The sequence below is a fragment of the Neoarius graeffei genome, chromosome 11 (genome assembly GCF_027579695.1).
Source record: "Neoarius graeffei isolate fNeoGra1 chromosome 11, fNeoGra1.pri, whole genome shotgun sequence".
Taxonomy (NCBI): Eukaryota; Metazoa; Chordata; class Actinopteri; order Siluriformes; family Ariidae; genus Neoarius; species Neoarius graeffei.
Window position 1 is genome coordinate 46,923,293 of NC_083579.1, and position 144,179 is coordinate 47,067,471.

General features: G+C 42.1%; 3 protein-coding genes across 6 annotated transcripts in view; 1 reads left to right on the plus strand and 2 right to left on the minus strand.

Annotated features, from left to right (window-relative positions):
* abraxas2 (abraxas 2, BRISC complex subunit) overlaps positions 1 to 1,693 on the plus strand; it is a 21,048-nt gene extending 19,355 nt beyond the window's left edge. For both annotated transcript variants that reach the window (XM_060934019.1, XM_060934020.1), the window contains exons 8-9: positions 446 to 563; positions 689 to 1,693. In XM_060934019.1, the coding sequence (XP_060790002.1) occupies positions 446 to 563; positions 689 to 1,164 (594 nt within the window). In that variant the 3' untranslated portion in view covers positions 1,165 to 1,693. The remainder of the gene's footprint in view (positions 1 to 445; positions 564 to 688) is intronic.
* Positions 1,694 to 17,270: 15,577 nt separating this feature from the next.
* Positions 17,271 to 108,802, minus strand: arhgap5 (Rho GTPase activating protein 5). Its single transcript, XM_060934021.1, is given in 8 exon segments — positions 17,271 to 18,987; positions 18,989 to 19,277; positions 27,080 to 27,185; positions 32,816 to 32,947; positions 36,409 to 36,486; positions 91,772 to 91,922; positions 92,606 to 96,497; positions 108,540 to 108,802. Coding segments are annotated over 7 exon segments (4,524 nt in total). The 5' UTR covers positions 96,320 to 96,497; positions 108,540 to 108,802; the 3' UTR covers positions 17,271 to 18,933.
* Positions 108,803 to 127,970: 19,168 nt separating this feature from the next.
* The window catches only part of nubpl (nucleotide binding protein-like), a 33,630-nt gene continuing 17,421 nt past the window's right edge, over positions 127,971 to 144,179 (minus strand). For 2 of the 3 annotated variants that reach the window (XM_060934023.1, XM_060934024.1), the window contains 8 exons: positions 144,040 to 144,130; positions 143,227 to 143,266; positions 143,064 to 143,154; positions 142,302 to 142,395; positions 139,534 to 139,619; positions 132,360 to 132,480; positions 131,548 to 131,630; positions 127,971 to 128,933 (listed from right to left, as the gene is read on the minus strand). In XM_060934023.1, the coding sequence (XP_060790006.1) occupies positions 128,871 to 128,933; positions 131,548 to 131,630; positions 132,360 to 132,480; positions 139,534 to 139,619; positions 142,302 to 142,395; positions 143,064 to 143,154; positions 143,227 to 143,266; positions 144,040 to 144,130 (669 nt within the window). In that variant the 3' untranslated portion in view covers positions 127,971 to 128,870. The other variant, XM_060934025.1, reaches the window with a different exon arrangement.

A 144,179-nucleotide genomic window follows, 5' to 3' on the forward strand; every position in this document is an offset into this window, starting at 1 on the left:
CACCTACAATCATTCAAAATGATTTCTAACGTTTAAAAAGGCCAAATCAGTCGTACATTGTTGATTACGTAGAGACAATGTCTTGGCTAATTATTTAGGCACGGACACAGACAAGGCCTTGCCATGGGCATGTTTGTCCACATGTTGACACATCAATGGCCCCTGCACTCGTCTGTGTAATACAGCGTCATCTGTATTTGAGCAAATATCCATCAGTTCACTGTAAACTTTAGTTGTGCTGCATTTGTTAGTATTCAGAAATGATACAGATGGTACATTTATACTTTTAGCTGCCTGAGCTAAATAACCTGATCTTTGTGGTAGCTAACTCGTGTCTGTGTATTCTAGCTCCAGTTATTTTCTGTAAATTGTGTAGTCTTATTTATTCTTGCTTGTTTGTAGGATGTGTGATCTGGTGCTACAACACTGTTCTCTCTGTTACTAGGCTGTTTGTGCGGAGGTGGATCAAAGCGAGCGAGTGAAGGAGAAAATCCAGGAGGAAGTTAAAAAGCTGAAAGAGGAGATTGCGCTGAGAAAACGTAGCACCACTGCAGAGGAGAGGAGTACGTACTTTGGCAGTCACTAGATCGATTTATGTTAACTAAAGTTATTGCATTGTTATTTATTCAAAAAGTGATTTTATTCACTCCTTTCCATCGTCATCGATTATGTCCTTTTGCTTTCTTAGGAAACCAGGAGTCTCTGAATTCTGACATCCATTCGCTGCGGGATGATTCGGTTCTGTCTGATTCGTCCCCTCCCTCACTGACACGCGTGGCTCTCCAGAGCCCTCCGCTAGAGCCGAGCCTGGATTGGCATGCCAACTCTGAGCCTGCAGCACTTTACACCAACGAGCTGGCACCCGACCCACCCAGTGCCATCCTGCTGCCCCGCCCCCAAGCTGTAGGCTCACCTGGACATCCCTCACCTAGTCCAGGCATAGGCATGGGCAACGGGGACGGCTCCAGCTCCGACTCTCTAAACCGGCACACCATTGGCCAGGAAGACCACGATGACGACGAAGATGATGAAGATGAGGACAGTAGTGAATATGAGAACTTGGTTAGCGAGCGGTTTCAATCCCCTCATTTAACTGAATCTTTAGGACGGCCGGCCACACTCTGGCCTGACGGAGACGCTCATAGCGCCAGTGGCTCGTCCTGATCCAGCACACAAATTAGAGGAAAAAGGACAAATGGACAGAGCTAGGCATTATGGGAAAAGAGAGAGGAGGAAAAAGAGGGCTGAGAAAGAATGGCAGGTGACCACTGTATCTCGCTGCAGGACGGCAGCAGGGGAGAATCCCTCCCTCACACCCGCCATTTTAATCAAGTGAACCCCCCCTCTCTCTCTCTCTCTCTCTCTCTCTCTCTCCATATTCTTAATTTCTCTCTCTTTCTCATCTCCTCAACGCTCCTTAAGAGGAAAGACGTCATCCCACGTATCGATTACTTATAAGCACTGCTACTGACCTAGATCATGCGATTATTAGCATTTACCTCTTGCACTATTTTTGGCCTTCTCTCAATTCACGTTCAAGTAGAAAAAGCAAAGGGAACGATGTCTTCTGCGGCCTTCAAACTCATCTTCGTGTGAGCTTTCTTGCCACCGTCAACTGTTTCTCAGTTTGACTTCACAAAACTGACTGATTTTATCCTCATACATTAAAAACTGAACTCTCGCTCTACAGTAACAGTTGTGGTTGTTTTTGGGTTTTTTTGTGGTTTTTTGGTCTCTTTATGGAAACTACCAAAAAAGGATACTTTGGCCATTTATGTTCCTTTGATTAGGGGTGCTTATATTACTTTTACAAATACAAATTAATAATACCATTTGATTTAAAAAGAAAAAGACTCCCTAAATGAACAGATATTTTGTGTTCATCTGCACTTTTCATTGTACTTTATAAGAATCCTTTCAGTCATATGGTTGGAGTAAACGTCTCTCTTCCATGCCACTGAAATCCAGCTTGTTGTGTGTTAAACTGAAGAAGGTGAACACGAAGCCTTCACAAACCTTTCGATCTCAGGATTCTTTTACAGCAGCTTGCTTAATTCCATCTCGGTCCCTGACGGCATGGCTTTGGTGCAAATACAAAAACTGGATTTGTCAAAGCAGTGGAGTGGTACATTTATCAAGCTCTGAAGCTTCAAAAGTGGACGTGAAAGGTTGGTAATCGGTTATCAGTATCTCGAACTTAACTCAGATTTACTTCCTTACCCTGAAACAAAAGCCACATCAACATTGTGCACTTATAAGGTGGAAGCATTTCCTTTATATTCTGCAAAGTTGAACTTGAAGCTGTTGATTTGCTTTGCCTTTATTTGAACTGACAGGAAAGTGGCCGGTCATAAATGTGCATTCATTCCATGCTTAGGGAATATTACATAAATTTCTCTAAAGTCTTTCCACAATAAGGAATTGCTGATAAAATGAATTTTGTATTGGGTCTACCTTTAACATATGACATCTGAAACGGTTAAGCTGCTTCATACTGGCCATGTCATCAGTTCACCGTCTTTTACCTTGAGGAAATATTAACATTTTCACATCAGGTGAAATTGGAGTTGCTCACATTTTCTCTCTTCCAGTGTTAAGCAGAACAAAGGCACATGACTGGTTTATTCCTGCAATATGCATTTAATCTATCTATTCAAATAGGTTTCTTTTCTGGTCTTGTGTGTATTCTTGCAACAACTGTAAGCTTTCAACGTGCAGTCCTGGTTGTGGTATATGTTTTAGATGAGAAGGTAAAACCCAGTAACGCTTAATGAAATGCGGTTATAGTGTTGATAGAAATCTATTTAAATCATCACTGACATTGAAAACTGCAGCACTGTATTATTATGATTAGCAATATTGTTGTAACTGCGTGAAGGATGAAGGCTAGGAACAACACTTATACACTATTATACACGTACAGTATATAATGTATAAGGCTTGTATACGTCTGTTTTGTATCCAAGTCTTATACGTAGTCAGAGCTGTGAAGAATGTTCCAGAATAATAAAAAAAATTATAAACTCACAAAAGAGCTTTAGGTTTCACCTTTTACATTTCTTGGATACGTATTTCAAGGCTGGTGGTCCCTGTAAACTGGATGTCTTAATGTTAATTAGTTCAACATCTACGCTCAGATAAATGGTATTCAGGTTAACAAAAAAAAAAGAAAAATACTTGCATTCTGTAATATTTAAAACCATTTCAGAAATGCATACAGATGGAAAATGATCTAAAGCCAAGACATGAACTTTTTCAAAATGATAGTTTTTAATTCTCACTGATGAATACCTTCATATTACATTTTTTTTTGCACAAACTAATCTTTCTGCCTTGACAGTTCACACTAGCTTTTTGTAAAAGACGCATGTTGCCTGTCCAAACAGATCTCTGCCCTGTAATAACCCTCATGCACACTTTCTAAATCCATTGAATAGATGTTTTATAAACGGCTTTGTAGTAGCAAAAGTTAGCGTATTTTAGACTTTGTTACAGAGATGATTTTGATATTCAAGTAAAAATGCCAGGCAAGTAACATTTTTGTTATCTTGTTCTGAAAGTAAGACACTGACAGTGATGGACACACTGTTCACACTATGGTCACATGGCCGTGTATTACACGAGTGCATATGAACCCTTTATTTATTTATTTATTTATTTATTTATTTGATTGTTATTTTTAAAGTTGTGTGAACACGATCCGATATCTGACTGTCACAATGTCTGTCAGATTGGAATTCATGCTGCAACACTATCATGCTGCATCGTTTACCTTCTCGTTCTCATCACAAATACCCACCAGAGCAAGTAATCTCTGTGCTGAAGTCTGTACTTGGTTCAATTTGAAGGGATGCAAGGAAGTGGAAAAGCACACTTTTCAGTAAGCAGTGTGCCGTTGTTTCCATCACCAGGATCACAAGGAAAGTTGAACACTAAGATATGTGAACTAACAAAAAAAGAGCTACAAGTATCCTGTCTTCCAAACCCTCCTGTCATCATCTACGTCAGTGGTCTGTGGTTGGTAGAAGAGAGCAACTGGACTTGCTTGAAAAGTCTTGAAGACGTTTCGCCTCTCGTCCGAAAGGCATCCTCAGTTCTGCCTGTCTAATAGGGAGTATCAAGTATTTATCCTCTCATGGATCATCATAGAATCCGAATCAGAATGCTGATGGCTGCATTGTAGGTGGCTGATAGATGTCATAGATACCCACCTCTGTTCAGTGATGGTCGTTCCAGGTTGACAAAAATGAACGATCCTGGGGCGTCGTGGCTCAGGTGGTTAAGGCGCCATACCATGAATGCGGGCGACCCGGGTTCGATTCCGGCCCGAGGTCATTTCCCGATCCCTTCCCGTCTCTCTCCCGCTCATTTCCTGTCTCTACACTGTCCTATCCAATAAAGGTGCAAAAAGCCCAAAAAATATCTAAAAAAAAAAAAAAAATGAACGATCCTCTCTGGCTAAGATGTCTGCCAGTTTTCTGGAAGTCCTCTCATACTAGTCGAAGGGATCTCATCCCAAAGTGCGTAGAAACATATCTGTGAAGATACTCAGTCATCCAGGTACATAGTAATCTTCACAGATATGTTTCTGCGCACTTTGGGATGAGTTCCCTTCGACTAGTGCGGGAGTATGAGAGGACTTCCAGAAAACTGGCAGACATCTTAGCCAGAGAGGATCGTTCGTTTTTGTCAACCTGGAACGACCATCACTGAACAGAGGTGGGTGTCTATGACATCTATCAGCCACCTACAATGCAGCCATCAGCATTCTGATTCGGATTCTATGATGATCCATGAGAGGATAAATACTTGATACTCCCTATTAGACAGACAGAACTGAGGATGCCTTTCGGACGAGAGGCGAAACGTCTTCAAGACTTTTCAAGCAAGTCCAGTTGCTCTCTTCTACCAACCACAGATTACTATGTACCTGGATGACTGAGTATCTTCACAGATATGTCCACGTCAGTGGTATTTTTTTTTTTTTTTAATCCATCACTAGAACCTTTTCTCTAGATTGATATGGAACCATGGAATCTGTTAGCTTGGATTCGGTCTTCCCTTGTTAGCATTGCTGGCTTTATTAACCCTTACCATGCTGTTTGCTACATTTTCTAGAAACTTGCACTTTGTCATTTTGTTCCTCTCTCCTCGGTATGTAGCACTTTCCAGTCTTTCTCCATGCCAGTCAGTTTGTCCCTTGTAGTTGTCTCTCCATGTGTATTGCACATCTCTACCATCTAGTCTGTGCTTATGTCCAAGTTAGCCATTTCCATATCCTCCACTACTTAGATGGATTTCTGATAATACTCAGGTCTGAAGTTGGAATTGGTATTCCCTCTGCACCACAGACCCCACGTTCTCTTCATTTCGGTTGGATTTCTTTCTTTCTTCTTGCTATACAGTGAGTGGTTGGTATGAAGAGTCATGCGGCAAGGTACACTCATACAGCCAGTGTCTGAATCCTTGGGAAGCCAAAATCAGCCACCATCTGTGTCACCATCCAAAAGATATAAGACTTTGACATCCCCTGTGCTGAATGTGCAACACTTGACTGGCAAGTTTAAAGTGAAATCTGACTCAAGTCCAGCAGCCATGTTGTTCTTAGCAGCTCTGAGTCATCAACACCATATTGGTTCGCTCTGACAACGTGGTGACTGTCGGCTACGTCAGCTGTCAGGGCAGCGAAAGGTTGGGTAGATCTCTCCACATTGCACAAAATCTCAGGTTGGCCTTACTGAGGGCAACTACTCTCACTCATCTTGCAGCATCAACACTTTGCGCTGTTGTTTAGCGAGGTACAGATGAATTTACTTGCCCATGCTAAGTCGACAATTATGTTTCACCCATGACAGGCCTTATTTTTTGCTGTATGAATTTTATTATTTTTTTTAACCATCTACTATGTGATTTTTCTTCAAGTGAGAGGTCTAGAAACCACTCCTAAATGTAAGAGAAGCTATTCCAAGACTGGTGTGCTTCCCATTAGCTGGATCCAGTTGGAGACCTTTCATGCCACTCCTCATGAAACTGATATAGGTATCTCCTGCAAGCTTCCTTTTTGCTTACTTGAGCAAAGACCTTGAGTGAAATTCATGCTGGACCTGGCCTATGTATTTGGACTACTTTCCAAGAGAAAGTTAACTTTGGGGTCACGATATAGTTGAATCTGGGATTCCTGCCCAGCATCACATTATCCAGTTTTGTGAATCGGTTGATTGATCATGCAGCATTCCCTGAAGGCAACTTGCAGTGCTTTTCTTGCCATGCTCATATGAATCCTACTACTGTATTTAGATTGGATGGTGAAAAAGTTTAAACTCGCACAGTGGAAAGGCGTGGGGTTGGGGGGGGGCTCTCTTTACAAAACACGAAGCATCACCATGGTCTGCAGGTAATATACCACTCATCTTGGTGCATCTCTTATCTTTGGCATCATTTGCTGCTCCAGGAAGTCTGTTCTCCTGCTACCTAGCATCTCTGTGCAGTTTCTCCAGGTTCTACAAGGTTAGCATTACCCCACCCCAACCCCCTTTGTGGTAGATGACTGTGGCAGTCATCTCATCATGTTTCTGGTTTGTCTAAGGCATGGTGGTTGCTCATGACATTATTGGCATATGCTATACAGGTAACTCTCACCACCCCTATTCATTAGTCGGGGTGAAATAGAACACTGGTTATGTAAACACTAGGGGTTCCTGGTAACTGGAACTGGCGTTGAGCCAGCACAAAACTTGGCGAGAAGGTTCCAGAGAAACATGGGTGTATGACATCAGTGTGTTTATTTATTTATTACGTCCTGTCACGTGGCACTTTGTGACTTTGCCGAAAGATCTTGGCATGAATATGCGCATGCACAGGAAGGCATCCAGGTGATTTCCAGCACTCCTCACAGTTGGCCAGTGTTTATACTCAAGTAACAAATGCACACTGATGGACTGGGTCAAAATGTAATCCTGAATGCACTTCACATAACAGAGCTATTACCAGCACTACAGCTATCTCCTACATAATTATTCATAAAACCACTTTTTCATAACTCTCATGGCCATCAAACACGAACATACTTGCTAGAAAGGTAGAAATACCGTTCAACAAAACATGCTTACAGCATGAAACTACTTTGGAAATGAACAAACTTGTACTGTATTTATTGCTCTGTAATGCCATTTTGGTGTATAGCGTAGGCTACGAATGTCTGTAGACAGATATTGGTACTTGTGCATGTGAAAAAATGAAAGGTGAACCATTTCCTTTGAAAGAAACAACTTGGATGAGCTAACCAAAGAGGTCAAAGACTCTCATACTTGAGTAGAGAAGATACTGTCAGAGCAGGCAGACAGACAGGACCTGCAGATGATGAAGTCTGAGAGGAATAACACTTTTTCCTGTCAGAATGGTTGGTGACATGGACAAGACAACTGAGGAAGAGCAAAGCACTAGCAGAGCAGGCGGAAGTGAAACTTGATATTGAAGAGAAATGAAATCTGTATTGACCGTCAGATGAACTTCTCTAACAACCACTTAGAAAATGGAGGGCTTTCTTGAGAACTCCTTATTGCTAAAGGTCATAAAACTAATGCCTTATGCCTCACCTAATAAGTTAGGAAGCCAGCAAAGAATGGCTGTACACACAAAATGTACACGTTTATTGTTTTGGGGCAAGGTGTAGGGTTACCAAATAAAATAAACGATTGACGCAGTATCACTCTTGCGAATCACCACTTTGATAGATCACCCTGCTGGTTTTCTTGCTGTACTTATCTAAGCTACACGTCTCTGAGGCCCACTTTACACGGGGACGGTCTGAAACAAAAACGCAAAAGTCCGTTTTCGTTCTCACTTTTTTCCACGTCTACACGACCGTTTTCAAGGAGGAAATCTGCGTCTATACGGTGACGCATAAATGTGTGGAATTCAATTGGATGTGCATGCCAGGCGCCTAGGTGGTGCTGTGAAAGACCTCCGCTATGTCTGCACGCATGCGCAACGTCTTCCGTCTTGTCTGATCTGCACATCTGCGCCGCGAAAACTTTGACTACTCTGGCTATGGTAAGTAAGAAAGTAAGTAAAAAAGTAAGAGCATGCTATACCCGCCTCTGTTCATTAACGGTATATGTGCAGATTCGGTATAGATGTTCGAAGGACTCCTGGACGTTTATTAAAGCTGCCAGAGCAGCTTGAAGGTCCGTTGGATCGATGTAATCAGACATGCTCTTACTTTTTTACTTACTTTCTTACTTCCCAGGCTGGTATGTACAGTATATGACACATGTATGACGTAAACGCGTACCCGACGTGAGCAGATCCGAGCAGAATTTCACGTATTGGGTAGTTTAGACGGATATGCAATGGGGGCTGTTTTTAACTTATCCACTCTGGAAGGCGTTTTCAATTTTTTCCGTTTTTCAGCCTCGGAAACACCGTCCCCGTGTAGACGAAAGGCACTTCCGATAAAATATTTAGTCGTTTTTACCCGACAGCGTCCTCGTGTAAACGGGCCCTGAGGCTGAAGTAAGTCTAGTGTCACCTGGATGATCAAATCCATGTTTTATTCATGCAAATGTTGGCATAAGTGGCTTATTGAAAGCTTTTGTCTTCACGCTATTCATGTGAATTTTCCATACATCAGTAAAAAAGCAGCATAAGTGGATGTACAGTAGTGTGTGTGTTTGCATAAGCCATCCATCCATCCGTTATCTGTAGCCGTTTATCCTGTGCAGGGTTGTGGGCAAGCTGGAGCCTATCCCAGCTGACTATGGGCGAGAGGCGGGGTACACCCTGGACAAGTCGCCAGGTCATCGCAGGGCTGACACATAGACACAGACAACCATTCACACTCACATTCACACCTACGGTCAATTTAGAGCCACCAATTAACCTAACCTACATGTCTTGGGACTGTGGGGGAAACCCATGCAGACACAGGGAGAACATGCAAACTCCACACAGAAAGGCCCCCATTGGCCACTGGCCTCGAACCCAGAACCTTCTTGCTATAAGGCGACAGCGCTAACCACTATGCCACCGTGCCGCCCTGAAGTATGGGTGTATTTGTCATTTGTTACTGTTTAGGTCTGGTCTCATCTCATCTCATTATCTCTAGCCGCTTTATCCTGTTCTACAGGGTCACAGGCAAGCTGGAGCCTATCCCAGCTGACTACGGGCGAAAGGCGGGGTACACCCTGGACAAGTCGCCAGGTCATCACAGGGCTGACACATGGAGACAAACAACCATTCACACTCACATTCACACCTACGGTCAATTTAGAGTCACCAGTTAACCTAACCTGCATGTCTTTGGACTGTGGGGAAAACCCATGCAGACACAGGGAGAACATGCAAACTCCACACAGAAAGGCCCCCATTGGCCACTGGGCTCGAACCCAGAACCTTCTTGCTATAAGGCGACAGTGCTAACCACTATGCCACCGTGCTGCCCTGAAGTATGGGTGTATTTTTGTCATTTGTTACTGTTTAGGTCTGGTTTCTCTCTCTTATTAATGGAGTTTCTTAAAGGCCATGTCCACCCTCAGTTTCTTCTAGTCCCTGTTGTTTCTGCAGATTTTTTAAAAAATGTCCTTTACTTCTTTTTGTGAAGATTGGTGTTACTGAGAAACACTTTGTATTCGTTTTGGGATGGCACAGTGGCTAGGATTGAAACTTCATGGTTTCAGGGCACTGCATTTGATCTTGAGCTTGGGTTACTCTTTGTGCAGAATTTCATATGTTCTCTGTGTGTTCATGAGGAGTTCAGGCAGTGATGTCAGGTGACGGCCTGTGGCACAGTCCGCGTTCCAATTCACCCCAAAGGTGTTCAGTGGTGTTGGGTTCAGGACTATGGACAGACCACTTGAGTTCTTCCACTCCAACCTTGTTAAACCATGTCCTCATGGAGCTCACTTTGTGCACAGGCACATTGTCATTTGGACCTCTTTGTTCCAGTGAAGGGAAACTGTATCGCTACAGCAAACAGACATTCCAGACAATTGTGTGCATCCAACTTTGGGCTAGTAGTTTGGGGAAGACCCACATATCGGTGTGATGGTCAGGTTTCCACATCATTTTGGCCATACGGGGTATCTGAGTAAGATGTTGGATGTGTAAGTTAAAGTTTTGTGAGTAGAAACGTGCTGAAGCTCTTTGAATGTTCCAGACTATCCACCACAGAAGTGTGCTGAAGTTTTTCACTCAGGAAGTGAGTGTTAATCAAATATCTGAGAAATAATCCCTCATTTGATTGTGGACTTCAGCTTCTATCTGGCGTGTCACTACAGTGATGACTTCTATCAGAGTTTCTCAGGATAACTGCAGTACTGGTTTTCCATTGCCTTCTAATGGAATATTGGCTCATCTGGCCGACAGGCGATGAGCTTATGCCATCATGTGTTGTCTGTCCTCTGTCCAGCATCAGCCACATTTCACGAAAATTGCTTCTCTCATCCAATTCTTCACCAATTTTTATTCTTTTTGGCAGGAAGGTAGATCTGCCTGGGGTGCATGTAGCTCCTACCCGAATTTGCAAAATTGCAGTTAATAATGAAGATATGGAGTAATTAAGCCCTAACAAGCAGTTTCCACACACATCACTTCTTCTCCCTCAATACTTCACCCATTTTGATTCTTTCTGGCATGAAGGTCAGGGTATGTAGGGTGCATATAACTTCTACCCAGATTTGCTTAATTACAATTATTAATGAAGTTATGGATTAATTAAGCCTTAATGAGCAGTTCAACAAAAATCACTTCTTCTTGGTCAATTCCTCACCATTTTGGATTCTTTCTGGCAAATAGGTCGGTATTCCTAGGGTGGATATAGCTTGCAACATTTATTGCCCACTTTAGATCATTCCTCCTAGACTAGACGGGGCTGGAGTGAGCTACACCGTCACTGACGGTCTCGTTATAGAGATTTTCTCCTTTCAACCATTCACACACCTTCACACCTATGGGCAGTTTAGAGAGAACATGCAACCTCCACATGGAAAGGCCCCCATTGGCTGCTGGGCTCAAACCCACAACCTTCTTGCTGTGAGGTGATGGTGCTAACCACTGCACCACCATGCCACCCTAGACTTCAGCTCACTGATTCATTTTGGACTGCTACTCCTGCAGGTGTTTCAGTTAGTCCCAGGAGTCACATAGGAAGAAAAGTGGAGCTCTTGTTTTCTCATGTGTCAGACTGAAACGTTATCGGCCTGCTGTGAGAACAACAGGGCATAGATGTGGATGGTAATGGGGTGTTACACTGTGGGGAAGAAGTCAGAATGTCATCTTTTAAGCCCAGTGAATAGTTCAGTATCTGAACTGAGTTATACACCATCAGTTACAAGATTCACTTTGTTTCAGTTCAAGCTCCCAACCCCAGAGGCGATTCTAGAGTCTGTTGTGGCCCCAAGCAAGAATTTCCAGGGGGCCCTTCTGACCAGTGTTCATCACCAATATGTTATAAATAATCTGATACCAACGAAAAATGTATGAAACCAAAGTTTTTTAAATTCCAAATGTGAAAATACAATGGTAAAGAACAATAAAAAACAAAATAAATAAGCCCTCGGGCCCTGACTCTCTGGGGGCCCCTGGGCCAGGGGGCCCCAAGCAGTTGCCTGCCTTGCCTGTTCACAAACAGGTGTCTGCCCAACCCTGCCTTTACTTGTTAAAAGGTAACAGTAATGACTTGCACTCCTGCTGTCTCACATAAACTGTACACAATCTTCTAATGTGGTATGTTGAAAACCAGGTGATTCAAGTGTCCTGGCTGCTGTTGTGACGATCATTTGAGAGTTTTTATGGTTATGCACAGTTGTGTCTGTTCAAGCTCGGAACCTCTTTTTTCCTCACATATATAAGCATGTTTGTCCTGTGGACAGCTTGTCAGTCAAATAAGTCATGCCTGTGGTAAATGGTTAATGTTAACCCACAACTAGTTAGGGAGGTACTTTGGGGAAAGCTGTGGGAGTTTTTGGGTTTTTTGGGACATTTTCAGAAATCTCACTTGCACAATACCGTTCATTTCCAGATGAAGAAAGCCATGTTTAGGAAGACACGATGAGGTCAATTTCAAGGAGTCTTCTTACTTGGTCACAAGAGGGCTCCATCCACAACTGTGAAAAAGGTTATCCAACGGAAATGCTAAATGCTACAATGGAGTGCTCAGCTGAAATGCTCTGGTTAAGTCGAAAACTGCTTATACTCCACAGAACCATCTCGAGAGTGAAGTGTGGTAGTGAGATTGGAGAGTCTGTTCTCAGCAGGGACCAAGAAATTCTGTCAGGATTAAAGGCAAGAGGGAAAAAAAAACCTGAAATGTGCTTAAATCACATTTTTTTGAGAGGCCAGAGGACTGAAGCACAAATCAGCTGCCATGAAAATAAATTGCTTTGCTGCAGAATCGACTCGAATGCAGTGGCTTGAAAACACCATCCTTCCAAAACGTAAGAGCTGAGTCTACAGCAGGAACTGGGTTTTTACTGGTGCCTAAAAATCAGGCTATGCAAACAAAGATATTCATGTTCTTTATGGTATAGTATGCTATTTCTGAGAAATGCATTGCATTTCAAACTGCACTGCTGAACCAGTCACCAGGAGGCTCTTTAGCAATGCAGTATGTATGTGTGTGTGTGTATCTCATCTCATCTCCTCTAGCCGCTTTATCCTGTTCTACAGGGTCGCAGGCAAGCTGGAGCCTATCCCAGCTGACTACGGGCGAAAGGCGGGGTACACCCTGGACAAGTCGCCAGGTCATCACAGGGCTGACACATAGACACAGACAACCATTCACACTCACATTCACACCTACGGTCAATTTAGAGACACCAGTTAACCTAACCTGCATGTCTTTGGACTGTGGGGGAAACCGGAGCACCCGGAGGAAACCCACGCGGACACGGGGAGAACAGGCAAACTCCACACAGAAAGGCCCTCGTCGGCCCCGGGGCTCGAACCCAGGACCTTCTTGCTGTGAGGCGACAGCGCTAACCACTACACCACCATGCTGCCTGTGTGTGTGTATATATATATATATATCACCCTCCACAATTATTGGCACCCCTCGGTAAGATATGTTCTTAGGTTTCTAATAAATTTCTTTTTTTTTTTAAATACTATAGGACGGGGGCGTCGTGGCTCAGGTGCCATACCATAAATCCGGGGACCCGGGTTCGATTCTGACCCGAGGTCATTTCCCGATCCCTCCCCGTCTCTCTCTCCTGCTCATTTCCTGTCTCTACACTGTCCTATCCAATAAAGGTGAAAAAGCCCAAAAAATATCTTTAAAAAAATAAAATATATATACACGGAGTGCAGAATTATTAGGCAAGTTGTATTTTTGAGGATTAGTTTTATTATTGAACAACAACTATGTTCTCAATCAAACAAAAAGACTCATAAATATCAAAGCTGAATATGTATGGAAGTTAGAGTGGGGTGTTTTTAGTTTTGGCCATTTTAGGAGAATATGTATGTGTTCAGGTAACTTTCACTGTGCAGAATTATTAGGCAACTTAATAAAAACCAAATATGTAGCCATTTCACTTATTTATTTTCACCAGGTACACTGATATGACAACTCCAGATTTGCAAATAAACATATCTGACATTCAAACACAAAACAAAAACAAATCAGTGACCAATATAGCCACCCTTCTTCATGAGGACACTCAAAAGCCTTCCATCCATAGATTCTGTCAATTTCTTTATCTGTTCACGACCAACATTGTGTGCAGCAGCAACCACGGCCTCCCAGACGCTGTTCAGAGAGGTGTACTGTTTTCCCTCTTTGTAGACCTCACGTTTTATAATGGACCACAGGTTCTCTATGGGGTTTAGGTCAGGTGAACAAGGGGGCCATGTCATTATTTTTTTCACCTTTCAGACCTTTACTGGCTAGCCACGCAGTGGAGTATTTGGACGCATGAGATGGAGCATTATCCTGCATGAAAATCATGTTCTTCTTGAAAGATGCTGACTTTTTCCTATACCACTGCTTGAAGAAGGTTTCTTCCAGGAACTGGCAGTAGGTCTGGGAGTTGAGTTTGAGTCCATCCTCAACTCGAAAAGGTCCAACAAGCTCGTCTTTGATGATACCAGCCCATAGCAGTACTCCACCTCCACCTTGCTGGCGTCTGAGTCGGAGTGGAGCTCTGTGCCCATTACTGATCCAGCCACAGGCCCATCAAGAGTCACTCTCATCTCATCAGACCACAGCACCTTAGAAAAATCAGTCTTAAGATATTTCTTGGCCCAGTCTTGACGTTTTATCTTGTGTGCCTTACTCAGTGGTGGTTGTTTTTCAGCCTTCCTTACCTTGGCCATGTCCCTCAGTATTGCACACCTTGTACTCTTTGACACTCCAGGAATGTTGCAACTCTGGAATATGGCAGAACTGGATGCTAATGGCTGCTTGTTAGCTTCACGCTTGATTTTCCACAGATCATGTGCAGTTATTTTGCGCCTTTTTTTCCCCACACGCTTCTTTCGACCCTGTTGACTATTTGCAATGAAACGCTTGATTGTTCGGTGATCACGTTTCAACATCTTCGCAATTTCAAGAGTGCTGCATCCGTCTGCAAGACATCTCACAATTTTAGACTTTTCAAAGTCTGTCAGATCTCTCTTCTGACCCATTTTGCCAGAGGAAAAGAGGTTGCCTAATAATTATGCACACCTGATATAGGGTGTTGATGTCATTAGACCACACCCCCTCTCATTACACAGATGCACAGCACCTGATATACTTAATTGGTAGTAGGCTTTCAAGCCTAAACAGCTTGGAGTGGGACAGCATGCATTAAAAGGATGTTGTGGTCAAAATACTCACTTGCCTAATAATTCTGCACTCAGTGTATATATATATATATGACAACAATGCGGCGGCACGGTGGTGTAGTGGTTAGCGCTGTCGCCTCACAGCAAGAAGGTCCTGGGTTCGAGCCCCGGGGCTGGCGAGGGCCTTTCTGTGCGGAGTTTGCATGTTCTCCCCGTGTCCGCGTGGGTTTCCTCCGGGTGCTCCGGTTTCCCCCACAGTCCAAAGACATGCAGGTTAGGTTAACTGGTGACTCTAAATTGAGCGTAGGTGTGAATGTGAGTGTGAATGGTTGTCTGTGTCTGTGTGTCAGCCCTGTGATGACCTGGCGACTTGTCCAGGGTGTACCCCGCCTTTCACCCGTAGTCAGCTGGGATAGGCTCCAGCTTGCCTGCGACCCTGTAGAAGGATAAAGCGGCTAGAGATAATGAGATGAATGAGGACAACAATGCAAAAAAAGAGAAAAATCCAAACTTTAATTCAAGTGCATTTATTCAGTGGGAAAAAAATCCCACATTAAGAAATAATTATTTTACATGAAATCATGTGTGCCACAATTATTGGCACCCCTTATGTTAATACTTTGTACAACCCCCTTATGCCAACAAGACAGCACTTAATATTCTCCTATAACATTTCACAAGATGGGAGAATACAGAGAGAGGGATATTCGACCATTCCTCTTTGCACAATCTCTCTAAATCGTCCAGAGTCCTGGGTCCTCTCCTATGCATGCCCCTCTTCAGCTCACCCCACAGGTTTTCAATTGGGTTGAGGTCTGGGGACTGAGATGGCCATGGAAGGAGCTTGATTTTGTATCTGGTGAACCATTTTTGTGTAGATTTGGCCACATGTTTAGGGTCATTATCTTGCTGAAAGACCCAGTGACGACCCATCTTCAGCTTTTGGGCAGAGGCCACTAGATTTTGATTTAAAATGTCCTGGTATTTCAAAGAGTTCATGATGCCATGCACCCTAACAAGGTTCCCGGGGCCTTTGGAAGAGAAACAGGTCCACAGCATCACCGATCCTCCCCCATACTTTACAGTGGGCATGAGGTGCTTTTCCACATACTCATCTTTTGTGATGTACGGTATTAGAGCTTTTTGGCAACAAACACTCTATCTTGGTCTCATCTGACCAAAGCACACGATCCCAGTTGAAGTCCCAGTACCACTTAGCGAACTCCAGGCATTTACATTTATGCTTGCAAGTGAGAAAAGGCTTTTTCCGTGCATGCCTCCCAAACAGCTTGTTGGCATGTAGATCGCGCCTGCTGGTTGTTATGGAAACTTTGTGACCCCAAGATGCTACTCTTTGATGCAATTCTCTAACAGTGAGCTTTGGAGAACTTTTTACTTCTCTTACCATCCTCCTCACTGTGCGTGGTGGCAAGATAAACTTGCATCCTTCTCCAGGCTTGTTTGCCACTGTTCCAGTTGTTTTAAACTTCTTGATGATTCCTCTGACTGTAGATATGGGCAGGTGTAGGCGAGTGGCTATTTTCTTGTAGCCATTGCCTGACTTATGAAGTTCGACACACATCTACCTTACTTGAATGGTGTGTTCTCGTCTTTCCCATGTTGAAGAGTGGATAAGAGAAATAGGCCTCTGTGTCACATATTTATACCCCAGGGAAACAGGATGTGATGAATTACTAATTAAAGGTTCCTAGATACTCTGATCAACTTTACAGTAGAAATGACAGAATTGCTTCAGTTACATTTATTTTCTAGGAATTGTTATGGGTGCCAATAATTGTGGAACAGGTGATTTTATGAAAAATAATTTATTTCTTAATCAGGGATTTTTTATTATTATTTTTTATTCACTTGAGTTAAGGGTTACATTTTTCTACAATTTTCAGTGTGAGATTATGCTTCTGCAATAAAAATTGAATTTATTTTAAGGCTTTTAACACACATCCATCCATCCATCCATTATCTATACCGCTCATCCATCAGGGTTGTGGGGGACACTGGGGTTTATTTAGAGTAGCCAGCTGACCTAATCCACATCTTTGGACTGTGGGAGGAAACCCATAAGAGAACATACCAACGCCACAGAAAGGCCTCAGTCGGCCTATCCAAATCACCTACTCGAGTGGCACATAAAGTGAACAATTAAAGATTCAAAAAACATCAGTCTTTTCCCAATGTTCAGTTGCCTGGTTTTGGTGAGACTGTCTACTGTAGCCTCAGCTTCCTGTTGCTGACAGGATGTTGTCTGCTACCGTACCCCATCTGCCTCCAGATTTGGCATGTTGTGTTCTGAGATGCCTTTCTGCTCAACACGGCTGCAAAGAGTGCTTACTTGAATTACCAAGTGGTTCACAAAGACGTCTTTAGGCTGACCAGTCAGTCTTCGAAATAACATCCAACACGTGAAAAGATAACAAGGGCGATTTGAACTCAGTCAACAGAAAACAGGCAAAGATCCTGTTCTAACTCAAAGAAGTGAGATCAACTTGATTTGTCAAAATCATTTATTTACTATAATACATAGCAATGATGTTAATTTTTTTCAGTTTGTACAACAGGTTTGTATGAGGCAGGTCATATGAACAAACGTTGCATCTTCTAACTACACAAACGGGATCCTAGCAGCAGTGCGCTTCCCCCAAACCTAGTGAGCCCTTTTCCTGTTATGTTGATTTGACTGAGATATAAATTTGTCTTCTTAAGAAGTATCTGAGAATCTATTAGACTATTTCTCTGACCACCCTTTCACATACAAGCCTTCTCATCTCATATCAATCTCTCAAATTTCAAATCTACCCATGCCTTTGTCGAGCTAGTTTCCACATGAAGACTAAACTTTCTAAGCAGCATCTTGTTACAGCGGAACAAAATTCAGTACCATCTACAAAAAAAAAAAAAAATTTAAAAAAATGCATTATCTTTTCTTTTTAGATCAGGAAGAGTGAGTACAGTCAATTCATCTAAGTCCAAATTTTAGTACAGCAAACCACAAAGAAAACTGATTATAAGTTTTACAAGATTATACAGAGCTCCAGTACCCCATGATTTATCAGCAGACTGTGCTGACATATATATATATATATATAGTCTATTTATATATATTTTTTTCTATACTTATATTCATATATATATATATATATATATTTTTCTCTATTTAGAGAAACCATTAAAAACAAAATATGATATTAAAAATTAACCTATTGCATGATAAAATGAGCAGATATAATTTTACCCCCGTCTTACCCCATGTTCCCTCACATAAGACTGAGTTTTTAAAAAAATCTTGCATAAAAACAGTTTAGGTTGTACGTCTTTTTGTTTTCTATCTTTCAGTTATTACAAGTGGCAAATGACATGCAAATTTAGTTAAAGAACATCAATGCATGTTGGTGTGCAAAAACAAGATTTTGAGACAGGTAAAAAAAAAAAAAAAAAAGCATGGAAACCAATTTAAAAAAGGTCTAAAAATGACTGAAGGAGGAGCGAGAAGCCAGGCCACAGTCTACCGCTTGCTTTTCTCAGATGTGCCAAAGAGTTCCAGTGGAGTTTTTCCCTTCGGTGGCTATCAGAATGTGAGAAGCGCAATATATATATATATATTTTTTTTTTTTTAAACTGCTGGTGTCCATCCCAGGCTGCTGTAAACCTGCTGTTGTGTTTCATGTGTGTTTCAGTTCTCATTCCAACAGTCCAATGAGCTCAGGACTCCATCACCACATTAAATTTTCATTCTGTTAGAAACAGATTTCTAAAAAAAAAAAAAAAAAGAAGTATTTTTAGAGAAAATAAAATAAAAAAAAACAAGCAGACAAAAAAAATGACGAGATAAAGCCATTAAAATAGATTGTGCATGTAGTGTACACAGAAGAATGGTTCAGTTGTCTTTACCAAAAAAAACACAAAAAAACCAAAACCATAGTATAAATATATCTTCCTTATATTTGCAGTCACGCTTGTTCACCAGTTCACCACATTTCATGGACAAGTCATCAGTCACTGGTTTTTTTCTTTCAGTCACAGAGATGTAAATTCTTTTTTTCTTTCTTTTTTTTTTAAGAAAATACATTTCTGTGACCTGTAATGGGAATTCATCATCTTGATACAAAAATGAACTTTCTTTTTTTTTTTCCCTTTTCCGTTTTAAAAAGGTCAGTTAAATGAGGGGTTCAGGGGGCAGCGGGTGTTGAATCTGCTGTGGCTGGAGTGGTGGAGGGAGCTGGAGAGCCAGCAGTGACTCCACCATGCCGTGCCCGGCGTGTCCCATGTGCCCGGCGTTTGGAGGCGACGTGCCTGCAGCGCCGGAAGGCTCGATTATTTCACCGCCGTAGAAGAAATAGTGGCACTGCTGGATGAAGCTCTCGATGACCGACTGGTTGAGTTTGGTGGTGGACAGCGTGTCCTTGTTCTCAAAGTCGGGTCGCATAAGCGTCGGCCAGAAGCAGATGGACAGATTGTCTGCCGTCATCAGTGTCGTCTTACTCTGCTGGCTCACCCTACGAGACAGAAGGTGATACGGTTACACGAGCATGCACGAAAGTAGTAACTGTGCTGTATGTAAAGTGCAATAATGCAGTGTTTTGAACACAACAATAAAAACATTACAAACAGGGATTCCCACGTGGCGCAACAGAAAAGCATCTGCTCCATCATTGGCAAACTCCCGTCCCGTCAATCACAAGTTACACAAGCCAATCATGGACGCCTGTGAGCCCATGCGTGCGGGAGTGGGGATGGCGCTTTCCTCTGAATGTTATGCCATCGCATGAGCAGCAGTTTGAAACGATGCAGTTGTTACACACCTCGGAAGACGTGTTCACCCTCCCTGGCTGGTAGCTGTCGTGTGATAGGGGACAGACGTGTCTGATAGGTGGGAACTGGCCTTGACGAGGGATCGAAACTTCTTTTAAAATGCATTTATAAAATTACTTAAAATGTTTAGTACTTGTATGAATTTGAATATTTATGAGCCTTTCATTTTAAAAAGACAAAGCGAACTGCAGAAGCTGCACTTAATATTTTTTGTTCATACTACATAATTTTCACTTTCAGTTGATTACATGTTTCTTTCTTAAAGGTAGACTGCCTTTCAGATTTTTCAAGTGTAGGTCATAAAAAGAATTTTCCCCGACACCCAGTTATTTTTGTTTAGTGGACTGAAAGCTACTAATCACAGACTTCCAATTTTATTAGTTTATTTTAAATAGAACAATTAATGAATTTAAGGCCACATGGCCCTAAATTCTCCGCTACTTTTTCCTGCTTCACCATGACCCAATTCAAGATACTACGTCATGCATCACGTGGTGGGCTTTCCCCGTTCATGCAAGGCATTGTGGGACACAAATTTGAAGCAGGAGAGAAAAATGGAGTACGTGAATGAAACGTGAAAGACTGACTACAGTAACGGAACGTGAGAAGAAAAGACGTTATGTTGCGAAGGAAAGGAAACGCAGGACCAGATGAAAAAATATCAGCGGTCAGCGAGCACCTCGGTGTGATCAGCTGTTCGTTTAGCGACAGAATGATGGAACTGTCAGTGCACGGTCAAGGTAAACCTGCGCATGCGCACACGGACTTCCTCTGTCTGCTTGACTGTGTGAATACGCATCATGTATAAAATGCACATTTCAAGTACAAAATATGTGAAAATATAAATGCTATAATGATAGCACAGAGAAGCACACTGCAATTAATGGACTAAAACGAGAACATGGGATTGTCATCAAACTGAAAGTTTTGCCTTCTGGTATGTAAATATTTAGACCATTATCAACAAGACGCTTCCACCAACAGAGCCGTCACTCACTCAGTGTTTCCTTTGTTTATCAAAGCAGCTTATCTGGTACCAACATCCACGCCACGATCGAAGTCAGAGATCACAATTCTGATGTGAACATTATCTGAAACTCTCGACTTGGATCTGCATGAGTTTATGCATTGTGCCGCTGCCACATGATCATTTGATTAGATAACTGCGTGAATGTGCAGGAGTACGTTTATGAAAGCACCTTAAGTGCATATCATTTGGTAAACCTCTACACTGAGGTACAGAAATTCAAACGTAATTGGATGATGAAACCTCATCCTTATCCATGATCAGAGCAAATTAAATGGTCTGTCGGCATTTCTACAAGTTTTAAACGGCCATTAAAAAACCTTTAGTGCTTCTCTCACAGGGGGGGAAAAACCACACACACTACCGAAGAGCTTATGTCTGATGAAAGGGAAAAGTGTAAAACCTGTATTCAAAAGGCCTACCAGTCGGAATTTTCCCTCACTATTCAAAACGTAATTAAAAAGCTCAAGCCCAAGGTACGAGGTGAAGGTTTTCCAGGAAAAAAGAAAAAGCCTTTGGTTAATACGGTATATGTCTCCTTTTTCATAATGTTATTCATCACAGTCATTGTTTTCACCATGCAGCCACGTGACACACTGGAGTCGCAAGATAATGCTCAATCCATTATTAAAAGGGTTTTATTAATCTTAATATTTATTTTAAAAAAAAAGGATTGCCTTTCATCTTTAAGCTGGATTATACATGCAAAGCTAATTAACTACATAATATACTGCCTAAATTACAGCAGGATGTATACAATTAAATGGAAAAACCAGTTCATAGCTAAAACAACAAAAACGTGTGGTTTTCGTTTATTTATTTTACAGACACGAGTGCTATAAACTACATCCGGGACATGGAGTAATACGTTTTCCAATATCTTCATTCATGAGGAAATCGATGAATTGTTTTGATAAACTTGGGTAGTTTTTGTTTGTGAATGTATCTACTGTGTATATATATATATATATATATAAATAAAAAATCACACACTGGAACAAAGATATGCAGTTTATCTTCTCATCTTGAAAAACATATCACTTGATTGCTTTGCTCACTCGTGAAATATATATTCACCACTCGAAGATAAGCTTCTTATCTTTGTGCTACCATGTAATATCCTCCATTCATGGTATTTTTATATACCAAATGTCTGCAACAAGGACAGTAAAATCTAACTATTTTGACTTTGTGGGAACATTTGATAAAAGTGTTTTTTTGTTGACTGTTTTTGAACAAAATGTTTTTAAAAAGAAACCAAAAAGTTTCCTTTTCATTAGGGTCAGTCCATATGAACTCACCGGAGGCTTCCTGACTAACCATCTCCGATTTGTTTCATACTTTCACAAACTAATGCTATTATTCCCAGTAAACACCATACAAAATTTCAGCCTTATATCTTTATTAGTTTTTGAGCTATTGGGGCTTTAAAAATGGGGTGTGACACTGATTTTACTGTAAAAACGAGTGGTACAGAAAAAGATGCTAAGTTTAATAAGTCATTACTTTTGAACTATTTATGCTAGGTGCATGAAATTTTCAGGAGTTGTCCTTGGGTACTAGATGTCTTTAACTACTATAAAAGAAGATCCACAGCTGCATATTTGTCAGTTTATAGCTTGCTGAATACTGTAAAAAATAAATAAATAAAATAAAAAATTTCATGGGCGGCACAGTGGTGTAGTGGTTAGCGCTGTCGCCTCACAGCAAGAAGGTCCTGGGTTCGAGCCCCGGGGCCGGCGAGGGCCTTTCTGTGTGGAGTTTGCATGTTCTCCCCGTGTCCGCGTGGGTTTCCTCCGGGTGCTCCGGTTTCCCCCACAGTCCAAAGACATGCAGGTTAGGTTAACTGGTGACTCTAAATTGGCCGTAGGTGTGAATGTGAGTGTGAATGGTTGTCTGTGTCTATGTGTCAGCCCTGTGATGACCTGGCGACTTGTCCAGGGTGTACCCCGCCTTTTGCCCGTAGTCAGCTGGGATAGGCTCCAGCTTGCCTGCGACCCTGTAGAAGGATAAAGCGGCTACAGATAATGAGATGAGATGAGAAAAAATTTCATTTGTGCTTTGGAGCAGTTTTGGCCCTCTGCATGTCCAAATTGAAGCACATCAGAGCCTTTAAATTTTGGTATTTATTTCTCATGTTGTAGTACTATTTTGGTGACCTAAGTGTTTTTCTAAAAGAAATAAAATTGTCTGATTTACAAGGCATTAAAAAAATAAATAAAAATTCACGCCTATATTTCAAATGCATATTGCTCACGTATGACAAGGTCTGCCATAAAAAGAATTATCCCACTGGAAAGAGCATGTCTTCATTAATATATTCACAAAATATGAGGTTGAACCAAACTATATTTATTAAGGTATCAAATACACCATGTTTCACCACAAACAGAAATGTAAAATACAGAGCCACTGTACTTAAAATACAAACAACTAGATAGAACTCGACGCCAATGGCGTCGATGGGGATGCCTCCGCCTGGTAGACCACACGCCTTATTAAGTTGTGATTTGGGTATGGACATTGGACCTCACAGTAATCTTGACCTGGTGAAATTACTTGTATTAGCCTTGGAGACATTGTGTTCACAAGGTTTTCGGACAGACATTTGACCTCACAGTGACCTTGACCTTAGACCTTTTGATCTCAAAATCTAATCAGTTCATCTTTGTCCCCAAATGCACAAATGGTGAAAGTTTGGTGAAATTCCTTTCATTAGCCTTTGAGATATCGCGTTCACAAGGTTTCGGGACGGACGCACGCACGGACGCACGCACGGATCACAAGGTTTCGGGACGGACGCACACACGCACGCACGGACGCACACACGCACGGACGGACAACCCGAAAACATAATGCCTCCTTATGGTGGCGGAAGCATAAAAAAAAGTATCAAAGAACTAATATTTGTATTTTATGTCAGCTTATCTTTATTCTGCAAGTTTTACCATACCCGGTTCTACAATTTCAATAAACTACAGTGTCAGTAGAAACAAAACTTCAAACATCAGCCACTGTATCTAGATAGCAAGTAGAAGGACACAGCAGTGTGCTTCTGAAGGATGCTAATAATAGCCTAATATTAAAAATCTATATGAATTTGTCAATTTCCAGGTTTTATGTATTACTTGGAGCTTATATCATATGCATTGTAACGGCATTTCCGTCTGTAGCAAAACATGGCGTATTTGAATGAATGAATGAACCCTTTATTATCACTGTACCAGTGAAATTGACCATCAACCTGTCCTTACAGAGGGGGAACAGGACAGGAAGACAGGGATAAAAGAAAAGGAAACACGGTAGTAACATGAGGAGAGAGGAGGAGAAAAAAGCAACCCCACATTATGCTCCTGTCAGGAGTACAGTGTGGGAACATTAAAAAACCTCAGCACATAAGCACACAAATAACACAAGTACACTTTCCAACACTTTACAACATGAAAACACAGGACTTGAGGGGGGGAAGGGGGGAAGGAGGGGGCAATCAGGGTGAGGGGTAAGGGGGGAGGGGGGAGGGGAGGAGGTAGAGATAACCCAGCGCAAGCAAGCAGCCGTCCGCTCCTGCAGCCATGAGGGTGCTGGTCACGCACCCACTTGTCACACTGGGGGTGAAAACGGCGACCACGGGAAGTTGGGGAAGGAATGCGAGGAATACGAGAGCGTCTCCCAGCAGTGACCTTCAGGGGGAGATGTTGCCCCAGCAACGGCCTTGGCTGAGGCCGGTGTTGTCTCAGGGAGCCGAATGTCAATAAGATAGAGATTGTTTGGTCTTTTGAACAGACGCAGTCTTGGCATGTCCACACCGCTCGTCCATATCTGTCCATTTCGTCCATTCTATTCAATTTGGTCTCCGAAATACTTATTCCTTGCAAAGCCGAAAGCTTCTCCAAGATGACAACCATGTTGTGGTTCAAGTTCTGAATAGCCACAGTCTGAGTGCCAACAGCTTTGCCCACCGCTTCAATCATATCGGGCAGCTTTGTGGGGCTTTGAACAGCTGTCACCGTTGTCTGATGTCCTCGATATACCAGGGCAATGCCTAATCCAATCAGCAAAAGTCCTGTAATCATGGTTTCGAATAGGTAGATATCTTCAATGTCCTCCACAGAAAGAATCGCCAGGCACACGACCCGCCACCGCTCCCACGTGTCCATCGTGTAACCAGCCGCGAACGTTCCGGCAGGACAGGCGGGTTCCCCCGAACCCATGCTTCTCATCGAGAAAACTGTGTCAATTTCATTAGGAGACCAGTTTATCAATTCCATGCTTTTTTTAGTTTAGAAAGCAATGCGGAGAGAGTCTCTCAACAAGTATAGACAGATGAGACGAGACAAAGAAGCACAAGCAGGGAAAAAAAAGGAGGGAGAGGGAGAGCAGAGAAAATGCGACCGCCTTCCATGGAAGCACGGAGAGAAAAATTTTTGATACCTTAGTATTTGATACCTTAATAAATATAGTTTGGTTCAAGACACCAACTTCATATTTTTTGTGAATATATTAATGAAGACATGCTCTTTCCAGTGCTATAATTCTTTTTATGGCAGACCTTGTCATACATGAGCAATGTGTATTTGAAATATAGGCGTGAAATTTTTTTTTCATTTTTAATGCCTTATAAATCAGAAAATTTTATTTCTTTTAGAAAAATACGTCACTAAAATTGTACTATAACATGAGAAATAAATACCAAAATTTAAAGGCTCTGATGTGCTTCAATTTGGACATACAGAGGGCCAAAACCGCTCCAAAGCACAAATGAAAATTTTATTTATTTATTTATTTATTTATTTATTTTTACAGTATTCAGCAAGCTATAAACTGACAAATATGCAGCTGTGGATCTTCTTTTATAGTAGTTAAAGACATCTAGTAACCAAGGACAACTCTTGAAAATTTCATGCATCTAGCATGAATAGTTCAAAAGTAATGACTTATTGAACTTAGCATCTTTTTCTGTACCACTCGTTTTTACAGTAAAATCAGTGTCACGCCCCATTTTTAAAGCCCCAATAGCTCAAAAACTAATAAAGATATAAGGCTGAAATTTTGCATGGTGTTTACTGGGAATAATAGCATTAGTTTGTGAAAGTATGAAAGAAATCGGAGATGGTTAGTCAGGAACATTTTCTGAAATCTGGTGATTTGAGGTGGATTTACCCATAACTGAGGTTAAAGTGCATATCACGGGTAAATTCAGGAGCAAGATCAATGTAATTCTCCTATTTTATATTAAACTTTGGTCAAATATCTGTCACATTTTGCATTTTGTGCTTTTTTTTTTACCTTGCGCAATACCAGAAAAATTCAGCTGAAATCAAGCCATTTGAGGCGAATTGGTCCGCCTCTGAAAAAACCTGGCATTTGGATTTCCCGGGAAACATAGATTTTCGTGACGTCGTGTGCGGGACGCCTCCCTCTGAATCCTACGTCAGCGCTGGTTTGTTTATGAGAAAACGACCTGGTGGTTTTCTGCAAATTTCTTCAACGTTATCACGTAATTATTAAAATGGTTAACAGATGTATTGTAGGAGGGTGTAGCAACACCAATCTTGATGGGATTAGTACTCATCGTTTCCCAAAAGACCGGACAATGAGAGAGAAATGGGAGCGCTTGGTCTACACAGGCTGTGCACTGAAACCGTGCAAAGCTCGCGCAGCCTGCTGGCGCTTCCGCAGGTGACGTCACGAATCTGGCTCCAGACTCCCTTGGGATTTTTCCAGACGCGTTTTATTTTATTTTTTTCTGCTGTAGACAGATGGCCTTGTGCAAAATTACCCTTCTGGATGAGTGTGTAAAGGGACATACTTTCATATAAAAAAAACCACGAAATTGGTCCCGAATATGCACTTTAAGGTTAGGTGATTTGAGGTGGATTTACCCATAACTGAGGTTAAAGTGCAGGCACATCATGAATTAACTGCATTAATAATTGTCACTGGAAGGTGTGTGTGTGTATAGACTTGCTACATACTGAGGACCAGAATCCTTTTTTTTTAAACCAACAGAGTAAGGACATTTCTGGGAAATGAGGACATTTTGGCTGATCCTCACTTCTTCAAAGGGCTGTTTGAGGGTTAAGACTGAGTTTTACGGATCAGGTTTAGGTCAGGGTTCGGGTTGGCATTAGGCGTATGGTTGTGATGGTTAAGGTTAAGATAAAGGGCTATAGGGAATGCATGATGTCAGTGAGTCTCCCCACAAAGACAGAAGTGTATGTGTGTGCCTGTGTGTGTACTTGTTTTTATATCTTGGTGGGAACCAAATGTCCCCACAAGGACAGGAACACCTGACAGCTTTGACCTTGTGGAAACAAAAATTTTCCCTTAAGGTTAACAAATATAAGTTTAAGTTAATAAAGATGTCACTGGAAGGTCCTCACAAGGATACTCAAAAAAAAAAGTGTGTGTGTTCATTAACTAAGCACAACAACCAACCTGAAGAACAAAAGGTTTTACCTGTTGAGGTGAGTGATCACATATTTGAAAACTTCATAATTCACAGATGGAAATTTCCTCACAATGTCCTTCAGCACTTGCAGTCTTTCAATATGGTCCATTATTTCTGCGAGTATAGAAGCACATTAAACATAAATCAGATTTATGGAAGGCCTTGAGCTCATTAATCACTCCATTTTGTAACATTTTTAAACCAATTTAAATATTATGTCCTAAATGATCCATTCTGACTTCAGCTGGGTGTTTAATGGCGTCTCCAAAGAAACTCAATCATCTTCCTGCTCACAGTGGAGCTGAAACTGGAGTGAGACTAGTCGCAACACATCTGCGAGTCTGACACTGACGTCACCGAGTAAAAATGTTTGCTCAGAGCAAACCGCACAACGGCTCTCCGAGTGAGGAGAGATGACTGGAAATCTGGCAACAAAAAAAAAAAGCTCGAGCAAAAAGACAGTAAAATGAGGCACAAAGGCAGAGACAGAGAGGAAGAGAAGCAATGCAGCATGGAGACATTAGCCTACTGCTGAGAGCCTACGGAGTGATCAAGAACACGTCATACCAGATTCCAGATTTGATCCAGCACCACGGCTTTTTTTTTTTTTTTTTTGGGGGGGGGGCATCAGCAGGAAGAGAAATCCTAGCTCAAAGGGAAAAAAAAAACCCTACAACACCAGTGTGAATTAAAAAATATACATACACACATCATTTAAATTACTAATCACCAGCCTCCTTGGGAATGGGATTAGAGTGATGATGGGATTTATTTCTTGTTGAGTTCAGCACAGATTTCTGTGTTCGTACAAAATCAAGAGGCTGGAGATACAAAGCAGGTTCTTGCTGGCTGACTCATCATCAGCAGACAGACGTTGACTTTCGTTTATTCACTCAGCAGATGCTTTTAGTCAAAGTGAATTATAATTGAGCTGGAGAGAGGAGGGTTAAGGGCCTTGATCATGAACCCCTAAGAGCTTATCGGTATGGGGATTCAAACTCACCACCTTCCTCTAAATGTAAACTGTGCTGTAGCTAACGCAGCGACCACACAGCAGTAAAGCCCAAACGCAACCGATTCAGATCTTTGACACATCAGAACTGCTGCTCTGTTTATTTCCGACAGTCAAAAGTCAAAGTCCCTTCCCACACCATGTGGCACATAGGGTGGCGCCAATTTCCGTTTCTGTAGCCCTCGGCCTCTCGCCTATTACATAGCTAGGGTTACAGTGGGGGGCTAGTCCTCTGGTAACCGCGAGAGTTTGACTCCCCACTCGCATCTGTATTGCAGCGTGCCTTGCCAGACAGCAGTAGGTACCATTTTTATGATGGTCTTTGGTATGACCCAACCATGAATAGAACTCACAATCTGCCAATCGAGAGGCGGACACGCTAACTACTAGGCCAACTCGCAATAGTACAGTATACTTGTATAATATTGGCTGGCGTGTAGTGGTATCTCATCTCATCTCATTATCTCTAGCCGTTTTATCCTTCTACAGGGTCGCAGGCAAGCTGGAGCCTATCCCAGCTGACTACGGGCGAAAGGCGGGGTACACCCTGGACAAGTCGCCAGGTCATCACAGGGCTGACACATAGACACAGACAACCATTCACACTCACATTCACACCTACGCTCAATTTAGAGTCACCAGTTAACCTAACCTGCATGTCTTTGGACTGTGGGGGAAACCGGAGCACCCGGAAGAAACCCACATGGACACGGGGAGAACATGCAAACTTCGCACAGAAAGGCCCTCATCGGCCACGGGGCTTGAACCCGGACCTTCTTGCTGTGAGGCGACAGCGCTAACCACTACACCACCGTGCCGCCTGCGTATAGTGGTCTATCAGATATATTCCATTCAGCTAGCGTGATACTGAACGAGTCGAAGACTCGTTCAGTATCATGCTAGCTGAATGGAATATATCTGATATACCATGAAAAAAAAGCCAGCCAACATTATTATTATTATTATTATTATTATTATTCCTTTCGGGTGTTCAACGCGTCTTCCTCTTTGAAAATTCTCTCAAAGCCTTCCGTATTTAACGAAGCAAACCTGGCGGCTATGTTTGTTTACAAATTGTCACAGTCGCTCGCTAGTGCGGAAGTTTTACACCTCTGACATGTGACATCATGTTGTCTTGACAACCATGCAATATCGTAAACCATATTCAACGCTCATTCTCCATTGGGTAGAGTGACGTAATACACGTAGGATAAGCGATTTGCTAACAATATTGCATGCTATCGAGCCAAATAAATGAAACCCGCTAGAAGGGACTAGAACGCATGTTTTTATTCCATCGAAAAAGTGTCCTGTGTGTATAATAATGAGAAACTCTATCACACTCCCTGTTAAACTATACTACATTTTGAAACTGAAGGACAACCACATGAACCTCTACTGCTATTTTCTGTAGCTGAAATTCCATGACACTTCATATTATTTCAGATGAAATAAGTGCTTCGCTTTCGTCTCGTATTTTTACCGGAGTCCTGGTCACATGACTCACTGATTAAGAATCATTATGCGTTCACAGCTGTATCCTACAGAGTCATGCAGAGCTGAGCGTGTTGTAAGGATCTTGAGAGCGCATCAGAGTCATTTTAGATTTCATGAAAGTGTAAATTTAAGTCTACACTATCCACGTGAAGTTGACTACTTCCTGTATGGTGAGTTCAGAAAACAGTGATGAGCGGACGCTTCGAAAGCACATCATCGAACGCGATATAAACCCGACAGAAATTTGAATGTTACAAGTTGCCGAGCAAACTGAAAACACAAGAATGCACAATTATGAAAAGTGATTGGATTAAATGCAACACTAACAAGCGCCTATTGGATTTATTGGCTGATTAACATCATTTTATAGATATGCATTTTATTATATGCAAAGGTAGCTGCACTGGTATTAATTCTCTGGTGCATTAGCAGGGTGCGCTGGTTGTACGCATACAATGGCAGTAAAGCATGGCTCATAATATAGTCACAATTCAGGGAATAATTTATCCGGTGAGAATCTGGATCGCTCTATAAAATGGCTGCGTTCCTAAGCATACACTGAGGGCTGGGACGACGTAATCAAACATTTGCAGTGTTCCAGCTAGTTTATTTTACCAGGGCACGCACCCTGCCCTCCAGAATGCGCACCCTGTCTTCAAATACCAGTGCCACGCCCGAGTTTATATGCGCCCTACTCATAATTTTCCAGAACTTTCCAAGCGCCCGGCACATAGGTGAGCCATTTTGTCTTATTAGAATAACGAGTCAGTGAATCAAAGTACATTTGAAAAACAGTGATGCCTACAAACGTGCAAAAGAAAAAAAGAACTGGTTAAAGCAGCAAAGGGGGCTCACAGACCCGAGCACCTCTGTTTGCCAGAACGTAAGCAGATCTGAAAGTTGAGGACTAAACAAATTCAATCAGAAGTTAGGACTGATAGATCTAGACTCTAGATGTACAGCACTGTGCAAAAGTCTTAAGGCCAATTTATGCTGACAACCCAGTCCTCGCAGACGGCGTCGCAGATGATGTCTGCGTAGCCCCCCCACCTTCGCAGACGCTCTGCGCGCACCTCCCAAAAATTGTGACCACCGCAGAAGCCTCGCAGACAGCGTCGCAGACAAGAGAGCTCTGATTGGTCCACTCTACATCTGCTGTACACGCACTTCCGCTTCCCTACTTTCCCGGTTTGGTTTGTTTTCACGGCCGCCATTTTTAAAAACATGAGCGAAGATGGAGCAGCACGAAGAGCGGTTGATCGAGGAAGTGAGGAAGTACGTACATCTATACGACTCCAGTTCTAGTCATTATAAGTAACCGGAGGATAAACACTCCACTAACCACACCCACCAACTACTCCTAGCGATTTCGCGACTTCGCGCCCCCTTGCGTTGTGACGGTGAATAACATCACGCATGCCTATTACTCCCCGCTCAACGATAAATTACAACTGTCTGCGAAAAGCTGTCTGCGAAAGCCTTGTCGCAAGAGCATGCAGAGGCCTTTAGGCACGTGTAAAGAAATGCTGTAGACGAAAAATGGCTTAAAAATTAATTAAATGAATTTTTTTAACATTTAAAAAATACTAGAAACAGCAGTAAGCCATAATAAATGAAACAAAGTCAATATTTGGTGTCAGATGACCCTTTGCTTTAAAAAAAAAAAAAAGAGTAGTCTCAGGTACAATGAGTGCAGTTTTATAAGGAAATGAGCTGTAGCAGAATGTACTGGGCATCTTGCAGAAGCAGCCACAGTTCCCCTGGACACTTTGTCACACTCGCGTCTTAATTTTGCAGCAAAACCCAGTATCCCAAGAAAACGCACAAAAAACACAGGTCTAAAATGGAAAAGAGCTGTTGTGTGACTGACTGGACAAACAGATTTAACAAGAATTCGGCGCTCGACTGTCGAAAACTAAAGAAAAGAGAAGAAAAATGGAGGTGGCAGAAGGTTTAATAAGAAAAGGCCTATGTGTTATTATTAATGCTTTTCATTTTTAATAAAAGGATTATTATAGTGAAGAGACTATTATATTTTACTCCAACCTTTACAAATATGGGTAAATGTATTACTGTTGCTTATTAAGAAAATTAAACAAAAGTTGTTTTATGTAAATTACAAAAGGAATATTTAAGTTTAAAAGAAGAGAAAAACATTTTAGTGGTTAGCACTGTCGCCTCACAGCGAGAAGGTCCGGGTTCGAGCCCCGTGGCCGGCGAGGGCCTTTCTGTGTGGAGTTTGCATGTTCTCCCCGTGTCCGCGTGGGTTTCCTCCGGGTGCTCCGGTTTCCCCCACAGTCCAAAGACATGCAGGTTAGGTTAACTGGTGACTCTAAATTGACCGTAGGTGTGAATGTGAGTGTGAATGGTTGTCTGTGTCTATGTGTCAGCCCTGTGATGACCTGGCGACTTGTCCAGGGTGTACCCCGCCTCTCGCCCGTAGTCAGCTGGGATAGGCTCCAGCTCGCCTGCGACCCTGTAGAACAGGATAAAGCGGCTAGAGATAATGGATGGATGGATATTGTGGGAAAATCGAATTGTGAACCCAATATCCAGAATCAAATTGTGATTTGGGTTAATTGTTACATGCCTACTACAATGCTATACTTTATTTATTTTGTATTTTTATTTATTTATTTATGGGGTGTTGATGTTGAAGCCGAGTATTTCCATCAATCACGTGCGATCACAGCAGCTCGTGTGGGAAGGGGGATGACGTGCTCTGTCTGTGCAGCATCTGGGTTTTATAGTTAGCCACGTTTATACAGAAGAAGCTTATAAATAGTTTCAGATTCTGGTGCAGCCTTTAAAACGTGCAGCAGATGAAAATGAGCGCTGGGCGGGAAAAAGTAGTAAACTGGTGAGAAACAGGTTACCATGACAACCCTGCTGTAAACATTACGCATGGGGGTGGGCGGGAGGCAAGGCAATACAATCAGTTATCACTTTGGTTTTTTTTTTCCTCTCTTTTTTACAAAAGGATATCATTATAATTATTTTTAGATATCACCCAGCTCTAGCGCGCGAGATAAAACGTACAGAATCAATTCAGGCACAGCAATTATTACTGAAGCTGAAGCAAGGAAGAGTTTCGCTGTAATTCATTCCATGCTACTTCACATTTCTCCACAATCTAAATCGAGTTCACTTTAATGTAAGCCAACTGAGATTGCTAGCAATCCCACATCTCTGTCAGAGGAACATCTAAAAACAGCAAGAGAGAAGATACACTCACTCGCTGCTTCTACCAGCTCTGGATGGAGACTGTAAGGGATCAGGGGGTCCGGTAGATCAGCGAAGAAAGCTTTCAGTGCCCCAGCTACGGCGTTCACAGCAACATCCATGGCCATAAAATCCACACTGTGGTCTAGGTAAAGAAACAACAAAGATGTTAGTGAGGAAAGTGATCGCAATGTAAAAACTGTATCATAATATCTTTGTTGGATGTTTGCGCAGTGTTGTTTAATTAAGTAAAAGAGAACACCGAGGGTGATGAAGACAGAATAAGTTGGGAAGAGATTGAACTAAAAGTGGGAGTGAAAGAGAGAAAGCAGAAACAAAAGGCTGAACTGAAGGTGAACTGACAGCTGTCGGAGTAGATCTCACATTGTCGTGAACAGAAAAACAGAAATTTTGTGGACAGTGAGGCAAGATAATAACTCCACGCCCACACCAACCCATCTGCACACTTCAGCAGGCTGCTCTGACTGGGCTTTTAAAGTGAAAGACAGATGAAAACAAAAACAAAACCTCTGTATTTCAGCCAAATAGCATTTTAGCCACAAACCTATGTCCACTAACTGCTTATAAAAAAGCCTGTCTGCCCTGAAACCGGTTTTACACTGTGCAGCGGACTTTTAAGCTTCTCTTTCTCATGCTATATGAAAAAAAATCCCAGAAATCGTGTCCAAATTTTATTTTATAACGACAACGTGCTCTCCATGTCAGATTACATACGATGAAGATCCTGTAACAGTAGATAGACCTGTGATTAGAGAAAATGACATTCTGCTTACGTCGGTGCGATCCAGGCTTGTGCAGAAAATGAGGCCACATAAGCAAACAAACAAGCATTCTGCAACGTGAGCTAGCTTGGATCATCACATTTCACCATTTGTAGAAGTCCTGCGAGTTCCACGCCATCCTATGCCGTCCTCCAATCTCAACTCACGACCAAAGAACTGTTTTCTTACGACGTGAGACTTTGAGATGAAAATCATACAGTGAAAGTGAATCAAAAAGTCCAAGTCCTTCCTGTGCCAGGACCTGGTCTTCCCAGACAGTCTCCCATCCCAGTACTAACCAGGCCCTTAAGGCACATCGGGCGGCGCCGGTCTCCGCTTCTATTGCCCTCAGCCTCTCACCTATACAGCTAGGGTTACAGTGGGGGGCTAGTCCTCTTGTAACTACAAAAGTTTGACTCCCCACTCGCGTCCGTATTTGCAGCATGCCTTGCCAGATGGCAGTAGGTACCGTTTTTATGGTGGTCTTTGGTATGACCTGACCGTGAGTAGAACTTGCAATCTCCTGATCGAGAGGCGGACACACTAACAAGAATCCCAGGATAAAATTAAGAATTGAGAACTCGTTAAAATAGCCAAAGATACACTGCTTATCCTAACAATCAGTTACGATGATGACTTAATGATCAGACCTGCTAATTTGTACAAACATTCAAATATTTTTGGCACAACAGCCATCTGAAATCAATAGAGCAAAATCAAATGTGCTCTCTGTATAAGAGGGATGGCATACATGTTGTTCATTATCAATCACAGTGACACTAACCAACTGTCTGTGAGCTCATGTATGTGGAAGAGGGCCGATAGTGCTTTCCTCTGAGAAAAGGATAAGGCTTTCCTCTGAGTGTGTTACGCTGCCTTGTGACACAGCAAGAGCAGCAGTTCGAAAAAAGGTGCCTTAGACGTCTCGGAGTCTGATGAGTTGGTAGCTGTTAGATGGTAGGGAATTGGAAAATGACCAAACTGGGAAGAAAATGGGGAAAAAATAGCCTCAATGAGGCTGTAGCTCATACCGGCCACTGTTGGTGTGTGCGAGTTTGAAAGCCGATCAATCCTGTGTGAGGAGTAGTGAGTTTTCTGAAATTGCATATGACCCCTGCGTAGCCACATCCATGGCAGGCGGCGCCACCTGGTGAACATTTCTTGTTGGAATATGTCTTTAGAGTCTTCTGGGTGAGTTTCAGTGAAAACATCCTAGCAGTTTATGAACAGTAGTGTTTGGTGTGACGAGCCACCCAAAAGTTTCAGCCGCCCATAAAATATTAAATATGGCAGGTGGCGCCACCGTCTTGCCAACTTTTATACATACCAACCTAGGGAACATTCCATATGAGTTTGATTAAAATCTGATCACTCCTGTGGGAGGAGTAGCGATTTTCATGAAATTGCACGTGACCCCACTGTAGCCTCATCCATGGGAGTTGGCGCCACCTGGTGAACAACTCTTGTTGGAATACGTCTTTAGAGTCTTCTGGGTGAGTTTCAGTGAAAATGTCCCAGCAGTTTACGAAGAGTAGCGTTTGATGTGACGAGTCACCCAAAAAATTTCAGACGCCTATAAAATCACAAGTACGACAGGTGGCGCCACCGTCTTGACAACTTTTATGCAAATCCATCTGGGGAACTAAGGCTGGCATGATTCACCGATGCATCGATATATCACGATTTCTGCGGCCATAATTCGCGTATTGTATCATCCACAAGTATTGTGATACCTTACCCTAAGTGTTCATTTCATTCATTTTTGTTTTAAAACGATTTTCGTTGAAGAAACTCACAATTTTTACTTCCGTTCAGTTCCGAAGCGTCTTGCAATGGGGGCCGCCATTTTGGATCTTGCAAAATCACGCTCGCTTAAACAGGGATCTGTTGGAAGCGGACGTGAATATGCAAGATTTCATTTCCAAGCCGGCGCCATCTATCATTTCTGCTTTACGTTTTTAAGGTAGTGTGGTGATAACTCGCTCGTGGCTAGTTAATCAGTAGTTATTTGACATATTTCACAAATCCTATCACATTTGTTAGAAAAGTGAAGGAAGATAAAATGTCCATAGCAAATGCTCCAATTGGGTACACAGCTCCAGTTTGGAGATATTTTGGGTTTCTCAAACAAAATGTGCACATCCTGCTGTTCTGAAAAAAAGAACATGTAATTTGTCTCTGTCAAACCAGCTAATAAAGGAAATTAGCATTTTCAATCATACTTTTCTTGTTTTTGTCTTTTGAATTACATTTTACCAAAATGTCAGATAATGTACAGTGTGTCGCGATACGTATCGTATCGTGACCCTACCCCGCAATGCCACCCTTATGGGGAACACTGTAAGCAAGTTTGATCGAAATCTGATCAATCCTGTAGGAGGAGTAGCAAATTTTGGACAGACGACAACAGACAACGCATGATCGCATAAGCTCACCTGGCCTGGCCTACGGCCGGATGAGCTAAAAAAAAAAAAAACTGGCACGAAAGGAAGCAACATTAAAATCGTCACATTTATAGACGCTAACTTAACATAATTACTCCCATCTTATTATCTATTAAGGTCTCCATCACCTGCTTTGGACTAACAGGTAATGCATTAGATGAGTATAAAGGCTTTGTTTCTCTCTGGTGAATACATTAGCCTGTAGAGCAAAGACATGGGAGTGAAATAATTTATCTGTAGAAATTAAAGAAGATGGAAGCTGACATCTAAAAGAGAGATTAATTATTAACCGGCTTACTAACCCTGTGCAATCATACAGTTATTTCAAATTTGTGGAAATGACTGGCTATTATCTGCTGGCACAGTTCCTGATTAAGTACCTTGGTCGAACTGTTTCTGAATGTTGTCTTGATCAGTCTTGTTGCCACTTACACGATACAGGCCTTCTGTGGTGAGCCCTAGAAAAGAAAGAAACAAACAAATAAATATAGAAAATTTCTCATGGAACAAAGCTGTTAGTAGTTAAAGCCTCAGGACAGCACGACGGCACAAGAGTTTTAATAGGGTTGAGAAAGTACCACATGAAATAAAGCAGCACCGTGATGACTATTAGGGATGATGTAAATGCTGAAATATTATGAATGTGAATGCAAAAGGAAAAGATCTGCCTGAAAACTTACATGAGCTGAAATTAGGCTTCTCTATTTTTGGACTGTGCTATTGAAGGCAAAACAATGTTGACTGTTCCAGCCTCATTTTAAAACTGTCCTACATAGTGAGCCCTAATTTAGCTCCATATCAGTGGTATACAGGAGGTCAGATGGTTAGTTGGATAATTTATCATGTCATAGGCCTGTTCTATTTCTGTCCAAGCACTAAAAGGCTGAGCTTTTGCTTTGTTTTATGTAAAAGTGGAATATTTCTTGGATATGATTATTAGTGACACACAACTTATTTGTTTCGTTCATTTTGTATCAGTCCTTTAAAAAAACAAGAATGCTCTGAAAGCACAATACCCCACCGCTGGCAACTAGGCCATAACTCTGATAAAATGCGACTGAATTGAACGAAATTGCAATATGCGTATTACTGACATATAACAAAGAATCCTGTCAAGTTTCGTGAAATTCCTCCAAAAATTGTGAGAGGAGTTGATGTCAGAAAGTGAGTACCCTTCCTGGGACGGACGGATAGACGGACATCGCAACGACATAATCCTCCTTCGGGCCTTTCAGCCAGCGGGAGACAATAAAAATTGTGAGGGAAGTTGATTTCAAAAAGCAAGAACACCTTGATGAAATTGCCAAAGTACAAGTTTGTTAATAATCAAGGGCATAACTCTGGTAAAATCTGCCCAAATTAAATGAAATTTCAGTATGCGTATAACTGTCATATAACAAAGAATCCTGGCAAGTTTGGTGAAATTCCTCCACAAATTGTGAGAGGAGTTGATTTAAGAAGAACAAACACCCTCATGAACTTGTCAAAGTACAAGTTATTTAATCAAAGGTCAAAACTCTGGTAAAATTTTCACAAGCAAAATTAAATCGCAATATGCGTATTACCGTCATATAACAAGGCCTTTTGCCGAGCTTCGAGAAATTCGTCCAAAAATTGAAAGGAGTTGATGTCAGAACACGAGCACACCTTCATGAAATTGTGAAAGTACAAGGTTGTTAATCAAGGGCCACAACTCTGATAAAATGCCACCGAATTGAACAAAATAACAATATGTGTACTATTGACATATAACAATGCCTCTTGTCAAGTTTTGTGAAATTCCTCCACAAACTCTGAGAGGAGTTGATTTCAGAAGGAAAACACACTCATGAAATTGTCAAATTATAATTTTGTTAATCAAGGGCTGTAACTCTGGTAAAATGTGACCAAATTTAACGAAATTACAATATGCATATCACCGACATATAACAAAGAATTTTGCCAAGTTTCGTGAAATTCCTCCAAAAATTGTTAGAGGAGTTGATTTCAGAAGGTCAGCACCCTTCCCAGGATGGACGGATGGATGGACATCGCCACGACATAATCCCCCTTCGGGCCTTTCGGCCAGTGGGGGATAAAAACACCCTCAATCACAAATATCATATAAAAAAGAATTATTACATTTCACCCAACTGTCCTCTGTCAGGATGTAGTTACCTTCGCCAAGGAGGTGATGTTTTTGGTGCTGTTTGTTTGTAAGCAGGATTATGCAAAAACTACTGGCCAGATTTTCATGAAACTTGGTGGAAAGGTGTAGCATGGGCCACAGAATTACCCATTAAAGCTTGAAGGAGATCCAAATCATGGGTTCGATCCACAAATTTAGTATTACTTTGTCCAACTTTGCCACATACAGATATTTAGCCTTGGCGGAGGTCTGTGCTTTCCGACTGCCCTTCCAGTTTTTGACTGTAAACATTCTCTCACTGCTCTGACTCTACTGGATTATGCCTTTGAATCACTTAATAAAAATTAATTACAACAAAAACATATATTCACTCTCATCCTCATAAAAGGAAAATAGGAAAACAGTACAGTGCCACATGTCAAGGCTGATCTATCTTGATGCATACAATTACTCAAATTTCCTGCATCAAAGTCATTTCTTAAAAATGGACTTAGCCTACTTATTGTTTTAGGTCGCTAGTTCAGAGTGGTTTAGTCACTTGGTTTTGTCCAGCAAACTTTAAACCTGAACTACTGTGCATTCCTGGGATGCTCCCACATGTCAGAGCCAGTCGCACTAGGAGTTTAAGGTGAGGCAGGATGTTGCACATAGACAAACAGGCCTGTTTATACAAAGGACAGGTGCAGGAAGTTGAGGCCATCTGACATACTATTCTTACTCAGGAGTCAAACAAGGTCAACCACTTCCATTTAGATAAGCGGTTATACAGCTTTCCGTCCTTGATCTCAGTCAATTGAGTGAAGTATTGCTCATGGCGTCATGTGGTCCAGATTGATTTTAGCAATTATCTAACCTCATGCGGTTTTGCATTGTAGACAACCAGCCAAAGTGTGATTCGAGTCAACTCGGGTTCTATTTCAGCCAAACAATCGTTACCCTGGGAAGGATAAATGAGAGAGCAGCTAAATCAATGCTCCCATCTAGGTTTAATCTGAGAGCATGGAATGCCAGATTTATAATAATAATAGTAGTCATACATGTATCTTAATATAAATGACCACTTGATATTAATAGTCTTTGAAAGTGAAAACCTTCAGGAATAGGGGAATGCAGGGAGACTTGGGACAAGTTTTCAGCTTTTGTAGATTGTGTGAAATTCTTTGCAGGTAGCGTCACATTTATATTGCATTAGAGAGACACAACATTAGTTTCTCAGCTTGTCACATATACTGGCCTTCAGGCTTCACTTTTTCTGTTATTATTTTTTTGCAGAGAGACATGGGACATTATGTTGGGAGACTTGGGACATAGTGGGGAGACATGGAACAAAAATAAAATACCTAGACCTACATGTTTAATTTTTATTTATTATCAAAACTTGTAACATATGAACTGTATGAACACACAATGCTGGTACAGCGATACAAAAATAACAGTTTAGCCCAAACCTGACAAGACAAAACGGCTCCATTCTCAAGAAGGAATTAAATAAGTTTAATCCTCACGCAGGGACATGCCCACATTTTTAACAAGCATTTTAAACAGTTTTATATTTGTAAACCACAAGAAAAAAAACTGTAACATGATGAACTGTCCCAACTCTCCCCATCTGGCCATTTTGAATCCTGTATATGGTAACTCTCAGCTACATACTTTATTTCCTAACAAATCCCAAATTCACCAGCAGACATTACACCATCGAATGGAAATGGAGTCGAAGTAGAAAATACAAGTTCTGGTTGACATAAATATCGAACGGCACAAACCTTACTGCAGTGTCCAGCTTCATAGCTCCAAAGGAAGCAGGTTACTCTAAGACTACGTTCAGACTGCACCCTGAAACGACCCATATCCGATTTTTTTGCCCATATGCGACCTGTATCCGATTTGTTATTGACAATCTGAACGACACAGATCCAATTTTTTCACATGCGACCCAGGCTGTTTGGATATGTGGTCCTAATTCCGATGCATATCCGTTATTTTCACATGCGACTGCAGTCTGACCGGACAGGTCGCATTCATGTGACCTACACGTCATCAACAAGAGACAAACGTCACTATTCTGCGTTGGCTAATCCCGCCTCTTTGGTGGAAAACAACAACATTTGTACAGTTTTCAGAATTTAAATAGACTTTTATAGAATTGATCAAGCTAATCAGGGCTTAATTTGAGGGGGAGCAAGCCGGAGCGCGCTCCGGAACCTCGGACGTTGGCTCCGGCAGCTATTTACACTGGATCCGGTGATCCGCCACCTCTCTTGACTATGTAACAAAATAAAAAAAAAAAACACCAAATAATTAAATAAATAAATGCAAGTTTATTTAGTGTTACTGTCTGATTTTGATATCTGTCTTGTTGGTGATTTCTCTCATGAAACAACATCCACAAAATATCTGTTTGTATATTACGGAAAAGGAGGGTGCACACTTCCGTGGCCGCGGGAGGAAGACGCGCTGTTCGGGGAAAAAGAAGTGGAAGCGCTCTGCCAGCAGTTTTGCATCAATGACCCACGACATGTCATCAGGGCATTCAGGGAAAGTAATGGAGAATTCATCCCAGATGAACTGAAGGGCCTCTTGGCCGCGATCAACACTGTCCCTATCTCAAGTGCAGAGTGTGAGCGGGGTTTTTCGCAGATGAACTTAATTTGCAGTGTTATTACAATACATGCCCAGAAGCGCCCCCCTCCCCCCCCCCTTCTTTTTTTTTTCGCACCAGAGCCAGTCATCCTCTGCGCTCCGGGACCTCCCACTTTACAAATTAAGCACTGAAGCTAATGGTGGATTTGGTAGGGACCTGGATGTTAAATCATCCTGTATTACAAGATTATAAGATTGTTCTGGAAATTTCCAGTAATCTGACACCTTCGGTCTCATTAGTCTGCTGCCCACATTAATCAGATTATTGTGTGAGTTCCGCCGCCGCCACAAAAACCACATCCCCAGGTCTCGCCTCATCTCCATGCTTTACTTGCAAACTTGAAGAGTGCGCTTTTTTTTTGTTTACGTTATTACGTAGATGTGCTTATATTACGTGTCAATTTGCGCATGCGGGACACTTTTGGGTCATTTTCCGTTCATATTGGAGATCGCATACAAGTCTCATATAATTGGTAATGTGAACGGCCTAACAAAAAAATCGGATTTCACAACAAATCGGATATGGGTCGTTTCAGGTTGCAGTCTGAACGTAGTGTAAGGGGCAACATCTAACTTCTGATGTCATCTAAAACCTGATTGGTTGAAATTAAATTTACAGAAATACAAACTGTCCCAAATCTCCCCGTCTTAAGTCTCCGTCCCCACTCTCCCCCACGTTTAATCGAATATAAAATTTCATATATTCGACATCCTACTGTAATGCCTATTTTAAAATAAATGAACATGTAGACTGATAAAATATGCTACTAAACATATATTACTTTTATTCCATGTTATTTGGTATTGAGGGGAGGTTTTAGAAAGTCATAAAACCAACACTGTTGAACCTTAGAGAACTAGTATTCCTTTTTCATGTGTGTTTGACACCCAGGTCAAAAATCCTTTCTAAACGTCTCAAGAGTTTGAATGATAAACTCAGATTATAGCTGTGTCGGTTGAGATACAGTCACAACGTCCCACTGTTCAGATAGAACCTTACAATCCTAAGGTTAATATAGGGCAATATGGAAACAGTCCCTGACTACCATTTCACAGGAATGTGTGTGTGTGTGTGTGTGTGTGTGTGTGTGTGTGTGTGTGTGTGTGTGTGTGTGTGTGTTTGATCAGCCAGTTGTTGATGCATATTTAATATGTGCTTAGACACTAATTAAGCTCAAGACCCCAACTTCTCGGATGACTCAATCAGTTTATAGGGGAAGTAAGAAAGATCATGCACTGGCCAAACAAATGCTGGAACAAAGTGTTGAGCAAGCACAAAAAAAATGTCAACTTTGACTGATATGAAAAATCAAGAACAATGCCGAGACGATACACAGGAAATAGCAGGACAGAGCATTCGGCTAGCCATAATACTCAGGGCTCGACATTAACTTTTAAATCCACTTGCCCTGGGGGGCAAGTGGGGGTAAATTTCCACTCCCCCCCCCAATATTATCACTTTTCCCCTATTTTGCGAGTACTACTTTTTTTTTTTTTTTTAAGAAAACCATAGAATAATTGTGAATTGCAACATAAAATTAAGATCACACATTGAGCTGAAGTTTGGTTATTGATTAAGTTTATTATTAAGTTTGGTTATTGGTTACTTTTTACTTGTAACGGGCAATAACAATTTTATCCAAAATAGTTTTTCCCTGCCTTAGTCGATTTATTTCCATTTCACATGCATGCAGCTGTTGTAAAGTTCAGTGTGTTTGTGTAGAACTCTCTCAGACTGTATGTTCATTACTCAATAATGTAGAAATCACAAAATAGAAATCTATAACAAAGTTTGTATGAAGAAAACAATAGGGTGCCAAGACCTTTGAACAGTACTGTGTTTGAGAATATTTATATATCTTTTTTTTTATATCATCCACCTCTAGGTTTAAAAAAAAACAAACACACTGCATCATGACAGACAGGATAATGTTTGAGTTTAAAATTATTGTTTAGTGCGTAGGTTGTGGGTGTTTTATACAGACCTGGCAACCTGTAACTGAATCAGTGCAGCCCGGTCTGTCATGACGCAGCGCGGGGTTTGTTTGTTTGTTTTTTAAATAAACCTAGAGGTGGATGATATAACCAAAAAAAAAAAGTATATATATATATATATATATATATATATATATATATATTTTTTTTTTTTTTTTTTTTTTTGCACAGGACTGTGTTCCTCTGATAACAGAAACAAAGCTCCAGCTCTCTCCGCTCTTAATCTGTTCTGTTCTTTCAGGATTTATCGTGCATGTCACTCTTTGTTGAGTTTTTTATACCCGAGTTGTTTGAAACCAATCTGGGTTTTCTGTGTTGAATAAAGAAGCGGCTTCATCTTTAAGAAAATTAAACACTTTCATGAAGGAGCTGACTCAAACGCGAGCAGAAAAAAATAAAACGAGATTCTTACGCAAACTCTTCCATCCTCACTTCCGACTTTCTGTTTTTGTAAAATACATTTTAAATACAGTCGTGAATTTCTCTGGAGTTTTCAGGCTGAGCTCCTCTTGTCGTATTCTTTAACCACTCATTTCCTCGTTGTTCTTGAAGCATTTGCTTCTATTTGTTAACATTTTTCTTGATAGCGGGGAGACGGTAATGCCTTTTATCTACAGTGGCGCTTGAAAGTTTGTGAACCCTTTAGAATTTTCTATATTTCTGCATAAATATGACCTAAAACATCATCAGATTTTCACACAAGTCCTAAAAGTAGATAAAGAGAACCCAGTTAAACAAATGAGACAAAAATATTATACTTGGTCATTTATTTATTGAGGAAAATGATCCAATATTGCACATCTGTGAGTGGCAAAAGTATGTGAACCTCTAGGATTAGCAGTTAATTTGAAGGTGAAATTAGAGTCAAGTGTTTTTCAATCAATGGGATGACAGTCAGGTGTGAGTGGGCACCCTGTTTTATTTAAAGAACAGGGATCTATCAAAGTTTGATCTTCACAACACATGTTTGTGGAAGTGTATCATGGCACGAATAAAGGAGATTTCTGAGGACCTCAGAAAAAGCGTTGTTGATGCTCATCAGGCTGGTAAAGGTTACAAAACCATCTCTAAAGAGTTTGGACTCCACCAATCCACAGTCAGACAGATTGTGTACAAATGGAGGAAATTCAAGACCATTGTTACCCTCCCTGTGAGTGGTCAACCAACAAAGATCACTCCAAGAGCAAGGTGTGTCAGCGAGGTCACAAAGGACCCCAGGGTAACTTCTAAGGCTACATCCACACGACAACGGCAACGAGATTTTATTTAAAAAATATCGCGTCCACATGGGCAACGGATCAGTAAAATATCAGGTACATATGGCAGCGCAACGCTTGCTGAAAACAATGCAATACACATGCCACACCTCTAGGGGCGCTGTAAGACGGTCCCATCGGAGACACCAGAACAATAGAAGAAGTAGACGCATGCGCATAAACCCCTTCTTCTACCCGGTGTGAAGCACTGTCAGGAACAAACACACAACAACAAGAAGATGGCTGCGACTACGCGAGGAAATCGTGCCTTCTGTGTGTACAAATTAGTTTTATTAGTGTGCATAGTTTTATATAACTTAATTTTCTTATTGTGTGTGAACATTTTGAAAAGCAGTCTTATCCAATCAAAAAAAGAAATTCAAGAAATGGTTCAGTTACTTGTTTATTTAAAAGAAAAGCTGTATACAAAAGTGAATGCAATGCAGTGGTTCATACAAAACAGCGAGACTGCTGCTTGTTCTAGTCATGTGGTTGTGACGTCATCGTAAACAAATCCGTTCTACTCATCCAGACGACTTCGCAATGGCGCCGTTGCCAGATTTTTCCACTCTGGAACCCGTTCTCAAAAGATTTCGTTTTGGGGCACCCAAAACGCCGGTGCCGTGTGGACACCAGGCCGAAACGATAAACGATTTTATCAGATTCACCTGAATCCGTTGCCGTGTGGACAAGGCCTAAGTGACTGAAGGCCTCGCTCACATTGGATAATGTTAATGTTCATGAGTCCACCATCAGGAGAACACTGAACAACAATGGTGTGCATGGCAGGGTTGCAAGGAGAAAACCACTGCTCTCCAAAAAGAACATTGCTGCTCGTCTGCAGTTTGCTAAAGATCACGTGGACAAGCCAGAAGGCTATTGGAAAAATGTTTTGTCAACAGATGAGACCAAAACAGAACTTTATGGTTTAAATGAGAAGCGTTACGTTTGGAGAAAGAAAAACATTCCATTCCAGCATAAGAACCTTATCCCATCTGTGAAACATGGTGGTGGTAGTATCATGGTTTGAGCCTGTTTTGCTGCATCTGGGCCAGGACGGCTTGCCATCACTGATGGAACAATGAATTCTGAATTATACCTGCGAATTCTAAAGGAAAATGTCAGGACATCTGTCCATGAACTGAATCTCAAGAGAAGGTGGGTCATGCAGCAAGACAACAACCCTAAGCACACAAGTCGTTCTCCCAAAGAATGGTTACAGAAGAATAAAGTTAATGTTTTGGAATGGCCAAGTCAAAGTCCTGGCCTTAATCCAATCGAAATGTTGTGGAAGGACCTGAAGCGAGCAGTTCATGTGAGGAAACCCACCAACATCCCAGAGTTGAAGCTGTTCTGTACGGAGGAACGGGCTAAAATTCCTCCAGGCCGGTGTGCAGGACTGATCAACAGTTACCGCAAACATTTAGTTGCAGTTGTTGCTGCACACGGGGGTCACACCAGATACTGAAAGCAAAGGTTCACATACTTTTGCCACTCACAGATATGTAATATTGGATCATTTTCCTCAATAAATAAATAACCAAGTATAATATTTTTGTCTCATTTGTTTAACTGGGTTCTCTTTATCTACTTTTAGGACTTGTATGAAAATCTGATGTTGTTTTAGGTCATATTTATGCAGAAATATAGAAAATTCTAAAGGGTTCACAAACTTTCAAGCACCACTGTATTTCTCTGTTTGAACAAGCAAAAAACAGCGCAAAAATTAACCATATTGAAGACAGATTAAGCCTTGCTTGCATGAAAGACGGTGTCTGTTTGACCCCAGCTGTAATTATCACGTGATGCGTGACGTCATGCACAAGGGTTCTATAAACAGTATGCGCACCATACTACAACAGCGGGGGTATATATAATAACTTGCAAAGCAGTAAATGAAACCGAGACTGAGCAAACAGCCAAGGCATAATGGCGGATACATAGTGAGGGACGCTTTTAGGAACCGAAATAAAAGATCAAAAAGCCTAATTTTTGTAGTGCTAGTTTGTAATATATGCTCATTCCGACTTGCCCGGTCAGGCATGTCGGGGACGTATCCCACTTGCCTGAATGCATGTTTCACTTGCCCTGGGCAATCGGGCAGTCCTTAATGTCGAGCCCTGATACTACATGTTCATGTACGAGTTGATGCCAAATGACTAGGCAGTTAAATGACTAGCCGAGTAAAAGTCATGACTAAAATTAATGTATTAGTTAAACCTCAGCCATTGCATTGATCTGAGAGCTGAAACCACATGCACAGGGCCAGCACTTAGCACACTGTCCAAATCCCCCGGCACTGCAGCACTAACTGAACTAGCTGGATGGAGCAGTCTGGTTAAACGTCTGCAGTGTAAACAATGTGAATCCTCGTCCCATTCAGGCTTCGTCAGCAACATGTACTTTGCTGTGTTTAAACTTTTTGACCACCACTGCGCTGTTCACCGTTGTTTGACTGCAGAAATGTTGTAGCTTGCCTGACAGGTGATCGTGCCTTTTTCATCACACTTTATATTCACTCTCTGCAGCAAATTGTCCACGTGTTCAGTGGGTTTGCTGTTATAGACCGAGTTGCTTCCAGGGCTGTCATAGGAAGTGCAATTCCAACATTGGTAAATGTTTCCAAAGCATCACTGTTGCAGTCTGTAGCAAGTAGAGGTGTCGTTTAGCCTGAGAGAGAGGAGTGGAGTGCTTGAGGAAGAGCTCGAGGGGTAATAACTAACGTGTCACAGTCTGCTGTGAGCAGAGCAAGGCTAAGGCTGACCAAAATGCAGGGTGCTGCAGTGATGCAAACTTGGGGGCGTGGCCAGAAATAGGCACTACGTGATGCCAGAAGTATCAGAAGTCAGCTGTATTTGTTTGTTTGTTGTTGTGTTTAATTAGTTACCCATTAACAAGGTCAATCATGATTGCAAAACTGAAGCTGCATATGGTCGGTGTTGAACAGCAGTTAAGATGCTTATTGAATTATTGTATAACAAAGTAACCGTGATACACACCACATAGTATTATTCTCTTAATTTAGGCCTCACAGAATCAAGAATTCAACAGCGCCGAGGTATAAAATGTGTCGGTCTAGCCACATTCACTGGATATGAGCAATCGCGCACTCTGATTGGCTACTCTACTACTATGATATCAGCCCATATGCCGTGAGTAGAGAAAAACAAAATGGCGGAGCGTGTTGCTGAACCAACCAAGGATGAAATAAAAACTCTACTGGAAAACAAAACCCAAAAAATACACACACACACAAAAAAAAAAAAATATATATATATATATATATATATATATATATATATATATATATATGGAATGAAAGTATTTGATGGTAAGAACATATCATTTTTTCCCCCAAGAATTATTATTATAACATTTTTCACAAATTGCTGCTGTCATTTCGCCGGTTTGTTTACATTCTAAGCGGAAATGATTTTGTCGGACGTATTGTATGAAGTTTTTATTTATCGAATTTGCCAAAAATAACAATAAAATTGCTTTGTTTCTCAAAATCCAGTGAATGTCGATAGAATAAAGTTCGTACTTCGTGGAATCTCATACTTCGTGGAATAATCGTTAGTCTTTAAGCAAGAGCATAAAGTATATATATATGTTATTTACCAGCTGGGAGGTCCGTATCGTGAAATGCCGTGACCGAGGTCTTGAAAGTACTGACCGAGACCCGCTAGGCCGAAGTCAGTATTCAAGGCCGGGGTCACGGTATTTCACCATATGAACTGACCTTAAGCTGGTAAATAATATATTTATTTTTTTCTTTACCAAATTTTAACCAAAAAGGAGAGCGCCCGAAAGGGAAAACCGAGCCGAGGCAAGCCGCCATTTTGAATCCTCATTCACGGCTGTAATGCAAATTGCTTCCTCCTCGGTATACAAGTGCACTTCCATGGCAGGAAAAAACTACATTTTGCCGCCTATTTAGTCCCCTATTTATACAAAATTGAGTCATTCAGGATTCAGCCATGTTTTTGCTCGGAGGTAGCAACACTTACAGGTTTTTAGCTTTCTCCTGAAATGTTTTCTTTTATTTTGTCTTCCTCAGGGTAGTAAAACTCGCTTTCGCTGTGAAGACTGTCGTTATCGCTATCCATGCTGTAAAATTAATGCTATTATGCTGAGAAATGCTGGCAAAAATTTATAAGATTTTTGATAATCTTATAAATAAATCTTATAAAAAAAAAAGATAAATGTTGACAAAAAAATGCTACTATGTTTGTTGTTGTTGTAAACAAGCGAGTCGCCAGAGGTCCAAGACCAGGGTCCGTAACTGGGGTCCGTATCGTAGGATACGGACCCGCTCGCCAGCCAATCAGAGCGCAGGATTTGATGGAAACTGGACCGCGAAAAAAATAAATGCTATTACTGACTCTCCCAGTTCAAACTGCTGCAGTTTATGAGTAGATAAAAAATATGTACATGGCTTCTCATGTTCCACTGTTACATTGCTACACTTACTGCAGAAATGCGATGCCCATTTGTCTGCTTGTGAGGAAGAACTACTAGCCAACTACAGTGCAAGAAGCAGAGAAAAGAAAAACACCACAATCTGAAGCATTATCTATCCATTATCTGTAGCCGCTTATCTTGTTCTACAGGGTCGCAGGCAAGCTGGAGCCTATCCCAGCTGACTACGGGCGAAAGGCGGGGTACACCCTGGACAAGTCGCCAGGTCATCACAGGGCTGACACATAGACAACCATTCACACTCACATTCACACCTACGGTCAATTTAGAGTCACCAGTTAACCTAACCTGCATGTCTTTGGACTGTGGGGGAAACCGGAGCACCCGGAGGAAACCCACGCGGACACGGGGAGAACATGCAAACTCCACACAGAAAGGCCCTCGCCAGCCACGGGGCTCGAACCCGGGACCTTCTTGCTGTGAGGCGACAGTGCTAACCGCTACACCACCGTGCCGCCCCGTGAAGCATTATGTCAATACATAATATTTTTACAGACATACTGCATGCTTTTAGTAACCTGTAACACATTCAAACAAATGCTCTAACCATCTTAAAATAAACATGTATGGATACATATCCAGACAATTTTGTACACGTCTGTCATATCTAGCCCCTTGATATCATGGTCGTCATGGTCACAGGACCTGTTATGGTGCACACACAAACACGCACACTTCCCGACAAGAACAGTGCAGCTGTGCTGAAACCCTAAAACTCGTTTTCTATTCACGATGACCCACCAATTAAATGACAAAATGATGTAACCTCAGTCAAACGCTGAGAGGAAGGTTGAGGTCAAGCATGTCATGAAAACAGAGTGGCAGGAAGCAGTGGTGAGGGAAGTGATGTTAATTTACATGTGGCTCAGCAGGATGTTCTGCTCTCCCTCAGAGCTCTCTCATCAGACCCATCTGCAGCCCTTCATCAACAGATTACCATCATGCTTTGCCCCCGCGTACAATAAAAGCCTGTCAGTGTGCAGGAAGCAGAAGACATTACTCAAATCTATGCACACGCAGACCAAGCAAGATTGCATCAATGTGCACATGCACTGTTTTAAACAGCCTCTGTATGCACACCCCCTCCTTAGATACTGTTACCAGCTCAAGAAAGCATTTGGTCTATTTCATCCCTGCTGCGATGGTTTAACTTAAAAGCTTAAAGCTTTTCAAATGAGTTCTCTTTAAAACGAGTGGAAACTTATTTAGCTGGATTTTATGATTCGCTGCAAATCGCTAGACATCGCTTGCTCTAGTGCAAAGCTCTAGCTCGAAATCCCAACCACTGAGAACACAATTCTCGACGCTGTAATAGGTGTGTCCTCTGTTAGAGAACTAAATCAGATGAATTGCAACATGACGACTGGGGTTCCCAAACTGGTATCACTATCACAGTGACCCTTTTAAACCTCACAGTGTTGACTACGCTTTCTTACTGTATTATTAATATCACTTTACTTCACAAGCACGTTTTTTCTGGGAGGTCCATCAGGCTGAACTGCAGAGCAACCTGGAAAATGGCATCTGATTAAACACGGTAAGCGAGTGTGTGAAGTCGCTGAAACGTGTTCAACATGAAGCAGCCTGCACTGCACTCCAAACTATTATATTCGAGTTATAGCATATACATTATTACTCGGGGTCGAACAATACAGTTTCTTTTTTTCACGGTCCGGTTTCTATCAAATCATGCGCTCTGATTGGCTTGCGAGCAGTCCGGAATCCTACGATACGGACCCTGGTTACGGACCTTTGGCGACTCGTTCGTTCACAACAACAAACATAGTAGCAATTTTTTTGTCAACATTTATTTTCGCATTTCTCAGGAGAATAGCATTAATTTTACAGCATGGATAGCGATAACGACAGTCTTCACAGCGAACGCGAGTTTTACTACCCTGAGGAAGAAGAAATAAATTAAAACATTTCAGGAGAAAGCTAAAAACCTGCAACTGTTGCTAACGCCGAGCAAAAACATGCCTGAATCCTGAATGACTCAATTTTGTATAAATAGAGGACTACCATAGGCGGCAAAATGTAGTTCTCTTTTTCCTGCCATGGAAGTGCACTTGTATACCGAGGAGGAAGCAATTTGCATTACAGCCGTGAATGAGGATTCAAAATGCCGGCTCGCCTTGGCTTTGTTTTCCCTTTCGGATGCTCTCATTTTCTGTTATAATTTGGTAAAGAAAAAATAAATATATTATTTACCAGCTTAAGGTCGGTCCGTATCGTGAAATACCGTGACCGAGGTCTTGAAAATACTGACAGAGGCCTTCAATGTCTTTCACGATACGGACCGATCTTAAGCTGGTAAATAATATATATTTATTTTTTTCGCGGTCCGGTTTCCATCAAATCCTGCGCTCTGATTGGTTCGTGAGCGGGTCCATATCCTACGATACGGACCCCAGTTACGGACCTCTGGCAACTCGCTCGTTCACAACAACAACAAACATCGTAGCAATTTCTGTCAACATTTATTTTCACATTTCTCAGGAGAAAAGCATTCATTTTACAGCATGGATAGTGATAACGACAGTCTTCACAGTGAAAGTGAGTTTTACTACCCTGAGGAAGAAGAAATAAAATAACATTTCAGGAGAAAGCTAAAAACCTGTAACTGTTGCTAACGCTGAGCAAAAACATGGCTGAATCCTGAATGACTAAATTTTGTATAAATAGGGGACTACATAGGCAGCAAAATGTAGTTTTTTCCTGCTATGGAAGTGCACTTGTATACCGAGGAGAAAGCAATTTGCATTACAGCCGTGAATGAGGATTCAAAATGGCGGCTCGCCTCGGCTTGGTTTTCCCTTTCGGGCGCTCTCGTTTTCTGTTAGAATTTGGTAAAGAAAAAAATAAATATATTATTTACCAGCTTAAGGTCGGTCCGTATGGTGAAATACCGTGACCTCGGCCTTGAATACTGACCTCGGCCCAGAGGGTGTGATTTATATGATATTGTATGATATGAGAATTTGAGTCTTACATCCCATTGTTGTCTTACAATCCACGTTATTTCCCAACAGCACAAGTCGTCAGCTATCCTGCAAAGTAGATGATTATAAAATCGGTAGAATTTTACATAGTTGCTCATGTCATGCAATTTTTAGACGGTCCCTTACTTTTGCCATTACTATGATGTGCTCGTGACCTGCGTTTCTGAAAGACAGTGTTAGCTTTAGGCTTTACAGGGAGAACATTTTAATAATATATTCAGTTGTACTTTGTTCTGTTTGTACTCCAGAGTAAGAAAGTATACATTTTGTCCTTTATTAAAAAAAAAAAAAAAACACTTCCCCTAAGCATGCTGTTTTCATGGGCCAATCTGCTAGCATGCTTGTTTACTCATCTCATCTCATTATCTCTAGCCACTTTATCCTTCTACAGGGTTGCAGGCAAGCTGGAGCCTATCCCAGCTGACTACGGGCGAAAGGCGGGGTACACCCTGGACAAGTCGCCAGGTCATCACAGGGCTGACACATAGACACAGACAACCATTCACACTCACATTCACACCTACGGTCAATTTAGAGTCACCAGTTAACCTAACCTGCATGTCTTTGGACTGTGGGGGAAACCGGAGCACCCGGAGGAAACCCACACAGACACGGGGAGAACATGCAAACTCCGCACAGAAAGGCCCTCACCGGCCACGGGGCTCGAACCCGGACCTTCTTGCTGTGAGGCGACAGCTCTAACCACTACACCACCGTGCCGCCTGCTTGTTTACTAGCTTGAGAAAAACAACAATGGCTACATTGAGGTTTGGTGTGTGGAAGCACTTCAGCCTCCTTGTAAGTTGCAATGCTGACGGCCAAGGCGTGGTGGCCCAGAACGTTACAGGGTGCTGAATCCCCAAATACACTGTCACTAATACTGCAAACATATGCCCCCCCCGCCCACACACACACACACACGCACGCGTGCGCAGCAACGAACTCCCTGCAGCATTCACGCAGCCTTTCCTCACTGATTCAGTCCTGACTAAAGAAATCACCATGGCCACTGGAAAGTTCACATTCAGTCGTGGACAAAGCAAGATTCAAAAACACAAACAGGGTTACAGAGAGCTGCGTGACTCAGCTCTCACACAACTATGAGCAGAATAGGAAAAGCTCCATTCTTCAGACACGTCACCTTGTGAGTCACACCAGTGAAAGTTTAGCTATATTTAATTCTGTCACATAGTAACGCACAGATGTTGTTTTATTGCATACTGCGAGCGCTTTAGTTAATACGTCTCAGCTATTATACATTTATAATGCTGAAAGTTTTCATCAATCGAAAATACAGTGGTGCTTGAAAGTTTGTGAACCCTTTAGAATGTTCTATATTTCTGCATAAATATGACCTAAAACATCATCAGATTTTCACACAAGTCCTAAAAGTAGATAAAGAGAACCCAGTTAAACAAATGAGACAAAAATATTATACTTGGTCATTTATTTATTGAGGGAAATGATCCAATATCACATATCTGTGAGTGGCAAAAGTATGTGAACCTCTAGGATTAGCAGTTAATTTGAAGGTGAAATTAGAGTCAGGTGTTTTCAATCAATGGGATGACAATCAGGTGTGAGTGGGCACCCTGTTTTATTTAAAGAACAGGGATCTATCAAAGTCTGATCTTCACAACACATGTTTGTGGAAGTGTATCATGGCACGAACAAAGGAGATTTCTGAGGACATCAGAAAAAGTGTTTCTGATGCTCATCAGGCTGGAAAAGGTTACAAAACCATCTCTAAAGAGTTTGGACTCCACCAATCCACAGTCAGACAGATTGTGTACAAATGGAGGAAATTCAAGACCATTGTTACCCTCCCCAGGAGTGGTCGACCAACAAAGATCACTCCAAGAGCAAAGCATGTAATAGTCGGCGAGGTCACAAAGGACCCCAGGATAACTTCTAAGCAACTGAAGGCCTCTCTCACATTGGCTAATGTTCATGTTCATGAGTCCACCATCAGGAGAACACTGAACAACAATGGTGTGCATGGCAGGGTTGCAAGGAGAAAGCCACTGCTCTCCAAAAAGAACATTGCTGCTCATCTGCAGTTTGCTAAAGATCACGTGGACAAGCCAGAAGGCTATTGGAAAAATGTTTTGTGGATGGATGAGACCAAAGTAGAACTTTTTGGTTTAAATGAGAAACGTTATGTTTGGAGAAAGGAAAACACTGCATTCCAGCATAAGAACCTTATCCCATCTGTGAAACATGGTGGTGGTAGTATCATGGTTTGGGCCTGTTTTGCTGCATCTGGGCCAGGACGGCTTGCCATCATTGATGGAACAATGAATTCTGAATTATACCAGCGAATTCTAAAGGAAAATGTCAGGACATCTGTCCACGAACTGAATCTCAAGAGAAGGTGGGTCATGCAGCAAGACAACGACCCTAAGCACACAAGTCGTTCTACCAAAGAATGGTTAAAGTTAATGTTTTGGAATGGCCAAGTCAAAGTCCTGACCTTAATCCAATCAAAATGCTGTGGAAGGACCTGAAGTGAGCAGTTCATGTGAGGAAACCCACCAACATCCCAGAGTTGAAGCTGTTCTGTTACGGAGGAATGGGCTAAAATTCCTCCAAGCCGGTGTGCAGGACTGATCAACAGTTACCGCAAACGTTTAGTTGCAGTTATTGCTGTACAAGGGGGTTACACCAGATACTGAAAGCAAAGGTTCACATACTTTTGACACTCACAGATATGTAATATTGGATCATTTTCCTCAATAAATAAATGACCAAGGATAATATTTTTGTCTCGTTTGTTTAACTGGGTTCTCTTTATCTACTTTTAGGACTTGTGTGAAAATCTGATGATGTTTTAGGTCATATTTAAGCAGAAATATCGAAAATTCTAAAGGGTTCACAAACTTTCAGGCACCACTGTAGAAGCCTACGGCACGTTCGGAGCATGCTGATTTCTAGTGTGTCTAGAACATATTGTACTGAGGCACGACCGTATCATATTGAATTGGATCTGTATGTATGGTTACACCCCTAATTATTACTCAAGTAAGCTTTCTGTCAAATCACAGCAGTGACATATCTCAGCCGTGACTCATCACAGGCTCTTCTGCAGACTGTGTCAGTACGACTGGAATGCACTAAATGCTTTTTAATAGTAATGACGACGCCACTCATTTCTGTCAGAACGATGCGTTCATCAACAAACTAACAGCGGATTCTATAAATGGTGCTGTGCTTGTTTGTGCAGGATCACACTGTGCTGAGATAAAGGTCACATAGAGAGGGCAACCTTTCATAACTACGCCTGCTTCCCATGTGGCCATGGCTCCATTATGTCGAGGATGTATGCATAAAACAAAAAATGGTGGCCTGGATTCGACACTCCATTTATACCTCAAGAAATGCTGCTTGAGCTTATAAATTGTATTAAGTGCAATCATTTTAATACAAAACGCAATATTGAAACCAGAGTGTCAGCGATGCAGTAGCTCACATGGCCGTACCGTGAGAAACCAGACTCATTTATAATTAGCCAAGTTGTTCTTCATGAGAACAATTAGAACAATTCGATCTTCCAAACAAAATGATCAGAATCACCAAGATCAATTGCTCAGTTATGTATCCCCCCGATCTCGCTTACGTCAAAATGCAAACAATCGAAGGAATGGGGCACTTATTATGAATGTTGACTTCAACAAATAATTAACCCTGAAACATGTTTCTTGATATAGCGCCAAAATCCACCCAATAAGTTTCATAAATACATTCAATCGGTAAACAGGAAGTTGATGTGCAACAGACCTGAAAACAGTATACACAGTATAGAACCCCAAGCTGAAGCTCGGTACCAAATAGCGAGCAGTTGTGCTTTGTAGTTGCTGAGAAAAGTGTTCCAAAAATTTTGTAAATCCACGCTATATATTTTGTAAATACATTCAGTCGGTAAACAGGAAGTCGATGTGTGACAGACCTGAAAACGGTATACACGGTATAGAACCCCAAGCTGAAGCTCGGTACCAAATAGCGAGCAGTTGTGCTTTGTAGTTGCTGAGAAAAGTGTTTCAAAAATTTTGTAAATCCACGCTATATGTTTCGTAAATACATTGAGTCGGTAAACAGGAAGTCGATGTGCGACAGACCTGAAAACAGTATACACAGTATAGAACCCCAAGCTGAAGCTCGGTACCAAATAGCAAGCAGTTGTGATTTGTAGTTGCTGAGAAAAGTGTTACGAAAATTTTGTAAATCCACGCTATATGTTTCATAAATACATTGAGTCGGTAAACAGGAAGTCGATGTGCGACAGACCTGAAAACAGTATACACAGTATAGAACCCCAAGCTGAAGCTCGGTACCAAATAGCGAGCAGTTGTGCTTTGTAGTTGCTGAGAAAAGTGTTACAAAAATTTTGTAAATCCACGCTATATATTTTGTAAATACATTCAGTCGGTAAACAGGAAGTCGATGTGTGACAGACCTGAAAACGGTATACACGGTATAGAACCCCAAGCTGAAGCTCGGTACCAAATAGCGAGCAGTTGTGATTTGTAGTTGCTGAGAAAAGTGTTACGAAAATTTTGTAAATCCACGCTATATGTTTCGTAAATACATTCAGTTGGTAAACAGGAAGTCGATGTGCGACAGACCTGAAAACAGTATACACGGTATAGAACCCCAAGCTGAAGCTCGGTACCAAGTAGCTATGATTTGTCGTTGCTGAGAAAAAGGGTGTTTCGGATGGACGGACAGAGGTATACCTTCAAAAGCAGTATGCAAATGTAATAAAGGCGCGGAGCGGACTTGTGTCACTTATCTATACCAAGTCACATAAAATACTTTATTTTGAAATCAATAAAATAAATCACAACTCCAGCTTAATAGTTTTAGACCAAACTTCATAGCATCTTTAGTGCTTTTAGGAGCAGCATTTTCTTTCAGCATTTGTAATTCTTCCTCACTTACGGTGACGAAGCGATTGGCCGCCATTTTGCCGAGTCGCTCGAGGTGATTATCGAGAAATAGTCCGAATCTCTCAACCAATCAGTGTGCACGATTTTCTATAATCACCTGCGTATTTATACTAAACACACACACACATATATATGCAGACACTACACATAATCTAAGACTAATAATAAGCTGATTTAAAAATGGGATTTTGTTTAACAAAGTGATTCTTATAATGTGGTGAAGTTTTTTTTTTTTGTTCGGAGACATTTATTAATTTAACATTTATGGATGAAGTCTGAGTTGTAACTGTCCTCAGTGTCCACTTTTGCTTCCTCTGTTTTCTTGGTAAAATGACAAGCTGTGCTGTGTCTGACAGAGAGAGAGAGAGAGAGAGAGAGAGAGAGAGCGAGAGAGTGGAAAGTGAATGACACACTATCTAACACACTATATACACTACATAGCTATAAACGCAGTGAGAACAAGAACTAATGTCCTCACTTGGATGTTCCACGAGATTAAATCTAACTGCTAAAACAGAAATATGTGATGCGTCATTCATTAATAAACGAATCACTGTCATCACTGGAAAATCGCTATGGTTAAAGTGGAGCAATACACTTCAGACTGTATACAGCATTAATGCGGTTCCGACGGGGGGCAGGAGCACGGGGCGTTTTGTGCTTAGTAGCAGCACGAGGAGGAAGCCACATCACAACCCCCTAATGTGTATTATTTCCTATAGCAGCCCGGCCAGTCATGCGCCATTCCTTACATAATCTACTTTGGGTGGTTATTTAGCATCACAGCACCCTGGTGGATTGCGTTCTCTCACGACATGCCCAGTCATGTTTTATTCCTGATAAAATTGCTTTCTTGCACAAAAGTTGCCCTTACTGGTCTAACAGCATAAATAAAATCCACACCTTATGTGGAATTACAACTGTTAGACTGGATCGTCCATCACTCTACACCTACTTCCCCATCTGCCCATGCAATCACACATGCTGCAACTTAAGTAATTCCCGGAAAAATAAGCAAAGCCAGGAACACGGGGCTGGATGCAACGAGGCTGGATCTTTCCCCTCATGTAACAGACGTGTTATACAAAGTGTGAGGTGAAAGTGAACCAAAGGAGGACTGTACACTTTTACCCAAAGCTAAACGCAACTACATCACAGAAATTGGAGCTTTGTGATATTAAGATTGCAGTGTTAAGAGCCGCAAATGACAGTCACGAGAAAGACTTGTCTGACTGAGATACGAGTGCACTGGAGGATGTTGTCACAAGCGTTGAAACATCTGAAAAACACACACTCACACCCATACCATACTGCAGAGAGAAGCAACCCACTGACTGAGTGTTTGTTCATCTCTAACGCACTATTTTAACATGGATGGAGGACAACGCAGCAGATACACACACTTTACAGAGTGTAAAACGTGCTGGGCACCATACACCATACCCACCCACAGCGTTCAGGAGTAACTCAAGAAGTAATTAGATCCTGACTTTAAAATGGCCGGGCCAGAGAAACGATGCTTCTTAAAACAAGGCATTCATCATTTCGCTGAGGAAATATATTCCACGAAGCTTGAACCCAGCTAAACATTTATCACATCACATCACATCACATCACACAAACAATAGTGAATGCAAAAACTGGATGTGCCACAGATTTAGGTGCATGCATTATTTATTAGTTAATGCATCTGGTTTATGTCTTATTTTTCAAACCAAGCACTGAGTCCCAATGAAACCACAGTCGTGATGATTCAGAAACTGCCTCTACAAGCAGAACATCTCCTCCCACTAAAGTCAGCACTCGGTGAAATGTTTGGAAATGACTTCAGGCTTCACAGAAAGCCAGACCAGTTCAGCAAGCCCTGAGATACAAAAAAAACACCACACAGCATGAGGTTGCTCTAAAGCAATGTTTCTCGAACTTTTTCAGACCATTTATCCATAAAAACAATAAATTCGCGGACCCCTAAATATCCTGAACAAAAAACAATGAGCCATCTTCAACAGTATATTACATTTTACACACTAATAAAATGACAGTTGTACAAATAGTATCGCCAACTCACTCAATGTTGTCCTTAATGGGAAGAATGGTGCTGCTTATTCTGATACGTCACTGAAGCAATGTCTGGCTCCAAACTGGACAGTTTTAATCCCATATTAGGGGCCACACTGATCCGGTTGCGCTGCTTTGTTTTCTCAAACAAAGAACCATCATGGGGCGGCACGGTGGTGTAGTGGTTAGCGCTGTCGCCTCACAACAAGAAGGTCTGGGTTCGAGCCCCGGGGCCGGCGAGGGCCTTTCTGTGTGGAGTTTGCATGTTCTCCCCGTGTCCGCGTGGGTTTCCTCCGGGTGCTCCGGTTTCCCCCACAGTCCAAAGACATGCAGGTTAGGTTAACTGGTGACTCTAAATTGACCGTGAGTGTGAGTGTGAATGGTTGTCTGTGTCTATGTGTCAGCCCTGTGATGACCTGGCGACTTGTCCAGGGTGTACCCCGCCTTTCGCCCGTAGTCAGCTGAGATAGTCTCCAGCTTGCCTGCGACCCTGTAGAAGGATAAAGCGGCTAGAGATAATGAGATGAGAACCATCATGTCTTTGCACTTTGTCCTCGCTCGTGTCGGATGTTTCTTGTGCTTTTCTTTTGACTGACCCGGTCTTCAGCCACCGATCCGTTATCTTTTTGACAGTTTGACGTTAAGTCTACTTTGGTTACTCGTAGTTTCTCCGCATTCCCTCCACATTCAGAGGTGACGCTGATATGAAAGTGTAACCTAAACTGACGTAGCTATAGGCAGTGTCGCAAAACTGCCGGCTTGCTTAATGTCAGACAAATTCAAATTATAGGCTATTTTTAGGAATTTACATAGGACTTCATTCAATATAGAAAACAACTCATCTGTGCTACTCAGAACTTTGCTTTTGGAGTCGCATAGGCGATTTGAGAAACACTGATGAAATCTGATATTTTACGATATCAACTCGTGGACCACCAGGGGTTGCTCACGGACCACACACTTTTACCCCTTTTCCACCAAATCAGTTCCAGGGCTGGTTCAGGGCCAGTGCTGGTGCTGGTTCACAACCCATTCAACTTGCGAGCCAGCTGAGAACCAGTTTGCTTTTCCATAGCTCGCGGTGCTAAAGGAAGCCACGTCATTACGTCGCTGTATACGTCAGTTACGTCTTTGTATACGTCAGTTACGGCGCTACGTTTGCATAAACCTTGGCGCGAATATCGAAGCAAAAACAACACGGAAGAAGCAGCAACAACAACAACAATAATAATAATAATGGATGACTTTGCGTTTGTACAGCTGCTGCTTCTCGTCGCTTAAAAATGGCGATCTTTCGCGGTCTTGTTATTGTTGTTGGTCTTAACAACTCCGCCCCCCCGCTGACGTAAGCGGTTCTTTCCTCTGGCCCAGCAGAGAGTTGGTGCTAGCCTGGAACTGGTTTTTCTGGCCCCAGAGCCAGTTCTTTGTCAGTGGAAACAGAAAACCTGGTTCCAAACTAAGCACTGGCCCCGAACCAGCCCTGGAACTGCTTTGGTGGAAACGGGGCATTTGAGAAACAGTGCTCTAAAGGCTGGAGAAAGTTATTGACAATGTAGTTCAGTCAAATCCTCAGGTATGGTGGAGATAAAAATATGGCTTGTACCTGCATCTTTTACAGCTGCCTGAACGTTAGCGTTCTTTACAAGCGAGGCCGCGCTATCCAGTACTGTGCTGTGAAGCACAAGTACGTTAATCAAAGGATTCCTCGTTTCACCATTATCAGCTGTTTAGAGAAGAACTTCTGGTATGTTCAGACCAAAAGCAGCGAGCGCATCAAAACGACCACAAGTCTTTCATTTTCTATGCGAGCCAGCGTTTCTCAGCGGCACGTCTTGGGTAGTGGAGACGTCAGAATCAAACTGAAGTCCAAGCAACTTTCTGGTCCTAACCAATCAGAATTTAGAAGCGCTCCGCTCTGGAGAATACCAGACAACACAACAGTGTACATCTTGGTTCCGTTCAAACCGTTCCCAAGTCCAATGGAGGAGAAATTAATAATTGTGGCGGCGGGTTTCCCCATTATTTATGACGCGTCCCTGTTGGCACCACAATTTATAGGCAAGGTTTTCGCTCTAGAACACTTGGTTTTAAACAGGAATGCAGTTCACTGGCGCAAAGCAACACCGACTTGACCGGTTCCTTTAATGTTGGCTACACGCAAAGTAACGTTAACGTTATTTAAAGATGAAGGCGAGTAAACATGTCTAATAAACTGCATGCTGAAATCTGACTTAGCACTCAACATCAACACAAAAGTCACACCACACAAATGGCTCTTTTAATTAGTTTATGTCATTAGTTTATTCTCTTACCAAGCATGTAATTACAATTGTTCATCATGTTCCTTCATCAGTCGATTTCTTACCTTCACATAAATACAGCTGAATAGCTTTACTCTGTTCGTTTAATTTCTCATCGACATTAACATTCAGAGCACAGCTGGGATATGATAAAGGGCAGTTCTGCAGTGATTGGTAGTGTTTTGCGTGTTTTGCATAGCACCCACATGGCCACATGATTGATGCAAATCAGCAGTAACTCATAAAGAAAAATCATATACAGTCAAATGGTCGCACGCACCTTCTGACTCAATTGTTTTCTTTATTTTTATCAATTAAAATACATTTCACGTCTGAAAGTAATGATGGATGCAGTTTCTCTTTACTTAGTAGAGCGGTTCTTGCCATAATATGGATTACTACAGTTGTGGAATAGGGCTATTCACTGTATTTTTATTATTTACTATTTACTGTTTGATCTCAAACGTATTAAGAAGGCAAGAAATTGCACTAATTAACTTTTGACGAGGCACATCTGTTAATTGAAAAGCATTCCGGGTGACTACCTCATGAAGCTGGTTAAGATAATGCCAATAGTGTGAAAAGCATCGTCAAGGTAAACGGTGGCTACGCTGAAGAATCTAACATATGAAACATATTGTTTTTTGAATGCTTTTCTGTTTACCACATAATTCCATATATGTTCCATACGTTATTTCATAGTTTTGATGTCTTCAGTATTGTTCCACAGTGTAGAAAATAATCAAAATACAGAAAAGTCTATGAAAGAGTAGGCGTGTCCAGACATTTAACTGGTCCTCTATATATGTAAGTTTATCTTCGAGTGGTGAATATATTCATGAATGAGTGAACAAGTGAAAATATTTCCAACATGAGAAGATAAACTTCACACCTTCATGCCACTGTGTAATGTTCTTTACATTATATGGACACATCCATTAAAAAATGCACAAGTCAATCAAAAGAATTTGAATTTTGAACCGGTTCCCCATTTTGACAACGCGCATCTAGTCAGCGCTAGGAGTGACGTCATCGGAGTGAAATCTCGGAAATGATTATACATACAGGCCACTTTTTCCATGGAATAAAAACATTAATTTTTTTCGCGATCCGGTTTCCATCAAATCCTGCGCTCTGATTGGCTGGTGAGCGGGTCTGTATCCTATGATACGGACCCCAGTTACGGACCCCGGTTACGGACAGCTGGCAACTCGCTTGTTCACAACAACAACAACAAACATAGTAGCATTTTTTGTCAACATTTATCTTTTTTTATAAGATTTATTTATAAGATTATCAAAAATCTTATAAATTTTTGCCAGCATTTCTCAGGAGAATAGCATTAATTTTACAGCATGGATAGTGATAACGACAGTGTTCACAGTGAAAGCGAGTTTTACTACCCTGAGGAAGAAGAAATAAAAGAAAACATTTCAGGAGAAAGCTAAAAACCTGTAAGTGTTGCTAACGCCGAGCAAAAACATGGCTGAATCCTGAATGACTCAATTTTGTATAAATAGGGGACTACATAGGCAGCAAAATGTAGTTTTTTCCTGCTATGGAAGTGCACTTGTATACCGAGGAGGAAGCAATTTGCATTACAGCCGTGAATGAGGATTCAAAACAGCATTAATTTTACAGCATGGATAGCGATAACGACAGTGTTCACAGCGAAAGCGAGTTTTACTACCCTGAGGAAGAAGAAATAAAAGAAAACATTTCAGGAGAAAGCTAAAAACCTCTAACTGTTGCTAATGCCAAGCAAAAACATGGCTGAATCCTGAATGACTCCTATTTGTATAAATAGGGGACTAAATAGGCGGCAAAATGTAGTTTTTTTTTCCTGCCATGGAAGTGCACTTGTATACCGAGGAAGAAGCAATTTGCATTACAGCCGTGAATGAGGATTCAAAATGGCGGCTCAGCTCGGCTTTCCCTTTCGGGCGCTCTTATTTTCAGTTAGAATTTGGTAAAGAAAAAAATAAATATATTATTTACCAGCTTAAGGTCTTTCAAGACCTCGGTCATGGTATTTCACGATACGGACCTCCCAGCTGGTACATAACATATATGTATTCTATCCCCTTCTAGTGGGTTTACTGACGGCATGCATTATTGTTCTCATACCGCTTATCCTCCATGTATTACGCCACTCTCCCCAATGAAGAACGAGCATGCAATATTGCTATAATATTGCACACTGTCAGGACAACACGACATCACACATCAGAACTCATGCGAATATCCAATGACAAAACTCTTCTGCTGCGCATGTGCACAATCATTTGTTTGTCGGCCAGGAAAGAGAGAAGATGGGTTAATCCAGTGCTAGGATTAAGCACTAAATAAAGTGAAAACTGAAAGTGAAGATGCGCTGAACGCCCGAAAGGCTACCAAAACTTCATTATATATTCTTCACGCATATTTACAAGAGAAAAACATACCAACGGACATCGAAAAACTGGAAAAGAGACAGGTCGGAGATGTAAAACTTAAAACCATGTTAGCGAGTGACCGTGACAGTTTGTAAACAAACATGGCTGTGAGGTTTGCTTCGTTAAAAGCGGAAGATTTTGAGAGAATTTTGGCTGCCAGGTCGCTCCGCTGGGTGTAGTTGTTGATGTTCATTTTAAAAGTAACTAAGTAAATTACACAGGAATAATAATAATAATAATAATAATAATCAGGGCGGCACGGTGGTGTAGTGGTTAGCGCTGTCGCCTCACAGCAAGAAGGTCCGGGTTTGAGCCCTGTGGCCGGCGAGGGCCTTTCTGTGTGGAGTTTGCATGTTCTCCCCGTGTCCGCGTGGGTTTCCTCCGGGTGCTCCGGTTTCCCCCACAGTCCAAAGACATGCAGGTTAGGTTAATTGGTGGCTCTAAATTGACCGTAGGTGTGAATGTGAGTGTGAATGGTTGTCTGTGTCTATGTGTCAGCCCTGTGATGACCTGGCGACTTGTCCAGGGTGTACCCCGCCTTTCGCCCGTAGTCAGCTGGGATAGGCTCCAGCTTGCCTGCGACCCTGTAGAACAGGATAAAGCGGCTACAGATAATGAGATGAGATGAGATGAGATGAGATGAGATAATAATCAGCTTGACTGCACCAGCATTGGCCTTCACGAACACTATACCGACTGGAAGGTAACTGCACTGCTACGCTAACTGCACCGCTGCGCTAACAGCACCAAGTCGCAGGTAAGCTAGCGTCAGCCTTCGAGAATGCTGATATGAAGAGTGTGTGTTGTATTATAATAATAATAATAGCTTTGTTCGTGATCTATCAGATATATTCCATTCAGCTAGCATGATACTGAACTCATCTTCGATTCGTTCAATATCATGCTAGCTGAATGGAAAATATCTGATAGACCACGAAAAAAGCCAGTCAATATTCTTTAAACATGTCACTTGGATCTGTGATGCATTTCGTATGAAAAATGCGAGTTTTTCAACACAAGATAAACTTCAGATCTTCAAGCCAACGTGCGATGTTCTTTTTATTATATAGACACATTCACAAACAAAAAGTACCCAAATTTATCAAAACAATTCATCGATTTCCTCACGAGTGACATATAGAGATTTGTCGCGGTTTTGGTTCTCCATGTCCCGGATGTAGCTCGTATGAAAAATACGAGTGGTGTATTTCCCAGTGAAACACTCGTGCTCATACAATAATGGATATATATCCATATCCAAGACCTTCTGGAGGTCATGTAGATCGAATTGAGCTCCTGGACGAATATCCTTTTTAAGAGTGTTCAAAATAAATAAGCGGTTACTCCCTTCTTCTACACTGCCTGCTCTACAAATGGTTTTAAGTGAATTATGTATACCTGACTACCAGTAAGTCCAGTGAAGCCCAGTACTTTATGATGCCTAGCACACTGATGTGTTATAGTCGGTTTATGCACTAATACAGCTAGACATTTGTCTTGGTACTCAACGACACCCACAGATGAATAAAGTAAATGCATCACTGACTGAATGAGGGCTCAGATATTGACGGATCAGCATGACTACATAGTGATGAAACGTACCTCGGGGGACGAGACGCTGCATAATTATGTTGTGGAAGAGTCAAAGGTGAGGTTTCTTCTGCACAAGATAAATTACAAGAAGGAAAATTCCCATGCACGATCGACGGGAAATTAGTTCAAAATAAAACTTTATTGCACATATTCATCATACGATTTCAATAATACCTAAACAGATTTCGTCGAACGTCGTGGAAGTTACTTGAGCATTGATTGCACGCAACAACATGAGCTTCCTTATGAAAATGCTTCTTTGAGAAATTTAAGCAGGTCAGAATATAAGCAGACTCATCCATTTCAAGAGGACGACATTAATATTTGTCCTGCAGCTCCTATAAATCAAAGCAGACGACACAAAAGGAGGGGGCGGGGAAAGGGTCAGAGAGTGCAAACTCCCTCTTTGCTTTCGGGATAAAATCTATAGCAGGGTAAAAGCTGGCTGGGTCCATGTAAGGCAGAGACAAACTCAAAGACAAGTGGGTCAAGACAAGGGTAGGAGCTGATGTCATGCACAAACGCGTGCAGTTCCTCGATGTAATGATACGCTTCAGTAGAACGGGTCGTAGAACACAGTCTTTTAGTGTCTTGACAATAACAAGCAGCTTCAACTGCGTTTTAACACTCAGGCCTTGACAGCAGGTTTAGTCATGAGGAGACGACAGATAAAAGACAGCTCCGAGTGCTTTTACATAAGCACTACAGTCTGTTAGGGTGAATAGACTGAGTTGGATTTTATCCAAAGGGGAGAGAGAGACAGAGGGAGTGAGAGAGAGTGTGTGCACGTGTGTGTGTGTAAGTAAAGCCTCTACGAAATTGCTAGTAGAGGGTTTAGCAGAAGTGAAGAGCTTTATCTCTTGCCTGCAGCGAGACTCCTGTCTTACAATACTCACACAGGACTAATCATTAACATAAATATTCGCTGCTTCTTGCACACACGGACCCCTGCTATGTTGACGCAGGTGACATCTGATGCACTGAAAGCATCAATTCTCTCGACTGCCTGTGTGGGTGAAACACATGTCCTTACGCAGGAGTGCGTCGGACAACACGAGCCTGGCTCTGTGCTCAAACCGGCAGAACCTGTGGCACGGTGTTCAGCTCGGCTCACACAGGGGCTGTACGGTGGCCCAGGACATCTGCGCATCACTCCAGCTCATCTCTAATTCATAGAGAGCAGATGGGCTACGATGTTTTTTAAAAGTCTTTTCGGTATACGACTGCATAATCTGGACTGGATGAAACGTCTCGCCTGGGAGGAGACGTGGCTTTGAGGAAAATGACAGTGATGGCATTATTTTTACTGTGTTGTACGGCGAAGACGAAAACGGATTCGAGTCAAAGGCCAGCAGCTGAAGTTATGCTGTTTTGGCATATGCCCTGTAACATTACCGCCTAAGGATAAATAATAAGCACAATTAGCATTCGTAGTCAAAAGGAACGGCAAATCTGGAGCACAGTTCAAATTTTTTTTTTTTTTTACAGTACTATTACAGTTGTTTACACGTATGTGGGAACAGTGATGAAACTAAGCATAATAACGTTAAAGTGGATATCACGGGTAAATTCAGGAGCAAGATCAATGTAATTCTTCTATTTCATATTAAACTTTGGTCAAATATCTGTAACATTCTGCATTCTCTGCAATTTTTTTACCTTGCGCAATACCAGAAAAATTCAGTTGAAATCAAGCCATTTGAGGCGAATTGGTCCGCCTCTGAAAAAACCTGGCATTTGGATTTCCCGGGAAACACTGATTTTCGTGACGTCATCTGCGGGACGCCTCCCTCTGAATCCTACGTCAGCGCTGGTTTGTTTATGAGAAAACGACCTGGTGGTTTTCTGCAAATTTCTTCAACGTTATCGCGTAATTATTAAAATGGTTAACAGATGTATCGTAGGAGGGTGTAGCAACACCAATCATGATGGGATTAGTACTCATCGTTTTCCAAAAGACCGGACAATGAGAGAGAAATGGGAGCGCTTGGTCTACACAGGCTGTGCACTGAAACCATGCAAAGCTCGCGCAGCCTGCTGGCGCTTCCGCAGGTAACGTCACGAATCTGGCTCCAGACTCCCTTGGGGTTTTTCCAGACGCGGTTTGTTTGTTTTTTTCCTGCTTTAGACAGATGGTCTTGTGCAAAATTACCCTTCTGGATGAGTGTGTAAAGGGACATACATTCATATAAAAAAACACAAAATTGGTCCAGAATATGCACTTTAAAGCGATCAGATACACTATATGGTCAAAATTATGTGGACACCTGACCATCAGACCCATACGTGAGCCTTTGCATCAAGTAAATATTTTTGTTAGGCTTGTCAAAAATAATTTTGATTAATTAATTATAGAAATAACGCGTCGAAAAAAAATTAACACAGGGTAATCACAAACACCCGGTGTAAAACCAATACCAAATCAAATATGTGGAACAGATCCGCTGTGGCGACCCGTAATGGGAGCAGCCAGAAAAAGAAGGAAGAAGGAGAAGAATCGCATTATGTTGCCCCTTGACCCCATATGTCGCTGCACATATCACAAGTATTTCCAAATTTCCCACTTGAAATTACGAGTTCATGTGCAATTTCCAAGCCAACAACTGGTATTTCCTGTAATTCTAATCGCACATGAAGGCAGCAATAATGCCATGGGAAGTAGGACCTTCAGATTAGTATGTGAAGGCAGCATAAATACAACTGTATTTATAACTGTAATAATGCTGCCTCAACGCAAAGCACTTAGCAGCGAGCTCGGAGGTCAGGCCTCGCTTTGCCCCTGATGCTACCATGAGTAACCAGCCTCAGCAAGCCACATTCAAACAGGCATTCAGACGTAAACTCACTGTTTACCTGTGGAAATAGCCACAATAAAAGGATTGCAGTGGAATACAGACCAATTTCAGTGGTAGAGGAATGGGGGGGGGGGGGGGGGTGTTAACAGAGGCTTTACAGATTGCATCATCTGAATTTATAAGCCGCCATTGAGAAATATGCCAGTGTCCACAATCCAGCAGCTTTACTACACTGAAAAAGAAGCAAAAAGAAAAAAAGAGTATGTATTATAGAAGATTTCTCTCATCTCATTATCTCTCGCCGCTTTATCCTGTTCTACAGGGTCGCAGGCAAGCTGGAGCCTATCCCAGCTGACTACGGGCGAAAGGCGGGGTACACCCTGGACAAGTCGCCAGGTCATCACAGGGCTGACACATAGACACAGACAACCATTCACACTCACATTCACACCTACGGTCAATTTAGAGTCACCAGTTAACCTAACCTGCATGTCTTTGGACTGTGGGGGAAACCGGAGCAAACCCACGCGGACACGGGGAGAACATGCAAACTCCGCACAGAAAGGCCCTCGCCGGCCACGGGGCTCGAACCCGGACCTTCTTGCTGTGAGGCAACAGCGCTAACCACTACACCACCGTGCCGCCTAGAAGATTTATATCTATTATAAATATTAAAATACACCGAAATGCTTCTCATGCCAAATATGCAATTAATTTTGATTAAGCAATCACAAATCTTGTAATTACTTCGATAAATCTTTTAATCACTCAAAAGACTTGGGGGTTTTTTTGTCATCAACAAAAAACAGGACAGCAAAGTCACTCCTGGCCATCCTCACAGCAGCAAATTAGTATGAACTCTCATGAGTTTTTCAGGTGTCACTATCAGTGTCAGCTATGACCACAGGACCAAAACCACCTGGAGACCTGCTGCCAGCACATAATCCTCAAGGATGTCTTTGTATAACTGAAGCATTGCATTTTGTAAGAACTCAAGTGGTTCTTACACTCAACCTGACCTCAACCCTACTGAACGCAGTTAGAAGAAGCCTGTATTTGGTCACATGTACACTCGAGCACAGCGAAATTCCTCGTCCACATTGAACCCATCTGAAGCAGTGAACACACAAGTGAGCAATGAGCGCATACATATACCCAGAGCAGTGGGCAGCTATGCTACAGCGCCTGGGGAGCACTTGGGGGTTCGATGCCTTGCTCAAGGGCACTTCAGCCATGATACAGAGGGAGAGGAAAGTGCTGTTCATTCACTCAACTCCCCTCACATTTTCCTGCCAGTCCTGGGAATCGAATCGGCGACCCTCTAACCTTCAGGCCATGGCTGCCCCTAGTTGAGGTGAAATGGAACAACGGACTGTTCCTGACTGAACACGAATCCCCACAGCCACGCTCCAAAATCTAGTGGAAAGCCTTCCCAGTAGAGTGGAAGTTATAATAAGTGCAAAGAGGGACTAAATCTGCAGACAAAGGTGTCCACAACTGTTTGGCCGTATAGTGCAGCGCTGCTGCTGACTCCACAGAGTTATGGAATCAATTTTGTGCCAAAATGTTCATACAATACTTTTGAAATATCAAACAAAAACGACAAATCAAAATACAAAAAAAAGTCAATTTTTTTAGACTGGCAAACAAATTATTCGTATAATCGTGCAAAAATATCAGTCTATTACTCTTCAGAAACCTTTTATTTTTGTTCCGCGTCTTTCTCAGTTTTGTTTGACGTAATTTATTTTGGTTGCGAGTCCAGCTTTCTCGTTTGCGCTCCCTGACTTTTTGCTTGCAGTTTTGGCACAAACTTCACGTGTGGGTGGGCTGTCCAGGAATGCATTCCCATTGGCTAACTTGTGTTTGACTGACAGCTACGCTCAGCAATTCCCCCGGAGGCTGTTGCGACCATTTTCTACTCGGATTTTGGTGGACTGTTTGACGAGTGACCGATCCATTGACGGTAAACAAGGATCGAGTGGACTTCAGTGGCGACTACGATATTGAATTAATTCAACAAAGTGTAAGTACGGGACAAATGTGTTGTATGTGTTGCAGTAATACACATTATGCAGGCGTGTTTAACGTTAGCAAGACAGCTATTATATTGGGTAGTGGAGCTAAGGCTAACATTTGACTTGCCACGAAACACCTGCATAATGTGCACTACTGCAACACATACAACACATTTGTCCCGTACTTACACTTTGTTGAGTTAATTCAATATCATAGTCGCCACTGAAGTCCACTCGATCCTTGTTTACCGTCAATGGATTGGTCACTCGTCAAACAGTCCGCCAAAATCCGAGTAGGAAATGGCCGCAACAGCCTCCGGGGGAATCGCTGAGCGTAGCTGTCAGTCAAACACAAGTTAGCCAATGGGAATGCATTCCTGGACAGCCCACCCACACGTGAAGTTTGTGCCAAAACTGCAAGCAAAAAGTCAGGGAGCGCAAATGAGAAAGCTGGAATCGCAACCAAAATAAATTACGTCAAACAAAACTGAGAAAGACGCGGAACAAAAATAAAAGGTTTCTGAAGAGTAATAGACTGATATTTTGCACGATTACACAAATAATTTGTTTGCCAGTATAAAAAAATTTACTTTTTTTTTTGTATTTTGATTTGTCGTTTTTGTTTGATATTTCAAAAGTATTGTATGATAGTCTGGCTAACGCGACTTCAAAGCTCTGCGAGCATTTGGTCTGGCAAAGATATTAAGCCCAACCGTTTCCCAAAGGCGTGGTTGACCCACCTCCCTGAAATGCCTCAGTCTGCTACTGGTCGAAGCCAGAAAAGGCTGTGACGAAGCTTAAACCAATCACATCACTCTTTCCTCTGACGTATGTGACGCGACGGAAACTGCTTGAGTAACAGGAAGAAGATAAATACCTCCAGGGCTGCTCTTTGCTCCGTTTTCAATGAGAACTTCCCGTTGAATGCTTTCAATACAGCATCTACCGCTGTGTCAAAGGCTTGCCGCTGCTCCATGTTCGTAATGTTTCTAGTGAATGAAGCGCTTCCGGCATAGATTCTGTAAACAATCTATGGCTTCCGGTCGCAGTTCTACTACGTCACTGCCTTGAACACGCCTCTACCCAGGGCCGTTGGAGATGCTCAAAGTTGATTGGCTCCCGATTTTTCGGGAGCTTGGAAGAGCTGGAGATAGCTTGCCTTGCCAGACTAAGCTCACAACAGGCCCTCGTGTTGCGTCACACTTAGGATGGGCGGACCCAGGCTAATTGTATGAACATTTTGGCACAAAATTGATTCCATACAGAGTCACCTTGCCGTGAAATACAGCGAGAAGAAATAAAGATCAGACGGTAGAACATCGAATGTTGGCCAGTGACTTGCTGACATTATGTTAGCTACCACATTCTGTCTCTGTGTTAGCCCTGTGATAGCCTGGTGACCTGTCCAGGCAGGCTGGACCCCACTTCTCGCCCAACGTCAGCTGGGATTGGCTACAGCTCCCCCCTACGTCTCACAATGGATAAGGGATATAGAAAACAGATGGATAAAGCAACATATATTCATCGTAATACAGTGGATATAAAAAGTCTACACACCCCGTTAAAATGATAAGTTTTTCTGATGTAAAAAAAAATGAGACCATGATAAATAATTTCAAAACTTTTCCCACCTTTAATGTGACCTATAACCTGTACAATTCAATTGAAAAACAAACAAATCTGTTAGGGGGAAAAACATAAAAAATAAAAAAAACATACAGTAAGCTGGTTGCATAAGTGTGCACACCCTTAAACTAATACTTTGTTGAAGCACCTTTTAATTACAGCATTCAGTCTTTTTGGGTTCACACCTGCCATCAATTAAAATGACTCTGATTAACCCCAAATAAAGTTCAGACATTTACTCCGTTGCATCCTCCAGCAAAAGCCAGGGTTCACAGAGAGCTTACAAAGCAGCAAAGGGATCTCATTGTTGAAAGGTATCAGTCAGGAGAAGGGTACAAAAACATTTCCACGGCATTAGATATACCATGGAGCACAGTGAAGACAGGCATCAAGAAGTGGAGAAAACATGGGACAACAGTGGCATTACCGAGAACTGGACGTCCCTCCAAAACTGATGAAAAGACAAGATGAAAACTGGTCAGGGAGGCTGCCAAGAGGCCGACAGCAACACTGAAGGAGCTGCAGGAATTTCTGGCAAGTACTGGTTGTGTACTACACGTGACAACAATCTCCTGTATTCTCCATATGTCTGGACTATGAGATAGGGTCAAAGAAAAACATCCAGGCCTGGCTAAATTTTGCAAAAAAAAACCATGAACTCTCCCAAAAGCATGTGGGAAAATGTGCTATAGTGTGATGAAACCAAGGTTGAACTTTTTGGCCACAATTCCAAAAGGTATGTTTGGCGTAAAAACAACACTGCGCATCACCAAAAGAACACCATACCCACGGTGAAGCATGGTGGTGGCAGCATCATGTTTTGGGGTTGTTTTTCTTCAGATGGAACAGGGGCTTTAGTCAAGGTGGAGGGAATTATGAACAGTTCTAAATACCAGTCAATTTTGGCCCAAAACCTTCAGGTGTCTGCTAGAAAGCTGAAGATGAAGAGGAATTTCATCTTTCAGCATGACAATGACCCCAAAAAAGTTTTGGAATGGCCCAGCCAGAGCCCAGACCTAAACCCAATTGAAAATCTGTGGGGTGACCTGAAGAGAGCTGTGCACAAGACACGCCCTCGCAATCTGACAGATTTGGAGCGCTTTTGCAAGGAAGAGTGGGCAAATATTGCCAGGTGTAGATGTGGCAGGCTGATAGACTCCGACCCAAAAAGACTGAATGCTGTAATTAAATCAAAAGGTGCTTCAACAAACTGTTAGCTTAAGGGTGTGCACACTTATGCAACCAGCTTATTGTACGTTTTTTATTTTTTATGTTTTTCCCCTGAACAGATTTGTTTATTTTACAATTGAACTATACAGGTTATAGGTCACATTAAAGGTGGGAAAAGTTTTGAAATTATTTATCGTGGTCTCATTTTATTTACATCAGAAAAAACTAGCATTTTAACGGGGTGTGTACACTTTTTATATCCACTGTATGTTAGCTTTCTCCACATCGGACAAGTCTACCATATTTGACTCATTTGTGAGCGCTCCAATGCTGATGTCCACTCCAGTGTCTACACTCTGGACTCTCTGTGCACTCTCTGATGTGTGGTGACAGCCTGTCAAAAGCAATTTGTTCCAACAGCTCCTTCCCTTGTACACCACAGACAGCAGAATGCCACTGGGAATACTGGGACTTTGTGTTGTTGAACAGTTTTTGCTAAGCATTCACCAGGGACCTGGTACATGTGTCACAAAAGCTCTGCTTGGTTGAACAGGAGACAGCAGAAGACACAGCCTGAAACACTGACTAACCACATGGAGGAAAAACACATCCATTTTTCTTTCATCCAGACTAAAGGTCTATGCTTTAAAAACTACCTGATCATCTACTGTTAAGTTTCAAGTATTCCTTTCAACCTGTACATGACCGATGTGACGAATGACAGACCGCAATCCGGATGCCAATAAAGCAAAGTATATCGAAGCAACAACTTGTTTTTAAACATCAGGGCTTCTGTAGCAGATCCTCTTTTCCGGCTTGTTGCAGACGATCATATCCGTTCATGTAAATGATCTTCCTTAAAGTAGTTCATCGGGAAGAGTTTTCACAGAATTTCATCAGCTTTTCATTTCATTTATCCTCTCTAGAATGTTCAAAGACAATTACACAAAGAAGTGTGTGTGTGTATCCTCTGCATACTTCATAACAAATCTGTCATCTGTTCAGAGTCCATGGCGCGAGTAAAAAGTGGTAATGTGAGGCACCGCTACGAAACAAAACAGAACCAATTAAATCGTTTATAGCCATGAACTAATCGCTCATGTTTAAGCATTAAGAAGGGATTCATTCAGTCATGTTAGTATGCAAGCAATTTGTTTTATGTATGTGAACCTTCAAAACGTTTTGCTGAATACCCTGCACTATAACTTCAGTGCACCAAACAAAAGCAAGTTGGCCATAACAACATTACAACATTACAACACAGGTGCCTATTTATATATATATATATATATATATATATATATATATATATATATATATATATGAGTGATTCCACGCTTATGGGTACTGAAATGGGGACATTAACTTATTTTTAAAAATTCACCTAAAACCATTTCTTTTTTTTACCATCAGGTCACAAAATATCTCATCTCATCTCATTATCTGTAGCCGCTTTATCCTTCTACAGGGTCGCAGGCAAGCTGGAGCCTATCCCAGCTGACTACGGGCGAAAGGCGGGGTACACCCTGGACAAGTCGCCAGGTCATCACAGGGCTGACACACAGACACAGACAACCATTCACACTCACATTCACACCTACGCTCAATTTAGAGTCACCAGTTAGCCTAACCTGCATGTCTTTGGACTGTGGGGGAAACCGGAGCACCCGGAGGAAACCCACACAGACACGGGGAGAACATGCAAACTCCGCACAGAAAGGCCCTCGCCGGCCACGGGGCTCGAACCCGGACCTTCTTGCTGTGAGGCGACAGCGCTAACCACTACACCACCGTGCCGCCCGTCACAAAACATGTAATCTTTAATGAACGATATGTTAAAAGATAACTTTAATTTTCTGAGATGTAATAAAAACATATTTATATGCCAAAGTCAGAACGTAACAGAAGTGTTGTGGACATATATATTCTCAATTTTAACAATGTAGAATTACTTTTTGAAACATAGGAAGGTGATGTTTTAGCAAATATAATTAATAAACATGTGTAGTAGAATAAACATACACATTCTTTCAATAAGATTAACATGGTATATAGCTAGATTGTAATTAATTTGTAACAGACGCGAGATGGACAATCGTAACAGAAGTAATGTAACAGACATCATTTTGGAACTCATAGGCTTGACTTTGGCATATAAATATGTTTTTATTACATCTCAGAAAATTAAAGTTATCTTTTAACATATCATTCATTAAAGATTACATGTTTTGTGACCTGATGGTAAAAAAAGAAATGGTTTTAGGTGAATAAGTTCATGTCCCCATTTCAGTACCCATAAGCGTGGAATCACTCATATAAAATATTTATTTATTTATCTATTTATTTATTTTTATCTGAGTACTGACAAAAACAAGATCAACTCTGAGCTACTGCTCACTTACATATCCCCCCGCTATAGCTTATATTAGAATGTAAGCAATCGAAGGAATAGGACACTTATTATGAATGTTGACTTCAACAACTAATTAACCCTGAAACAAGTAAGTAAAGAGCCGTGTCTCTCCCCAGGGATTTCAAATAGCATCCTGGTAAACTGTCATTTTGAAATAGTATTTTGCTTCTTGAAATAGCGTCAAAATCCACCCAATATGTTGCGTAAATACATTCAGTCAGTAAACAGGAAGTTGATGTGCGACAGACCTGAAAACGGTATACACGCTATAGAACCCCAAGCTGAAGCTCGGTACCAAATATCAAGCGGTTGTGACTTGTAGTTGCTGAGAAAAGTGTTATGAAAATTTTGTAAATCCACGCTATGTTTCATAAATACATTCAGTCGGTAAACAGGAAGTTGATGTGCGACAGACCTGAAAAAGGTATACACGGTATAGAACCCCAAGCTGAAGTTTGGTACCAAATACCAAGTGGCTAAGATTTGTGGTTGCTGAGAAAAAGGGTGTTTCGGACAGACGGAAATATGGACGGACGGATGGACAGAAGTAAACCAGTATACCCCCCTCCTTCGGAACAGGGGAATAATAAAAAATGTAATTCATGTCGTTACTCTTCAGAGTGCTATTACTGCAGGGGGGGAGGGCACTTTAGTTCTGGCTGCCAGTTTTTAAAATGTACTAGAATAAAACAATTTACCAGCTCATTATCATTATATCTTTTTCAGGTTTCCCAGATAGGCAGCAGTCCTAGCCATTTTTACAGACAATACAAAACCTGTCTGTCATCAAGACAGCAGCAGACAACAGCTGACGAAGAGCCAGGTGGGGAAGCAGGATGCCCCAACAGCCGAGTCGAATCTACTCCATAGATCACCGTCTAGCTTTCGGTTCACCTCTGCTGATTAAGGGCTGTCCTCAAAATGGATTCTGTGGCTATACAGGTCCACAAAACATCAGCATTGGTAAGAGATGCCCAAGTCTGACATCAGATTTATCTACTGACACAACTTTACGTCATCACAGGGATGTCCACTAGCACCGGTGACTACACAGACAATCTGCGCCGGCTACTCGAGCCCAGAAAAAAATTAAAACTTGCCTTTCAATGTTCCAGCGATTTATCTCATCTCTGCTGCCTGTAATTTGCTGCAAATCCAATTATTTCACCACGAATTGTCTTCAATTCGTGTCAAGCACGACCGGAAGCGACGCCATATTTGTTGATCAATTCTCGCGCTCTGATTGGCTGAGCTGGACCACGTGACCACGTTGTAGCGTATATAGTTATGTTACAGAGCCAGGCAGCGTACTACAGAGAGGAACTGAAAAAGCCAAGCACACGCACATCTGGAGGGAAATTTCGTACATATTTTGCAAGTATTTTGTAGGGAAATGGTTTGTAATTTTTAGCTGAGAATGCACCAGAAGCCACGTAAATTTCAAAATTGGGGGGGGGGGGCATGCCCCCAGACCCCCTTAGCATTAGCCTACTACTTTTTTTTTAGCTGGCTACTTAAAGGTGTCATTCCACGACAAACTGTTTAACACTTGTCTGTGAAGGTACTCAGTCGTCCAGGTACATAGTAATCTGTGGTTGGTAGAAGAGAGCAACTGGACTTGCTTGAAAAGTCTTGAAGACGTTTCGCCTCTCGTCCGAAAGGCATCCTCAGTTCTGTCTGTCTAATAGGGATTTGGGATGAGTTCCCTTCGACTGGTGTGGGAGTATGAGAGGACTTCCAGAAAACTGGCAGACATCTTAGCCAGAGAGGATCGTTCATTTTTGTCAACCTGGAACGACCATCACTGAACAGAGGTGGGTGTCTATGACATCGATCAGCCACCTACAACGCAGCCATCAGCATCCTGATTCGGATTCTATGATGATCCATGAGAGGATAAATACTTGATACTCCCTATTAGGGGTGTGCAAAAATATCGATACGGCGATATATCGCGATACTTTGTCTTCCGATTCAATATCGATACTCAATTTGAATATCGATATTTTTTTCAAATAATAAATCATGTTTCAGATGGGTTGTAAATCCAGTACGACTTCCGCACCTCCGCTCCGCGAGGTGTCGCTGTGCCGCTCCCTCACTGCAAGGCACTCTTCGTCTTCTCTTTTTTCCCCGGCGGTTGCAGTGAGGAAAAAAAACAAGCAAGCATGGCTGTTAACGTAAACCTAGAGATGCCGCCGAACTTTAAGGCAGATGTTTGGAGGCACTTTGGATTCCAAAGGAAAGGAGAAAAAAACAGTGAGCCGGTGTTCTGTAAAGTTATCCTACCTCTTGGATTTGTCCTACCAAGCCTACTGCGCATGCGCGAAATCCAGGAGGGTAGGAAAATTCAACAGTAGTTTTGTCCTACCGATCAGCTGGGCTGATAGAAAATCGGTGAGTATTTCACGCATTTGCCGATTTTTATGTTTTGTGCGTATTGGTCGAGTCTTTGGCCGAGTCAAATAATTTGTAATGACTTGTTTTGAATAATAAACCGGTCTGTATGAGAACTTGCCAATCCATGTGTTCTGCGCATGCGCAGTAGGAGACTAAGATGCACACTGCACTTTTCAGTGTGTTTCAGACAGTGTGTTGTTCCTGCAAAATAAGCACAAGTTAAATGTTCTCCGGTATATGTTCTCAAGTTTACAAAGAACAAATTGATATTAGTGTTAGCACTGAAATGTATGTGCAGTCTGCAGTGCAAGTTTTAAGTTTTCATAAAACAATTTGATTCTGCTTGTTAAGCAGCACTGATGTGTCCATGCTTACAGAAGAGTTGATAATACTAGCACAGAAATGGGAATTTTCTGTATGTTGTAGTGAAGCAACTCTTGGTTTTGCCAGCAGTGGAATAGAGACAAATATATGTCTGGCAAGAGTGTGTAGTTATGTATGTGAAATGTAATTTTACAGTGGTCAATAAATTCTGATTTTCTTCAGTGACACAGATATCGTGATGTGGTTGAAATTTCTTGCAATATATCGATTATCGCAGAATCGCTGTACCGTGATATTATCGTTATCGTGGGCAAAATATCGCCATAGTATCGTATCGTGAGGTATCTGGTGATACCCAGCCCTACTCCCTATTAGACAGACAGAACTGAGGATGCCTTTCGGACGAGAGGCGAAACGTCTTCAAGACTTTTCAAGCAAGTCCAGTTGCTCTCTTCTACCAACCACGTTTAACACTTGCTCTTTTTGAAATACCATAGGTCACTCCGAGTTGCATATGCATGCTGCACGTGAAAATATTCTTCTACCCCATTCCCTGTATTAGCCTATGAAAGAAAATAGACGGAAAAACGAGCGAATCAGAAAAAGCCCTACGAACTTACGTCACTTCGAAAATTAGTAGTCATGGCCTCGCCCATAACCCACTGGAGGGAGCGTCAGTGCTGTTAGCCAATCAGAAGCGATATGTTTACATGTCATGAATATTCATGAGTAACAGCTGAAATCCTGTCGTTCTCTCTCCACCCACTCCTCCACCAAACTAGAACAGCCTGAAACAGAAGCACCACAGCATTTTTTTCACCAAAACCGGCTCACAGGCAGCGATGGGAATAACGGCGTTAGAAATAAACGGCGTTACTAACGGCGTTACTTTTTTTAGTAACAAGTAATCTAACTAATTACTTTTTACATCGTTATAACGCCGTTCCCGTTACATTCATCTCATCTCATTATCTCTAGCCGCTTTATCCTTCTACAGGGTCGCAGGCAAGCTGGAGCCTATCCCAGCTGACTACGGGCGAAAGGCGGGGTACACCCTGGACAAGTCGCCAGGTCACCACAGGGCTGACACATAGACACAGACAACCATTCACACTCACATTCACACCTACGGTCAATTTAGAGCCACCAGTTAACCTAACCTGCATGTCTTTGGACTGTGGGGGAAACCGGAGCACCCGGAGGAAACCCACGCGGACACGGGGAGAACATGCAAACTCCACACAGAAAGGCCCTCGCCGGCCCCGGGGCTCGAACCCAGGACCTTCTTGCTGTGAGGCGACAGCGCTAACCACTACACCACCGTGCCGCCCCGTTCCCGTTACTTACAATAAAATACTATGCGTTACTTTATTAAAGCTGTTCTCATCTGGCACGCTGCCCCGTTCAGCCTCTCTTTACTCTGCTTTTGTGTGGGGCGGGGAGACGCGAGACAACGGCACAGTAAGTCAATCAGAGTAGATTTGAACAACATACGTAGGTAGGCCACACCTACTGCACTACTGCGCACTCTTTCAATCGGAAGACCCAGCGATGGCGAGCGGTCAGCCCAGCACTGCGCTTTCACACTGGAAATACAGCCATTACTTTTCATTACTTGAAATAAAAGGCAAAAATGTCTACGTGCAATGCACATTATGTCGAGGAACAAAGCGTTTGTCCTCGTCAGTGGCCAGTAATTAGTAACAATTTTAATAACTACAAAAATATATTAAATTTCATAGATGTCTTCTCACATTGTCCCACAAAAATATTAATATAGTGTAGATAACATTACTGATTGGTTCTGTTAAGTGTCCATTTCAGTCATTAAACACATTTAGCATTCACTTTTATTATGATTACACTAATTGAATTTGATTTTTTTTTTTGGGGGGGGTAACAAAATGTAACGGAATAATTACTTTCCCTGGTAATTAGTTACTTTAATGACAAAGTAACTCCGTTACTAACTCAGTTACTTTTTGGGAAAAGTAACTAGTAACTATAACTAATTACTTTTTGAAAGTAACGTGCCCAACACTGCTCACAGGGCATTCATTCATACTAGAGACCACCGCACAATTAATGAAAAAACGATGCAATGACACCTTTAAGATTTTCTGGAGAACCCTCATCATCATCACCACCATCATCATTGCTGCTGCTCTTTATCCATTTCCATTTAAATGCAACATATTCATTATCATCTTCACTTAAAACATCATCTTTCAGCATTAAAAGCTCATCTAGTATTCGAAGTGAAGAGAAATCTTGTGGGTAAGATTAAAACTCTTAAAATTCAGGGTATTTAATGAGTAAGGAGTTTTTCACAACTCCAAAGGCCACATTTTCTGGGTAAAAAACACACCAAAAAGCTTACTGCAGTAACACAATTTAAAATGATTTCCATACTGGCTTTTCACCCTGGAGATCACCACTTTCTGTCTTAAATGCTTTTTGCAACATAAATATTCATTAGAAATGACAGAAACGGCCCAAGGAAAACTCCAAACAACAAAAAAGCAGCACATTTACATGAGATAAAATGCTCGAGTACACTCATATCTCTAATTAAAGGACTGAGCTCCTTTAGCCAGTTACGCTCTGCAATTTGCGTCTCAACTTAAGTCACTTCCTAGGTTTCGGAGCACGCTACTTCAGTGAAGACGCAGTGTACAGCTTGCAAATATAGATCTCATATAAAAACCATACCAATACGAGGCTTGTGAGATTGTTGTGTGATAGATATTTTATCGTCCGATCAGATCCACTAACTATCGCTGATTGCCATGGGGGGGGGCATGCTGTGTAATTTCAGCCCTGTTCATGTTTTGCAAGCACAGATATGTAGAGCGTTATCTGTTTAAGAAATAGTGTGAAAGGAAGTCTATGTCATCCCCAGTCAGACAACATAGGCCAGGGGTCACCAAACTTTTTTCTCTGGGGGCCACACTGTCGTTCCTGACTGTGATGGGGGGCCGGGGTCGGGTCAGCTATATCACAGAATTGTATGACCCAGACAAATATGACCACCAGCAGGCCTCATTGTGTAGTAGAGATTACTAGCCTGGCACAGCCATCCCCACTACTATATCCCCACTACTATATCCCCACTACTATATCCCCACTACTATATCCCCACTACTATATCCACACTACTATATCCCCACTACTATATCCACACTACTATATCCACACTACTATATCCCCACTACTATATCCCCCACTACTATATCCCCACTACTATATCCCCACTACTATATCCCCACTACTATATCCACACTACTATATCCACACTACTATATCCCCACTACTATATCAACACTTGATTCCTGGCACATATTTGTTTATCTTTACTAGTGGTTTGCAAAAGTAGTAATCGAGTCTTCACACTTTGTTTTAATTTGAAATACCACAGATATTCCATTTATTTATTTTCTAATAAAAATAACATCAAAGCTGTCAAGATAAGAAACATCTGCCTATTTGAGGTGATTGACACTGGCAAAGATGAGTGGAAAATTATAAATTGTAGGTAGGCCTGTTGATATTATTAATAATATAAATAATAATTGTGTGCAGCACTTAATAAAGGTCAAATAAATAGACCTATAAAATAAATACATTTAAAAAAACAGGGAAATTATAATAATATGAGCAATAGATCACAGCAGTTGTGCTGTGTCCTGCACGTCATTGCTCTCATCCATGGCCAAAGCAAAAAACTCGAATTCTGACGCTTTCTCATTCAGCTGGTCATACACGTTGTCCCCCAAATCTTCGGTTCGCCTGGTCATAGTAGGTGCGGAGAGACTCACCGCGTTGAGCGCATCCTTCTTGTCGGGACACACCTCCTCGGCCACAGCAAGCATGCATACTTTAACAAAGTCCCCATCAGTAAACGGCTTTCCATGGGTAGCTAGTAGGTGAGCTACCTTATAGCTAGCTCGGACAGCAGCCTGGTTGATCTGGGTTTGGCGAAGGAATACATTCTGTTGTGCAGCCAGTCCGCATTTCATCCTCCGAATTCTGTCTTCTCTTGTTTGCCCTCGCAAACTAGCATACTCTTTGTGGCAGGTTTCATAGTGACGACGCAGATTATATTCTTTGAAAACCGACACACTTTCTTTACATACAAGACAAACTGCACGGTCCTTACACTGAACGAAAAAATAATCGGTGGTCCACTGTTCTTTAAAAACTCTGCACTCTCTGTCAACTTTTCGCTGACCGCTCGCCATTTTGCTGTCCTGAACACTGACAGTTCTCTGCGCCTGCGCTGCCTGTCACTGCTTGATCGCGAGCATATGACGAAAATTCGGAAAATATGAATAGTTCATTTTATAACTAAATATCAATTTTAATTGATAAAATCAACAAAATACAAGATGCAGACATGTTATTATTTGCCAAAAAGCAATTTAAAAAAATAGGCCATGACCACTTTTGGGGATTGCCTCATAGGGCCGGTTCAAGGGGTGGGGGGCAGAGAGCCTGGGGGGCCGGTCAAAGAGGGGTGGCGGGCCGGAGTCGGCCCGCGGACCGTAGTTTGATGACCCCTGACATAGGCTATTAAGGATCGCAGACGATACAAAATAGGCTAAAAAAACATATTCTATTCACATTCACTGGATATGAGCAATCATATGCTCCGATTGGCTACTCTACTACTAGGATATCAGCTCATATACCGTGAGTAGAGAAAAACAAAATGGCAGAGCGTGTTGATGAACCAACTGAGGACGAAATAAAAACTCTACTCGAAAACAAAACCCCAAAAAATAAAAAAAGGGCAACAAAATATGGAATAAAAAGTATTTGATGGTAAGAATGGATCTTTTCTTATTTTTTAATAATTATTATTGTAGCATTTTTCACAAATTGCTACGGTCATTTCGCCGGTTTGTTTACATTCTAAGCAGAAATGATTTTGTCAGACGTTTTGTATAAAGTTTTTATTTATCGAATTTGCAAAAAATAAAAATGCTCCGTTTCTCAAAATCCAATGAACGTGGATAAAATAAAAGAGTTATTCCACTCAATCTCGCCAACTCCGCTATCAGCTCATGTACGACTCGATTTTGTGGAAAAACTTAATTCCAAGATAAAACACATTACACATACAACACAATTTATTTTTGTCAATCTTAAAGATGCAGACGCAATGTTTCCCGACAGAGGTTTTAAACTTGATAGCCATTGTGAGTGATAGAATCCATCAGCAATTCCCAATACTGTCAATCATCTCATCTCATTATCTCTAGCCGCTTTATCCTGTTCTACAGGGTCGCAGACAAGCTGGAGCCTATCCCAGCTGACTACGGGTGAAAGGCGGGGTACACCCTGGACAAGTCGCCAGGTCATCACAGGGCTGACACATAGACACAGACAGCCATTCACACTCACATTCACACCTACGGTCAATTTAGAGTCACCAGTTAAGGCCAATTTATGCTGACAACCCAGTCCTCGCAGATAGCGTCGCAGACAGTGTCTGCGTAGCCCCCCCACCTTCGCAGACGCTCTGCGCGCACCTCCCAAAAATTGTGACCACCGCAGAAGCCTCGCAGACAGCGCCGCAGACAAGAGGGCTCTGATTGGTCCACTCTACATCCGCTGTACACGCACTTCCGCTTCTCTACTTTCCCGGTTTGGTTTGTTTTCACAACCGCCATTTTTAAAAACACGAGCGAAGATGGAGCAGCATGAAGAGCGGTTGATCGAGGAAGTACGTACATCTATACGACTCCAGTTCTAGTCATTATAAAAAAAAAAAGTTCTAGTCATTATAAGTAACCGGAGGATAAACACTCCACTAACCACACCCACCAACTACTCCTAGCGACTTCGCGCCCCCTTGCGTTGTGGCGGTGAATAACATCGCGCACACCTATTATCCCCGCTCAACAATAAATTACAACTGTCTGCGAAAAGCTATCTGCGAAAGCCTTGTCGCAAGAGCATGCAGAGGCCTTTAACCTAACCTGCATGTCTTTGGACTGTGGGGGAAACCAGAGCACCCGGAGGAAACCCACGCGGACAACATGCAAACTCCGCACAGAAAGGCCCTCGCCGGCCACGGGGCTCGAACCCGGACCTTCTTGCTGTGAGGCGACAGCGCTAACCACTACACCACCGTGCCGCCCCTTCACTGTCAATCACCCCAAACCTAATCAATACTGAATAATAATTTTCCAAATAGAGTCAGTACAGTGAAAAAGCTGGAGAAGTGGCATACTGCTGCTAGAGGTGATAAGCAAGTCTTCAAAGCCTATTAGGGAAAATCCATTAAATATGTATTTTTAAAAAGCAGCAAAAATTCACTCATGTTCGAGTCTGTAAATCACAAAATGGAAGACGAAGAGACGAATCAAAGCACGCAGCACGTTCGGAGTGCTAAAAGACTAGCTGTAATGGACAAAAAGGCAAACGTGTGCCCTCCAGGTTTTAAAGCATATCAAAGAACACCAGCAAATACGCATGTGTGTATGTGTATGTGTGTGTGGGGGGGGGGGGGGGGGGGGCGCGCTTGATGACCACTTTTATTCACAACATGCACTGAAAAGGCTTTTAAATAAAGATAGAGTACTGAGATACAGCCACAGGGGTATTAAACCTTCACTGCAACTACCGTACACAAGTCAACAGCTGACTGAACAATACAACAACGCCGGAATGTGATTCAGAGTACTGCAGCACAACAGAGTGGTAACACCATTCTCACAAACAAGGCAGTTCAGAAAAGCTGGTTTCTGTCACAGAAACCTCTGATCACTGCAACATCTGCCGGACTGAAGTGATGCTGTGAGGAAGAACACACTGAAGACAGGATGTCAGAGATGCAACATTGGACAGCTTGCAGAGCTACAAACAGTGACGCCATTAGATTAACTATATTTCCCTGTACAGCCGTTTATTTTAAATCAAGAAGCTTGTTAAACAAGATCAGCTGTGAGCTACTGCTCACTTACGTATCCCCCCGCTCTCGCTTGTATCAGAATGCAGACAATTGAAAGAATAGGACACTTATTGTGAATGTTGACTTCAAGAAATAATTAACCCTGAAACAAGTAAGTAAAGAGCAGTGTTCTCCCCGGGGATTTCAAACAGCATCCTGGTAAACTGGCATTCTGAAATAGCATTTTGCTTCTTGAAATACATTCAGTCGGTAAACATGTGCAAAGCTGATGTGCGACAGACCTGAGGCCATTATTAAAAAATGTTCTGTTTCCGGTCCACCGGCCGGGTGAGTGCCACTTGTGCGGTTGAAATTTTTTTTTAACGCCGATTTTTTGACATTTTTTTCGGGTTCGTAAATCTAAAATCGAACTTGACATTTCCGCATTCCCAGGGTTTTCCACTAAGGCTCATACTAGCCAGCCATGACATATAAGTAGCCAGCTTGGGGGGGGGGGGTAAATACAAAATAAACTCCTGTGCACGCAGTTCCCAGGATTAAATGTATTTTCCACAGACCATTTATTTATTCACTTTACTCAAATACAAAGTAAAATGGCAGTAAATCTTCTTTCTTTTCTTGCGTATTGCATCCTGAGGCGTTCCTGGCTTGTAAATCTCTTATTTTCAGTGCATGACACATTCACGCAGCTGAGCATGCTATGAATTAACAACGACAACGGTCTGCGGTGGGGCTACACAAACACTCAGCGAACATTTCTCCATTTGTGTATGCAAATACACTCCAACGACTCAGTTTGGTTTCATTTACAACCAACAGTGTCTTTTGATGCCAGCACGTAATTGAACGAGAGAAGACTGGTTTACCGGAGACAAAATAAGCGTTATCTCTGCTTCTGTTCCCTCCGACACACTACTGCCTCCTCCGAGTGCGCGCGCACTCTGAACTGAATCAGCTCTGCGCATGCGCCGTGCGGCACAAAAAAATGTCAGCCACCATGAAGGAAGGAGATCCGGAGTTTTCAAACATTTGCTTAAGTGTGAAATCGCAAAATGGTATTCTAGCGAACAACAAAATAGTAAAGATTCAGAAAAACAAATCACTCAGTGATCATTTTAATAGTGTAATTTCATCCGAACTAGGCCTAACGCTCGATTTAGAACTACAAAAAGTCCGTGTGTCGGACATTTTAAGTACCTTTGTAAAAGTTTTGCAAATGTTGCAGTCAGCATTTAAAATGCTAACTTAAAGTTTTTGTACAAGTTTCAGTTGATTAAACTGTCATTTTATTAAATGTGTCTGCTTTTGTAATAAAAAAGTACTGAAAGAAAAAGCAAACACAGCATTGCGATTTTCTTATCCATCCATATATATTAAAAAAAAAATCCCTCCCTCCCTACTGAAAATTTTTTTGCTCACCCGGTGGACAGGAAACGGATTTTTTTTTAAGGATGGCCTGAAAACGGTATACACGCTATAGAACCCCAAGCTGAAGCTCGGTACCAAATATCAAGCGGTTTTGATTTGTAGTTGCTGAGAAAAGTGTTATGAAAATTTTGTAAATCCACGCTATATGTTTCGTAAATACATTCAGTCGGTAAACAGGAAGTTGATGTGCGACAGACCTGAAAACAGTATACACAGTATAGAACCCCAAGCTGAAGCTCGGTACCAAATATCAAGCGGTTGTGATTTGTAGTTGCTGAGAAAAGTGTTATGAAAATTGTGTAAATCCACGCTATATGTTTCGTAAATACATTCAGTCGGTAAACAGGAAGTTGATGTGCAACAGACCTGAAAATGGTATACACGCTATAGAACCCCAAGCTGAAGCTCGGTACCAAGTAGCTATGATTTGTGGCTGCTGAGAAAAAGGGTGTTTCAGACGGACGGAGATACGGACAGAGGTAAACCAGTATACCCCCCTCCTTCGGAGTAGGGGTATAATAATAATAATAATAAAACTTTTTTTATCGAGACGAGTCCAAGGCTGAATGCAGGAAAAGAGACTCATCGAGCGAAGAAGTGTGTATCCGCCTACTGGTTATGAGGTTCTTTGCTCACCGTGCTGCTGCTGTCCTGCATCATCAAAACACACTCACTACAGATTAGCTTCAGGTTTAAAGGCCTCAGCACACTTAATTCAGAAATGACTTCTGCAAGAATTACGCCAAGACCAGACCACCTTCACAAGCTTGCAAATTTGCAGAACTCTCTGCTGTTTCATACTGGACATCACATACAGTACCAGTCAAAAGTTTGGACACCCCTACTCATTTATAGGTCGTTTTTGTATTTTGATTATTTTCTACATTGTAGAACAATACTGAAGACATTAAAGCTATGAAATAACATCTCATCTCATCATCTCTAGCCACTTTATCCTGTTCTACAGGGTCGCAGGCAAGCTGGAGCCTATCCCAGCTGACTACGGGCGAAAGGCGGGGTACACCCTGGACAAGTCGCCAGGTCATCACAGGGCTGACACATAGACACAGACAACCATTCACACTCACATTCACACCTACGGTCAATTTAGAGTCACCAGTTAACCTAACCTGCATGTCTTTGGACTGTGGGGGAAACCGGAGCACCCGGAGGAAACCCACGCGGACACGGGGAGAACATGCAAACTCCACACAGAAAGGCCCTCGCCGGCCCCGGGGCTCGAACCCAGGACCTTCTTGCTGTGAGGCGACAGCGCTAACCACTACACCACCGTGCCGCCTATGAAATAACATATGGAACATATATGTTATTTACCAGCTGGCTGGTCCGGATCGTGAAATATCGTGACCGAGGTCTTGAAAGTCCTGAGCGAGGCCCTCTGGGCCGAGTTCAGTATTCAAGGCCGAGGTCACGGCATTTCACCATACGGACCGACCTTAAGCTGGTAAATAATATATTTATTTTTTTCTTTACCAAATTCTAACAGAAAACGAGAGCGCCCGAAAGGGAAAACCGAGCTGAGCTGCCATTTTGAATCCTCATTAACAGCTCTAATGCAAATTGCTTCCTCCTCGGTATACAGGTGCACTTCCATGGCAGGAAAAAAACTACATTTTGCTGCCTATGTAGTCCCCTATTTATACAAATAGGAGTCATTCAGGATTCAGCCATGTTTTTGCTCGGTGTTAGCAAATTACAGGTTTTAGCTTTCTCCTGAAATGTTTTCTTTTATTTCTTCTTCCTCAGGGTAGTAAAACTTGCTTTCGCTGTGAACACTGTCGTTATCGCTATCCATGCTGTAAAATTAATGCTATTCTGAGAAATGCTGGAAAAAATTTATAAGATTTTTGATAATCTTATAAATAAATCTTATTTAAAAAAAAAGATAAATGTTGACAAAAAATTCTACTATGTTTGTCGTTGTTGTGAACGAGCAAGTCACCAGAGGTCCGCATCCGGGGTCCGTAACTGGGGTCCGTACTATAGGATACAGACCCGCTCGCCAGCCAATCAGAGCGCAGAATTTGGACCGCGAAAAAATAAATGGAATTATGTGATTTAAAAAAAGCGCAAAAACCCCCAAAATATTTTTCATTTTAAATATATTTCATTTTCATTTAGATTCGTCAAAGTAGGCAGCGTTTACCTTGATGACGCTTTACACACAACTGGCATTTTCTTAACCAGCTTCATGAGGTAGTCACCTGGAATGCTTTTCAATTAACAGGTGTGCCTCGTCTAAAGTTAATTAGTGCAATTTCTTGCTTTCTTAATGTGTTTGAAATCAAACAGTAATCAAATATACCGTACACTGATGCCCCTTTTCCACCAAATCAGTTCCAGGGCTGGTTCGGGGCCAGTGCTGGTGCTGGTTCACAACTCGTTCAACTTGCGAGCCAGCTGAGAACCAGTTTGCTTTTCCATAGCTCGCGGTGCTAAGCGGAGCCACGTCATTACGTCGCTGTATACGTCAGTTACGTCAATGTATACGTCAGTTACGTCACTACGTTTGCATAAACCTTGGCGCAAATATCGAAGCAAAAACAACGCGGAAGGAGCTGCTGCTGCTGCTTACATCAGCGGGGAGGCGGAGTTGTTAAGACCACCAACAACAATAACAAGACCGCGAAAGATCGCCGTCTTGTTATTGTTGTTGGTGGTCTTAACAACTCCGCCTCCCCGCTGATGTAAGCGGTTCTTTCCTCTGGCCCAGCAGAGAGTTGGTGCTAGCCTGGAACCGGTTTTTCTGGCCCCAGAGCCAGTTCTTTGTCAGTGGAAACAGAAAACCCGGTTCCAAACTAAGCACTGGCCCCGAACCAGCCCTGGAACTGCTTTGGTGGAAAAGGGGCATGAGAGGCTCCGGTTGAAATTATGGATTCTCTGAGGTGACTGTAATAGTACTATTTTGTGAGGGTGCAGCCAGTCACCGAAGAGAATCCATAATTTCAACCGGAGCCTCTCAGTGCATGGGGTATTAGATTTATATCCCTCATTAAAAAATTCCAAACTAAGAGTGTTAACTTTTGAATCTCGGCATAAACTCACTGGAGGCAGCCATGTTTGTTGTTTACGTCGGCGCGACCTTCGACTTGTGCGTGTGCAATGTACCATGCTATCGTGTTTTTTGTTAACGTATTTATTTTCTTTTTTTTTCCCTACCATACTATTGCTTGCCTCACCAGGCATGATCATGATACGTACATCTACACACACACAAATGCTCACCGAGCCACAGCTGTGACTCGAGTCGGCTACAAAATTATTTTTCGGATTGGAAAAAGAGACCAAGCAGAACATAAAAACAATTACTGACTCACAAAATCAGAAAGCTGTCAAAACTATTGATTTGTATGGCTATTTTAATGTGTTCAGTTGAAAATCCTCCTGGCTGAGATGTTAATGTTTTTATTTCGATTGTATTCGTGACTTCTATTTTTGTCTGTCTTTATTGTCTCATCTCATCTCATTATCTCTAGCCGCTTTATCCTGTCCTACAGGGTCGCAGGCAAGCTGGAGCCTATCCCAGCTGACTACGGGCGAAAGGCGGGGTACACCCTGGACAAGTCGCCAGGTCATCACAGGGCTGACACACAGACACAGACAACCATTCACACTCACATTCACACCTACGGTCAATTTAGAGTCACCAGTTAACCTAACCTGCATGTCTTTGGACTGTGGGGGAAACCGGAGCACCCGGAGGAAACCCACGCGGACACGGGGAGAACATGCAAACTCCGCACAGAAAGGCCCTCGCCGGCCACGGGGCTCGAACCCGGACCTTCTTGCTGTGAGGCCGCCCCCTGTCTTTATTGTTTTAAAAGAAAAAAAAAAAAGACTTGAGTCGGCCGCATAGCTTGAAACCGTGACATCAGTTCATGGTATATCCAGGATATACCATGACTGACTCACATCATATCCTTTTTTTTTTTTTGACGTCATGAGATACATTGCTTAATCAGTGGTGGAACTATTTTATGTCATGTGAGCCATCCTTGGCCAATCCCTGCACAGGAATTTTTTTGATGAGGGATATAATAAATAGTAATAATTTTTAAAAAAAAAACAGTAAATAGCCCTATTCCACAACTGTAGTAATCCATATTATGTCAATAACCGCTCAACTAAGTAAAGAGAAACGACATCCATCATTACTTTAAGACATGAAGTGTCATTTAATTAGTAAAAATAAAGAAAAAACACTGAATTTGAAGGTGTGTCCAAATTTTTAACTGGTACTGTACAAATACTTCAGTGTTATTAAACCTTTTGCTTACTAGCCTGTAATATAGCGGCAACGTTTCTCCAATCCAAAGATTTTTATTATGGTTGAGTAACTACACTACTAAAGTTGCATTCCTATCACCGCTGTGCTTTTAACCTTAGATGATTGCTATCAAAAAAAAAGTCAAAGTCCTTCCCACGCCTTACAGTACCTGGTGTTCCTAGGCAGTCTCCCACTCAAGTACTAACCAGGCCCAACCTGTATGTGGCGCATCGGGCGGCGCCAATCTCCGTTTCCATAGCCCTCGGCCTCTCGCCTATTACATAGCTAGGGTTACAGTGGGGGGCTAGTCCTCTGGTAACCACGAGAGTTTAACTCCCCATGCACATCTGCATTGCAGCGTGCCTTCCCAGATGGCAGTAGATACCATTTTTATGATGGTCTTTGGTATGACCCGACCGTGAATAGAACTCACGATCGAGAGGCGGACACGCTACCACTAGGCCACTAGTCGGTCCACAGATGATTACTATAGCTGCTCACAATTGAACAGTCTCTGAATGGTTGCCACGTGTATTCGTCTGCTTTAACTCTTAGCATTTACACCAGCAACACTCAATGCCAGACCACTGATCCAAAACAATCATCAGGCACTGAAGAAAATATCCACCAACTACTTGACATCATGCACTGATAACTGAAATAATCCTATTAGTTCCTACTCAAATGGTGAATTACAATGTGTAACCTTCAGCAATAAATTGGCTCCACCACTGAACTGTACGACGAACCACAAAGCAGAGGGTTTTTTTCTCCCAGAGGAATATTAAAGGTAGACTCCCTTTCAGATTTTTCAAGTACAGGTCATAAAAAGAATTTTCCGTAACACCCAATTATTTTTGTTTAATGGACTGAAAGCTACTGAATTCGAATCACAGACTTCCAATTTTTTTTAATAGAACAATTAATGAATTTAGGGCCACATGGCCCTAAATTCTCTGCCATTTTTGCCTGCTTCACCATGACCCAGTTCAAGATACTAAGTCATGCATCACATGGTGGGCTTTCCCCGTTCGCGCAAGGCATTGTGGGATACAAATCTGAAACAGGAGAGAAAAATGGAAGAACTGAGTGTGCGAACGAAGCGTGAAAGACCGACTACAGTAACGGAAAGCGAGAAGAAAAGACGTTATGTTGCGAAGGAAAGGAAACGCAGGACCAAACTAATAAATATCAGAGGTCAGCGAGCACCTCGGTGTGATCAGCTATTTGTTTAGTGACAGACTGATGTAACTGTCAGTGCACGGTCAAAGGTAAACCTGCACATGCGCACACGGACTCCTCTGTCTGCTTGACTGTGCGAAGCGAGCGATTTCATGCATGTTATTTGCTCGGGAATCCGCTCAAAAATTAAATAACTTCCCAGCCACAGAATGGCCTGATATTTTGTGAGATATTACAGAAATAAACATATATCACAATGACCAAATTTCAGAGAGAACTAAATTTCACTGATTTTATGAAATCGAAAGGCAGACTAGCTTTAAGCAAAACCGTAAGACTGACCTGTACGTTCGATGTAGTCCACACACTTCTCAATAAACAGAGGAATAGGCCTGTCTGGGGTGACCAAGTTCTGTAGAGGAACACCAAAATAGTTGCTCTCCCAATTTCTTCGAGTTGGCGGATACAATGGCTTTGGAACTTTTGCTTTAACCTATAAAAAGAAATAAAATTATCGACTTTACATGCCATGAACAAAACACATACGGGAAAACACAATTTATTATGATTCTTCTAGTGTTCGATCATTAAACCATTCAAAATCTCTGAATCATCGATGGAATCACTGTTAATGAATGCCTTTTAATTTCCATAAAAACGGAAGTTTATCTTTATCCAGGTCAGGGTTGGCGTGAATCTTGCGCCTCTTCTGGGAGCAAAGAGGGAGAATACACTTTGGCTGGGACGCCAGTCCATTGCATCAACATTACATTGCAGGCATTTAGCAGATGCTCTTATCCAGAGCAATGCAGAACATTACGGAGAGAAGTTGGGAGTTAGGTACCTTGCTCAAGGGCACTTCAGCCATTCCTGCTGGTCCAGGGAATTGAACCGGCGACCTTTTGGTCCCAAAGCTACTTCTCTAACCATTAGGCCATGGCTTCCCCATGCACGCGCACACACATTTATACACGGGGCGATTTAGCATACCCAACCCTCATACCTGCCTGTTGTTTGGATCCCAAAGAACCCAGAGGAAACCCATGGAAAACCAAAAACACCACACAGGCAGTAATCTGAGCTCAAACCGAGGATGCAGTGAGGCAGTAATGATACCCGCTGTGTCACTGTGCAACTCATGAACTGAAATGTAAAAAAATTATTATGCCAGCTTACCTTTTTCGGTTCCTTGTTTTTTGTTGCTTTCTTCTTCTTCAACTTCTTGTCATCCTGCTCTGGGTCTGAAGTGATGGCTGGATTGTCTATCCCTCCTTTCCATGGATCGACAGGTGAAAGTAAAGGGTCCTCTTCACTTCCACGGTTACCCCTGCCTTTTTTCTTCTTCTGCACTGCCGGCCCCGATTCATCATCGCTGACATCAGAGTGCACTCGTCTGTGGTACGCTTTCGTCTTGCTGAAAAGGATCTTTGATCGATGTTTGTATTTGGACGGTCGCCTGCTCCCCTGTGACTTCAGCATTCGATCAAAACCATTCTCCTCGTCACCGTACAAACCATGATGGCAGCCAAACGAGTTACGCATCTTGACTATCCGGCTGTGGGTATCCTCTGGAACAGCATAAATGTCCTCGTTGAAACCTTTCGATTTGGGGAGAGTGTCTGCTGGATCTGCGTAATTGTCAGCCACCTCAAGGTCGTCATGGACCATAAAAGGGCCTCGTGTTCTCCTGCTGGCCCTCATTCCAGCCTCAATGGTTTTCAAAAGGTTGGGGTCCAGTTTCTTAACATTAGGCTTGTTTAGCACAGGTTTAGGTCTCACTGGGGGAGGCACTTTGTGGTTGCGTTCATGATCACCGATAGGTGTACTATGGACAGGGTACTCGTTCCCTTCCAAGTCAATTTTATACTTTCTTTCACTAGGGGTGGGCAGCAGCTGTACGTCATCCCCTATGGGGCTATAAGGTGGCGGGCCCTCAGCATCATCCTCAGAGTCAGGGTAATAAGAGTAGGCTGGTGAATGGTTGTGTGGTGACTGAGTGAAGACGTCTTCGGTGGTGCCTTGGTCCCGTGTGTTATCAAACATGAAGGAGCTCTCTATACTGTTCTTCTTCTCAAGTACCTCACTGAAAAATGGTGTGAAGACTTCCGTTTGCCTGTGGTACTGAGACAACGAGTAGAGTGCTGTAAATTTGGCTGCGATTTCTGTAGCAATGTGTTCCCCCTCAGTCATCAGCTCCTTGATTGCCTCATTCTCGAAAAAATCGGCCTGGCTGTCCGTGATAGCCACCATTTGGACCGGAATCACATCTTGGACCTCTGCCAAGAACGCCCGCAACATGGCCATGGAAGCCTTTCGTTTTGCTGAGTAGACAAGTATGTATCCATGCACCAATTCATCCTTTCTGATTCCAATCGAGGAGTGGTATGAGAGGACAGTGACTTGTATGCGCCTGCGACTGTCACCGATGATTTTGTCGAGGTACAGGGTGTTGCTCTGACCAGGCTGACCAGCACTACAGGAATGCGAATCCAGAAAAGGCGAGAGAATAAGATCCACGCTGAACGGATCGCCGCACATGGCACACATAACTATTCGCAAATCTGTTTCCGACAAATCTTTGATGGAGGGCACGGGACTCATCAAGTCAAAATTATGCTTTAGGCCTTCTAGGACTGCTCGGAGCGCTTGTTTTATTTGAGACTCATTAAACTTGCGGGGAAAGGTCCCGGAGGGCATGTCTATGAACGTGCACTGGAGCTTATTGGCAAGCTGTTGGCCCTGATGCCTTAAAATAGGCATGTTTTTGCAAACATTGTCTCGCTGACTTGCTAAGATTAGAATAAACGGCGATGGCTGGGCAAATCTGTCTCTTCTGCCCTGAAAAATCTCAGCTCGGATTCGGCTTACGCGATCCCCAATGTAATTAAGTGACTCTATTGAACTGAACACACAGAAGAACCCATGAGGTTTGAAATTTGATAACCAGGAATGGTTCAAAAGCATGGGAGAATTTACATCAACAGGTAAAAGGTCCAATTCGTAGATTTTACCATCAAGGGTATATTCATCGTCTGTGGACTGAGCTTTTATTTCGTTGGCAAGTTCTTGAGCTAGTCCTTCACGTCCGAGAAGACACAAGTTGACTTTATCAAGATTGGAGCTGTTGTAGTACAGATTAGTGCGACCGTGGTCCAACTGAACCAGCCTGTTTGCAAGCACCTGCTCAACTTTCAGATCCACACAGCTCACGCCACTGAGACACGTCTCTTTGGTGGGATGATAAACAAATCCAATGTGTTTCAGTAAAAGGGACTCCCTATCTGGGGCAAGCTTCTGGAGAGCTCTATATCTGGGTTCCTCGTTGAGTACAGTGTGGATTTCGCTCATTTTATCACAGCTTGGGGTGGCATTCAAATCCAAATCGTAAAACAGCTCGGCGTGCTCAAAAAGCATTTCCTGAAACTCCTCTTTGGCCCCTTCAACTATTTCCTGCTGATGCAGCGCATACACATCTCTGCGATCAGCTTCTGTGATACACTTGTACGCTTCGTCCTCCATGACAAAACACATTATCTCCTCCCACGGTTGGCCAGGACTTATGAAATGCACTCGCTCCAGTGTCTTCTTGAATTTTTCCTTCATTTCCAGTCGTCTCTTTTCAGATATCAAATGTTGGACGTGGTTTTGGTAGATCCTCTCACCTTCTGCAGTTTTAAGGATGTCAAAGGGGACTCTTCGATCGTCTGTTTTGTTAACATGATCCGTCTCGTCCCACGGGGTTTGCTCCAGCACGATAAAGTAGTACTGGAATTCGTTCTTGCTTTTTAACAAGTTCTGAGCATCTGTCCAGCTCAGGTTCTCAATCTCTTCCAAGTTGTTTAGCATCTTGTTAAGAATTTTTGGCAAACTGGAGAGGTAATCATCTCTTCTCTTCTTGATATGCTCTTGTCTCAGCTGCTCAATATGCTTCGAAAAGGTGTTTCTAGCCTTCCGAGTACCTTCCAAATTAATGTATTCCTCGTAATCTGAATGGTTTTTCAATGAGTTGCTCACAACTTTCCAGCTCGTGTGGTAATCTCTGACAGACTGCACAATAAGCTTTTCAAACTTGACCGTGACTGTGGCTACTAACTGTCTCTGAACTTTGTAAGCCTCCAAGTAAGGGATAATTTTGGGTTTACCTCGCGTTTTGTCCATTTGCTGGGTTAGCGCGTTAAAACAGAGGTCCACATTGACGGACGACAGAGCCGACGTCTCAACCAACAGAAGATTCTTTTTGCTTGCGGCAAAAGTCTGGACGTCTCGTAAGTATTGCTCAACGCACGAATCGCATTTTGTTGCAGCGATGATGATGGGCTTTTTTGACTTGGCAATTTGCGAGTAAAGGCTATTGACAAATTTCATCTGGTCATCAAATTTCCTGTTGCATCCTTTGCTTACGTCTATGCACAGGATAAACCCGTCGATGTTTAGCTTTCCGTCAGGCATCTGCTTCTGATCAAAATCCTGCTCCAAGCCCAGCTGATCTGTGCAAATATACATCAGTTTCTCAGCAGACTGCAGCTTTGTAGTCGCAGCCCGCTTCGAATAGGGCTGCAGATTTGTGCTCCGATGAGGCAAAAAGGTCTGGTCGTCAATAAATTCAGTCTGTTCGATGATTTGAATTCGACAGTCAAGGCCATCGTCTCCTCTGTGTAACACTTCCCCCCAGTACAGGAAGTGATCATTGTTCACCACACGACCTCCAAAGTCGATTGTGCTCAACACAGAAGTGTGCTCCGAGTAGTAGCTGTCTGCGCTGGGACGTACATATCTGTTGCATAGGCAGGACTTGCCCACACCACAGTTGCCCTTTTCTTTCTCAGTGCCCGAGAGCCCAACTACACTGATGGTGTATGTCGGTGGACGGGGCTCTTTGTTCTTGGCCATTATATAGCCCCTCTCATTGCCTTGTTACTCTCAGCAAAGTCTGCCAGCAAGGCAAGGATCAAGTTCCATTGGCTACTGGTGATGCATTTCCATTTCTCGCTCTGAACAGATGGGGATATTCCTTTCCTCTGGATCGTCAGTTATGGAGCAGCTGCGCTTCTCCTCAGGCATCACCTACCTGCAATATATAAAAGGATATCGCATCAACATACACATATTACCAAAAATGAAGTTACGGTCAACAAATATTCATTCGCCTGCAAATTAAACTCTTAAAGCAACAAACCATATTTATATACAGTACAATTCAAAGAGTGAGAAAGACTTAATAGGTATCATTTCCTCGCAGCAACACATCCTCATACACTCAGCGGTATTACAGATACACTACCTAATAATTCCCCATACGTTATACAGTCAGGAGTGAATGATTTTTTTTTTAAAGCACCATTATGGTACTTTGAAGACAAGTGACTGAATGTACTCGAATTGTGTAACACGCATCAGTCGTTTTTTTTTAACCTCTTTCATCACTGTCCTGGTTTTACACAAAAGGACAGGTGGGAGCTGGATGGTTTTCATACACATTTATGAATGCATGTGTAAACACAGTTTGTACAAATTTTTACTGGGTGGGTTGAGTATACAAACAGGGTTGTGGCTAAAGGTTGGGTGTATGAGCAGCTCAGGATATGGAAGTGTTTTATTCAATGTCATGTTTATTTTATTACCTCGAACGCTAGGGGTGTAACGGGAAACAAAAATCACGGGTCGGTACGTACTTCGGTTTTGAAATCATGGTTCGGTTCATTTTCGCTGCAGTAAAGGAAAAAAATGCACAACATAAAATTGCAGGTTGTTTATTACGAACTTTTGTCAACACCGATAGGCGTGTACAGGTGGTGTAGTGGTTAGCACTGTCACCTCACAGCAAGAAGGTTCTGGGTTCGAGCCCAGTGGCTGACAGGGGCCTCCTTGTGTCTGCATGGGTTTCCCCCACAGTCCAAAGACATGCGGTTAGGTTAATATGGGGCAGCCGTGGCCTGAGGTTGGGCTGGAGTGCCCTTGAGCAAGGGCACCTAACCCCCAACTGCTCCCCCGGGTGCTGTAGCATAGCTGCCCGCTGCTCTGGGTATGTGTGTGCGTTCAGCGCTCACTCATGTGTGTTCGCTGCTTCAGATGGGTTAAATTTCACCGTGTGTCTGTGTAACAAATAAAGGCTTCTTCTTGGCTTATCATTTTTTTAAATATCGTTTTAAATGAACGATGCAAACCACTGATAACGTCTCCAATAAATAAAAGACTCAAATAAATTTAAATGAAATGAACTTTTCCGTATTGACTGAATCGCAGCATCAACAGTTCCAGTTTGTAGGCCTGCCCACATTCACTCAACATTCATGTTTTTTGTTTTTCAGAAAAATTTAATTGTCCACGTTGTCCTTAGAAAGGGCAGGTCTGCTGGCAATCACAACATCTCCAGCTGTAGAAAACACCCTCTTGCTTGGGACAGAGGTTATATTCAGATTCGCGTGGTGCCGTTTCAAATGATTGATCGAGTTCGACGTGTTGCCAGAAGCGTACCCGATTACTACTGAACAGTGTCGGCACACTGCTTTCGTCTTTTCCACCTGTCTTTGTCCGTCGTCGTATGTCACCAAGAAACTGAAATGTTCCCAAACGGGAGACCTGAATTACCGATAAAGGCGGGTATTCAAGCTCGGGCTTCTCGTTCACGTTATTCATGAGGTTCGCTAGCTTGGCTGTGCATGCAGTGCGCTCAAAGTGCAAGGCGGACCCTGTGTCCGAAATCGCTCCCTATTCACTATATAGGGCACTATATAGCGAGGACGCCATTTTGTAGTGCTGTCCGAAACCTGAGTGAGGATTATTTACACCCTATATAGTGCACTCAAAGTATCCCATAATGCATCACGAAAAGTAGCGTACAACCGATGGTCACTAACCGAAGCAATATATCCCATCATGCATTGCGGTTGCGCTAAAAGAAATCAAATTAAAAGTCTCAAATGTGATTTAATAAAAGGCAGCGGGAAAGAAGAAAATATTCAGCCTTGATTTAAAAAAACTGAAAGAGTCAGGTATTGATTAATGTGGGAAATACGCTCAGTATAATATGTATTTATCACAAAAACACATGCGTGTATTTATTATTTTGAAAACCCACCAGCCGACTGATCTGGCACGTTTTAATTGTGCGACAGTAATGACGTAAATACCAGCGCGACGGACTAGTGTCCGAAAGCGTTTTTTCATTTTACTGTACCAATGAGCGCAATGTATAGTCCTCTATATAGTAATTCCCTCTATAGGGAGTAGTTAAAGAGTGAGCGATTTCAGAGACTTACCAAATGTACAGTCCGCCACTTAACATGTTCGTGTGGGAACTCGGATTTGAAGTATGTTCCACACGCAAAAAAGCCGACTGGTAATAACCGTTAAAGATTGCACTCAGTACACATCTGCACCATACCGAAAGTCCTGTACTGAAACGTTCTGGTATGAATACGTGTACCGTTACATCCCTGCAGAACACAGATCAAGTGTGTCCATAGTAAGTATATATACTAGTGCTGTCAAGCGATTAAAATATTTAATCGCGATTAATGTCGCGACTGTCATAGTTAACTCGCGATTAATCGCAATTTAATCGCACATTTTTGTCACATGAAAAACCATTGTAATTCTCTTATCAGCATAAAAAAGTGAATGGGCTTGCTCACCGTTCGAACTATGGGGGTACACGGGGGATCTGAGATCCCCTGAAACAGACATGAGATCCCTTGAAAACATGATTTGGGAAATGTTGGGGGGTCTCTAAAATATTGGCAAAATGATGTTTATTGACATAGCAATCGTGTGTAACGGGAAGCATTTGCATATCCGAAGTGAGCGCGCGATCGGAGATCCGCGCTCTGAGACAAGCGCAAGCACCCCCCCAAGGGAAAAAAAAAGGGACCCCCCGAAAATATCGGCATAGTTCGAACACTGGTTGTACCAATGTTTTTTTTTTTTTAATTGCAGAGCATAACACGTCTTGTCACAGCCACTGCAAAGTGGGGCTGGAGCCGCCGATGGGAAAACGATCGGAGCACCGTGGCTCTTCGGGGGAGGGCAGAGGACTCTGGCTGTGCGGAGCGTGGCATCATGTCACAGAGCGTTAATCTCGCGATAAAAAAATTATCGCCGTTAAAATTGAGTCAAGTTAACGCGTTAATAATGCGACATTTTTGACAGCACTAATATATACCATACAAAACAACCAGACAAGACCTGCACTCCATTCATGGAAAGAGGCTTCTGGAAACATAATCCAAATATGTTCAGTACGATGTGATTGACCATCAATCCACTGACATCATACTGAATTAAGATAAGGCAGCGTGTTCGGTATGACTAGTTTCTAATAAAATACCTACAGAATATACACACAATGTAGAAGGCTGTGGGATGATCGACTCATAATGGGAACGATTAGTGTAGTAGTACTCAAAATTCACATTGTTCTTTTTCCCCTCATAGGGCTTTGCGTGCAAAGCTGATCACACAACATGAAATCGAGTCGTACATAAGCTGATAGCCGATGGGGTGCGTAGCGCTGAGCTGGCTATAAGCCACGTACGACGAGATTGAGTGGAATCACTGTTTTATTCTATCCACATTCACTGGATTTTGAGAAACAGAATATTTTTATTTTTAGCAAATTCAATAAATAAAAACTTTATACAAAACGTCTGACACAATAATTTCCACGTAGAATGTAAACAAACCGGTGAAATGACAGTAGCAATTTGTGAAAAATGCTATAATAATAATAATAATTTTTGAAAAATAAAAAGAGATACGTTCTTACCATCAAATACTTTTATTCCATATTTTGTTGCTTTTTTTGTATTTTTGGGGGTTTTGTTTTCAAGTAGAGTTTTTATTTCGTCCTCGGTTGGTTCAGCAACACGCTCTGCCATTTTGTTTTTCTCTACTCACGGTATACGAGCTGATATCCTAGTCGTAGAGTAGCCAATCAGAGCGCACGATTGCTCAGATCCAGTGAATGTGGAGAGAATAAAAGCGGTTAGACATTTCCTATGGCTGAAGATCATCTAGTGATCCGTGAGGTACAGAGGGCACTAAATATGTTCTATAACACCAGTATCTTTTGGCCTATGTAGTGAGCAAAGTGTGAATAAGAAGCCATTGTTAATTCAGTTTAACTTGAAGATGAAAGATTTAATGTGAAGATGGCAGTCCGGCAGGTTTTATTTGCTCTATTAAGACTAATTCCATTTTTGAACGGCTTCATAATGAACCAGAAAAAAAAACAAAAAAAACCTGGGGGCATTAAACAAAAATATCCACCTTGAAGGACGAACGCATTAATCTTTATCGATAACATAATCTTCAGCAGCGTCCTAGAATTTATTTTGAAAAGAAATTCTGACTTTACTTTTTCAGTTTAAACTTTTCATCTTCGTTATTGGGCGGCGGCACGGTGGTGTAGTGGTTAGCGCTGTCGCCTCACAGCAAGAAGGTCCGGGTTCGAGCCCCGTGGCCGGCGAGGGCCTTTCTGTGTGGAGTTTGCATGTTCTCCCCGTGTCCGTGTGGGTTTCCTCCGGGTGCTCCGGTTTCCCCCACAGTCCAAAGACATGCAGGTTAGGTTAACTGGTGACTCTAAATTGACCGTAGGTGTGAATGTGAGTGTGAATGGTTGTCTGTGTCTATGTGTCAGCCCTGTGATGACCTGGCGACTTGTCCAGGGTGTACCCCGCCTTTCGCCCGTAGTCAGCTGGGATAGGCTCCAGCTTGCCTGCGACCCTGTAGAACAGGATAAACCGGCTAGAGATGATGAGATGAGATGAGATCTTCGTTATTGGTCCAATTTCACCTTGTTTCCTACATTACCCACAATGCCAGTGGGAATTAGCCTTTGCATCATCTCCACCTAAGGTGACCGATGCTGCAGCACTTTAATCCTTGAGTCTGTCCAGCTGGCTCACCTCCTGACCTGGACACTCTGCTCAAACTGATCCAAAGCTTCAACATTCACAGCATCAACACTATTGTGCTTTTAGACGCGTCACTAATTACCATCGCTAGTTAGCTGTGTCGAGTATTTTCCCCCTGTAACTCATCACAAATGCTTTGTGACATCAGAGCGGCACACACCCGCTAACTCCTCCCAGACATAACCAACAAATTAGCACCAGAACCACTAAGCACATCACAACTATCTCAATATATATTTCAGCATATTTAAAGCTAGGGTAGGTCATTTTGGAGAAATGAGCAAGAGTATGCTAGATTTTGAAAGTGTCGAACTGAAAAATCCGACCCCCCCTTTCTTCAGCCCTCCCTCCAAAACATATGAACGCGCACTGCCTGACTACTGCTGGAGCGTGAGTTCATGACAGACAGCGTTGGGGAGAGGAGCGCAGCACAGCGTGGTCATATCCATCTACCTCATGTCTCGTTCACATGGGTATCAGGTGGTTTAGCCCCACGTTTAAATGAGAATGAAGTTGATCAAATGTTTCTATGATTGATCATTCTAGATTTAAAGAGAACAGAGCTTTTTTTAAACGAAAGTTTGATCTTAAAGTTTTTGACAGAATTTTTCATTTGACTTACAGTATGTAAGCTCACTTAAAGTAGCTGAAGAAACTCTGACTAGCTAGCTGAATCAAACCAAGGGTTTGCATGTTTAAAGGAACAGTCCACCGTACTTCCATAATGAAATATGCTCTTATCTGAATTGAGACGAGCTGCTCCGTACCTCTCCGAGCTTTGCGCGACCTCCCAGTCAGTCAGACGCAGTCAGACGCAGTCAGACGCGCTGTCACTCCTGTTAGCAATGTAGCTAGGCTCAGCATGGCCAATGGTATTTTTTGGGGCTGTAGTTAGATGCGACCAAACTCTTCCGCGTTTTTCCTGTTTACATAGGTTTATATGACCAGTGACATGAAACAAAGTTCAGTTACACAAATTGAAACGTGGCGATTTTCTATGCTATGGAAAGTCCGCACTATAATGACAGGCGTACTAACACCTTCTGCACGCTTCGGCAGCGCACTGATATCTGAGCTCCGTATCAATGCGCTGCCGAAGCGCGCAGAAGGTGTTAGTACGCCTGTCATTATAGTGCGGACTTTCCATAGCATAGAAAATCGCCACGTTTCAATTTGTGTAACTGAACTTGTTTCATGTCACTGGTCATATAAACCTATGTAAACAGGAAAAACGCGGAAGAGTTTGGTCGCATCTAACTACAGCCCCAAAAAATACCATTGGCCATGCTGAGCCTAGCTACATTGCTAACAGGAGTGACAGCGCGTCTGACTGACTGGGAGGTCGCGCAAAGCTCGGAGAGGTACGGAGCAGCTCGTCTCAATTCAGATAAGAGCATATTTCATTATGGAAGTACGGTGGACTGTTCCTTTAAAGGCCATGCTAAAGATCTGATCGTCCTTCTAATAAACATACTATGGTTCGCCGGTGGTAATTCGGCGCAATGTCGAATTCTCATCTTTAGTACCGTTTGACGTGAATAATTGTAGGTAATAATTTGGAGCGATTTTGGATTCCTCTTGTCTTTAGTATGTTCAATCGTGTCATATATCAGATGTTAAACAAACACCAGCAACAATCCTTCCTCCAAAGCACGACAAAAAGCCAAACTGAAGCGTTTCACGTCAAGATTTTGTTGCTGACAAAATCATTAACTTCGACATGAAATAAATCGACAACAGAATCGAAACCTTCGTATTTTTGTAGCAAATCACAAAAACATTTCACTTCTACTTGTTATATGTTGGCTTTTGCTGATCTTTTGAAGATCATCTGAACTGAATAAAGCTATTTGAAACAGAATTAAGACATTCTTGTAATGCCTTCTAAAATCACGGATGGTGTTTTAGCCCCACGTGCAACATCCCTGAAGATGGAGCTAAACCATTCACATGGAAGGAAACACTTAAAGTGCCATTCCACCATTGGATGTATTCTTTGGCATAAAATACAATATATTTTGACAACATATATAAATGATATCACTAGATAGAGAAATCTTTTAGCTTCAAAATGATATATCAAACATAATTTTTTGACAACGACAAGTATATTAATTTTGCGACCAAAGTCACCTACCCTTTTAATTTCCGCACGTGATGTCATCGGCAGGTTCCCCTTCTTGTGTACCACGTGACGTGTGACGTGGCACATATTATCAGCAATGGCGGATAGAACGCGATAAAAATAATACCAATAAATCTAGCTAATACCAATAAATCTAGCTAACTGAAAGATTAACTCAAAATTTTTCGCAATTTTTTTGGCCCCCATATACGAGGAGAAATGACTCTCTCACTTTGGGGGTTTCCTGGTCTAAAAATAGACCGACACGTGGTACACAAGAAGGGGAACCTGGCGATGACATCACGTTTCACTACCGCGCGGAAATTAAAAGGGTAGGTGACTTTGGTCGCAAAATTAATATACTTGTCGTTGTCAAAAAATTATGTTTGATATATCATTTTGAAGCTAAAAGATTTCTCTGTCTAGTCATGTTGTCATAAAATATATTGTATTTTATGCCAAAGAATACATCCAATGGTGGAATGGCACTTTAAGATTATCGTAACAAATGTAAACAACTTCTTCTTTTGGCTGCTCACGTACGTTCGGGGTCTCTACAGCGGATCTGTTCCAGATATTTGATTTGGCAAAGGTTTTACATCGGATGCCCTTCTTGACGCAACCCTCCCCAATCTATCTGGGCTTGGGACTGGCACTAAGTACATGCTGGCTTGTGCAGCCCCAGTGGCTGGGTATTTTACCTAACCTGCATGTCTTCGGACTGTGGGGGAAACCGGAGCACCCGGAGGAAACCCACGCAGACACGGGGAGAACATGCAAACTCCGCACAGAAAGGCCCCCGTCGAATTCCATTCGAACCTGGAACCTTCTCGTTCTGAGGCGACAGTGCTAACCGCTACACCACCATGCCGCCTAATGAATGCAAACAACAAACATGGCTATTGTTAGTACTCACAGTTGTCCACTAGCTCACCATCTTTATTATACAGTGTTCTCCACGGGCGCTTTTAAAGTGGCGCACCGCCACGTTATAATTCTGGCCTGCCACCCTTCCCTTGGCCAAAAAAAAAAAAAGTAACTTCATCAGTATGCACCAAATAAATCGTAAAGTATTTGCTTGATGATAATTTTGTAACTATTTAACACGCAGAAGACCATTAAACGAATGCATACGGGGCTACCTGAAGTGGCCACGCGACTGCAATAGAAAACCATCCGGCCGGCTGCGTACAGACTGTGACCCAGAGTTCTGCAGATTGAGGCTGATTCCTGCGTTACACTACACCACACCACATTACACTATACTGACACATAGTAACGCTGGAAGCTACAAACTGCAGCTAGCCAGCAGCTAAATAACTTTTCGGATGCATACGCAGGTTGCTTGTAGCATTATTGTGCAACGGTTACGCTTACCTATCGTCTTTTCTAACCATACACAGTTACAGTAATCATATAACAGCACACACACAAGTAAGTTCAGGTCTTTTATTTTACGTATCTGTGATTGTGTAGGCGAGAGCTGCACTTTCCCATTGCTTCACTGTGGTTGTTTACTGAAGGACTTCCGGGTTCCTGGGTCAAAGGACCCGAACTACGGAGGCCGGGGTGGCTTTGTAGTGCCAGTCTCGGGCACGCGTACCAGCTCGTACATGAATTGTAGTGGTTTCACCCAATTAACATTATGTGTATTGTAAAAAATGTATGTATTTATTGTAATTGGGTATTTTGTTTATGCATGGAAGTTCATTTATTTTTCACACACAGAAAAAAATATAATTAATTCAGGGATGCGCAACAGGTGCATCAGCCTCAACGGAAATGTCAAATGAGTCTCACATTGACAGTAAAGATGATATGTCCAGTAAGAATGTGTTAATTTTTTGTAAAATGGTTTAGCATTTCCTATTCATTTATTGGCCAGTTTCACTGTCAAAAAAGCCCAAAGTCCGTCAGCTTCATCCCCCTGACCCCCCACTGGGGCTCCGCCCCTGGACCCTGTTGGGGGCCTAGGCGGCCCCCAAACCCCTGCCATCACCTTTTTTTTTTGAAAAGTCGAGAACCCTGTTATATCAGTCTAGCCTTGTGGAAGACTCCGGTCACGTGCAACGTGTACGCTCAGGTAGGATATTGCGATTTCATTCAGACCGAATGAAATGATTGGACGGGGTATTTACAGCCCTGCGACTTCCACGGATGACAGATTTTTGCCTTTTTATCATCAGAACATTTGATCTATTCACGGCTGCCGGGATGTAAAGTAAATTTCAAGAAATATAACCAAAAAAAAATGCTCTAGAAAGAAAAGAAAGCACAACTTTATTCATCACACACTTGTGAAATTCCTCTCTGCATTTAACCTATCTGAAGCAGTGAACACACACACGTACCCAGAGCAGCCATGCTAACAGCACCTGGAGAGCAGTTGGGAGTTATGGCGTATTCACACCTACGTTGTTTGGTCCGGGCCAAACGACCAAACGAACCAAATTTCCCTTGGTCCGGACCTTTTGGGTTGGTCTGAATACAAACCACCGAACTCTGGTCCGGACCAAACAAGCGGACCGAGACCGAGCTGCAAGGCCGGACTCGGTCCGGACCAAAGGAACCCTGGTGCGGATCTTTTGGAGGTGTGAAAGCAGACCGGACCTAATCTGACAGTTTTGCTTTTTTGTACCTCGGGAGCTTCCGTCGTTTGTCGAGCATTATGGGAAACAGAGTCTTGACACTCCACCGCAAAGTGCAAACACTGTTTCGGTTGTCAAGGGAACCTTACAACAGTCGTTGTAAGGTTCCCTTTTGGAGAGAACACACAAAAATGCCGACGTGTTTGCTGTATTCAGTGAGAAAATGAAGGAGAAGGGGTTCACGCGCTCCCCAGAACAATGTCGGCTAAAAGTGAAGAAACTCCGTCAGACCTACATTAAAATCAGGGACATTCTTTCAAAAAGTGGCGGTACTAGCGACGCAAAAAAGAAATTCATCTACTGCGTGAAGAGCCAGAACTGTCACAACATGATGTGTGCTCATCAGCGCTATCCTCTGTAGCCGCCTTGCCCTTTGTCGTCGTCGTTGATAAATTACTTGTACAACAGCATAGTAATCGCACAATTGTGAAAACAGTAAAAACTGGAAAAAACATATAGCTTTGACGACATTAAAAAGAATAACAGCACGGAAAGCCTCCATGACTACTTTTTAACTTAACGCTTTGTGCGTGTGTCGTCTCTGACCAATAGCTGAACGACCTCAGGGTGCGTGGCTTTGTTGACAGATTTTGGTCCGCTTACTAAAATGTACAGTGTGAACGCGAACCGCACCAAAATGAAAAAATAAAAAAAAATTTGGTTCGGACCAAAGCAAGTGAACTATCGAACTATCCTGGTCTGAATACACCCTTAAGGCCTCTGCATGCTCTTGCGACAAGGCTTTCGCAGACAGCTTTTCGCAGACAGTTGTAATTTATCGTTGCGCGGGGAGTAATAGGCGTGCGCGATGTTATTCACCGCCACAACGCAAGGGGGCGCGAAGTCGCGAAATCGCTAGGAGTAGTTGGTGGGTGTGGTTAGTGGAGTGTTTATCCTCCGGTTACTTATAATGACTAGAACTGGAGTCGTATAGATGTCCGTACTTCCTCGATCAACCGCTCTTCGTGCTGCTCCATCTTCGCTCGTGTTTTTAAAAATGTCGGTCGTGAAAACAAACCAAACCGGGAAAGTAAGGAAGCGGAAGTGTGTGTACAGCGGATGTAGAGTGGACCAATCAGAGCCCTCTTGTCTGCGGCGCTGTCTGCGAGGCTTCTGCGGTGGTCACAATTTTTGGGAGGTGCGCGCAGAGCGTCTGCGAAGGTGGGGGGGCTACGCAGACACTGTCTGCGACGCTATCTGCGAGGACTGGGTTGTCAGCATAAATTGGCCTTTAGGCGCCTCGCTCAAGCGCACCTCAGCCCACATAACCGCATGTCTTCGGGGGAAACCGGAGCACCCAGAGGAAACCCACGCAGACAACATAGAAACTCCAGACAGAAAGGCCCCTCGAACCCAGAACCTTCTCGCTGTGAGGCGACCGTGCCACCTATCCTGGCTTTACTGTGTTTGAGGCTGGAGTTACTGTTTAAAGAGTGTGACCTCGAGTAAAGGGTATTACTCTGGGCTGATGAGAGCAATATTAAAGGTATTAGTCACACACCATCCATCAGACAGTCATTATGCAAATGAGTGGAGTCCTGTCAGTGCAGGAGGGTTCTTGTGAGTTGGTGAGTTGAGGTTCGAGACTGTGGTGTCCGAGTGATTACAGGCCTGTGTGCAGCGGCTCATTGTGTGAATGGCAGTGTTTTGACACGGTGTTGAGTTCAGCTGCGTTCAAACACAGCCGAGGCGTGAAACCGCTGCCGCTAATCTGCCACCTTGGTTGCTAGCCGGGTTCGAGTCTCCTGGGGGATAATCAGAGACTGTAAACAGCACCAAGTGATCGGCGTTGAGGAAAGGAACTCGATAGCGTGTGTCGGTCTGAGCAGGCTGAGTGTATTGTTCGAGCTCCACGCCTGCTAACTTTCACAAGGCACTGAAAACCCAACAACTCGGGATATTTCTCAGCACGAACACACCGGGATCAATCCCCGTTCAAAACCCCAACACTTTACATCGGTCTAACTACTTGGAGAAACAACACCCTTTGACCAAATAGGTGTCGGACTGAGTGGTAGCATTGAGCGGCTAACAGGAGCGCCAGCTTCGGCTCAGGCTCTTCTCAGCGCAGACACGCTGCTCGCTTACTGTACGAACACACAAACGATCAAAATACACATGTTTCATGGCGTTTCGTTAACCCCGGCCAGAGGAATCAGGCTCGCCACGGACCCAGGCCTTGTCCGAACAACGCTTCCTGAGAGAGAGAGAGAGAGAGAGAGCGCTCCTGCTAGCTCGCCCTGGCTAAGTGCTGGTGTTCCACTGCGCTGTTTTAACCCGCGGAGCGCAGACCATCTGTACAAATCCCAGCCGCCTCCGGTCCAACACACCGGCAGCACCTTCATTCCCTACCGAAACACAGCAACGAGCGAACGGAGAGACACACGGAGAGATCGGAGACTCTTCCAAAAGCTTTCTCCTACCTAACATGGTCGCTCCCATCTCCCGACACCGCGGAGAGGAAGGAGGTGGCATTCCCGAAGATTTCCCTTGATTCCCAGTAATTCCCTCTTCCTGGGAGATTGAGGATAGTCCAGAAGTTAAAGTGGCAGGATTAATCCCAGTTCAATTTCATACACGATTGTTTTTGGATTGATTAATACACAGTTTTTGGTATGAGCGAAATCCGAGCCTGACTCCCTCCCCTCTCATTCCAGTCGGTAATGGCGACCGATGGATCTCTCTCTCTCTCCCTCACTCTCTCTCTCTCTCTCACACACACCCCCTCCCCCCTTCTCTCTCTCTCTCTTTCTCTCTCTTACACACACTAACTTTTCTATTTTGCTGGGAGCTGCGTGTGTTCACAGTTAATAATAATAATAATAAATTTCCAATAATTTATTACTTGTTACATTGTAGATGTTATTATTATTATTATTATCTCATCTCATCTCATTATCTCTAGCCGCTTTCTCCTGTTCTACAGGGTCGCAGGCAAGCTGGAGCCTATCCCAGCTGACTACGGGCGAAAGGCGGGGTACACCCTGGACAAGTCGCCAGGTCATCACAGGGCTGACACATAGACACAGACAACCATTCACACTCACATTCACACCTACGGTCAATTTAGAGTCACCAGTTAACCTAACCTGCATGTCTTTGGACTGTGGGGGAAACCGGAGCACCCGGAGGAAACCCACGCGGACACGGGGAGAACATGCAAACTCCACACAGAAAGGCCCTCGCCGGCCCCGGGGCTCGAACCCAGGACCTTCTTGCTGTGAGGCGACAGCGCTAACCACTACACCACCGTGCCGCCCAATAATAATAATCTCATTCATCTCATCTCATTATCTCTAGCCGCTTTATCCTTCAACAGGGTCGCAGGCAAGCTGGAGCCTATCCCAGCTGACTACGGGTGAAAGGCGGGGTACACCCTGGACAAGTCGCCAGGTCATCACAGGGCTGACACATAGACACAGACAACCATTCACACTCACATTCACACCTACGGTCAATTTAGAGTCACCAGTTAACCTAACCTGCATGTCTTTGGACTGTGGGGGAAACCGGAGCACCCGGAGGAAACCCACGCAGACACGGGGAGAACATGCAAACTCCACACAGAAAGGCCCTCGCCGGCCACGGGGCTCGAACCCAGGACCTTCTTGCTGTGAGGCGACAGCGCTAACCACTACACCACCGTGCCGCCCCCAATAATAATAATAATAATAATAATAATAATAATAATAATTTTCCAATAATTTATTGTTTGTTATATTATACGTCATTTATTATTATTATTATTATTATTATTATTATTATTATTATTATTATGTTTTAAACTAATTGAGGAATAATTTATGTTGTTTTTATCTTAAATGAAGTAATGCACTGATAATAATAATCAGTGGTTAGCGCTGTCGCCTCACAGCAAGAAGGTCTGGGTTCGAGCCCCGTGGCCAGCAAGGGCCTTTCTGTGCGGAGTTTGCATGTTCTCCCCGTGTCCGCGTGGGTTTCCTCCGGGTGCTCCGGTTTCCCCCACAGTCCAAAGACATGCAGGTTAGGTTAACTGGCGACTCTAAATTGACCGTAGGTGTGAATGTGAGTGTGAATGGTTGTCTGTGTCTATGTGTCAGCCCTGTGATGACCTGGCGACTTGTCCAGGGTGTACCCCGCCTTTCGCCCGTAGTCAGCTGGGATAGGCTCCAGCTTGCCTGCGACCCTGTAGAACAGGATAAAGCGGCTAGAGATAATGAGATGAGATTATTATTATTATTATTATTATTATTGTGAATAACTATAAACAGCAATAATATTTTATTATTATTAATAATAATAATAATAATAATAAATTTCCAAGAATTTATTTTTTGTTACATTGTAGATGCCATTATTATTATTATTATTAGTAGTAGTAGTAGTAGTAATAACATAATTATTATGAATAACCATAAACAGCAATAATATATTATTATTATTATTATTATTATTATTATTAATAATAATAATAATAATAATAATACATTTCCAAGAATGTATTTGTTGTTACATTGTAGATGCCATTATTATTATTATTATTATTATTATTATTATTATTATTATTATTATTATTGTTGTTGTTGTTGTTGTTTGTGGTTATTCCTGATAATTAATGTACAAAAAAGTATCAAATTAAATACATCATCATCATACACATTCATTTACTTATTTAAAACTATATTTATTTCACTATACTGTAAATTACGTTTATAATTAGGTTTTTGAAAATATACATTTTCTATTTTATTTTTAAAATATTCGTTCCTGGGCGGCACGGTGGTGTAGTGGTTAGCGCTGTCGCCTCACAGCAAGAAGGTCCGGGTTCGAGCCCCGGGGCCGGCGAGGGCCTTTCTGTGTGGAGTTTGCATGTTCTCCCCGTGTCCGCGTGGGTTTCCTCCGGGTGCTCCGGTTTCCCCCACAGTCCAAAGACATGCAGGTTAGGTTAACTGGTGACTCTAAATTGACCGTAGGTGTGAATGTGAGTGTGAATGGTTGTCTGTGTCTATGTGTCAGCCCTGTGATGACCTGGCGACTTGTCCAGGGTGTACCCCGCCTTTCGCCCGTAGTCAGCTGGGATAGGCTCCAGCTTGCCTGCGACCCTGTAGAAGGATAAAGCGGCTAGAGATAATGTGATGTGTGTGTGTGTGATATTCGTTCCTACTTTTTGATTTGTAGTCATATTACATTTGATATTACTCAATTCAGCCAACAGCCTGCAGGTGAAATTGAGCCAAATCAGTCAAAAAGGAAAATGTGTCTCCTCCAATACAAAGATAAAGTACATATTAGTGTAGATAACACATATTAATGCATACAAATAAACTTGAACAAAACTCTTACTTAAATACTGTCTAGTTTTTCAGCCCAGTGGCTAACCACAGGAAATAGCTTGACTCATGAACATAACACATATTCACATCAACCGGTCACCGAAACTCTCACATTTAGTTTCACATCCAGAAATTGTGTTCATTTTGTGAGACATTACCTGTTTGTGTACAGATCAGAAAAATTATGGAAAATATGGAAAATGCAAATAAAAAAAGAAAGCAGTGATTTCTAAATTGACTTTGACTTGTATTTCATTGCGGACAGTATGAACCCAAGATATTTCATGTTTTGTCGAGTCAATTTCATTTCATTTGTTAATATACATTCATTCCTGTGTTTAAGGCCTGCAACACAGTCCAAAAAATGTTGGGACGGGGCAGTTTAGGGCTAGTAATGAGGTAAAACAATTAAACAATAAGTGATTTGAAACAGGTGGTGTCAACAGGTGACTGTGATCATGATTTGGTACAAAATTAGTATCCAGGAAAGGCCTAGGCTTTGAGGAGCAAAGATGGGCTGAGGATCTCCAGTTAGTCAACAAATGCGTGAGAAAATTATTGAAATGTTTAAAGACAATGTTCCTCAAAGAAAGATGTCAAGGGATTTGGACATTTTACCCTGTATGGTGCATAATATCATGAAACAATTCAAGGAATGTGGAGGAATTTCGGTGCATAAAGGGAAAGGGCACAAGCCTAAGCTGAACACCCGTGATCTCTGATCCCTCAGACGGTCTTTAGACAGGCACCCAGAGGAAACCTATGCAGGCAAGGGAAGAGCATGCACACAGAAAGGTCCTAGCTGGCCACAAGGTTCAAACCCAGAACCTTCTTGCTGTGAAGGGACAGTACTAACCACCTTACGACTATGCCTCCAGAAATTATATTTTAGCAAGTAAAATTTCTTGAATATAGAAAACTTTATTTAATATTTCCCCTTCTACACTGCATAATATCATAAAACAATTCAAGGAATCTGGAGGAATTACAGCGACTAAAGAGCAAGGATACAAGCCTAAGCTTAACATTCCGATCCCTCAGACGGCACTTCATCAAGAACCATCATTCATCTATAGCTGATATAACCACATGGACTCGGGATTACTGTGGCAAACCTTTGTCAAGCACTACAATACAGAGTTACATCCACAAATGCCAGTTAAAACTTTACCGTGCAAAAAGGAAGCCTTATGTTAACTATGTCCAGAAGAGCCATCGACTTCTCTGAGCTTGGAGGTATCTGGGATGGACCATCACACAGTGGAAATGTGTATAGTGGTCAGATGAATCAATATTCCAGGTCTTTTTATTTTAAAGAAATGGACGCCGTGTGCTCTGGACCAAACATGAAAAGGACCATCCAGACTGTTCCCACTGAAAGTCCAACAGCCAGGGTCTGTCATGGTATGGGGTTGTGTCAGTGCCCTTGGCAAAGGTAACTTAAACTTCTGTGATGGCAGCATTAATACAAAAAAGTAAATTGAGATTTTGGCGCAACATATGCTGCCTTCAAGATGACATCTTTTCCAGGGATATTTCAACAAGACAATGCAAAACTACATTCTGCACACATTACAAAGGCATGGCTGTGGAAGAAATGGGTGCCTATCCCCTCTGTCCCCAATAGAGAATGTGTGGCGAATTTTGAAACGAAAAATATGACAATAACGACCCTGTACTGTTGCACACCTTAAGACCTGTTTGCAGGAAGAATGGGACAAAAATAACACCTGAAACGTTTCATCATCTGGTGTCTTCAGTTCCTAAACATCTTTTAAGTGTTGTGAGAAGGAATGGTCGTATTGTAAAGTGGTAAATGCTTTATCGTCCCAACTTTTTTGAAATATGTTGCAAGAATCAAAATTGTAATGTGTTCCATCCATCCATCCATCCATTATCTGTAGCCGCTTATCCTGTGCAGGGTCGCGGGCGAGCTGGAGCCTGTCCCAGCTGACTATGGGCCAGAGGTGGGGTACACCCTGGACAAGTCACCAGATCATCGCAGGGCTGATACAGAGAGACAAACAGCCATTCACACTCACATTCACACCAGTTAACCTAACCTGCATGTCTTTGGACTGTGGGAGAAACTGGAGCACCCGGAGGAAACCCACGCAGACACGGGGAGAACTTGCAAACTCCAATTGTAATGTGTTTCATTTGAAAAAACAATAACATTCATGAGGTAAAACATCAAATAATGCACTGTTGTATTGTTTTGAATGCAATACAGATCAAAGATTATTTACGAATCATTGTTTTCTGTTTTAATTCAATTTCAGCGTACCATCCGAGATTTTTCCTGATTTGGGGTTGTAATAATTTTGCAGGATGCACTGAAGTCTTTCCATCACGGTTTTGTAAAAGCATGTGTTACTAAATTTATCGGTGGAAGCCACAGTCCCATTGTCCCTTAAGCTTATTTGGGTGTGGGCTCAGCTGTCTCTCTGCCATTCAAATGCAGTACACAACAGCCTGAGCAGAACACGACACCCTGTCCTGTTTACACCATCCAGTTCTTTCCACACGTTTCAACTGGGGCATTTTTCTTTTTATTTTGAGACTACTTTTTTAATTTCAGTGCCATAAGTCATCATCATAATATATACGTATGTGTAAATATTAGGAGAATGAGACATAACTATTTAGTTAAAGCTCTAGTGGTAGTCCTTGTGGTGTCGTTTGGCAAGTCGCCATCAGTCATTACAAACAGGAACAAGAGGCTGAAATTTGAGCTCAGAGTTTTTAATATACTGAGGCGATTCCAGCTCATTGTACTCCAGGTCATCTTTCATGTAATTCATTGATTTATGGGTTTAGTTGTAGTACATGAACTCATTAACATGAGGAAAAAAAGTATTTCGGCATTAACTCTAATTTCATTGTTATATTAGTTATGTGGAATCTTTCCTTAGTAAATTACTGACACATTTGAGAGACATGACACATGATATTTCCACCATTTTAGTCTCATTTCCAGTGTCATTCTACCTTTTAGACTGTATATAAAAAATGCTGGGTGGCATGGTGGTGTAGTGTTGATTAGCACTGTCGCCTCACAGTAAGAAGGTCCTGGGTTCAAGCTCGGCGGCCGGCGAGGGCCTTTCTGTGCGGAGTTTGCATGTTCTCCCCGTGTCCGCGTGGGTTTCCTCCGGGTGCTCCGGTTTCCCCCACAGTCCAAAGACATGCAGGTTAGGTTAACTGGTGACTCTAAATTGACCGTAGGTATGAAAGTGAGCATGAATGGTTGTCTGTGTCTATGTGTCAGTCCTGCGATGACAGAAAGACTAGACTTCATGAAGCATCATTAGAACGACAATTGGCATCGTATATTGTAGTCATATGAAAACAAAATGTTGGGGGAAAAAATCACAATATCATATATGGCATGTGTTATTCATTTTTGTATTTTGCATTTTTTTATTTTCATGAGGGGCTGCAGTAATTCTTGAGGGCACTGTATATAGCAAAATTTTCCACAAAAAGGACATTTGGTGCAAAAGTCCTTCATCAGCTATGCAAGTGCTCGGGATCCCAGAGAGGCTTTCAACAAGTAATGCATTTCAGAAGTTGAATGTTTAAAGTTTTATATTATTTTCAGGCGGCACGGTGGTGTAGTGGTTAGTGCTGTCGCCTCACAGCAAGAAGGTCCAGGTTCGAGTCCCGTGGCCGGCGAGGGCCTTTCTGTGTGGAGTTTGCATGTTCTCTCAGTGTCCGCGTGGGTTTCCTCCGGGTGCTCCGGTTTCCCCCACAGTCCAAAGGCATGCAGGTTAGGCTAATTGGTGACTCTAAATTGACCGTAGGTGTGAATGTGAGCGTGAATGGTTGTCTGTGTCTATGTGTCAGCCCTGCGATGACCTGGCGACCTGTCCAGGGTGTACCACCTGTAGTCAGCTGGGATAGGCTCCAGCTTGCCTGCGACCCTGTAGGACAAGATAAGTGGCTACAGATAATGGATGGATGGATATGAAATGCTAGCTAACTCAGCGTATCAACCATATTAACCACTTGAATAGTGATCATATGGTATGTTTGCCTTGCAATGCCAAAAACATGAATTCTCACTATCATATTCACATACAGTGGACTTGCACTATAACATGGTTACTACTGATGTCATGACATAATGCTCAATAACGTTTATTTAAAATTAGTTGAGGACAAAGATAGGTTTTTGCACTGTAATATCTCGCTTTACAACTATACAACCTATTTATCTGGTGGTTACAGGTACATTATGGTAGTATTTACTCTGTCTAAAGGTCAGTTATCCTCTGAAACATTGGATTCTCCAGAATAAAGGGCATCACGTTGTATGTATTTCACAAGTGTCCTTTCTGTCAGCTACTGTGCAACTTTCAGAAGATTTTAACACCAATCTTCAACTTCATTTTCTTCTTCATTCTGCCATTAACTTCAACTGAACTACGTATATGTCTGCAAATATGAGGATTTTATAGTAGACTAGTGGACTGTGAACATCACATGAACAAAGAATATAAATAGACTAGTGTGTAAAATGCTGTAATGGATAATGTGTAGGTTATCAAACAGGCACATGCCTCATTCAAACACTTATCATTGCCCTTAGAACAATATGAACATCTGGGGTTTCCCTTTTCCATTAAACAGCACTGTCAGCAAAAACATGTTTACTGTATGTACAGCTCCACAGTACAGTTGTTAAAAGACTAGGGCTGTGTCCGAAATCACTCACTCATTCATTACTCCCTACTCACTATCTAGGGAATTCTATATAGACGACTATATACTGTAGTGAGCTCATTGGTAAAATGAAAAAAAAAACACTTTTGGACACTACTCTGCTGCACCGTTATTTACGTCATTACTGTCGCACAATCAAAACGTGCTAGATCAGTCGGCTGGTGGGTTTTCAAAATATTAAATCCATATTATACTGAGTGCATTTCCCACATTAATAAATACAGAGTACTTTGTGTCTGCTGCATCTTTCAGTTCTTTTAAATCAACACCGAATGCTTTCTTCTTTGCCGCTGTCTTTTATTAAATCAAATTTGAGGCTTTTGATTAATTCCTCGCTCTGCACTGTAACGTTTATTCTTGTATTTTATCTTTCTTATTCTATTTTAGCTTGTTTTCTATTCTCTGACTATTTTTAATTGTACAACCCCGATTCCAAAAAAGTTGGGACAAAGTACAAATTGTAAATAAAAACGGAATGCAATAATTTACAAATATCAAAAACTGATATTGTATTCACAATAGAACATAGACAACATATCAAATGTCGAAAGTGAGACATTTTGAAATTTCATGCCAAATATTGGCTCATTTGAAATTTCATGACAGCAACACATCTCAAAAAAGTTGGGACAGAGGCAATAAGAGGCTGGAAAAGTTAAAGGTACAAAAAAGGAACAGCTGGAGGACCAAATTGTAACTCATTAGGTCAATTGGCAATAGGCCATTAACATGACTGGGTATAAAAAGAGCATCTTGGAGTGGCAGCAGCTCTCAGAAGTAAAGATGGGAAGAGGATCACCAATCCCCCTAATTCTGCGCCGACAAAATTGCAAAGAGTTTGAACATATCATCTACAGTGCATAATATCATCAAAAGATTCAGAGAATCTGGAAGAATCTCTGCACGTAAGGGTCAAGGCCGGAAAACCATACTGGGTGCCTGTGATCTTTGGGCCCTTAGACAGCACTGCATCACATACAGGCATGCTTCTGTATTGGAAATCACAAAGTGGGCTCAGGAATATTTCCAGAGAACATTATCTGTGAACACAATTCACCGTGCCATCCGCCGTTGCCAGCTAAAACTCTATAGTTCAAAGAAGAAGCCGTATCTAAACATGATCCAGAAGCGCAGACGTCTTCTCTGGGCCAAGGCTCATTTAAAATGGACTGTGGCAAAGTGGAAAACTGTTCTGTGGTCAGACGAATCAAAATTTGAAGTTCTTTATGGAAATCAGGGACGCCGTGTCATTCGGACTAAAGAGGAGAAGGACGACCCAAGTTGTTATCAGCGCTCAGTTCAGAAGCCTGCATCTCTGATGGTATGGGGTTGCATTAGTGCGTGTGGCATGGGCAGCTTACACATCTGGAAAGACACCATCAATGCTGAAAGGTATATCCAGGTTCTAGAGCAACATATGCTCCCATCCAGATGATGTCTCTTTCAGGGAAGACCTTGCATTTTCCAACATGACAATGCCAAACCACATACTGCATCAATTACAGCATCATGGCTGCGTAGAAGAAGGGTCCGGGTACTGAACTGGCCAGCCTGCAGTCCAGATCTTTCACCCATAGAAAACATTTGGCGCATCATAAAACGGAAGATACGACAAAAAAGACCTAAGACAGTTGAGCAACTAGAATCCTACATTAGACAAGAATGGGTTAACATTCCTATCCCTAAACTTGAGCAACTTGTCTCCTCAGTCCCCAGACGTTTACAGACTGTTGTAAAGAGAAAAGGGGATGTCTCACAGTAGTAAACATGGCCTTGTCCCAACTTTTTTGAGATGTGTTGTTGTCATGAAATTTAAAATCACCTAATTTTTCTCTTTAAATGATACATTTTCTCAGTTTAAACATTTGATATGTCATCTATGTTCTATTCTGAATAAAATATGGAATTTTAAAACTTCCACATCATTGCATTCCGTTTTTATTTCCAATTTGTACTTTGTCCCAACTTTTTTGGAATTGGGGTTGTACTTGAATGTCTGTTTATACTGTGTTTCTTCCTCCATCCATTCACCCCAACACTTTTTTTTTCAGCGTAACCACAATGCATGATGGGATATCTTGCTTGGTCAGTGACCATCAGTTGTAGACTACTTTTCACAGTGCATTGTGGCATACTATGAGTCCACTATATAGGGTGTAATAATTCTCACTATACATTCAGACAGTACTACAAAATGGCGAACTCACTAAATAGTCCACTACGTAGTGAGTGATTTCGGACACAGGGTATGTTTTCCGTAACTGAGAAAATGTTTAATAGAGACTACTTTTGCCACAGACTTCCTTTACTGCAAACACAAAACCTGAAAGTCATAGTGATTCATAGCTTGGAGTTAAACGTGAGTCCATGTAATTTAAAAATACACTATATGGCCAAAAGTATGTGGACACCTGACCATCACACCCATATACAGAACTTGGAAGCGCACAATTGTCTTTGTATGGTGTAGCATTACAATTTCTCTTCCCTAGAACTAAGAGGCCCAAACATGCCTGACCTCATCCCCACTAAACAGCTTCGTGATTAATTGGAACATTGGTTGCACCCCAGGTCTCCTCACCCAAAATCAGTACCTGACCTCACTAATTCTGTTGTGGCTGAATGAGCAAATCCTCCCAGCTACACTCCAAAATCTAGTGGAAAACCTTTCCAGAAGAGTGGAGGTTATTATAACAGCAAAGGGAAATAAATCTGGAATGGAATGTTCAACAAGCACATATGGGTGTGATGCTAAGGTGTCCACAAACTATTGGCCATCTAGTATATGATTTGACTTGTGAAATAACCCTGAACAATTAATAATGAGTACTGATCTGACTGAATATACAGTGTCTTGCAAAAGTATTCATCCCCCTTGGTGTTTGTCCTGTTTTGTCGCATTACAAGCTGGAAATAAAATTGATTTTTGGGGGGTTAGCGCCATTTGATTTACACAACATAACTACCACTTTAAAGGTGAAATACAGAAATCTGTAGTGTGCATAGGTATTCACCCCCTTTCGTATGAAACCCCTAAATAAGAGCTGGTCTAACCAATTCACTTCATAAGTCACATAATTAGTTGATTAAGATCCACCTGTGTGCAATCAAAATGTTACATGATCTGTCAGATGATGTCTGTATAAATCAACGTGTTCTGGAAGGACCCCGACTCTGCAACACTACTAAGCAAGCAACATGAAAACCAAGGAGCCTCCAAACAGATCAGAGACAAAGTTGTGGAGAAGTATAGATCAGGATTGGGTTATAAAAAAATATCCCAAACTTTGAATATCCCACGGAGCACCATTAAATCCATTATAGCAAAATGGAAAGAATATGGCACCACTACAAACCTGACAAGAGAAGGACGCCCACCAAAACTCACAGACTGGGCAAGGAGGGCAAACACATGGAAGAAGATTCTCTGGTCAGATGAGACTAAAACTGAACTTTTTGGCCATCATGGGAAACACCATGTGTGGTGCAAACCCAACACTTCCCATCACCCTGAGAACACCATTCCTACAGTGAAGCATGGTGGTGGCAGCATCATGCTGTGGGGATATTTTTCATCTGCAAGGACAGGAAAGCTAGTCAGGACTGAAGGAAAGATGGATGGCACTAAATACAGGGCAATTCTGGAGGAAAACCTGTTTGAGTCAGCCAGAGGTTTGAGACTGAGACGAAGGTTCACATTCCAGCAGGACAATGACCCAAAACATACTGCTAAAGCTACACTGGAGTGGTTTAAAGGGAAACATTTAAATGTCTTGGAATGGCCTAAACAAAGCCCAGACCTCAATCTAATTAAGAATCTGTGGCATAACTTGAAGATTGCTGTACACCAACGCAATCCATCCAACTTGAAGGAGTTGGAGCAGTTTTGCCTTGAGGAATGGGCAAAAATCCCAGTGGCTAGATGTGCTAAGCTAATCGAGACATACCCCAAGAGACTTGCAGCTGTAATTGCAGCAAAAGGTGGCTCTACAAAGTATTGACTTGGGGAATACCTATGCACACTCCAGATTTCTTTCTTTCTTTTTTTAATTATTGTTTGTGTCACAATAAAAAAAAAAGCACCTTTAAAGTGGTAGGCTTGTTGTGTGAATCAAATGGTGCGAGCCCTCCAAAAATCCATTTTAATTCCAGCTTCTAATGCGACAAAACAGGACAAACACCAAGGGGGGGATGAATACTTTTGCAAGACACTGTATTTGATGTATGCATTTGAAAAATACCATGATCACAGATCTTTTACACTGAACATTGTGTAATTTCACAGTCCTTTCATTTCTGATCTAATTTTCTGAGCTGAGTCATATATGTTACTTCAGAGAAATTCCCAGTGCATGGAGTTGATGAGATTAGGATTTTGTGATGACATGAAAATGCATTCTGTGTCTCATTCCCACCAACTTCAATAAACTTGAACAATCGACAGATCTTGACTCATCTTGCTAACCGAAGCATGTAACATTAATTAACAGATTCGGTGTCAATTATGTGGTGTTGGAACCATCTCTAATAAACTTGTACTTGCTTGTGCTTAGTTTAAAAACTGGCAGACTTCATATCAGTCTGTGCCTCTCCTCTCACTCTCCATTCTCCATCACATCACCATGACTTATTTACCTTCCCCTGCAGCCAAATTTCCTGGATCTACTTTTTTTTCCCGATGCTGATTCATGGTCAGCTGTACTGGAATGTCATTCTGAGCAACCCCTGGTGTATGGACGCTCTCTGCTAGACCAGTGTAATTATCCCTAAGCGCACATAGCTGAGCAATTTTCTGACCCTGAAAATTGCAAATTATGTCATTAAGGTCATCTTTCTGGACATAAGGCCAGTTAAGTGCCAGGGAGATATCTGCTCCGAATGAAGTTCCCCTAAAGTCTTTAGGCTGCCTGTTCACTAGCAATCTAGTGTTGGTGACTGCTTTAGCTGACTTATTGGAAAGCCATAATCAAAGTTCAGTGTATATTATGGTTAGGAAAGAGAGGCAGACTGGCCTCCTAACCCACCTACCCCCCATGCATGCTTATATCTCTCCCTCCAGTCCCTGATCATGCAGGGCAATTGGAACCAGCTGCTGCTATTTATCCTAGGCAGCACCACAGCTGTACTGCCATGAGGCCAGGGATGGGGAGACGAAGGATATATCCCGAACCACACACTACTATTGCAAATAATATGTAAAACATAAACTACTACTAGCATACTAGCACTACAGTGCAGTTTCAACCATAACCTGTGACATCACTCATGCGACCTGACATATATTTAGTTGAATCAGATCAACTTTTCAGCTCTTCAGTGATCTGCATAAAGATTCACTTCTGGGTTCAAGAGTCCAAAGTTCTGTTCAACCATTTTCAGTGTATCTGTGTGTGTGTGTGTGTGTGTGTGAGGGTGTGGCTCTCCAGCTGTTTCGAAAGAGGAAAGTCCTGCGAAAATTTACAGCTCCTTACAATTCTCCTGATGGATCCATTTTGCCTTTTGGAATGCAGGAAGTGGCTTTCAAAACAATGGCAATGTTTCTTTTTTTTTCTTTTTTTTGTCTGCAGTTCATCTGAGCAGAAAGCAGCTGAAACAAAGCAAAGCCTAACTCAAGTAGAAATGAATTTAGAAAGACAAATATTAACCAGCTGAGTCAGATTTCTGCAGTGCGTATGGCCTGCGATTTAGAAATCTGCCATCAAACATTCATAAGAGTTTATTTTAAGCTTGCTATTAGCATATCCTAAACACCACGGCTCCAGCAGTCACACTTCAACCAAGCCCAATCAATAATGGATGCTTATCTGCTATATAATACACGTGGAAAGCATTTTAGTTTCATTTTGAGAAATGGTGAGTTCCAGCAGTTCAAATTTGTTTCCTGTTCATTTCTTAGTTTGTAACATGAACTTGATGAAATTAAAGCACTGGTTTATTAAGAATACAAAGAGCACCATGAAAAATGTAGTTTAATAATGGCTTCCTTAATGACCTTTCTAACAGCATGCTGTGTGTAGAGTTTAAATGTATCACACACGGATTGCACTATTGACTATGCCAGAAAGCAAAATGACTCATTTGTGGCTCATGTATCTGCCCTGACCTACACTTTCTCTCTCTCTCTCTTTTTTTTTGTATTGAAAAACAGAAAATGTGCTATACCTCTTTATCACTTTGCTTCAAATTCATTTAACATAATCACCCTCTGGCCTGTCTTGTGCAACCTAACCCCCTGATGTAATTATTGATTCCCCCCCAAGCCTCCGGAAGCAGGAACTCTCTCTCTCTCTCTTATTAAATTTTACTTACTTAACTGGGCAAAAGCTTTACTCCTTAGCTGAGTCATGTCACGTTTCAAACCCCTCAACCATGAACAAACATAATTACTTGAACGTGATCATTTTAAATAAGGACTATACATAGCCTACTAGGTAAACACTCCATGTCCTTATGGCAGTCTCATCCTGAGTTACTTCGTGTTTAGTAGCTTATAAGACTGCCAGATGCATTTCACGGTATGAATAAAACTAAACTTAGCATATCATATCAGACACTTACACCGACACCAAACTTTTCCTTGAACTGCAGATCATTCATGCCTCAACCTGTCCAGATTAGAGTGGTGATACAGTATATCTCGCATACAAAAATGAAATATATTCCTACAGTGACAGTGGGAATGAATGAGGATAGAGCTTCGTACACCATGGGTAAAGCAACAGCAGTAACTGTAATGTTACTGTTTAAAACACAGTATGCAATGCGTATTAGGAATCCTGTTTGTAAGGCATATCAATATATGTGTGTTAATGTATGCAGCAGCATCCTGAGAAAGAGCAATCAATCCAACAGGCTAGATCTAGCTCAATACATACAGTAAATACCATATTGTACTACAGTCAAAGTTTGTCTGTGTGGTTAATGATTCTAGCTTTTGAAAGAAGTTCTTCCGAAAGCGAAAAAGGGATTGTATGAAGAACAGTGATGCAGGATTTAAAATACTTAAAGTAGGCCTACTTAAGTTTGTCTAAATGTGTCAGTTATTGGCTTTAAACTGTGATGGAGATCCTAAAGGCAGATATCAGCCAATCATTTGTCAGAAAAGACATAAAATTGGAGTGACAATACAAAAAGTCACTTGAAACAAAGTCGACTGGCCTATTATGGGGAGCTCTTTTGTTTGTAAACTGAAAGTGAACAACTATATGAGTGCTTTTAAAAAAGGGCAGAAGAAATAGCTTCTATAGATATAGGTCTGAATTTCCTTCCCAGTACAGTTCCATAGTCCAGGGCGGCATGGAGGTGTAGTGGTTAGCACTGTCACTTCATAGCAAGAAGGTTCCGGGTTCGAACCTCATGGCTGACGGGGGCCTTTCTGTGTAGAGTTTGGATGTTCTCCCCATGTCTACGTGAGTTTGCTACAGGTGATCTGGTTTTCCCCCCCAGTTCAAAGACATGTAGATAGGTAAAATACACAAGCCAGTGCATACTTAGTACTGGTCCCAAGCCTGGATACATTGGGGAGGTTTGCTTCAGGAAGGGCATCTGGTGTAAAACAAATGCCAAATCAAATATGCAGAGAGGGAAAAAAAAAAAAGATCTGGTGAGAGCAGACGAAAGTAGAAGACGACAGTTCCATAGTCTGGACTATTCCGCCAGCAGAATAGAAATCAACTTATCGGACATCTTCAATTAGTAGAAACAAATGAATCATTTTATCTCTGCAAGTCTGTTATATGATTAGTCAAGACACTTGAGTATCTGAGTGTAGAGTATCATGACTCTGTGTTTAGCTGCTGATGAGCAGGACAATGGAAAATCGGAAGCATGTTCCCTGCTAGGCAAACAATTCACACCTCTCCACAATAACTTTGGTATAGAGATGAAACAGAAAGCACAACTAAAGCTTTTTAGATAGTAAAACACCATACAAAACTGCCACAACAAATTATAATAGTAGGCTAGGTTAAAAAAAAATGAAGAAAAATTTCAAGTTCTTAAAATCCAGAGTGTCTAATAATACGCTTAATTTATATAGTGCCTTTCTCACATCCAAGGTCGCTTTACAGTTACAAAAACAAATAGAAAAGGGAGGAAAAAAGTTGTTTACTTTCATATGAGCCATTGACCATTCGTGTGGAGTCTGACATCACAAATAAATTCAATGCTGAACACAGATACTCCCAAAATAGGTAGTAATTCCATTTCTTGGCCTCTGGTATTTAAATAAATAGAGTGAAAAATAATAATCTCATTTCATTATCTCTAGCCGCTTTATCCTGTTTTACAGGGTCGCAGGCAAGCTGGAGCCTATCCCAGCTGACTACGGGCGAAAGGCGGGGTACAACCTGGACAAGTCGCCAGGTCATCACAGGGCTGACACATAGACACAGACAACCATTCACACTCACATTCACACCTACGGTCAATTTAGAGTCACCAGTTAACCTAACCTGCATGTCTTTGGACTGTGGGGGAAACCGGAGCACCCGGAGGAAACCCACGCGGACACGGGGAGAACATGCAAACTCCACACAGAAAGGCCCTCGCCGGCCACAGGGCTCGAACCCGGACCTTCTTGCTGTGAGGCGACAGCGCTAACCACTACACCACCGTGCCACCCCCAAAATAATAATCTCATCTCATCTCATTATCTCTAGCCGCTTTATCCTGTTCTACAGGGTCGTAGGCAAGCTGGAGCCTATCCCAGCTGACTACAGGCGAAAGGCGGGGTACACCCTGGACAAGTCCAAAATAATAATCTCATCTCATTATCTCTAGCCGCTTTATCCTTCTACAGGGTCGCAGGCAAGCTGGAGCCTATCCCAGCTGGCTACGGGCGAAAGGCGGGGTACACCCTGGACAAGTCCAAAATAATAATAATAATAATAATAATAAAACATGCCGAATACTGCAGCCTGTTATTTATTGAAATGATGTAGCATAGAGGTTACAGTAGATCCACAATGCTATGTGCCATTAGAAGACAGGATGTGACCTGTCGAATGAGATGTAAATGTGACATCATCTCATCTCATCTCATTATCTCTAGCCGCTTTATCCTTCTACAGGGTCGCAGGCAAGCTGGAGCCTATCCCAGCTGACTACGGGCGAAAGGCGGGGTACACCCTGGACAAGTCGCCAGGTCATCACAGGGCTGACACATAGACACAGACAACCATTCACACTCACATTCACACCTACGGTCAATTTAGCGTCACCAGTTAACCTAACCTGCATGTCTTTGGACTGTGGGGGAAACCGGAGCACCCGGAGGAAACCCACGCGGACACGGGGAGAACATGCAAACTCCATACAGAAAGGCCCTCGCCGGCCACAGGGCTCGAACCCGGACCTTCTTGCTGTGAGGCGACAGCGCTAACCACTACACCACCGTGCCACCCCCAAAATAATAATAATAATAATAATAATAAAACATGCCGAATACTGCAGCCTGTTATTTATTGAAATGATGTAGCATAGAGGTTACAGTAGATCCACAATGCTATGTGCCATTAGAAGACAGAATGTGACCTGTCGAATGAGATGTAAATGTGACATCATAACCAGTCATTATTTTTTTGTCTCCTGAAATCTACTCTGACTGGTTTGAGTCCATCTGTCAGATGATCTCCTCTTACAGACAAGTCGTATTACCCCCGGCAAATAAACAACATGAATGTCTCAGCATAACCTTAACATCATCCAATCCCCGATTTTCATTAGGTTTACAAAGGTCATGGCATTCACAGGAAAGCAAACTCCACCAAACACATTTCAGCACTACATAATATAATATTAAAGCCTAGATACAGTGGTGCTTGAAAGTTTGTGAACCCTTTAGAATTTTCTATATTTCTGCATAAAAATGACCTAAAGATCATCAGATTTTCACACAAGTCCTAAAAGTAGATAAAGAGAACCCAGTTAAACAAATGAGACAAAAATATTATACATGGTCATTTATTTACTGAGGAAAATGATCCAATATTACATATCTGTGAGTGGCAAAAGTATGTGAACCTTTGCTTTCAGTATCTGGTGTGACCCCCTTGTGCAGCAATAACTGCAACTAAACGTTTCCGGTAACTGTTGATCAGTCCTGCACACCGGCTTGGAGGAATTTTAGCCCGTTCCTCTGTACAGAACAGCTTCAACTCTGGGATGTTGGTGGGTTTCCTCACATAAACTGCTCACTTCAGGTCCTTCCACAACATTTCGATTGGATTAAGGTCAGGACTTTGACTTGGCCATTCCAAAGCATTAACTTTATTCTTCTTTAACCATTCTTTGGTAGAACAACTTGTGTGCTTAGGGTCGTTGTCTTACTTCATGACCCACCTTCTCTTGAGATTCAGTTCATGGACAGATGTCCTGACATTTTCTTTTAGAATTCACTGGTATAATTCAGAATTCATTGTTCCATCAATGATGGCAAGGCGTCCTGGCCCAGATGCAGCAAAACAGGCCCAAACTGTGATACTACCACCACCATGTTTCACAGATGGGATAAGGTTTTTATGTTGCAATGCAGTGTTTTCCTTTCTCCAAACATAACGCTTCTCATTTAAACCAAAAAGTTCTATTTTGGTCTCATCTGTCCACAAAACATTTTTCCAGTAGCCTTCTGGCTTGCCCATGTGATCTTTATCAAACTGCAGACGAGCAGCAATGTTCTTTTTGGAGAGCAGTGTCTTTCTCCTTGCAACCCTGCCATGCACACCATTGTTGTTCACTGTTCTCCTGCTGGTGGACTCATGAACATTAACATTAGCCAATGTGAGAAAGAGGCCTTCAGTTGCTTAGAAATTACCCTGGGGTCCTTTGTGACCTCGCCGACTATTACACGCCTTGCTCTTGGAGTGATCTTTGTTGGTTGGCCACTCCTGGGGAGGGTAACAATGGTCTTGAATTTCCTCCATTTGTACACAATCTGTCTGACTGTGGATTGGTGGAGTCCAAACTCTTTAGAGATGGTTTTGCAACCTTTTCCAACCTGATGAGCATCAACAACGCTTTTTCTGAGGTCCTCAGAAATCTCCTTTGTTCGTGCCATGATACGCTTCCACAAACATGTGTTGTGAAGATCAGACTTTGATAGATCCCTGTTCTTTAAATAAAACAGGGTGCCCACTCACACCTGATTGTTGTCCCATTGATTGAAAACACGGGGCTCTAATTTCACCTTCAAATTAACTGCTAAACATAGAGGTTCACATACTTTTGCCACTCACAGATATGTAATATTGGATCATTTTCCTCAATAAATAAATGACCAAGTATAATATTTTTGTCTCGTTTGTTTAACTGGGTTCTCTTTATCTACTTTTAGGACTTGTGTGAAAATCTGATGTTGTTTTAGATCATATTTATGCAGAAATATAGAACATTCTAAAGGGTTCACAAACGTTCAAGCACCACTGTAAGTCATTATGCAGTTGTGACTTTATGACTTTATACCAGGAACAGAGAAATATGATAAATAAGCAAGCAAACTTATTTGACCTGATGAATCACAGATTGCTTTATTGGTTGTTGGAGGGAGTGCACAAGCTGTCATAGCAACCAGAAAACTATGCAGGAAGTTATGTTTTTCTATTCCCCTAGAAGACTCTCTCATGTAGCATCATTTCCAGTCTAATGCGATCTTTAATCAATATCAGACCAATTTTAGTACTGTAAATGGACCACTCTGACTTCACTCAGTGAGTAAAAAAAAAAAAAAAGCATGATTTTAGTGGAAGCACCGCCTTGCGCTTTTAACGGGAACACTGCCTTGATTTTCATTTAGGAATGAAAAGCATGTAAAGACTCAACTGGACTGTACAAAGTGTTTAATTTGTTTCTGCCAAATGTGCAACAGAAAATACAGTATGTAGAACATGATTAAAAAGAAAAAAAAAAAGTTTATTTTTATACAAAGAAAAACTCCAAACCATTCTCACAGTGGCAAATTGGTATGAGTTCTCATGAGGTTTTCAGTTGTCACCATCAGTACACTACAGTATATAGCCAAAAGTATGCAGACATGACCATCTCATCCATATATGGGTCTTCCTCAAACTGTTGCCACAAAGAAGCACACAACTGTATGGAACGTCTTTGTATGCTTATACAAGTAGCATTACAATTTCCCTTCACTGGAACTAAGAGGCCCGAACATGTTCCAGCATGACACTGCTCCTAGAAGGACGAAACCTGGAATGGGATCTTCAACAAGCACATATGGATGTGCTTGGTCAGGTCTCCACAAACGTATGGCCATATAGTGTACTCAGCATTACTGGTTGCATGGTAGCTAGCTAATGATTGTGTGAGGACCGGTAATTCATATATCAAAATACATCATTTAGCTTCCTGTCTGCTTTGTCTCATCAGCTTTTCTTTCTGAAATCCAGACCTTATCCTGCAGTGCCAGGCCTCTCTAGAAACAGTGCTGACAAATATTTTATAAGGTATGCAGGAAATTAAGCATTTCCCCATGCATTTCCACATGTGAACCTTTCAAAATGGAATCCTACTTTTTCCACATACAGCATACTCTTTTATTCATAAAGCATAGTTTCAATGACAGAAAAAAAAAGAAAATCTAAGGTTCTTAAAAATCTACTCATAAGCCTGGTAAACATCATGTAATATGGTCATGAGTAAAATATTTATTGAAATTTCTCAGTATGAATGACCAATAAATAAATATTATAACAGTGTTGAAGTCATTTAGCTGGACTCCTCTGTGAGGCGACGCACCACTGCGGAGGCGACGCGTCTGTACGCTTCAGCCTGCACGTAATCAAGCAGAAACAGTATGTGATCACAAGTCAAACTTTCAACAACCAAATCAACCATCATAAGGTTATTTCATTTACATAGGGATATGACTTATGTTCTTGTTGTTAAGAAATGTTCAGTTAGAAATAGATAATAGATCTCTTTCAGATTCTAATAGGTTTATAACAAGAATTAACAGATGGCTTGGCCCTGCTACAGTTTCATGGCTCTCGTATCATTCTGCTAACAGCTGTAGTTAGCATATTAATAACATTTGCAAGGACATTTCCTTGTCTCGCTATATTGTACTGTTCAATTTAACACCACAAAGCTATATTAATTATAATTACTGCTACTACATGCTGCTTGTGCTGACAGCGGATACAGATAACATTTTTGGTCAAGGGCTTGACATGTAGCTCTGAAACACTTAGGTCGCCTATAATATCCCTATTTCAGGAAAAAGTAGACAGGCTATAATTAACCATCATAAATCACCTTGAGTGCAATTATAAAATAATTTACAAAAATTCTTAGTAGTAAATTATATTTTAAAAAGAAAAAAAGGATTTCAAGTATTTTATCCAAAATTTGCCAGACCTGGAAATAATCTAACTCAAATTCCGCACTTTTCCATAATTTTACTACCTAGTACCCATGAACCCTACACAGCATAAAAGAGAAGTGGGGTTTTTTTGTGAACAGTTTTAAATGCACAATGCCAATCATGTCGTCATCATTATATACACCGATCAGCCGACACTTTTCGGTTTTTAACCTTTTCAGCAGTTTGTGCTACAGTAGCTCTTCTGTGGGATTGGACCCATGAGCTAGCCTTCATGCTCCTTGCGAATCAATGACCCTTCGACACCCATGACCCTGTTGCCACTTCACTGGCTGTCCTTCCTTGGACCACTTTTGGTATGTGCTCACCACTGCATACCAGGAACACCCCATAATATGTGCCATTTTGGAGATGCTCAGACACATTTTGGCTCGTCAAAGTCGCTCAGATCCTTACGTTTGCCCATTTTTCCTGCTTCCAACACATCAACTTCAAGAACTGGCTGTTCTACTGCTGCCTAATATATCCCACCCCTTGACAGATGCCACTGTAATGAGATAATCAATGCTATTCACTTCACCTGCCATCAGTGGTTTTAATGTTATGGCTGATTGGTATACACACACACACACACACACACACACATTATACTGTCAAAAGTTTGTGGACACCTGACCATCACATTGGTATGTGCCTTTTGAACATCCCATTCCAGATTTATTTCCTCTTTGCTGTTATAATAACCTTCACTCTTCTGGGAAGGCTTTCCACTAGATTTTAGAGCATGGCTTTTGCTCATTCAACCACAAGAACATTCGTGAGGTCAGACACTGATGTTGGGTGAAGAGGCCTTGGATGCAGTCAGCGTTCCAGTTCATTCAACACAAAGATGTTCAGTCCAATTGAGATCAGGATTCTATACAGGCAACTGAATATTTGCCAGTCCAACCTTGGCATACCATGTCTTTATGGAGCTCACTTGGTGCACATGAGCATTATTACACTGGAATATGTTTGGGCCTCTTCGTTCCAATGAAGTGAAATCATAACGCTCCAGCATACAAAGATATCTTAGACAATTGTGTGGTTCCAACTTTGTGGCAACAGTTTGACGAAGAATCACATATGGGTGTGATGGTCAAGTGTCCACATACTTTTGCCATACAGAAACATTTTATTTTTTTCGCGGTCCGGTTTCCATCAAATCCTGCGCTCTGATTGGCTGGCGAGCGGATCCGTATCCTGTACGGACCCCGATTACGGCCCCCTAGTGACTCGCTCGTTCACAACAACAAACAACATAGTAGCAATTTTTGTCAACATTTATCTTTTTTATAAGATTTATTTATAAGATTATCAAAAATCTTATACATTTTTGCCAGCATTTCTCAGCATAATAGCATTAATTTTACAGCATGGATAGCGATAACGACAGTCTTCACAGCGAAAGCAAGTTTTACTACCCTGAGGAAGAAAAAAAAAAAAAATTTCAGGAGAAAGCTAAAAACCTCTAACTTGCTAACTCCGAGCAAAAACATGGCTGACTCCTGAATGACTCAATTTTGTATAAATAGGGGACTACATAGGCAGCAAAATGTAGTTTTTTTCCTGCCATGGAAGTGCACTTGTATACTGAGGAGGAAGCAATTTGCATTACAGCCGTGAACGAGGATTCAAAATGGCGGCTCGCCTCGGCTCGGTTTTCCCTTTCGGGCACTCTTGTTTTCTGTTAGAATTTGGTAAAGAAAAAAATAAATATATTATTTACCAGCTTAAGGTCGGTCCGTATGGTGAAATACCGTGACCTCGGCCTTGAATACTGAACTCGGCCCAGAGGGCCTCGGTCAGTACTTTCAAGACCTCGGTCACGGTATTTCACAATACGGACCTCCCAGCTTGTAAATAATATATTATACAGATTATACAGCATATGTACAGATTCTTGCATGATCTACACAATGCATTTGAAACTGCTCTCCAAAAACATCACCTTGAGTTAAGTAGAGGTGATATTTATGAAGAACAGCTTCAACATGTATAATTTAATCATGATGCAATCACCTCAGGACTGTCAGGACAGGACACAACCACCGGCCGACCCTGATCTGACGTTTCTCTGATGTTCAGATGAAGTGGAATGTCACCTGTAGTGGATGCAGACCAAACATGCAGGGTCAAAACATATACCGTACTACTTCACGTCTTTTCATACAACTTGTATGACTTGTCATATACTGCCCAAATCTCCATATGTACTATATATACTAATACACTTATGGGCATTTTCACATTTTATAAAATTTTTTTTTCTTGGGTCATAGTTCTCTGCACTGAGTTTGTACACTTGATGAATTGTAAAAGCTGTTGTCGAACCTGGAATAGATCTCTGTTCAGCCGTGTATAAGCGATCTACTTCCAGGGCCGGGTAATAAATCAATTGAACTCACAATGTTCCGTTTTATTTTAAGTTTCACAAAGCCAGAAATACCAGACAATACCTTCTATAAATATCGAGTGAGAAGGCATGACTCCAACTCAAAAATGCTAATAAATTAATATATTAAAATAAACCTTAAGAACAATAAAGGGTATATGGGATGCACTTTTTTTTAATCTCCTATTTAGCAAAACTGCGTGCACAACAAAGTTTCTGAAGGTATTGCACTGTATGAAGGTCAACCTGCGATGATGACATCCTCACCCAAACTAATTCAAAATCAAACCTGGGCCAAGTGTGAGCCAAGTGAGAAAACACCCTTACAACTATGTCCTACTATGTAATGATGACACTAAATTCAAGTTCATTTTTTATTAGTTTTCTGGTGGTTTCACTTGGGGTTTTTTTTAGGTTTTATTTGGTAAACAAGTCTTACCAAGAACCTCTACTCCAAGTGCACATGCCAGTTCCCTTACACCATCTGAGCCAAAGATGTGTGTCTGGTGGTTGCACTGAGGACACTGGAAAACACTCATGTTTTGAACCAAGCCCAGCACCTACAAAAAAGACATCTTTTTTTAAAATCTTCAAACTAGACTATAATGAATAAAACTTTAAATCATAACAACATAACTTTACTCGTGTATAGATCAGTGTTGTAGTTGAGTCACTAAACCTCAAGTCCGAATCCAGTCTGGAGTTCCCAGTGTTCAAGTCCAAGTCATAAAAAAATTTCGAGTCGAGTCCACTACTGATCCGAGTCGAGTCCGAGAACAAAATTCCAACCACACCATTTGACGGTGGCTGTTTTAGCGCCATTAATGTTAGATTGTTCCTGAACATGATGTATTTATATGTGAATACTTCACATTCCCTGACAAAGGTGAATGTGTATTCTTTTTGTCAGGGAGTGTGAAGTATTCTGTCAGAGATGGTTGGGAGACGGATGTACAGTGGTGCTTGAAAGTTTGTGAACCCTTTAGAATTTTCTATATTTCTGCATAAATATGACCAAAAACATTATCAGATTTTCACACAAGTCCTAAAAGTAGATAAAGAGAACCCAGTTAAACAAATGAGACAAAAATATTATACTTGGTCATTTATGTATTGAGGAAAATGATCCAATATTACATATCTGAGAGTGGCAAAAATATGTGAACCTTTGCTTTCAGTATCTGGTGTGACCCCCTTGTGCAGCAATAACTGCAACTAAATGTTTCCGGTAACTGTTGATCAGTCCTGCACACCGGCTTGGAGGAATTTTAGCCCATTCCTCTGTACAGAACAGCTTCAACTCTGGGATGTTGGTGGGTTTCCTCACATCAACTGCTCACTTCAGGTCCTTCCACAACATTTCGATTGGATTAAGGTCAGGACTTTGACTTGGCCATTCCAAAACATTAACTTTATTCTTCTTTAGCCATTCTTTGGTAGAACAACTTGTGTGCTTAGGGTCGTTGTCTTGCTGCATGACCCACCTTCTCTTGAGATTCAGTTCATGGACAGATGTCCTGACATTTTCCTTTAGAATTCGCTGGTATAATTCAGAATTCATTGTTCCATCAATGATGGCAAGCTGTTCTGGCCCAGATGCAGCAAAATGGGCCCAAACCATGATACTACCACCACCATGTTTCACAGATGGGCTAAGGTTCTTATGCTGGAATGCAGTGTTTTCCTTTTCTCCAAACATAACGCTTCTCATTTAAACCAAAAAGTTCTATTTTGGTCTCATCCATCCACAAAACATTTTTCCAATAGCCTTCTGGCTTGTCCACGTGATCTTTAGCAAACTGCAGATGAGCAGCAATGTTCTTTTTGGAGAGCAGTGGCTTTCTCCTTCAACCCTGCCATGCACACCATTGTTGTTCAGTGTTCTCCTGATGGTGGACTCATGAACATTAACATAAGCCAATGTGAGAGAGGCCTTCAGTTGCTTAGAAGTTACCCTGGGGTCCTTTGTGACCTCGCCGACTATTACACGCCTTGCTCTTGGAGTGATCTTTGTTGGTTGACCACTCCTGGGGAGGGTAACAATGGTCTTGAATTTCCTCCGTTTGTACACAATCTGTCTGACTGTGGATTGGTGGAGTCCAAACTCTTTAGAGATGGTTTTGTAACCTTTTCCAGCCTGATAAGCATCAACAATGCTTTTTCTGAGGTCCTCAGAAATATCCTTTGTTTGTGCCATGATACACTTCCACAAACATGTGTTGTGAAGATCAGACTTTGATAGATTCCTGTTCTTTAAATAAAACAGGGTGCCCACTCACACCTGATTGTCATCCCATTGATTGAAAACACCTGACTCTAATTTCACCTTCAAATGAACTGCTAATCCTTGAGGTTCACATACTTTTGCCACTCACAGATATGTAATATTGGATCATTTTCCTCAATAAGTAAATGATCAAGTATAATATTTTTGTCTCATTTGTTTAACTGGGTTCTCTTTATCTACTTTTAGGACTTGTGTGAAAATCTGATGATGTTTTAGGTCATATTTATGCAGAAATATAGAAAATTCTAAAGGGTTCACAAACTTTCAAGCACCACTGTAAGTGCAGAAGGTGCGTTTATTGATACAAGTGAAGACAGGTAAACAATCCATTTTGGCAGGCAAAATCGTGGGCGGCACGGTGGTGTAGTGGTTAGCACAGTCGCCTCACAGCAAGAAGGTTCCGGGTTCGAACCCAGCGGCCGGAGGGCCTTTCTGTGTGGAGTTTGCATGTTCTCCCCGTGTCTGCGTGGGTTTCCTCCTGGTGCTCTGGTTTCCCCCACAGTCCAAAGACATGCAGTTAGGTTAACGTGAGGCGGCCTTGGGCTGAGGTGCCCTTGAGCAAGGTACCTGACCCCTGACTGCTCCCCAGGCGCTCTGGTGTAGCTGCCCACTGCTCTGAGTGTGTGCGTGTGTTCACTGCTTCAGATGGGTTAAATGCAGAGGATGAATCTCACTGTGCTTGAAGTGTGCATGTCATGAATAAAGGGTTCTTCTTCTTCTAAAACAGTGAAACAGGTCAAGCAAGGCACAAGCAGGATATCGTAGGCTCGGCAGAATCAAAGATGAGAAACAGGAAATCAGGGATCAGGAAACCAAACAAGGAAATAAAGCTCAGTAAAGTGTTAGCAACACAACTCAATATTTTGTATATTAAGTGTGTTTTCACAGTTTTTATACAGGCGCGCTGATTGCGCCTTAATCCTGTGCAAGTGAGAGTCGTTTATGGCGCATGCACTGTCCATCTGATGCACACGCCAAGGCACGCAGGTGTGACACTCTTGCATGAAATTAGTACAAAAATTAATGTAGATATAAATATCTCCCATCTCATTATCTCTAGCCGCTTTATCCTGTTCTACAGGGTCGCAGGCAAGCTGGAGCCTATCCCAGCTGACTACGGGCGAAAGGCGGGGTACACCCTGGACAAGTCGCCAGGTCATCACAGGGCTGACACATATACCCTGTCCACACTAGGGATTTTGTACCAATACGAAACTACTTTCGTACCGCAACACCTGTCCACACTAGCAACTATACCGGTACTGTAGCGGTATAACTGTATCGGTACGAAACCCACAAATGTATGGGTTTCGTACTGGTACAGTATCGGTACTGTAGCGCTTCGCTGTAGTGTGGACAGATGAAGCGGTTCTGTATCGATACAAATATAACGCGCATGCGCAATGAACCATTCCTACTTCTTCCGGGTTATTCATACAATACAATACGCACGTGCTTTCCAGCTGTAAATAAAACGTCAAAATGGCTCAAAACGACCGTGGAGCTACATGGAGCAAAGAAAGGGGGGGAGAAAGGGAGAGGGGGAGGGAGGGAGGGAGAGGGAAAGAGGGAGGAAGAAAGGAGGAAGAGGGGAAAAGGGAGAGAAAGTGAGGGGAAGAGAAGGAAAGAGGGAGAAAGTGAAGGGGGAGAAAGGGAGATTTGTTTTCTTTGTTTCTTTCTCAACTGCCTCGCGCGTTTTATACGATTCAACTGAATAAATGACCACCAGAAATACAGACTGTACATTGACAACAAAAAGCACACACACGTCGTTTCATCCGCCATATTCTCGGAAGGAAGTTACTCGGTTACCACGGAAACATTTCGCGCACGCGCATTTCAACTACCGTGAAAGAAAACCGCAAACATTTCTCGCTAGTGTGGACAGATGCACTAAACTGTACCGGTATACTTTGTATCGATACAGTTATACCACTATCGTACCGGTATAAGTGTGAACACAGCAAAAGACACAGACAACCATTCACACCTACGGTCAATTTAGAGTCACCAGTTAACCTAACCTGCATGTCTTTGGACTGTGGGGGAAACCGGAGCACCCGGAGGAAACCCACGCGGACACGGGGAGAACATGCAAACTCCGCACAGAAAGGCCCTCGCCGGCCACGGGGCTCGAACCCGGACCTTCTTGCTGTGAGGCGACAGCGCTAACCACTACACCACCGTGCCGCCCTAGATACAGTATAAATATCTTATGCCAAATTATTATGACACGTTACAAAAAATAAAGAAAAAAAATCTGAGTCCTCGTCTTCAATTTACAAGTCCGAATGTGGTTAATGCACGAGTCCAAGTCATCAGTGCTCAAGTCCAAGTCTAGTCACAAGTCCTTAAAATTAGGGCACGAGTCAGACTCGAGTCCGAGTCCTGGACTCAAGTACTACAAAGCCTCGTATGAATTTACCAAATTAAGCAAAGGTTTATTTCTGTTAGAAGTTCCACTGATCAGCAATGTCCCATTAATCCAGGTAATTTATTAAAATGAACACACATAACACTAGCTATGATTGTAACTGTGGTTCTGTGAACCTGGGATAATTACCTAAACGCTTTCTTATGCACATGCAATCCTGAGACCTTTCAACCAAGTCATTAATTAGCCGCATGACGCAGCATTTGCAATAAATAACAGTCTTACAGACATTTTTCCATGAATCCTGCAGAATGTGGGAAGAATCAATGGTAGAGGTAAAAACAACCCTTCAGACAGCACTTAATTTGTTCTGGGTCATGCTGGAACACGATCCAGCACCTCTCATTTGAACATATTTAGGTGGAACAGGCACGTCTGCAGAATTTTTATTTGAATCAAAATATAATTAACTAATGTAATAATAATAATAATCCTGAATGATTATTTTTACATCACCTCCCTTTCAGGATGATTAACTGATAATGCAAGTGCGCCATGATTCCTAGTGATCAGTCGTGCTTGTGCTCATATGGTGAAAAAGGCTGACTTTTTTTTTTTGGTCATTTCTTAATTCCTTAAAGGTCCACTTGCATCGTTTTTTCATTAATTGTGCAGTGGTCTCTAGTATGAGGAGCGCAGGTGGCCACGTGGTTAGAGCGCTTGACCGCTAAGCGAACGGTCCCTGGTTCGAGCCTCGGCTCGACGGGGATCTGGGGCTCGCTCCCTGTCCACCCAGCAGTGAATCGGGACCTGGTGGAAACACTGGGGAAGTTAAAGGCGGCGAGGAAAGGAACTGGCCACCCTACCTCACTATGCCGATGGCCCAGGACAAGTGCGCTCTCTAACAGGCACTCCCCCAATGTACGAAAACGTATATGGGACCCCCCCTTTGCCTCTAGTATGAATGAATGCCCTGTGAGCCGGTTTTGGTGAAAAAAAAATGCTGTGGTTCTCTTGTTTCAGGCTGTTCTAGTTTGGTGGAGGAGTGGGTGGCGGGAGAATGACAGGATTTCAGCTCTTACTCATTAATATTCATGACATGTAAACAGGCTAACAGCACTGTGACGCTACCTCCAGTGGGTCAGGACAAGCGGATGTGGGTGTCTTTGTAAAAACTGTTTCGATCGGCTATTATGGGCTCGACATTGATGTTTTGACCAATAACAATGCAGATGTGGCAGCGGGGGCATGGCCGAGCGGCAGTCTGTGAATGGAGGGCGGAGTCAGGGAAGGTAAGTGGCAGAATCACTGCACCTGACGGGAATTAACGTGTGTTTGTGTGTCTTCCCCAGTGACCACGCCCTATAAGAGGAGAGGGAGAGCAGAGGAAGGGAGCTCTCTCCCCAACCAGAATGCTTGTGTGTGCGCACGTGCATGCGTGTGTGTGACTGGGAGGGACTCATTCATTCGTTCGTTCATTCATTCATTTATTTATTTAATTGAATACTCCCTGCGGCAGCGGCTCTCATCAAGGCACGAGGCACGGAGCAGAGCTCGCCTCGGGGCATGTGGGGGGAATAACGTCCCCTGGCTGGGAGCTGACGGGCCCTGGCAGCGCTGGTTCGTTCGGGAGAGGGCAGGGGTCGCTGGCTGCCAAGTCTGGGGAGGCTGGGACCTAGGGTTAGGGTTAGGTGAATTACGTCCCGAGGCGCGGAGCTAGCCCGCCCAGGGAGCACTCTTTTGTTCGGGAGAGGGCAGAGGCCACTGGCTGCCAAGTCTGGGGAGGCTGGGACCTCCCCTGCCCGAGTTACGAGTGTGCAAAGTCGGGCTGGAGCCGCCGTTAGAAACGAAACTGATGCGGAGCACCGTGCCGCGCCTTGGGGCGAATTACGTCTCTCTCCTCGCAGTTTCTTCCCATGGGCGGTCACAAGCCAAGGTGGGCAAGGCCATGAATACTAATTTTCGAAGTGACGTAAATTCGTATGGCTTTTTCTGATCTGCTCGTTTTTCCGACTATTTTCTTTCATAAGCTAATACAGGGAATGGGAGTAGAATTACATTTTCACATGCAGCATGCATATGCAACTCGGAGTGAACTATGGTATTTCAAAAAGAGCCAGTATTAAATGTTTTTGGTGGAAGGGCACCTTTAAATCCAGCCTGTGGCACAGGTACACACAAAAAAACATGTCAAAGACACCAAAACTGGCACAAACAAGCAGAGCAAAGTGCAACACTGGGAGGAGACTGTTCTTCTCGTTATAGTCTTATCATGTTGCTTAAAGTGCACGATGTACTTTTTAAGAACTCGTGTTCTGAACAAAATGTTTGCTGTGAGGGTAAGCCCATACTTAAAAGTTAACACGCAGGAAATGAGCAGCTGAATAAACCAGGCCTCCCAAGCCATCACTGAAATGTTATGCTGGCGATCCCTCTGTGCCACAGTCATCATTCCTACTCTATTAGCCCTGTATGACGACATCCAACACCACTGGATTACGTGAAGAATTTGGAACGCTGTTGTATCTATAGCTACACATTCCATGATCTCTTCCCTTCCTGATCACTTGCTCGCTCTCACCTCTCGCCTGCTGTTCTGGTACGTCATGTTGTACAAATTAAGCACTGTGTTTTGCTAGAAAACTAAACTAAACTAAACCCCAAAATGTCCTCCAAAGCTACTTATAGCCTCCTCTTATCTCATCTCTTCTGCCTCAGTGAATGCTAGTATCATTATCTTCAAGGTAGTATTCCACTATTAGCTTTCTTTATCAGTACAGTATATTATTTTAAGTGATTAGGCTTTAGATGCTAGCCTCAACTATAGTTCTTTCTTTTGATAACATGACTGAGCTTTTCTCTGTACAGCCAGAAACATCTGGAATTCATGGTCACCTTCCAGGGACGTTTTTGGTTACTACACATGCTTAGCAGATGCTTTTGGAGTCTCACCGGCACATTAACCTTACGGAACATCTCAGCACCTCTGCGCGCATCTAACAAAGCGATGTCCTGTGGAGTGGACACGATCACAGCACCTGTAATACAGAGCACAGTAAAGATCTTTTAGCCGTTAGGAAACAAAGTGATAGCGGAATATACTGTAGATTTTGGAGTTTTACGGCATTCCAGTTCTGACTGTGCTCCCGCATCCTATGGCAGGTTTTAAGTCGGTCAGAAATCATAGTAAGTTAACTTCTTCCAGCTGGTCATAATTTTTCAAACACTTAAAGCTACACATTTTTTTTTTTTTAGTTTAGATTATTTGTGGAGCTCTTTAAATGTACCTCTCCATGTTTTATATGGCAGGTGAATAAATATGTAAAAGATCTGGTAGAAGTGATGTCATTGTGTGTATATGTAAAGTGATGCGCATTTATTTTATGGTCATTATAATTAACCTTTCATTATTTTATCAATATAAATATTGGCTTATTTTATAACTATAAGATCATATTGCATTTTTATTTAGTACGACACTTTCTTGAATCAGATGTGGATTTGTTCATTCCAGGACTGCAAATCAATACTTGGTTTTAGGCAACTTTATAAATATTAATACAAATTCCTGTATGTACATATCGCCTGTAAATAAACATTCAGTATACAGTGTGGTCCAAGTCATGGGGAAGTCATGGCCTAATGGTTAGAGAAACAGCTTTGGGACCAAAAGGTTGCTGGTTCGATTCCCCAGACTAGCAGGCAAGGCACCTAACCCCCAACCGCTCCGGCAAGAGTGGTGGCGTACCTTGTGTCTGATTAACCAAAGAAAAACTGATGATGTGATCATCAGTTCGGGCATTGAACCCGACCAACTGAACTGTGGTCCAAAGATCTGAAACCACCACCGTCATTTTGCATTTTTTTATTACCTCCGCCAAGGAGGTTACATTTTCGGTAGTGTTGGTTTGTTTGTTGGTTTGTCTGTTAGCAACATTACAGAAAAAGTTATGAATGGATTGCTCTGAAATTTTTTCCAGAGGTGTGACTGGGCACAAATAACAATCCATTAAATTTTGGCGGTGATCCGGATCACCTTCTGGATCCTGGAAATTTTTTTAAATGATTCTTGGCGGAGGTCTGCGCTCTCCGAATGCTTTTCTAGTTTAGAAAATGTAATGATTTGATCATTTTATCATCAGCTGTAACCCGAGTTACAAATATTTACATGAACTGCAGAATGAGTATTCGGTATGTCCCCTTTTGCTATAATGACAGCGCATTTGAGCCGGCATGGACTCCACTAGTTTGCAAAACCTGATGATTCATACATCATATCAAATCCATTGGAGTGTCATCTGAACACATGCTTTAACTGACTGGATAAGATTCAAGGAAAATTTGAGCTTTTGCGCAAAGCAATTAACATGAATAATATCACATTTGCTTACGTTTAAAAGGTTCTGACTGCAAAGTTGAATTCTGGGCAAAAATGCTCTATTTCTATAGCTGTTGGAGTTTCGAGACGTTTCGCTGCTGCACACACCGTGTATCCTACGTGTAAATGTTTTGCCAAGATAAAAAGCGTCCCGCGTTTTACGATTCCAGAGATTGCCGAAGCAAGTGAGCAACAATATCACGTGACCACTGTGGGACGTTTGACCTACTTTTAACCAAAACAAGTCGGTGTGGGCAAACATGGCGGCCTCTGCTCTCCCACCAGCTAAAAGCCAGCGGAAAAGAAAAGGAAAGCCTTCCTAGTGAGTGCAACTGCAAGATAGAGCAAGGTTCAATGACATCATTTTTCTGGACAGATAACGAAATTATTCTAGCGAGTGCTCAGCTATCTTAGCCTTAGAATGCATGGACTCGACTCCACGGTAGCGAGTATGGAGTTATACACCTAATGTTTTGATCTTACAGAGAAAGAAACGATAACACAAAAGCAGTAACAGAAAAGATATATTTGTCTTTTGTTTCACAGATCTATCACGAATGTCAATCACAAATTACATCCCTGTGACTCAAAACTCTCCGAGGCCGACGTAGAGTCACGATGTTTTCCGCACGTCGCCATCTTGGTGTGACACGGTTCCATAGTTATGCTTTCAATTCCAACATAGTAAAGCTCCTTGTGTTTGTCTGTTTCCGTCGGGCCATACTGTTTACCTCAAGAGGGAGGAAAACGGTCCCAAAATGGAGAAAAGCAACCCTCGGCACATCAAAATGATCACGTCTCTCGTCCACATGATATTGCTCTAAGACACAGGAAAATGCCATGCACAATAAAAAATTTTAAAATTTCAGATGACTTTGCAGTCAGTACCTTTAAATGTGGCCTAGAAATAGTGCAGTTTTGAATACTAAATATTCAAGATATTGAACATTTCCTTTCTTTGTTTTAAATATTTTAAAATTCTAAAACCTTTGTCCATTTCTAATTTGCGTATCATGAAGAAAGGAAAAAAAACCCCCAAAAAACAGATTTTCATTGTGCTCTCAGACTTTTGGACCCCACAGTATTTGTGCAGTCACATAGGAAAACCTTTCACGTGTTAACATTGACATTTTTTCTACACACTTTGCTAAAGTGACGTGTCATAAATAGTACTTTAAAGTCTAGTCTTCCACCATCCCCTGAATATTGCCTTGAAAGATTGCATACTGATTACAGAGCAGGAGCATCATAAACATTATGATAATCGGTTTCTGAGTTGGCCATCCATTAACTTTATCAAGTTTTGGACACACAACAGACAGTCTTTATTATTTTCATTTACCTGCTATCGGGATGTTCTGCGTTATGGAAAGTTGTACATCGCCTGTTCCAGGTGGCATGTCGATCACTAAGTAATCTAAAGAGCCCCAGTCAACCTAAAGACATAACACACCAAAAGATGAAGAGATCTGAGCGAGTATAATATTTAAAAAGCATTATGCTTTTAGAAGAAACGATGTGTTGTCGATTTTTGCAAAGGTGAAACATTGTGAATAAACACAGAGAGAAGAGTGACTATTACCACAAAATTCCCCAAGTAGGTCACTGAATGAGGCGGAGTTTTTTTGTTGTTGTTTATTCCACCCCGCAAATGTGTGCCTAATAACTATTTTTTTTTTAAAGTGAGACAAGAGGATGGTACGATTCCCCTTTTATACCAATCAAAAGGCCACAATCCCATTACAGCAGAATTCTATTGGCTCAAAAGGTTTCCCACAAACGCAAGCATCAAATTTCACCTACATGTAAAAAGGAAAGTAAACAACGAACCAGCTTTTCCACTGGGTGGATTTTATTCGGGTTTGGTCCGCCTTTTGCTTTATCTGAAAAAGCAGGAAATGGTAGCTTTCGGGTTTCTCCCGTTTTGCCATAAAAAGGATTCAGAAATCATTGACCTGCTCTTTAGGTTAAAAGGTAGATGTTTGCACCTCTGCAACTGGCTGTACACCAATTACTACTTAGTAGCTATACGCTGAATACCACAGCTTAGTTTTGAGGGATAAACATGACATTCAAGTTGAAAAATGAGAAATTTTGGCCACACCTGCCTAAGGAGCTTCTCAATTGCTGACATGACCATCAGACCCCTCCACACAATGGGTGCTGCATCTTCAACCAGGAAGCCCATGGACATGCTGAAAAAGGCAGAGCAGACATGCAGTGAGGCTGGCTCATGTTCAACACTAATTTATTTAATATACGCTTACCAAGGGATCCCAAAGTTTGTCAGGGGTCTCATTAAGTTGTCTGAAAATTAAATGAAAAGACAGATTTAGATGTAAATATATACAAACGCCTGTTTAACAGAGTGCTGTGATTCTCAAACCAACAACATGTCCCTGTGGTACTATTCCATTTCAGCACCTCTATAGTCATTATGGCTTTACACACACACACACACACACACACACACACACACACACACACACACACACACACGCTGACCTCTTTAGAAGAACACCTCTGCACCGCCCATCAGCCACTCACCTGAATTAAATCATAAATAAAACCAACCAGATACAGCTCAGGAGCTTCAATTACTGTTTAATTCATCAAATAGCAGAATGGGGATAAAATCTGAGCTCAGTTACTTTGATTATGGCATGGATGTTGGTGACAGATTAAAAAAAAAAAATTAAAAATTAAATCTAGTGAGCAGCAGTGTGTTGGGTGGATATGCCTTGTTGATGAGAGACGTCAGAGTAGAATGGCCAGCCTAGTTCGAGCTGACAGGAAGGCTGTAGTAACTCTTTACAAGCGTGGTGAGCAGAAAAGCATCTCAAAACACACAAACATAGGCTCATGATTTGGAAGGGCAAAAATAGCAAAAGACCACATTGAGTTCTTCTCTTCTGAACCAAGAACAAGAATCTGGGACAGCTGAAGACTGGAAATATGTGACCTGGTCTGGTCTGGTCTGGTCCCCCCCCCCCAATCTTCAGCTGTTTACAGGTGCTCCTAATAAAGTGGCCAGCGAGTGTATATTTTAAAAGCATGTGCTCCCTCCTGATATCACCTACTGTCTGTTAATTCTGGGTTTCCTCTGAGGTTCATCAGCTTTGGGATTGAGGGGCCATAAACATCAGCATCCAAAAGCCCCACCGTCTTACTCTAAGGAACAACAATATGGAGGTAAAAGACACAGATATAAATGTCTTTC